At 46.1% G+C, this 122,897-nt stretch overlaps 6 protein-coding genes and 1 pseudogene across 14 annotated transcripts; 3 read left to right on the forward strand and 4 right to left on the reverse strand.

Moving 5' to 3' along the window:
- Positions 1 to 1,570: 1,570 nt before the first annotated feature.
- TMEM269 (transmembrane protein 269) lies at positions 1,571 to 8,203 on the reverse strand. The gene is made up of 5 exons (XM_036255217.1): positions 8,073 to 8,203; positions 3,442 to 3,539; positions 2,630 to 2,773; positions 1,795 to 1,998; positions 1,571 to 1,707 (listed from the first exon to the last, which is right to left on the reverse strand). Exons 1-5 carry the CDS (start codon positions 8,162 to 8,164, stop codon positions 1,571 to 1,573), a joined length of 675 nt encoding a protein of 224 aa, XP_036111110.1. The 5' UTR covers positions 8,165 to 8,203.
- Positions 8,204 to 14,741: 6,538 nt separating this feature from the next.
- Positions 14,742 to 23,973, reverse strand: CUNH1orf50 (chromosome unknown C1orf50 homolog). 3 transcript variants are annotated; one of them, XR_004959014.1, is made up of 6 exons: positions 23,866 to 23,973; positions 23,631 to 23,746; positions 18,766 to 18,852; positions 18,119 to 18,250; positions 17,513 to 17,794; positions 14,742 to 14,964 (listed from the first exon to the last, which is right to left on the reverse strand). XR_004959014.1 is itself a non-coding variant. In XM_036257327.1 (5 exons), exons 1-5 carry the CDS (start codon positions 23,939 to 23,941, stop codon positions 17,609 to 17,611), a joined length of 597 nt encoding a protein of 198 aa, XP_036113220.1. In that variant the 5' UTR covers positions 23,942 to 23,973; the 3' UTR covers positions 16,693 to 17,608. The 3 variants fall into 3 exon arrangements, 1 of the variants encoding a protein (XP_036113220.1); XR_004959013.1 differs by having other exon boundaries at positions 17,376 to 17,794; XM_036257327.1 differs by lacking the exon at positions 14,742 to 14,964 and having other exon boundaries at positions 16,693 to 17,794.
- A 282-nt stretch (positions 23,974 to 24,255) lies between these two features.
- P3H1 (prolyl 3-hydroxylase 1) lies at positions 24,256 to 44,702 on the forward strand. Its single transcript, XM_036255753.1, has 15 exons — positions 24,256 to 24,770; positions 28,215 to 28,367; positions 30,840 to 31,029; positions 31,246 to 31,377; positions 32,320 to 32,459; positions 38,963 to 39,052; positions 39,378 to 39,430; positions 39,603 to 39,724; positions 41,346 to 41,473; positions 41,605 to 41,700; positions 42,155 to 42,305; positions 42,886 to 43,003; positions 43,412 to 43,487; positions 43,736 to 43,876; positions 44,223 to 44,702. The coding sequence occupies exons 1-15, from the start codon at positions 24,306 to 24,308 to the stop codon at positions 44,376 to 44,378; spliced, it is 2,211 nt and encodes a 736-aa protein (XP_036111646.1). The 5' UTR covers positions 24,256 to 24,305; the 3' UTR covers positions 44,379 to 44,702.
- A 6,815-nt stretch (positions 44,703 to 51,517) lies between these two features.
- CLDN19 (claudin 19) lies at positions 51,518 to 57,701 on the forward strand. Its single transcript, XM_036257547.1, has 5 exons — positions 51,518 to 51,917; positions 52,687 to 52,851; positions 52,955 to 53,039; positions 54,768 to 54,920; positions 55,605 to 57,701. The coding sequence occupies exons 1-5, from the start codon at positions 51,695 to 51,697 to the stop codon at positions 55,651 to 55,653; spliced, it is 675 nt and encodes a 224-aa protein (XP_036113440.1). The 5' UTR covers positions 51,518 to 51,694; the 3' UTR covers positions 55,654 to 57,701.
- Positions 57,702 to 74,353: 16,652 nt separating this feature from the next.
- Positions 74,354 to 95,061, reverse strand: YBX1 (Y-box binding protein 1). Of its 2 annotated transcripts, XM_036256315.1 has the most exons (8): positions 94,744 to 95,060; positions 94,032 to 94,095; positions 82,608 to 82,641; positions 79,881 to 79,970; positions 79,275 to 79,577; positions 78,898 to 78,980; positions 75,376 to 75,640; positions 74,354 to 74,740 (listed from the first exon to the last, which is right to left on the reverse strand). In XM_036256315.1, the coding sequence occupies exons 1-7, from the start codon at positions 94,907 to 94,909 to the stop codon at positions 75,406 to 75,408; spliced, it is 975 nt and encodes a 324-aa protein (XP_036112208.1). In that variant the 5' UTR covers positions 94,910 to 95,060; the 3' UTR covers positions 74,354 to 74,740; positions 75,376 to 75,405. The 2 variants fall into 2 exon arrangements, with proteins under 2 accessions (XP_036112208.1, XP_036112209.1); XM_036256316.1 differs by lacking the exon at positions 79,881 to 79,970 and having other exon boundaries at positions 94,744 to 95,061.
- Positions 95,062 to 95,946: 885 nt separating this feature from the next.
- Positions 95,947 to 119,290, reverse strand: PPIH (peptidylprolyl isomerase H). Of its 6 annotated transcripts, XR_004958905.1 has the most exons (11): positions 119,206 to 119,290; positions 118,783 to 118,847; positions 118,502 to 118,525; positions 118,189 to 118,233; positions 117,743 to 117,785; positions 114,557 to 114,649; positions 111,096 to 111,183; positions 110,314 to 110,354; positions 109,433 to 109,522; positions 108,110 to 108,169; positions 100,761 to 100,853 (listed from the first exon to the last, which is right to left on the reverse strand). XR_004958905.1 is itself a non-coding variant. In XM_036256034.1 (10 exons), the coding sequence occupies exons 1-9, from the start codon at positions 119,269 to 119,271 to the stop codon at positions 109,454 to 109,456; spliced, it is 534 nt and encodes a 177-aa protein (XP_036111927.1). In that variant the 5' UTR covers positions 119,272 to 119,290; the 3' UTR covers positions 95,947 to 96,023; positions 109,433 to 109,453. The 6 variants fall into 6 exon arrangements, 5 of the variants coding, with proteins under 5 accessions (XP_036111927.1, XP_036111929.1, XP_036111924.1 ...); XM_036256034.1 differs by lacking the exons at positions 100,761 to 100,853; positions 108,110 to 108,169 and adding an exon at positions 95,947 to 96,023; XM_036256036.1 differs by lacking the exons at positions 100,761 to 100,853; positions 109,433 to 109,522 and adding an exon at positions 100,299 to 100,449.
- On the forward strand, positions 98,052 to 98,442 carry LOC118626386 (annotated as a pseudogene).
- Positions 119,291 to 122,897: the final 3,607 nt, after the last annotated feature.

A 122,897-nucleotide genomic window follows, 5' to 3' on the forward strand; every position in this document is an offset into this window, starting at 1 on the left:
AGAGAGTGGGACAGGCAGTCACCTAACTGAGAAATGTGCATGGTAGAGCTGTGACCAGAGGGGGGGCTCTTCCTGCAGAGCCAAAGCAGCGCAATGTGGACTTCTTTGGATTTTTATTTTTAAATCTTAATTTTAGATTGAATGCATATTTGCTTCATACATTGTTCTACAAACGTCAAGAAGTTAAAAGGTGCCCTGGTGCCCTGCTGAGGAAGGGGTGACCAGCCAACATCCTTGGTATACCACCTGGAGGTAGAAAGTGGAGACAATGCTGCAGTTTACTGCTTTCCATGGATCTATGTTCTTTTTTGAGGTGCGACTTTAGGGTGCCATACAATACTGTTTATTCGCTTTGGACTTTAGAATATGAGTGGCTTTTGATTATCTAGAGCTTAGCATTTTAAAGCTTAGGGAAAAAAACATAATGAGGTCCTAGAAACCAAGTGATGCCCTCAAGCTTCCAGTATGTCTAATCTCTAAACGAAGTAAAAGGCAGAAGCTTTGATTGTTGAAATAATTACAGAATTTTATGTTACAAAGACCTATACACATTCAAATTGAACAACATGATTGTCCTGTGACTAGCTTGGCTCTATGGAGCCAGAGTCTGTAAGTTCATTGCAGCATTGTGTACAATAGCCAAGATATGGAAGCAACCTAAGTGTCCATCGATAGATGATTAGATAGAGAAGAGGTGATACATATATGCAAAGGAATATTACTCAGCCATAAAAAATGAAATCTTACCATTTGCAACAACCTGGATAGACCTAGATGGTATTATGCCAAGTGGAATAAATCAGAGAAAGACAAACACCATATGATTTCACTTATGTGGAATCTAAAAAAACAAAATAATGAACACAAAAACAAACAAACTCATAGATACAGAGATGGTTGCCAAATTGGGGGAGGGGTGTGAAAGCTGGATAAAAAAGGTGAAAGGATTAAGAAGTATAAATTGACAGTCAGAAAAGTGTCATAGGGATGTAAAGTACAATATCGGGAATATAGTCAATAATATTATAATAACTATAGTGCCAGGTGGGTAGTAGACTTATCAAGGGAGCACTCTATAAGCTATAAATGTCTAATCACTATGCTGTGTACCTGAAACTAATACAATATCGAATGTCAACTGTAATTGAGAAAAAAGAATAAGAAATGCTTTAGTGAGCTGAGTTCCACCCCACCCCTGGAGAAAGTATGATGGGCAGGGCCAAGGTGGCAGCTATCGCAATGCTGATGGGTTTCATTCCTTTCCAAGGTATTAACTTTAGTGCACAAGGTCACCCAAATGATAATAGAGTTGGAACTCAAACCCGACTGAAACTGAGCTTGGGAAATAATTCTGTCCCATCTGACATGAACAACTATTGTCCTCAAGGGATTCAGATCCCTGAATAAAGGGGAGGAGGAGAGAGCTGCTGGCCCTACTGTGGGTTGTTCTGGTGCGAGGCAGCAGGTGTCTACCACAGGCACAACACAGGGACAAAGAGATTTAGTGAGGATAAGGCAAGGCTTGGCCCAACAAGCTGGCACCGAGGCCAGCAGCAGTGGGTAGAGCTGTTCAGTTTTTTAAGGGCTGTTGCATAAGACACGCTGTCTTGCCCCACAGAGCATCTGGAAAGAAGATGTAGGAGAGCGACCACATCAGGCAGTAAAAAGCAGTTAGTGAGAGTGGAGACAAAAGCAGCATGATGACACCTGGAAGAAGAAGAAAATACAAACACTCAGTTTGTTATGAGGCTGTCTTATGTGAATTTTCCACCCCCTACTCTCATCCCCACTCACCTCCCAGATAAACTATTTTTTTCCAGTTCTCAGACTCCAGGATTTCATCATGTGGGTAGTAGCTCTGGTCCATCATGAACAGAATCATAAGTGAGGTCATGCAAGAGAGAATGAACGTGTTGCCTTTGGTCAGAAGAGAGGTGGAGGCCAAAACACAGGAAGCATAGGGGCAGGGAAGACCCTTGTATGTGAAGGAAATGCCAGCTAGGGAAAGAAAAGAGGGGGATTAGCTGCGTCCTGCTGATCTCAAGGTGTCTGCATGAAGCAAGCCCTGGTCCCTTTGGGTTTTCCCCACCCTCACCTCAAACTCCCTTAGTCCCAGGACGGTGGGAGGCTGTAAAACATTTAATCATTCACAGAGCTAGTGCATGGGCTTTGCATGGGGTCCCCAGGGCAAAGCAGGCAGCTGGGGCCAGGTGTGTGGCCTGGCCCTAGGAAGCCTCTGTAGAAGGATCCTCTGAGATCTAGTCTTTAGCTGCACTCCCTTGTGTTGAGATCTTAGGCAACTATCCTCGCCAGAACTCAGTATCCATCTGTTTTGGAAAACTGTAGTATGACCTCTAGTTCTAGAGTCGGAATCCATGTGCTTCATCCAAAGGTCACACACAGTGAGAAAAAGACACAAATGGCCAAGAACTGAGGGCCCCACCCCCTAGACCAGGGCTCTGCAGTGCAGCCTGCAGCCTCCAGTGGGTCTGGGGCACAGGAGAGGGAAGGAAGAGGGACTTTATAAAAGGAAGGAGATGAGTCCGTTACTGCACCCCAGGCTTCTGGCATCCAACAGCTCCTCCCCTCCGTGGTTCCCTAGCTCCCGGTAAAGCTGGGGCTCACCCACCAGTTGAATAAAAACACAGGCGGAAAGAAGCAGCTAACACATAGGTGACGGCCAGGAACCCATTCAGAGGCCCATCCACACCTAGGAGCAGGGCTGGGGCCAGGCCAAAGGTGGTGAACACGGCAAAGTCATTCAGCTCAGCTCCTGCTCCAGAAGGCCAAGGTTAGAACTTACACTTATAAACCGTATACATTAGTCCCTTCTGCTGGGGGTACTGGAATGGTGACAAGTGGGTCTGAGGTCCCAGAGGGCAACATCTACTCCCTGGGGTGGTCTATAGATCAAAGACTGGTCTTCTGGCTCTACCTTAGACTGACCATGTGGCCTTAGGCAAGTCTTTCCCTGTCCAGGTCTTAGTTCCATCCTTGAACATGCAACAGTTGGACTACAACTGGATACAAATTAATAAACTATGAAACCCTTTTTTTTTTTCAGGTAAAATCTGACACATAAATAGTTTATGTATTTTCAATTAGTTGCTCTGCTGGGAGTAATTTTTCATTTCCCCTCTACCCCACCATCACAACCACCATTCCCACTCCCAATTCCTGGATCGGCCCTGAACAGGGATGCAGGGCAGAAAAGGAAACTGAAAGCCAGGCCAAGGACAGCCAGAGATCAGTAAGTGAGCCAGCAAAGGAGCGAGATCTAGGCCGAGGGGCTCCAGCTGCGACTCTAGGGCTGCTTCTGCTGTGAACAGAGATGTGAACAGGACTGGTGACTGATGAAGGCCACCAGCTCCTTTTAGAAGGAGCTGCCCTGACATGGGTGCTCCTGGAGTCAGGGATTAGGGGTCTGAAGCCTGGACTCACCTGATTTGGGACAGAGGTTGAGGTGTCTGGTGATTGTCTTGACTGCCATGTCTAATAAGAAGCTGATCAGAAGCATCCAGGAGGCACAGTGGGATTTCCTAAAGTGTAGGCCAGCAGACTCAAACAGGACAGCTCTTTCATAGTCCCCACTGGACGACCACTCCACACACCTCCAGTACACCAATACACTTCCTACACCTGCACACGTGCACACCCCTGCAAGTTCCCTACACTCACATCCTTTCTGATATGCACTGCTTTACACACCATACATGCACACGGGCACACACACACCTACATTCCTTCCATACTTTCAACCTGCAGTCTTAACGGGGTGCCCCAAACCCCCTAGGTAATCACTAAGGTCCCTTCCAACTCTAAATTGTAGGCATATTCAATGGCCCAGGGGTCCTAGCTTCTAGCCCAGCCTCTGCAACCATATTACTATGAATTCTCAGATAGATCACTCCCCACTTTCTGTGGGCCTCAGTTCCTCCATCTATAAAATGAGGGGTTTGTGCCAAATGATTTCTTTAATGCATCTATGCCTATTCAGATTATCTATTTCTCCTACTGTGAGTTTTGATAGTTTAAGTCTTTTAAGGAATTGGTCCATTTAGGCTATCAAATTTGTGGGTATAGAGTTGTTCATAATATTCTTTTTTTTTCTTTATTGATTTTAGAGAGAGAGAAGAAGGGAGAGGGAGAGATAGATAGAAACATCGATAAGAGAGAACATTGATTGGCTACCTCCTGCATGACCCCACTGGGGATTGGGCCCACAACCTGGGCATGTGCCCTGACCAGGAATCAAATCGGTGACCTCTTGGTGTATGGGTCGACACTCAACCACTGAGCCACACTGATCGGGCCATAATATTCTTTTATTACACTTTTAATGTCCATGAGATCAGTAGTAATGGCTCCTCTTTCATTTCTGATATTGGTCATTTATACCTTCTCTCTTTTTTTCTTGGTTGGCCTGGCTAGAAGCTTATCAATTTTATTGGTCTTTTCAAAGAACCAACTTTTGGTTTTGTTGATTTTTTCTATTAATTTCTTATTTTCAATTTCATTGAGTTCTGCTCTGATTTTTATTATGTATTTTCTTATCTTACTTTGGACTTAATTTGCTCTTCTTTTTCTAATTTCCTAAGGTGGAAGCTCAGGTTATTGATTTTAGATCTTCTTTCTTTTCAATTTTTTTCTAAGACAATTTTTTAGAGAAGTTTTAGGTTTACAACAAAATTAAGAAGAAAGTACAGAGATTTCCCATATTCACCCTCCTCTCACATATGCATAGCCTCCCCCATTGTCAGCATCACTCGCCAGAAGGATACAGTCTGGTTCTTGGCACATACCAAGGATGAACCTACCTTGACACATCATAATCAAAGTCCATAGTTTACCTTAGGGTTTCCTCCTGGTGTTGTGCATTCAGTGGATTTGGCCAAAGTACAATGAGCCCTGGCCGTTATGGCTCAGCAGTAAGAGCGTCAGTCCACGGATCAAAGAGTTCTGGGTTCAATTCCAGCCAAGGGCACGTACTTCAGTTGCAGTTCATTCCTGGCCCCGCTGTGGTTGTGTGGGTGGCGACCAATTGATGTATCTCTCTCATATTGATGTTTCTCTCTCTCTCTTCCTCCCTGTCTCCCTCCAGCTCTATCTGAAGATAAATGTAAAATTATCCTTGGGTGAGCCCGGCCTGTGTGGCTCAGTGGTTGGGTCAACCCACACACCAAGAGGTCGCCAGTTCGATTCCCAGTCAGGGCACATGCCCAGGTTGTGGGCCTGATCCCCAGTGGGGGCATGCAGGAGGCAGCCAATTGATGTTCTCTCTCATCGATGTTTCTATATCTCTCTCTCTCTCTGTCTCTCCCTTCTTCTCTCTCTAAAATCAATAAAGAAAAATAATTTTTTAAATTATCCTTAGGTGAGGATTAAAAAAAAAAAGTACAATGACATATATCCATTATTATAATATGAGTATTTTCACTGTTCTACAAATCCTTTCTGCTCTACCTATTCATGTCCTTCCCAACCCCAACCCCTTTTCTGGCAACCACTGATCTTTTTATTCTCTCCATATTTTCTTTTCCAGAATATATGGTCTTTCAGATTGACTTCTTTCAGTTAATAATATGCATTTAAGTTTCCTCTATGTTTTCGCATGGTTTGATACTCCATTTCCTTTTAGCACTGAATAATATCCCATTCTGGATGTACCACACGTTTTAATCCATTTATCTAGGGAAGGATATCTTGGTTGCTTCCATGTTTTGGTAGCTATGAATAAAACACCATAAACATCCAAGTGTAGGTTTTTGTGTGAAGATAGTTTTCAATTCATTTAAATAAATACCAAGGAGTGTGATTACTAGGTCATACAGTAAAAGTGTTAGTTTGTAAGAAACTGCCAAACTATCTCCCAAAGTGGCTGCACCATTTTGCATTCCAACCAGCAATGAATGAGAGTTCCTGTTGCTCCACATCCTCACCAGCATTTGGTGTTGTCAGTGTTCTGGATTCTGGCTGTTCTAATAGGTGTAGTGATATTTCACAGTTGTTTTAATTTACATTCCCCTGATGACACATAATATTGAGCATCTTTTTGTACGCTAATATGCTATCTGTATATCGGTCTTTGGTAAGGTATCTGTTAAGGTCTTTGCTCTTTTTTAATTGGGTTATTTTCTTATTGTTAGTTTTAAGCTTTGTATGTTTTAGATTATAGTTACTTATCCAACTTATCTTTTGCAAATATTTTCTCCCAGTCTGTGACTTGTCTTCTAATTCTCTTTGCTTCTTCTTTTTTTTAACTCCTCACCTGAGGATATGTTTTTATTGATCTTAGAGAGAGGAAGTATGAGAAAGAGAGAGATGTAAGAGAGAAACATCAATTGGTTGCCTCCCGACCCCCAATGGGGATCAAACCTGCAACCTAGGTATGTGCTCTGATTGGGAATCGAACCTGCAACCTTTTGGTGTATAGGATGATGCTTCAACCAACTGAACCACCCAGCCAGGCCTGTCTTCTAATTATCTTGATGTAGTCTGTTACACAACACATTTTTCTCTTCTAGTATATGCATTTTTAATGCTATAAATTTCCCTCTAAGTACTGCTTTTACTGCATCTCACAAACTTTGGTAAGTTGTATTTACATTTTCTTTTAGTTAAAAATATTTTTAAATTTCTCTTGAGACTTCATCTTTTATTTATATATTATTTAGAACTGTGTTGTTTAACCTCCACATATTTTTGGATTTTCTAGTTATCTTTCTGTTATTGACTTCGTTTGATTCCATGTGGTCTGAGAGCATACTTTATGTGATTTCTATTCTTTTAAATTTATTAAGGTGTGTCTTATAGCCTGGAATGTGGTCTATCATGATGAGCTTGAGAAGAATGTGTATTCTGCTGTTGTTGGACAAAGTAGTCTATAAATATCAATTAGACGCAGTTGATTGATGGTACTGTACAGTTCCACTATACCCTTACTAATTTTATGCCTGCTGGCTCTGTCAGTTACTGATAGAGGGGTGTTAAAATATCCAGCTATGATAGTAGATTCATCAACTTCTTGCAGTTGTATCAGTCTTTGTCTATTGTATTTTGATGCTATAAATGACTCTCTAGAGCCCTTTCAGACCCTACATTTGAAGCATTTTGTTCAGCACATGCTCCCAGACCCCTCTGAAAGCAGCCACCACAATCTCAGGCAAACCTGCCCTAGGAGGCCATTCCCAAGCCTACACTCTGACTGCAGTGTGTGGGTGGCCCAGAAGCAGCAGACAGAAAGCCTGGCCCCAGACCTCAGCAGTCCCCAAACAACCTCAGAATTTCCTTTGCTTAGACCTGTACCTATGTGTTTAAAGGGAACTGGGCTCACCATAATAACATGAAAACCTCACTCCCAGAGGATTAGGCTAAACTATGAAAATAAAGATTTTCTGCAGCAGGTATGACTCCCAAAAACCCAGACTTAGAGAATCATAAAATATTCAAACTGGGAGGGAACTTAAATATCATGAGACACAAATCCAGAGAAGTCACCTACTGATGGTTATAGAGATTAAAACAGATTAAGAGGATGTTATTTGCATTATAAAGGATTTATCCATAAAGATATGGTTTGCCAAGGCATTAAAATATGATTCAATTTATAGAAATATCATTTGCTTACAACTTGTTGAGGGCCCATACACATGTCTCAGACTTTCCAGAGCAATGCTCATTTTAAATATTCCACCAGATCATTCTTATTTAAGAATCAAAAAATGTGAATGGTAGCCTGCCTACCCAAGGATTGTGTCAAGGCTACCATAGCAAAACCTCTTAATTTTTGCATAAAAACCATACTAGACTGCCATAACTAGAAGGAACTATAGAGATCATATTGTGAGCTCCTTGTTTTAAAGATGGAGAAACTGAGGCTCAGGGATGTGACTTAGCCAAGGTCACATACTAGGTTGGTGGTAGAATGGAAGGTAGAATCTTGGCCCCTTCACTCCCAACCCACTACACTGTCTCCTGCCTTCATTTGATCTCCATGTCTCAGTGTCTGGCTCTCTTAGACTCCCCCTTTTTTCCTTATGCCCTTCAGAGACCTTGCTGGGCCCCAGACCTACTTGCAGAAGCTGCAGAAGATGGAGAAGAGACCCAGGATCATGTTGGACAAGGACAAGGCATTGGTAACATCCTTCCAGGAAAATTCATTCATCTGGGGGTGATTCTGGTCGTTGGTTAGGAAGAAACTGGTGCACTGACCTGGGGTCCAGGGAAGAGGGGCAAGGGATTCCCAAGGTCAAAGAGTCCCAAAAGAGGCTCCTAAGAACCAATTAGCTCCTGTTCCCCTAGATTTTATACCAGAACCTCACCCTCCAAACACTGTTTCACTGGCTGGAATGAGGCAGACGGGAGTAGATGGAGGAGATCCGGGGGGTAAAGACAAAGGTGCAGACGCTGAGTGTCTTGGGAACGCCCAGAGCAAAGTGAGTGACCAGCACAGCCACAGTTCCCATGCCTCTCTGACTACACCCCTCACCCCACAGCACAAACCTCCCTCCGGACATGTTGACCCTCCTGGCACCCCCATGACCCAGGGTACAAAGAGTGGACACTTCCCCCCTTCTGAGAGATGAGCCTTTTGACATTGAGCTCTTTGTCATAGATGAGACCTTTTTTTTTTTTCTCTAAATTACAAAGCTACTTTCAGTACTTTGGGGTGAGTCCCACAGGAAAAACAAACACTGGAAAGGGCTAACACCCATCACCCGAGGATGGCCCAAGGAGAGAGGGGTACCTGAGGGGAAGGAAGCACAAAAGGGACCCGCTGCAGACTGAGGCTCCTCTGTCCCGCAGGCCACGTTCACGCCATCAGGACAGGGCTGCGGCTGAGGTGCCTCAAGGTCCTGGTTCTGATGTGCCCCAACCAGAACAGCAGGCCCGGCTCCAACAGAGGAAGGAAGAAATGAGAAACAAACAAGAAACATGATGTGTTGCATGAATAGTTCACGGGGCACTCTTCACTGTGCACTCTCTTCTGATCCTGCCGACTTCGGAAGACGTGCTATGATTCTCCCCATTTAATCTCACTCGGTTTAGAGGTGAGGAACCGAGACTCTGCCCTACTCAATGTCTCTGTACAGTCGCAGGCCCTTCCAGTCTGGGCAAGAGCTAAGACAATCTTGGTCCTTTCCCATAAACCTTGCCACCAAAATGTCAGAGGCTGGGAGAGGCTGGACTTGAGGTCTGGCACTGGGAGCTTGTCAGGGCAGCGCTGTGGGTTCATTGCTCCTGCAGCCAGTCTTTCACCAAGGAGTGTCACCAAAGCCACTGGGACTCCTCAGACCTCCTGCCAGGGCCCCCCAAAACTTAAGACAGGAAGCAGTGTGAGCCAGAGAAATCTAGGAGGAGAGGGGGCAAAGGACTGGCTGCACACTCCTTCCCATGAACCCCTCTAGCCCAGTCTCTCCTGGGCCTCCAGACTGACCCCAGCAAAACCAAACACCTCTCTCCCAGCCCAGCCCACTGAGGCCTGGAAGAGCAGCATCCCAGCATCTCTGCCTCTCAGTGGCAGTCAGCAGGTACCTGGGGTAAGCTTGCCAATTACCAGACACACCTCATCTATACTAGTTCACTGTTGTTGTTTTTTTTTGTTTTTTTTTTAATCCTCACCCGAGGACATTTTTTCCATTTTTTTTGTTCAGATAGAGTGTGGGAGGGAGAGAGAGAGAGAGAAACATCGACGTGAAAGGGACACGTCGAGTGGCTGCCACCCACACGACCAACCAGGGCCGGGGACAAACTGCAACCGAGGTACGCGCCCTTAGCGGGAACCGAACCCGGGTCTCTCAGGACCGCAGGCCGACGCTCTAACCACTGAGCCAAACTGGCCAGGGCTGTTGTTTTTTAATTAATGATCAGTTATCTACTATGTTATCTCTCTCATTCACAAAGCACGTTCACCTCTATGGTTTCCATTGGCCCTGTGAAGTCTACCAGTTAAGGATCACTATTCCTACTTGCCAGGTAAGGCAAAGAAGACTCAAACAGGAGAAGAACCTTGCTCAAGGTCACTGACACCCCTTGGAAGTGGCAAGCTAGGACTTAAAACTTCTGTAAGTTTCCTCTGTATTCTCTGTCTACCAACCGTCAGGATCAAGCATTGTATTCACTGTGAACTCAGGCTGAGCTAGGTGCTGGGGAAAACCCTCGGCCTCTGACTTCATGGAACTTCCAGGCTATCCAGGAAAATAAGACTCATGCATGCATGTGGAGACTTACTCTGTACCCGGTTGTACCCATCTAACAAATGGGGAAACTGAAGTTTCAGGAGAGTTAAGCAACTTATCCCAGTAGATGGTAGAGACAGAATTTGAATCAGGTCTCCTCTTTCCCAATTTAATGCTATTTTTAGCATAATGCACAGGTCCCAGGTATGAAAGAATGAGAGTAAGGGCTGCCAAAATCCAGAGAAAAAAGGAATCATCCATTCATTCAGCAAACATTTAGTCATGAGCAAGATTTGGTGCCTGGTGCTTCAGACACAGAAGATTAAGACCTGTTCTCATCTCTTAAGGAACGCAGTCTAGCAGAAGAATTCAACCCTGCATGGGAGAAGTGACCAGGATGCTGAGGCAGCACAGGAGACCAGCATGTCAATGGGGCTTAGAGAAGGTTTCTCGGGGAAGGGGATCATAAATGAGGTATAGCACAGCAGTGGCCTGCAAAGTTAGATCATGTCACTCCCTAGCTTTTCGGAACCCATCAGTGGCTCCCCAAGGCCCTCAGGATGAAATCCAACTCCTTCATTTGGTACATAAACCCTTCATAATGAGCTGCTGCTCAACTCTCAACCTCTACCCTCTACTGCCCCCAATCCCTTCTCTGGCCCTCCCTCTTGTCTAGGTTCAGGTGGTGGTCCTCTTTGGGAAGCCTGGGACTACCAACCCCCCTCCAAACCTGTGAGGTGCTCCTTCTCTGTGCTGCCACATCTCCTTGTACACACCATGTGACACTTGGCACTCACTATTGGCATTGCCTATCCTGTCTTCCTCCTCTACTACAGATGAAGCAACCTGACTGTGGACCAGGGTCCCCTGTGCTCACCCTGAGGTCTGCCAATAGAAGCTGTTAAGTGACTGTTATAACAGAGTATGTCACTGGTGCTTCCCTGAGATACTCTCACTGCACCAAATCACACCTCTCCCTGCATCAAAGCCTGGCCAGTTTGTCCTACAAGAAGCCTTCTGAAATGAACCCTCAACAATCCAGCCCCTTCACCACGCACGACATCTACCCAACACTTAGGATCTTCCATTTACTCATTTAAAAACATATAGGTGCTGGTGCCTGCTCTGTGCCAGTCCTGTGTGTTCTGGAGGTGGAGAGAACAAGACCCAGGCTGCACCCTCAGGAAGCCTGGATTCTGGAAAGGGAGGCAGACATGTGTAGGGACAATGAAGGTAGCATGGCAAGTGTGGACAAAGGGACATCCAGTCGCTGCAGGTGCAAAGGGAAAGAGACAAAGTCCCGGGAAGGTTTCCCTAATGTGATATTTGTGGAAAATCTCTAAATATGAACAAAGGGGGGGCCTTCTTGGCAAAGGGAATCGCAGGTGTGAAAGTACAGTGAGGAGGCTGAACCCCAGGGAGAGAGAGGGGTGCCTGGAGGCAAGTGGGCAAGGAGGCCACAGGTGTGACCTTGAATTGCAGCCTGTGGGTAGGCAGTGATGTTTAGTAAGGGGGTGCCCTCGTCAGATGGGGATTGGGAATGGAGGGTGGTCTGAAGGGGAGAAACTGCAGAAAGAAAACCAGCCATGAGACTGGTCAAGAGATGTCTGCGAGCAGAGCTGCCTGAGGTTCCTCAGGAAAGGAAATGAATGGCCAAGCCGGTTCCTCACCAGCAAACCCGGGCGCAGCACTGGAGTGAGCAGCTCCAGGCGGAGAGGTCCAGCGTGGTGGGACACAGGGCGCAGTCGCTGTGTTTAGAGACCTTACCGCCTGCTCCTCCACACCCCCCCCCCCCAACTCAAGGCCTACGTTCCCGAACAACAGAATGCGGCCTCTCTGGGGCTGGTTCTTCTAAATTGGAGACACCAGCGCTCCCCTCCTCGCTGTTCCGAGTTCAGTCCAGGCTCCACCTGCCCAGGACCCACCCTTACGAAAAGACGCAGGAGATGGAGCAGAGGCTGGGCGTCTGCACTTGGGAACAACTTCCCCCAGGGGCCTGGTCGCCGACAGCAGTCAGGGGAGGAACATGCGCTCGGCGCACGCTCACCTGGGAACAGGACATTCCTAAATGGGGTAGGGCCCGCACACCTTTCCCTGCTTCCTGTTCAGCGGAGGGGGACCAGCCCAAGCAAGGGGCAGCGGCCCCGGCCCCAAGCCTCTTAACCCTGGCTCTTAGCTCACAATCCCCTAGAGGCAGGGGAGGGGCAGCCGGGCTGTAGCTAGTGAGAGGGGCTTCAATTTGCCGGGGAGCCTCCTGTAGTGGGCGTGGTGCGGATTGCAGGGATCTCACTGGAGGGGACTGGTCTCCATCGTGGGAATGGGGAAGGCTGGCAGGTGAAGGGAACAGAAAGCTTGGCGAATGGGAGGTGGATGGGAAGGGAGTTGGGAAGATAAGGCTGGATGCTGGAGTCCAGACTGTGAAGGCCCCTAGAATATAAGCTCCTGTGGACAGGGCTTTTGCTCTGTGCGGCACACTGGTGTATAAGAATGTTCAGGCTTACAGTAAGCCCCCACCCCACCCCAATATTTGTTGGATGAATGACAAGCTGGGTAATGTATACCCAGTCCTGAAAATAAGAAGTTTTAAGTAGGAAAGTGACAGGTCAGGTTGGTTTAGAACGAGTATTCTGGAGCCAGTGTGGAGGAAGGCTCTGTAATACTGCATGAGGAGGCAGTGGGCTGGAGAACCCCCACTGCTGGCCAGACTAGGCGCCATGGGAAGTTGGAATCCCGAGTGTGGGAGAGGATTGAGAGGGAGAAGGAAGGGCCTCTATAAGTGTCTAGACTTGGCCATGGATAGTGTGCTCCAGAAAGAAATGTTAGTACTGGATAGGATCCCAGGCACCAGTTCTAACACCTGCCCCACAAAGAGAAGGGGTGGAGCTAGGAGCTCGAGTGACACTGCCTCTCCTTGCTGTCTGGAAGGGAAAGAGCAGTACAGGACCTAGTGTGTCCTGAGTGGCTACTAGCCACAGGGCACTGTGCTCAGTGCTTTACACACATTTCCTGGATTTTCTCAAATGCCCGAGGCAGTAGCGTTCCTGTTCTCCAGATGAAACAGGGGATTTGTTAATTTTATCAAAGGTTACACAATAATTACTGACGTTGAGACCTGAACACAGCCTGACGCAAAGTCAGATCTAAGGTGTCTGAGAAACTAAAAGAACCAGGATGGAGGCAACTAAGTGTGTGCTGCAAGTCCAAGCCAAGAGTCAGATCGGCTTCTGTGTTTCTCTTCATTTGTCCGAGCCTTGTGGGCCAGTCAAGTGGTAAATTAAAAACTAGCATAATGGTTATAATACTGGCTTTGACTTTTAACCAAGTTACATTCCAGCTCTAACACTGACTAGATGTGTAGATTTGAACAAGTTACTGTTTTCCTGAACCTATATTCTAATCTGTAAAATGAGATTATACGAAGTGCTTAGCACAGAGTAAAAACTCAATTATTCATTATGATTGTTACATGATCATGCACTTGTTAGCCTGGACTTCCCCAAGGCCTCCTTCAGATGAGGGAGACAAGCAGCAGTAGCTAAGAAAGCTCATCTTCCCCATCTGTCAGAAGGTTTTGGCTTCCTCCCGTTCTGGATCACAAAGGAAATGAAGAACAAGAACAGTGAGGTTAGACTATCTACACTGTGATAACATGGTAGTCACTAGCCACATCTGGCTCTTGAGCACTTAAAACATGGCTAGTCCAAATTGAGACGTGCTATTTATGCAAAATACAACCAGAGTTTGAATACTCTGTTCAAATAATTTAAAATAACATTTTTTTTAGTATCATCTGTTGAAATGTTAATATTTTGTATATACTGGGTTAGATAAAATGTATTATCAAAGTTAATTTCACCTGTTTTATTTTATTTTTTAATCCTCACCCGAGGACATTTTTCCATATTTTATTCAGATGGAGCAGGAGAGAGAGAAGCATAGATGTGAAAGGGACACATCGAGTGGTTGCCACCCACACGACCCAACCAGGGCCGGGGACAAACTGCAGCTGAGGTAAGTGCCCTTAGCGGGAACTGAACCCGGGTCTCTCTAACCTCTGAGCCAAACTGGCCAGGGCACCTGTTTTATTTTTTAATGTAGCTACTAAAAATTTTAAAACCACACGTGGCTCACATTATATTTCTACTAGCCACGTTGAGATCCTTCGCAGAATATGAGGAAGTGCAGACCTCCTGATGTCCACCCATTCATCCAGTCATTATCAGAGTATTTATTATGTGTCATGCAATATTTTAGGTGCTAGGGATATAACAATAAACAAGGCAGACACCGCCCTGGCCAGTTTGGCTCAGCGGTTAGAGCGTCGGCCTGCGGTCCTGAGAGACCCGGGTTCGGTTCCCGCTAAGGGCGCGTGCCTCGGCTGCAGTTTGTCCCCGGCCCTGGTCGGTTGTGCGGGTGGCAGCCACTCGATGTGTTCCTTTCACATCGATGTTTCTCTCTCTCTCTCTCTGTTCCTCTCTCTCCCTCCCACTCTACCTGAACAAAAAATGGAAAAATGTCCTCGGGTGAGGATAAAAAAAACAACAACAAGGCAGACACCATTTCTGTCCTGTTGGGAAAGGGAACCAATAATGTCTGGTCGTGATAAGGGCTATGGAAAACAAAGCAGTCAGAAGTGATTTTGATGGGAGAGTTGGTTATTTCTGATAGGGTCATCAATGAAGTGGTATTTGAGCAGGACATAAATGACGAGAAAATGCAAATCACACAAAGATCTTGGGGGATAGTCCAGGTAGATGGAACAGCAAATGTAAAGGGTCTGAAGCATCTGTAACAAAAACAAATTAATAAAAATAATTTTTAAAAAATTTACACCACTTATAATAAATCTAAAATATTGCTATTAAAAAAAAGGTATGAAGCAGGAACAAGCCTGATGTGTTAGAACAGAGAGGTCAGTGGGAACATGGTGAATACTGAGAGTGATAAATCACATAGCACCTTGGTAAGAAGACTGGACTTTATTCTAAGTGTAATGAGAAATTATTGGGTTGTTTTTATATAGAGGCATTGTGACCTGCTTTATAATTTTATTTTTTTGTTAATCCTTGCCCGAGGATATTTTTTTCCATTGATTTTTAGAGAGAGTAGAAGGGAAAGGGGTGTAGAGAGATAAAGAAACATCAATGTGCCCTGGCCAGTTTTGCTCAGCGGTTAGAGCATCAGCCTGCGGTCCAGAGACCCGGGTTTGGTTCCCGCTAAGGGCACGTACCTTGGTAGTTTGTCCCAGGTCCTGGTTGGGTCGTGCAGGAGGCAGCCACTCAATGTGTCCCTTTCACGTTGATGTTTCTCTCTCTCTTCCCTTTCTCCCTCTCACTCTATCTGAACAAAAAATGGAAAAATGTCCTCAGGTGAGGATAAAAAGAATAAAAATAAATAAAAGATGATGCTGACAGTCTCTTTGGAGACAGAATGAAGGAGGGTAAGAATAGAGGCGGGGAGCCAAATTAGGAGGCTACTGCATTCATTAGTCCAGGCTAAAAATATCGGTGTCATGGACTAAGGGGGTAGTGGTGGAGGTGGTCTGAAGCAGTCAGACTTGGGATGTATTTTAAAGACAAAGTTACACCCGGCTGGTGTGTCTCAGTGGTTGCAGGACCAACAGGTTGCAGGATCGATTCCCGGTCAGGGCACATACCCAGATTGTGGGCCAAATCCCCAGTGTGGGGCAAATAGGAGGTGGCCAATCAATGTTCTCTCTCATCGATGTTTCTATCTTCCTCTCCCTTCCTTTCTCTCTAAAATCAATAAATAAATAAAAAAAATTTTTTTTAAATAAAATAAAGGAGTTAAGATGACTTGCTGATTAATGTGGGAAGAACAAACAAAATTAGAGATGACTCAGGTTTCTGGCCTTGACAACTGTGTGAGATAGGCGCTGATGGAAATATACAGAGAAAACTGGTGATGAAATAGATGTTTGGGTAGAAGTCAAAACCTTTTTTGGACACAGTTAAGTTTGTAATGACGTCAAGTAAGGCTGTTACATAAACAAGTCTGCGTGAAACTTGAGGGAGAGATCAGGCTGGACATGCATGAGTGGATCAAGAGTCGCTTGTGGACTGAGAGGTCCCGATTTGATTCCCAGTCAGGGCACATGCCCAGGTTGCAGGCTTGATCCCCAGTAGGAGGTGTGCAGGGGGCAGCTAATTGATGTTTCTCTCTCACATCGATATTTCTATCTCTCTCCATTCCTTTCTCTCTAAAATATCAATAAAAACGTATTTTTTAAAAATGTGCCAGAAGACTGAGAAGGCACAATTGGTAAAGTAGGAGAAAAGCAGATTGTAATTCCATATCAAAATGAAGAAAAACCTTTCAAGCAGGGAGTGGACAACTGAATCAAATGCTGCTTAAGACTACAAAAGTCACCAGGACGGTGTGGCTCAATGGTTGAGCATCAACCCATGAACCAAGAGGTCGCCGGTTTGATTCCTGGTCAGGGGACATGAATTTGGCCCAGGTTGTGAGCCAAATCCCCAGTGGGGGTGTGCAGGAGGCGGCCAGTCAATGTTCTCTCTCATCGATGCTTCTATCTCTCTCTCCCTTCCTTTCTCTCTAAAATCAATAAAGGGGGGGAGGGGGACTACAAAAGTCTAATTGCTCCAGGCACTTAGGAGCTCCTTCCTCCCAAGCTCCAGCTCCTTGATAAATTATCTTGTGAGGGGAGGGGTATGACCTTAGATAAGATCAAGCTGATCTTTGCAGAATGGATTGGAGAGGGGATAGAAGAAAGTTGTCTTGTTGGGGAGACCCACATGGTAAGGAACTAAGGGCAGCCTCTGTGAGTTTAGAGGCTGACCCATTGCTGCTTCCTGCGATTCTCCAGTCACTAGCTAGGCAGAAAGAGCAGAGGGCGCAAGCCAAACCTCACCAACAGTGCAGAAGCACCAGAATCACACACACACTAGTGCAGCCAAGCCAAGGTGTTTATGATCCTCCATTACCCAACATTCTTGTTTCCTGATAAATTGAAGCTCAAGTGCACCAAATGTTAAGTAGTCTAAACCCAACCTTAAAGATGCATTACAAAAAAAATTAAAAACAGTCCCTCTGGAAATCCTCACCAACCTTTTTATGGGAAGAAGAAACTCATCTTTCTCTAATGCTCTGACTTACAAAGAGAACAGAGGGAGACAAAGAGAAGGAAAGTACACTGGCCAGTATGCTGAAACTTACTGGTTGGATATCTGTTAACCAGAGAGGATTCCCAAAAAGACTGATGTGATTCATTACCATCCCCACTAAAGCAAATAATGACAGCATTACAATCACACACGGTCTCCTTCCAAGAAGTTCGTGATTCTTCTACACACCCTCAGTTCTCATGCCACCTCCCATCAAGGCAGAGGATGGGGGCAACAAGGAAGTGACAGGTCCTTGCCATGAGAGCTGTTTGTCAGAGGCCATTCTCAGTGAGTCAGTCCCTGGAAGTTGGGGTCAGGCCTTGGAGGCAGGGCCACTGGCTGGCTTAGTAACTTGTCCACTATGCTGATTTTAGCATCTTGCTTCTCAATGTCCTCATATGGAGTCCAAGACAAGTCATGCTGTAGCTTGTAGGCACCAAGGAAGTCATGTGGACAACTTGCTCCCCATTCCTAGAGAAGGCAAAGGAGTCAGTTCTGATTAGGATAAGATGTAAAGACATTTCCTAATTATGCCACAAAAATTTTTTTTGGCTTTTCACTTCAGACCAGACAGAATCATTCTAGAAAGCATTACATTACACACCAGATTCCTCCCTTAACAGAGATAATGACTGTGAAATAATTTAAGCACATGTATGTTTTTCAGAGTTATATCTGGGCTCAAACCACCTCCCATTTTCTGAGAAACCATTTACCAACCCCTATGCCTACATTTTCACACATATGCCAAGAAAAGATTAGAGTAGATTTTTATGCAAAAATAAATGCTCTTACCTTTGGAGAAATAATAGAAAAATACTGCTGACCACTCTCCCGTCTATAAAGGTAGTAAATGTTGCCAGGTTTTTTCACTATATTACAAGCTGCGTGGTGCAAGTCAGCATCTCTGCGAGCATCTTCCAATACCTAGGAACCACAGAGAGGAAACAAATTAGATACTGAAGGTAAAAGGCACTCATCTTCAGTGATCATCCCAATTAAAATCTAGAAACGGTTGCATGTTTATGATCTTGCTTCCTCCCCCATAGCAATAAATCACTGCTGGGATGCAGATGATTCTGCACACAATCAGACTATAATTTAACTATAATGTGAAAATTCCTTTAGAAGAAATATCTCTCAAAATGTTAAGCATTATTGGCTTTGAGTGGTTTTTAAATTTCTTTCCTATGTTTCTGTAGTAAGTACATCACTTTTATAACTAAAAACATATTTTCCCCTCAAAATGCTTTACCTCACTGAACTTTCTCCTAGTGAAAAAACTTAGCTTATAGTTAACCTCCTGGGCTTATTTTATTTTACTCAATACCTCTATATTTCTAGGAGGTACTGAAGACAAGCTACAATGATTATCAGCAAGTTCAGTCAACCCTATGAACTAAATGAAGAAAATGAAGGCCTGCCTAAAAGCCATGACTTACCTTCCTGGCTTGTTCTTGCAAATGTTGGATTTGCTCAGCTATCACTGTCAGCTTGTTGGTGGCATTTGCCCGGACGAATTCATCGGCCTAAGAGTCACAGAAAACTGAACTGTGGGTCGAAAAGGATCAGCCTTCTATGATGTTCTCATTTAGATTCCAATATGAAAAGTTACGTCAACATCTTTGCTTATGCCTAAAATATTCTTCCCATCCTACCATTCCCCCATGAATTCCCATTCACCTCAAAGCCCAGCTCAAAGAGCACTGCTACTGAGAAGCCAACCCTGATATGACCCCACACCACAGAATTAAGTGCTGTTCCTTTTCTACTTCCCATAGCTTTCTACCCTTGTCACTCTGTTCTAGTCACACTGAACTTCTTCAGTCCACCAACATACCCTGCTCACTCTTGCTACCAAATATACTGAACATGCCCTCTCCTCCGTCTAATACATTTTTCCCTTTGCTCTTTGCCTGACTAAACCCACTTATTCCTCAGGTCTCCATGTATTTTCTCATGTTTAAACATTTCTGAAATCAGAGATGGGTTTTACAATGACAATCCAGACACTTGAGGTATGGTTCTTATCACCTCCTATATTAGAATCTAGCCACATACAGAGAGTATCTGTTCATCTGACCATTATCTCAGTTGAACTTATATTTACATTCATAATTGTTACTTAAAATATATTTTTAAAAGATTTTGCTAAGGTGTAGACCTGAAACAAAGTTATAATGTACACATAAGACTGCCTGTCATGTGCTAGAAAATGCAACTGAAGGCAAGAGAAATTGCTTAAAATAAATCAAATAAATTTGAAAGCTTGGAGAGATGGTGTGACTAACTGATGTCCTATGACGGATTATCACTCAGGCATCAGAAATCTGTCATAAACTTTCAGCTTGATTTCAAGAAAAGCTGATTAATTTCCAGTGGTATACAATTAAGTTAAGGAAAAGAAATTTGATGGCTAACTTGAACTAAAAAATAAGAGGCCCTGGCCAGTTTGGCTCAGTGGTCAGAGGTTGGCCTGGGGACCGAAGGGTCACAGGTTCGATTCCTGGTCAAGGGTGTGTACCTGGTTTGCAGGTTCAATCCCCAGCCCCAATTGGGGTCATGTGGGAGGCATCCAATGGATATGTCTCTCTCACATCGATGTTTCTCTCTTTCTCTGTCTCTCTCCCTCTCCCTCTTTTCCATAAGAAAATCAATGAAAAAATATCCTCAGGTGAGGATTAACCAAAATACTACTACTACTACTAGTAATAGAATTTGCTGGTTAGTTGAGGGAGCTTAAAGAAAATGTCAGGTATATGCCAGTGCTATGAGTGAACAGAAACAACTGAGTAAGTTGAGTCAACTATATATTTAGTAACTACTGTGTGTCAGACACCATGCTAGGCACTGGATGCATTGGCAAACATGAGAGAGAGGTCCCTACCTTTGTTAAGATCTAATGCAATGGTCCTTTAGAATATAAAGCAAGTTGCATATGTAATTTTCAATTTTCTTATTGCTGTGCTAGAAGTAAAAATAGATAAACTTAATTCTAATATTTTACTCAACCCAATATATCAAAAGCCTTATCAACATGCAATTAGTATTTTTTAAATTATTAATAAGATATTTTACAATTCATATTAAGTGTACATTTTATACTCACAGCACCTATCAATAAGGATGCTAAATTCTCATTGGAAATACTTGATCTATATTTATTTTATTTTATTATCCTCACCGGAGGACATTTTTGTATTTATCTTCAGATAGAGCAGGAGGGAAAAAGGGAGGAAGAGAGAGAGAGAAACATAGATGTGAGAGAGACACATCAACTGGTTGCCACCCACACGACCCCAACCGGGGATGGGGACAAACTGCAACTGAGGTACGTGCCCCTAGCGGGAACTGAACTCAGGCCCCTCTGGTCCGTGGGGTGAAGCTCTAACCACTGAGCATAACCGGCCAAGGCTTGATCTATATTTATATTTCATAAAACTTACAGCTGAGTTGATTCACATACTCTAATTGTTCCAAATATACTTAAAAGTTTCTGATAATTATCAGGTTTTTAAATTAAAGCTAATTAAAATTACATAAAATTTAAAATTCAGTTTCTCAGTTGCACTAACCATACATTCCAAGTGCTTAACGGCCATTATGTAGCTAGCAGCTACATATTATACAACACAGCCCTAGTAATACAGACACCAAAAAGAAAGATAATTAAAGATATTATACGTACGTGGAATAATGATACACTATTATGAAGGAAACAGTCATAATTATGTGGTAAAAGCAGATCAAAGAAAACAAATTAAGTACCAGGTTTAATAACAGAGTGGCAAGGGCTATAGGAATTGGAGTACATGCATAGAGGCACTCATTAATAATACTGTCATTTAGATGGGGAAGCGTATGGCCTTCTGCAGACAAAAGGCCTCACTGAGGATGTGACATACACTTGATTACAAGGAAAGGGTAGCAACATAAAAAACTGGAGCAGCTTCCAGGCATTTCTGAAATCAGTACAGCTGAAGAGTACTTAGTGTGTGGGGTGGGGAGAGGGCAGGGACCAGATCATGGCCCCAAGGAAAAGAATTTTCATTTGGTTCCTAGGACAATGAGACACACTATGGCCAATGACAGAGTAGGTGGTTTCCAGAACTAAAGTAGTTCATTTTTCTTACGATGGTGGCAGCAAATCTGTTCCTTGTAAACATAAGAGCCTAATTAAAACAGAAACAAGAGCACCTATAATTTACTAAGCACAAACTCTGGCCCCAATCATGCTGAGGCCCTTCACATAAATTATGATCTAATTCTCATAAAACCTTATGAAGTTGGATATGATAACTTCACTTTCTCATTTTAGGAATTAGACTCAGAAAAGTGAAGCAACCTGTCCAAAGTTTCACAGCTAATAAACAGCAGTTGAAGATTTGAACACAGATCATTCTGATTACAAGTTTCAGAGCTTTCTGCACACACATTAGTAAAAGGCATGTCAGAGGTCAGTCCTGCTGGAAAGTACATTTCAGTACACAGGGAGTTTACTCAAATATTATTGATTCAACTAGATTATCTCCTGTGTTTCTGTTTCAGCTTCTCAAACACTGATAACATGGGGAAATAGAGGCAGCACAATAATGTATTCTCTATATTTCACTAGATTATAGGCTGAAAAACAAAAACTGTCCCTTCTTTCTTTGTTTCAGGCCACTGTAGTAAACATGATAGTTACTCAGTAACCCATGAAATGTTTGCCTAAAATTTGGCCCTGGAAGCCTCCCTCCCAATAAGAGTGATTTGATTAAACAGACACATAACATTCTTCTCATCCATGAAAGTTATACTTTGGTCCCCACCTCTCCATAAAAGAGAAGGCACAAGGTTTGAATCAAAGGAGCCTTCCTAAATATTTGAATATTTCTTAATTTTAAAAAACCCTGAAGTACAGAGATGTATAAGTGAGAGAATTTGAGCACATTAATTATTAAATACTTTTGAGCTAAACAAAGATGTTTGAACATAACCAAAGCCAATGTGTGATAGTGTACACGAGGATGAGTGGATATCATAAATTTTATTGTTTTTAAATCCTCACCTGAGGATATGTTTTTATTGATTTTAGAAAGACGAAAGAGAGAAACATCGATGTGGCAGAAATATCCATCAGTTGCCTCCCAAACACTCCCTGACCAGAGGTCAAACCCCAAACCTTTTGGGGTGCGGGACCTTGCTCCAACCAAGTGAGCCACTCGACCAGGGTAATATCATAAACTTTAAAGCAGCAGGGCCCAGTACAAATTGAAGAGGTTCTACAATTTGTCATCTTGGACAGTGGATCCTCCAGTCCCAGTCAGTCCTTCAGATGAGACCACTGCCCTGCCAACATCACTGCAACCTCATGAGCCAGAACTACCCAACTAAGCTGCTCCCCAATTCCTGACACAGGAAAACTGAAATGTTTGTTGTTTGAAAAAAAAGGGAAAAGTAGCCCTGGTCTGTTGCCCAGTGGTTATAGAGCCTCGGCTTGCAGACCAGAGAGCCCCGGGTTCAGTGTCTGCTAAGGGCATGTACCTCGGTTGCAGTTTGTCCCCTGACCCAGTTGGGGTCGTGTGGGTGGCAACCACTCGATGTGTCTCTCTCAGGTCGATGTTTCTCTCTTCCTCTCTCCCTCCTGCTCTATCTGATGATAAATGCAAAAAAAAAAGTAATTTGCCTCAAGTCACAGTACAAGTTAATATCAAAAGTGGAATTAAAAGTCATGTGTCCAAATTCCAATGCTCTTCCTGTTATTTCACATTCCTCATTTTACTTCTTTTAGCAATCAATAAGCACTGGGCTTGTCCAATATTGTGTCCAATGAACGAGGACAAAGGACAAACTTAGAGTCTTGCCCTCCCAGCTGTTTAGTTCTAAAAGCTTTCAGGGCACAGATAAAGACCTTATGGTAAAGTTTTAAGTGGAGTATGCATCCCTGCAGAATGTGCATTAGAGTGTTCTTGAAACTTCCCGGGAAACTTCTCTTCCCGTGTCAAATGAGAATACCTTCGGTACTGCCTACTTCACAGGACTGTCCTAAGGCCCAAATGAAATAATCAATAATGACAGTGCTGGGCAAACCTTTCCACGAAGGGAGATTATGGGCACTCAAGTTGCAGCTGAAGGAGCCTTTGGTCTCAGATCAGAGTTGGAGTCAAGTCACTGACTCGCAATGACAATCGCCTTTTCCTGTGTGTAAAATGTAGACAAGAACAAATGCTACCCCACACTAAATGGCTGTGAGGTCCGAATCGTAATTCGCAGAGCCAAAAGTGAACGAACGTGGTTATTTACTTCCCCAGCCGCGCCTCCTCACCTTCTGCACCTGCTCTGCGAGCGCCACGAGGTCTAAGGGGTCCCCGGCCCGGTGGGTGTGGTAGGGGCTGACTAGGGCCAGGCCGCCGGGGGTCGGGGTGAGCTCCACCAGGGCTCCTGCGACACACACCCAGGAACACAGGCCGTGAGCGCCCGCCCTCGGCCTCCCGCAGAGCCCGGCAGACTAGCTGCCCCGTGAGGGTCTCTTTTCCCTTTCTGACTCCCGTCCCGCGTACCTCCCCGATCTGTCGCCGACTGAACTTGGTTTTCAAGGACTCCCTCAGTCTTCCCCGGCGTCGCAGTGTCCTCCATGACTGTACATTACCTTCCCACACCACCCAGGCGGCCCGCGGCAGAAGAGTATGCGCACAAAGGCCTGTGGGCGGAGCTCCGTGTTCCCTGGCCATTGGGCGTCAGAGCTGCGGAGCTCGGAGGCGGGGCCCCGGGGCTCGGAGGCGGGGTTCCGGAGCACGGAGGCGGGGCTTCGGCTGACGCACGGGGTTCCGCTGAGGGGTGGAGTCCCTTGCAAGCCTCCTGTTCGGGCAGCGCCCAGCTTGGGAGGCGGGGCTTCACTCGGGGGCGGGGCGGGGCGGGGCGGGGCGGGGCGGGGCTTTCTGGGGGTAGGACTCCGGTCTCCGTGGCGGGCGGCGAGCAATCTGTTAGGTTTGAAGAGGTGATGGCGGCACGCTTGTTGAAGCTGCTGACCACACTGCTGGCGGTCACCTCCGCTGCTTCCCGAGCCCATGCCAAATCTGAGGCAGAGTGGGACTTGTCGGCGCCAGATGTGCTGTTCGCCGAGGGGACCGCGGCCTACGCGCGCGGGGATTGGCCCGGGGTTGTACTGAGCATGGAGCGGGCGCTGCGCTCGCGGGCCGCCCTGCGCGCTCTCCGCCTGCGCTGCCGCACTCGCTGTGCCGCTGACTTCCCGTGGGAGCTGGACCCCGACTCGCCCCCGAGCCTGATGCGGGGCTCGGGCACCGCCGCCCTGCACGACCTGCGCTTCTTCGGGGGCCTGCTGCACCGCGCCGCCTGTCTGCGCCGCTGCCTGGGGCCGCCGGCCGCCCACTCACTCAGCGAGGAGCTGGAGCTGGAGTTCCACAAGCGAAGCCCCTACAACTACCTGCAGGTCGCCTACTTCAAGGTGCAGACCTGTCCGGTGGCCGGGGTCCTTCTGGGCGTGGTTGAAGGCGACCCGGGGGGACTTGGGGGGCCCGGGAAGTGTCCGCGGAGAAGGAAGGTGGTCTCTTGGCCCGGGAGCTCTGTTCGGACCCAGGGAGAGCAAGGACCCTGTCGGGAGACCTGCCTCGCCCTCTTCGCATAATCAGATGGTAACCCCAAAGGGCCAGCCTAGGGTTAAGGCACCCTCCAAGCAAAACTTGGCCTGTGCTTCCATGGGAGGCCTCCTAAAGGGAACTAAAGTGGCAGCTTGGGCCTCTCATCCTGATTTCACTGTAGGTGTCCGACAGAGGAGCCAGGACCTTTCTACACTATGTTCCTTCCGGTTCGCTTTCCAATGATGCTTTTCCTGCTGCCTGAGTGCCGCAGCTTTCTTTCAGGACGGGAGGTTGCCACGTCGCCAGTAGGGGCTGTCTGGCCCCTCCCTGTGGGGGACCCTCTGGCTAGTCTGTCAGGTTTCCAAAGAAAATGAGTGATTTTAGGAATTCCAGAGTGCCTTAAGTGTATACATGGATTTGGAGCGCTCCTGGCCTGCTTGATGATGATGGTGATGATGATGATGATAATGATGATGATGCCATCATATACTTTCAGGCACGATTTAAGTATTTTTCGTTTGTTAATATATTTGCCCAGATCCTGGCAATATCTTTTAAGGTGGGTATTATTAGCCCCATTTTATTGGGTGAAAAAGGAGCTGTGTTGCATATCTAGTATATCCATATTTTACCAGACCTTCAAGTCAACCTAAAGAGAGACTTAGAAAATCTTGGGGACCTCAGATTTTCACCACTCCTCAAGTATTTTGTGTACGTAGTTCTGCTCCATTCCTACTAATTACTCAGAAGCGTACTGGGCTTGAAACCAAGATAATTGGGCTGTCTTTGGTCGTGTCACTTTAAGAGCACTTCTTAAAATTCTTTCACAAATGTTTATTGAATACCTACTACATTCCAGTTCTTGTACAGTGCTTGACTTTATATTTTTGTTTGTTTGTTTTACTTTGCTTTTAAGAATCAGTATAATGAGCCCTGGCCGGTTTGGCTCAGCGGTTAGAGCGTCCACCTGCGGTCCAGAGAGACCGGGGTTCGGTTCCCGCTAAGGGCCCCTACCTCTGTTGCAGTTTGTCCCTGGCCCTGGTTGGGTCATGTGGGTGGCAACCACTCGATGTGTCCCTTTCACGTTGATGTTTCTCTCTCTCTCTCTCCCCCTCCCACTCTATCTGAACAAAATATCAAAAAATGCCCTCGGGTGAGGATAAAAAAAAAAAGAATCAGTATAATGAGGATATGTACTTAGGACTGTGGGAACACAAAGGAGAGAGAATCTATCTTTGTCTCAGAGAAATTAGAGACTTGAAAAAAGAAGTGACATTTTAAGTTGATCCTAGATGTTGCTGGAGGAGAGCAAGGATGGCCATTCCAGGTGGAGTGAGCCAGACGTCCGAAGAGAATTCCGTAGGCTTCAGGGAGCCATCATCAAATTGGGTTTTAGAATGCTAATCCCGGAAGCCATGTGGAATAAGCCTTGGAAGGAGAAAGTGGTGGCAGGGCGAACCATTAGGAGATGAGTGCAGTTGTTCACCTGAGAGAAGGAAACGAGGTGTCTCAGGCTTAGAGAGTAAGGAACAGCCGGGGGTGGAGTGAAGAGTGAGGAGATGAGGAGACCAGAAAAAGCAAGAGCAATGCTGAAAGATGGGAGAGAGAAGAAAGCCGTAAAAGGAATGGACTTGAGAGAATTTATGATGTTATAATTAAGGAAACTGAAGTATAGAGATGGTGACTCTTAACCTTGGGTCACTTAGCTATTTTTGAGTTACACTCAGGGCTAACTCCTTGTTCAGTATGCATTTACTAGTACCAATGATCAGAAAAGAAAAAAATTTAGCATATTAATAATATGATAAGATTTATGTTTATTGAGCACCTATGATGTGCCCAGCACCATGTGTTAGATGCTGCATATATATTATCTGGTTTAACTTTCACAATAATGCTATGAGGTAGTGGGTGCTGTCTCCAGATGTCAGATTAGGGAACTGATCTGTAAACTTTAACTTTTCTGAAGCCTCAGCAAGTGAGTAATTAAACCTAGATTTACCACCAGTCTATCTGATACCAAAGCCCATTAGTTAATCATTAAGTAATCAGTGATTTATTTTGGATGCTACATATGAACCTGTGTAACTTTGACATGCTGGAATCCATTGCTATGGACATTACTGTGGCCGGTAGTACATTCTCCCCTCTCAGATATCTGTATAGCCACTTGTTTTAACCTCATGAGTCCTGGATTTTGAGTCCAAAGATTCCATGTCTGGATTCTGTATAGGACCTTAGGATTTTTCAGTCACTCACCTTTTTCTTTAATGTCTCAAAACACTTATTTTATGCAAAAAACACTTTCTTTTCCTAGGCAAATTCTTAGGCATGGTCTAATTGTTAACTGTTCTTTCTCCTCTAACCCTAAATGACTCCTCCTCCCCACTCCCACCCCCTCCTGCCTTCCCCATATTATTGACTGTGTCCATTGGTTATGCATATATGCAAATAAGTTCTTTGGTTTATCTCTTCCGCCCTTCCCCTTCCCCCTGAAGTTTGTTAGTCTGCCCCCTACTTCCATATCTCTGGATCCATTTTGATCATCAGCTTATTTTGTTCATGATGTTCCATAAATAAGTGAGATCATGTGGTACTTGTCTTTCTCTGACTGGCTTATTTCACTCAGCATAATACTCTCCAGGTCCCTCCATGTCATCTCAAAGAGTAAGAGATCTTTCTTTCTTACAGCTGCATAGTATTCCATTATGTAAATGTACCACAACTTTTTTATCCACTCATCCATTGATGGGTACTTGGGCTGTTTCCAGATCTTAGCTATTGTAAATAGTGCTGCTATGAACATAGGGGTGCATATATTCTTCCTGATTGGTATTTTAGGCTTCTTAGGATATATCCCAAAAAGTGAGATCACTGGGTCAAATGGCAGTTCCGTTTTTAATTTTTTGAGGAAACACCATAGTGTTTTCCATAGTGGCTGCACCAGTATGCATTCCCACCAGCAGTGCACTAGAGTCCCCTTTTCTCCACACCCTCACCAGCACTTGTTGTTTGATGAATGACCTTTGTTTTAAAATAGAATGTTTACACTGTTGAAGCATTGCCTCCTGTAATTTGGGGAGCCCCTAAGCCTGATTTAGGAAATAACTGAAGTCTTCCCAGGGCCCTGTGCTCTAATCTCTGGCATGTAGTTCCTGCCATAGGTGCATTTTCTGGGGCGGACAGGGGTGGGGCACACTGAATGGAAGGCTCAGGAAGGCTGAGATTTCCTGTTTTCTGTGGACTGCATATTTGGACACAAACCTTCAGGGCTTGGATGTGAGAATCATGTACTTGTGCTTCATTCTTAGATAAACAAGTTGGAGAAAGCTGTAGCAGCAGCGCACACCTTCTTCGTGGGCAATCCTGAGCACATGGAGATGCGGCAGAACCTAGACTATTACCAGACCATGTCTGGGGTGAAGGAGGCCGACTTCAAGGATCTTGAGGCTAAACCTCATATGGTGAAAAACTTTATCTCCTTCTGTCTTTTTATTAAAGTAACACTTACTAAGGTTGTTTTCTGATTACAGAAGTAATATATGTTCATTGTACCCCATTAGAAAAATGCAGCTAAGTATACAACAAAAAGTAATCATTTGTAATACTGCCACCTTAAGAAAACCAGTAGTTGATATTTTAAGTCTTCTGTATGTAATTTTTTTTTTTTTTTTTTTCCTTTTTTATCCTCACCCGAGGACATTTTTCCATTCTTTGTTCAGATAGAGCGGGAGGGAGAGAGAGGAAGAGAGAGAGAGAGAAACATCGATGTGAAGGGACACATCGAGTGGCTGCCACCCGCACGACCAACCAGGGCCGGGGACAAACTGCAACCGAGGTACGCGCCCTTAGCGGGAACCGAACCCGGGTCTCTCTGTACCACAGGCCGACGCTCCAACCGCTGAGCCAAACCGGCCAGGGCTTCTGTATGTAATTTTTAAAAACAATTTGATGTCATATATTGTGTGTGTTTTTCATCATTTTTTTTTTGTTTGCTTTTTAAATATGTTTTTATTGATTTTTTTAGAAAGGGAGGAAGGGCGAGATAGAAACATTGATGAGAGAGAACATCGATTGGCTGCCTCTTGCATGCCCTCCAATGGGGATCAGGCCCACAACCTGGGCATGTGCCCTGACCAGGAATAGAACCTGTGACCTCTCGGTGCATGGGTCGACACTCAACCACTGAGACACACCGGCCAGACTCATCATCCTTTTTGGACTAACATTATATCATGAGCCTTTTCTCACGTCTTCAAATTTTCTTTCAAAACACAATTTTTAATGGCTGCATAATAGTCCATCTCATGCATAGATCAGGTTAATTTACTAGTAACCGTTTTTTGGTCATGTGGGTTTTGCTTTTCACTATAAGGATTGGTACAGTATTCCTCAATGTCCTTGTTCTGTTTGTTTAGCAGGAAAAGTATGTATTCCATAAGAGATATTGTCTGTGTTGATATAGCATTTTTATAAAGAGCTTTTTTGTGTTGTTGGTGATCCTCACCCAACGATATTTTTCCATTGATTTTTTTTTAATCTTCACCCGAGGACATTTTTGCTTTTATCTTCAGATAGAGCGGGAGGGAGAGAGGAAGGAAGAGAGAGAGAGAAACATCAATGAGAGACACACATTGAGTGGCTGCCACCCACACGACCCCAACCGGGGTACGTGCCCTTAGCGGGAACTGAACCCAGGGACTCTCTGGTCTGCTGGCCAGGGCTTTTTTTTTTTCTCTTCAAAGATAGAATGGAAGGGCCCTGGCCAGTTTGGCTCAGCCAGAGTGTCGACCGCAGACCAAAGAATCACGGGTTTGATTCCCGTCAAGGGCACATACCTTGGTTGTGGTTCGTCCCCAGCCCTGGTCAGTTCTGCAGGAGGCAACCAGTTGATATGGCTCTATCACATCAGTGTTTCTCTCTGTCTCTCTCTCCCTCCCTCCCACTCTATCTGATGATAAATAGAAAAATATCCTTGGGCGAGGAATGAAAATAAAAGAAGAAGATAGAGTGGAAGAGAGGGAGGCTGAGAGAGAGAGAAACAGTGGCTGCTCCCCGCCTGACCCCAATCAGGGCTGGGGAATCCAACCTGAAAACCAGGTATGTACTCTACACTGGGAATCGAACCCGCAACCCTTGAGTCCAAGCGCCAACACTCTAACTGCTGAGCCAAACCGGCCAGGGCCAGAATGACTTTTAAAAGCAAACTGTGGCACTGCCCGTGTGGCTCAGTGGATTGAACACTGTCCTGTGGACTGAGAGGTCCCGGTTTAATTCCTGGTCAGGGCACATGCCCCAGTTGTGGGATCGATCCCCTTGTAGAGGGCGTGCAGGAGGCAGCCGATGGATGTTTCTCTCTCACATCGATGTTTCTACTTCTCTCTACCTTCCTCTCTCTTTAAAAATCAATGAAAACATTTTTTAAAAAATAAATTGTGTACACCTAGTACATTATACAGCAACACATAGTTTTGGGGTGTTGGGGTTTTTTTAGTGATTCTGTGACAAATGAAAATGGTTATTGTCCACACGAATGGGCGCTGTGGCCCACAGACAGCAAAGCAGAGTGGGTGACCAGCTGCTTGCGGCTGCCCAATCACCCCTTGCTGCTGGAAAGACAGCTCTCATCACCACAGACTACATTCTGACATTCAAGAATTAAATTGTTTTCATTAAACTTTTATTTGGAAAACATTAGCCCGACAGAAAAATGAAGCAAATTACAATGAACTCCCACCCCTTTCGTCTATATCTAGTTAAATGTTTTTTAAATTTCAAAAGAAGCAAGTCCTGACAGCTTACAAAAGGCCTTCACGATGTAGCAGCCACCCTTTCCATCCACAACCCAAGATGACCAGGAAATGTGGACGCACCCTCGTGGAGAGCGAGGGCGGGCTGGCTGTGGCCTGCGTTTGAGTACTGCTTCCTCCCAGTAGGATGAGTTCCGGCTGGGAGTGCGGCTCTACTCGGAGGAGCAGCCTCAAGAAGCCGTGCCCCACCTCGAGGCGGCGCTGCAGGAGTACTTCGTGGCGGACGAGGAGTGCCGGGCCCTCTGCGAAGGACCCTATGACTATGACGGCTACAACTACCTTGAGTATAACGCCGACCTCTTCCAGGCCATCACAGGTGCGCCGCTCAGAGCCTGGCCCTCCGCCAGGTCTGCCCGAGCCTTGAGGACAATGTCGTGATAATACACACACAGCATCTTCATCCTCATTTCTAAATTTCTTAAATCTGGCAATCTGACTGACAGTTGCTTCTCCTTGAATTTGTTCATCTTAACCAGAATTTGAATCCTGAAGATTGACCTTATGGTTATTCTCCCTCTTTGATTCTTTTCAGATCATTATGTCCAGGTCCTCAGCTGTAAGCAGAACTGTGTCACGGAGCTGGCTTCCCACCCCAGTCGAGAGAAGCCCTTCGAAGATTTCCTCCCGTCGCATTATAATTATCTGCAGTTTGCCTACTATAACAGTAAGAATGACTTTCCTTTTTTTTTGCTGCTTTTAATTAAGAAGCCAAAAGCAAGGTAGGCAGGGATTGTGTCACTGTGCTTCAACTCATTTGGCTTTTCTCTGTGGCTCTGGAAGGCACAGTACCAGTTGATCCCTGGGTGCTTGGTCACAAGCGGGCGGCCAGGGAAGCTGATACTAGCCACCTGAAAAGCTGGGAGAGGAAGACTCTAGGACCTCTCTCTCGTCCCTTGTATGACATTTATAATCTAGTTTTGCATCTGAATTAAGTTACAGCAAAGGGTGTACTACCATTTAAACCAGCTAATTGGACATTTCTCAGCCCTTCTCCCTTGTATGGCACTGATGCTAGGGGTGGGGGGTCCTGTCCTATCCAGAAAAACAGGTCAACTGTGTGCTAAGCATTACAGTATATTCATGGGTATATGATGTTTATAGTTGAGTTGAAGAGACTAATACATACCAACAAAGAGGCAGTCTGCTATTGTAATCCGCCCCCCAAAGAGGCAATCTGCTATTGTAATCTCCCCCCACCCCCATCTTCTGAAAATCCATAGGGAAAAGAAGGTAGGAAGACAGCAATATTCCTGATATTGGTCTGATTTGTAGGCCAGTGTTTGAGTCACTTGTGGATTTTTTTAAATGTATCTTTATTGTTGGGAGTATTACAGATGTTCCCCATTTTTCCCCCACAGCCCTCCTCCACCTGGCTCTCACCCACTACTAGTGAATTTTTGAAGATGTGGGCACACAGAGGGTTCAGATTCTTTTCTGTTTCAATATTAGACAGCACTGATGATACTGAACACCTATAGTCTACATTTATATGACTTCTATTCTTATTCTTCTATGTCTCCCCCAAATCTGTGCTGAGAATGAACACTAGTGATTCCTGGTACCCAGAATTAGACCCTTCTCAGACATTTTTTCTTTCACTTTGCAGTTGGGAATTATACACAGGCTATTGAATGTGCCAAGACCTATCTCCTCTTCTTTCCCAACGATGAGGTGATGAACCAGAATCTGGCCTACTATACCGCCATGCTTGGAGAAGAACAAGCCAGTTCCATTGGCCCCCGTGAGGTGAGAGACTTGTGCCAGCTGAACCCAGACCGGAGGGCAGAGAGCGGGGTAGAGGAGGGGAGCTGCACTGCCTGTGGGCAGTGAGGACAGGGTGCTCTGGCGGGTGGGAGCACTGGGTGCTTGTCACTGGCAGAGTAATGGAGCATAGGAAGCATGGAGAAGGGGCTGGAGCCTTCACCAGCGGGATTAATTAGCATGATCTGGGCCCAGAAGTATGTTCTCTGAGTTGTCAAGGAAAAACAGAACTACCAAGCAGCACCCCTCTTTGGCAACCCCTACAGTGAGACTTGATACCATTTGGCCAAGATTTATCATTTTTAACATCATGCTCATTTTTTTTCACTCACAAGCTTTCTGTCTCCATTTTTCTCCCCATCCCCTCTTCTCTCTGCCACTGTCTGATCTCTCCCCCTTTTAGCATTATTCCCATCTCCCTCCAAAACACGGAGATCAATCTATATAATACAGTGACCAAAATGTTAACACTGAAATGTTAGCAAAGCTTATTTCTGGGTAGTAGAATTATGGGTGATTTTTGTATTTTGCTCATTTATATTTTCTAAATTCCCTGCAGTGGATGAGTATTATTTTTGTCATTAAAAACACAAAAAGTTCTCTGTTTTTAACTTAATGAAGTTCAATACTATAAACCTTGATATTTGTACACATGCCTTACACACAGCCTGGACTCTCCTTCTTCAGCCCAGAGCAATGAATGAGGTGGATTTGAAGTCACCAGTCTGTGCTCAAATCCTTGCTCTTCCACTTACTGGCATCGTGATGGGCACGTCATGGAGGTCGTAGGCATGCTGCATTGCCCCTCTGCGTCTGTTTCTCCCTCTGTAAAATGGGATTCTGGTTCTTGCTCTGACTTAAACACAGAATGAGTGTGGGGGCCAAATGAGATAATGACAGGCATTGTACAAGTGTGTACAAAGGGTTGTATGGACGGGTAGCATCATGGAACACGTGTCTCAGGTAGCCAGTTTCTTCACTTCCAACCCGAGCCACCTCCTGAAATGGGTGGCTTATCACTGTGGCCCTCAATCACCTGTGTCCTGCTGGCCTCTCCCAAACCCCATCCTCCAGTGTGTGTAAAAATGGCTATAACTTTGGACCAGTTTTTCTTTTGTCCAAAAAAAAAAAAAGTAAATAGCTACAGTCACTCTAGAGGCCACTCAGTTGTTTATACAACAAATATATTGGAGAAATGTAGGGGGTGAGAAAGCAGGCACACTCCTGCACTGTTGGTGGGACTATAAATCGGACTGTTCATTTAACCAGCAATGGCACTGCCGGGTTTTACCTTCAGCTGCATTGACAGGTGCGCAAAGCTACGTGTGCACAGATGTGCACCGGAACATTGCTGCCAAAAACAAAAAACCAGAAGCAGGCTAACTGCCATCAGTTTGGAGACTGATTAAATAAATTATGGTACATTCATTCAATGACCTACGAGACAACTGTTTTATTTCATGAAGAGATCACTGTGTGCCAATATTAAATTGTCTCCATGATATGATTTTAAGTAAAAAAAAAAAAAAGATATATTAAATTCTATTTATGGTTTTTTGAAATATGTATATATGCTTTAAATTTTAAATTGTAGACTTCTGATGAAAAACTGTTTATCAGGATTACCCCTGAGGCATGGGCCTACAGGTTAGGCATGGGGAGACTGAATGTTTCTTTTTATGGCTGTTGATACTCTGTGGATTTCTTTTAGCTATATATGTTTTACTTTAATGTCTTTTTATTTTAATTTTTTATTTTTAAACTTATCTTTATTGTTAAATGTATTACAGATGTCCCCCCTTTTTTCCCCATTGACCCCCTCCTCCCTGCTCTCACCCCACTCCTGCCTTCCCCACACTATTGTCAGTGTCCATTGGTTATGCATATATACATAGAAGTTCTTTGGTTTATCTCTTCCCTCCCTCCCTTCCCCCTTCCCTTTGAGGTTCATCAGTCTAACAACCAATTTGTACTTAATTCCTTCACCTTTTTCATCTATCCTTCAAGTACCTGCCCATCTGGCAACCAACAAAAAGTTCTCTGTATCTATGAACCTGTTTCTGTTCTGCTTGCTCATTTTGTTTGTAGATTCAATTGTTGATAGATATGTATTTATTGTTATTTTATTGTTCATATTTTTCTCCTTCTTCTTCCTCTTCCTCTTCCTCTTCCTTTTCCTCTTCTTCTTCTTCTTCTTCAAGTAGACTCATCATCATTTCATATAATACTGGTTTGGTAGTGATGAACTTCTTTAGCTTTTACTTGCCTGGTAAACTCTTTATATGTCCATTGATTCTAAATGATAGCTTTGCAGGTAGAGTAATCTTGTGTAGGTTGTTGCTTTTCATCACTTTTAATATCTCTTGCCACTCCTTTCTGGCCTGCAAAGTTTCTTTTGAGAAATCAGATGACAGTCTTATGGGAGCTCCCTTGTAGGTAACTAACTGCTTTTCTCTTGCTGCTTTTCAGATTCTCTCTTTGTCTTTAGCCTTTTACATTTTGATGTCTTGGTGTGGACCTCTTTGGGTTCATCTTGTTTGGGACTCTCTGTGCTTCCTTGTATGTCTGTTTCCTTCACCAAGTTAGGGAAATTTTCTGTCATTATTTTTTCAAATAGGGTTTCAATTTCTTGCTCTCTCTCTTTTCCTTCTGGCACCCCCATGATGCAGATGTTGATTCACTTGAAGTTGTTGCAGAGGCTCCTTACACTATCCTCATTTTTTAAAATTTTTTGTTCTGATTGGGTGTTTTTTGCTTCTTTATATTCCAAATTGATGGTTTGCTTTTTAGCTTCACCTACTCTACTATTGATTCCCTGTAAATTATTCTTTATTTCAGTTAGTGTATCCTTTATTTCTGACTGGTCCTTTTTTATGCTCATGAGTTCCTTGACATTCTCACTAAGTTCATTGAGCATCCTTATAACCAGTGTTTTGAACTCTGCATCTGTTAGATTGCTTATCTCCATTTTGTTTAGTTCTTTTCCTGGAATTTTGCTCTGTTCTTTCATTTGGGACTTATTTCTTTGTTTCCTCATTTTGGCTGCTTCCCTGTGTTTGTTTCTATGTATTAGGTAGAATACATAGAGAGTCTCCTAGGCTTCCTAGGGTGGCCTATTGTAGTAGGTGTCCTGTAGGGTCCAGTGGCACAACCTTTCTGGTCAACCCTGGGCCCTGGAGATGCACCCCTTGTGTGGATTGTCCACCCTTCTGTTGTAATTGAGTTTTCATTGCTGTTGGCATGTCAATGGGAAGGATTTACTTAGCCTGATCAGCTGCTAGGACCGTCTGTGCCCACTGACCACTGACCTCTGACTACCTTGGAGGATCAGCTATGCAGGACCTACTACACAGAGCAAGACTTACTTCAGCAGGGCTCAGGTGCCCACTGAATCCACTCCTTGAGTGTGTCACTTGTGGGTTGGGTGGTGGTGCTTCGATGTGGTCTGAAGCTGGCCACTGGGTATCCTGACTCTGTGGCAAGGTCAGCCACTGCCTGTGTTCTACCCGGGGCCACCAGGCATAAGCTACAAAGCGATCTACAGATAGCTGCTTCTTGTGCTGGGCTTGGAGGTGCCCAGGCAAAGCCACGCTGTGTACCAAGGCTGGCTGCTCCTAGTGCCAGGCCTGGGACTGGTTAGCTAGAGGTATGGGACTCGCTGAGGCCAGGTACAGTCTGAATGTGGCATCTTCTTTAATTTCATAGTTGTAGGACTTCCATAGTTGAAACGCTCAGTTTCAGGCGTTTCTGAATCACTTTCATGGCTTTTTCAATGCCATCTAAAACATAGCTTAGGGCCTGGCTGGTGCTTGAGCATCGTCCAATGTACTGGGAGGTGCCATTTCGATTCCCAGTCAGGGCATATGCCTGGGTTGCAGGCTCAATGCTCAGTAGGGGGCATGCAGGAGGCAGCTGATCGATGTTGCTCTCTCACATCAATGTTTCTATCGCTCTCTCTCTCCCTTCCTCTCTCTCTAAAAAAAAACTAATAAAAACATATTTTAAAAAATAAAATACGCCTTGGCCGGTTTGGCTCAGTGGTTAGAACATCGGCCTGCGGTCCAGAGAGACCCGGGTTCAGTGCCCGATAGGGGCATGTACCTCGGTTGCAGTTTGTCCCCGGCCCTGGTTTGGTCATGCAGGAGGCAACCACTCAATGTGTCCCTTTCATGTTGATGTTTCTCTCTCTCTCTTCCTCTCTCTCCCTCCTACTCTATCTGAACAAAAAATAGAAAAATGTCCTCGGGTGAGGATAAAAAATAAATAAAATAAAATAAGATAAGATAAAATAAAATACACCTTAGGGCATTGATGACAGAAAGCTATATAACCCAAAATGTATAGAATCCTCTAGTGCATATAATAGTAGACAGTGAGGACAAGCTATAGTGGAAGCATGGAAGAAAAACAATCAACTGGCGAGTCAGAAAAGGCTTCACAAGAGTGGTGTTGCCATTGGGCTTTAAAAGCCTCAGAACGAACGAGGCAGGAAAGGTTCTTTTAGACAGAGAACAGCGCGTGCAAACAACATGGACAATGGTCCCATATGAATGAAAGATGATTCTGGAGAGTTACAGGAGATGAGTCTGGGGAGGGTCAGATTTTGAGTGGTCCTGAGTGCCTCCCAGGACCTTGGACTCTATTCCAAGGCAGCAAGTTCCCAGCTTGGGGGACACATGCTGTGCCCCTGGCTGGGAACACACGGTGGAGCAGGGTGCTGTCCTCGTGGGCCTTCTGGCCTGCTGGCCCTCCAGCCCAGGATGGCTAGTTTTCCTCTGGTCACTGGGAGAAGGAGCTAGGAGATGTAACAGCCTTCCCATTCTGGTTGTTGTGGCACTTACTATGGAAAAATCACCACCTTTCAGATGTGTGTCGCATCTCATAGCTTACAAAATTATCTCACAGCTTTTATTTCATTTGAAACTCAAACCAGTTGGTAAGGTGGGGTCACCTGCCTACCCTGAAGAAAAATACCAAGGTTCTTCCTAGTTTTGGAATCCTGAGATCTCCAGTGGAAATAATCCTGACAGTTTCCTCCCATGGGGGATGGGTCACCTTGCAGTTGTCGTCTTTGGCCACTAGATGGTGACTGTCTGGATTGAGATGGCACTTCCAGTTTCTTTGTCCTGCTGGGTTAAGATCTTTATCTTTTTTTTTTTTCTTTCCTTTATGGTCATATTAGTGAGTCTGGGGTAGAGAAGGAAATAAGCCCACATGTTTAATCTACCATTTTTAACTAGGACTCCCCTTCTGGAAAGAAAGTAACTAGCATTTGTCGAGCCAAGCACTGTGCTGGGTGGCTTACAGCCATCATCGCATTTAATCATCACAGCCACCCTGTGAGGTGGGCTCTGTGCTTCCTGTTTTAGAGATGAGAACACGTAGGCGCTGAGAGGTGAGTGAACGTGCACAGTGCCTGCGGCTGGCGGTGCTGACTGGAATCTCTGCTTCTCCACCTGATCCCAGTGTGGCCAGTTCCTGATGCAGAGCTGATCCTCGGGGGTCCGTGTGGAGTGTGGAAGGGGATCTGCTCCCAGCAGCCTCATAGAGCTATCGGGAGGGTTAGATGAGATAGCATCCCTAGCTTGGTGTCTAGCCCTTGGTGAAGGAAGCCAATCACTTAAACTCTGTAGGAGTTTAATTATATTTACAAGTTGGGTAAATATAATAGATAGGATAGGACTCTTTGACACTGTCAACATTTTCCTGACTGCACTCATCTTCTGTTTCCACTGATGATGTCTTTTTTCTTTTCCTTCCTTCTGCTGCTTGGAGACTAGCAGGGCACCTAGGGAAAGATGTGACCCCGGAAGGTACTTAGTTCCCTGCCCTGGGTAAGCCCCAGCTATGGACACTGGTGGGAGGGGCCAGCTGCCCGTCTCCGGGAGGGGCACGGTTTGTTCTGAGTCTGAGGGGAGGCGGTGGCATAGCAAAAAGCGTGTGGGCTTTAGGATTGGAAAGGCCTAGGTTTGAGTGCAGGTCCCTGCTCTGCCATTCCATACAGCGTCTCCTAAAATAAGTCGTGTGTCCTCCCTGCGCCTCGGTGTCTTGGTCTGTGGAATGAGGATGATTGTATCAACCTCAAAGGTAGCTGTGAAAATTCTGCGAATAGCAGTCAAGTCGCCTAACACCAAGGTGTCCTTTCTGAGGACCAAACTGCAGAAGTCAAGAAGGAACTCTCCTTGGAGAGAGATTTTCACATCTCTGAGAATCATCACATTTTTTGTCTTGGAGATTAAGCAGTGTCTCAGGGGAGGAAGGGGGTTTTTCCCTCCAAGGGAAGCCTGGTTATGCCACCCTCAGAGGTTCTGCTTGAACCAGGCAGGAGGGACCCTTGAGCACAGCAGTGACACTTGTCCCAGACTGGGGACCTGACACATAGTGACAGGGACGAGGAGCCTCAGTTCACGCTGGGAGTGACATGTAGCATGCCAGGGTGTGAACGGACAGGGCCAAGTTCAGGACATTTCTTCCATTGGTCCCTTCAGAGCGCCCAGGAGTACCGACAGCGCAGCCTGCTGGAGAAAGAACTGCTTTTCTTTGCTTATGATGTTTTTGGAATTCCCTTTGTTGATCCGGTGAGCCAGGGTGCAGGGGTTGGGGGGACGGGGGAGAATGGGGGCCAGGAATGGGGGTGAGTGGTAAGCAGTGTGGCTCTGGGGAGAAAATTGTTAGGGGGTGAGCCAAACATGGAGTCTGAAACTCATGGATGAGAGACAGAAAACGACAAAGGGGGACTCTGGGCAGCTGGCTCGAGGTGACTGAGGTTCAGAGACCTCTCACTTCATCTGAGACCATGCAGGTGAGCAGGCGGATTCTCTGTGGGCCCTGTTCTCTGCCCTGAGGCCTGGAAGACTGAGTAAGTCACCCTGCGCTGCCCATTTTTTCCTGTCCTGTCTCTAGGATTCCTGGACTCCAGAGGAGGTGGTTCCCAAGAGATTGCAAGAGAAACAGAAGTGAGGGCCTTGGAGAAACTGCATGCTTGGATCGGTCTGATGAAGCGCTGAGGCTTCCTGAGCCCAGGCGGATGTGAACTCCTGGCCAGGGCTGGGCAGGTCCCGTCTGGGAAGTTGGGGTGGAGCCAGGGCCAGCCCCAAAATCCAGTACTCAGAGCAGCTGTGCTCACAGGTCAGAACGCGAAACAGCTGTCCGCATCTCCCAGGAGATCGGAAACCTGATGAAGGAGATCGAGACCCTTGTGGAAGAGAAGACCAAGGAGTCGCTGGACGTGAGCAGGCTGACCCGGGAAGGTGAGCGGGCAGAGCTCGGCTCTGGGCTGTCGTGGAGGCAGCAGGCAGGTCGGCCGCACCAGCTGGGAGGCGCCCCGGCGCAGCAGCGTCAAGCCCCCCTGGGCAGCCGCAGGATCTGAGCCAGCGTGGTCAGGGCTTAGCCTTGCCTCCGCGTCCCTCCTGACTCGCCAGCAGGATTTCCGCCTGGGGAGGGCACTGAGATTTGGCTTTTGTGAAAAGATTACTCTGTGTCACTAGTTTAGTAAGTATTCATAGGACCGAACTCCTTCTGTCTCCCTGCTTCCAAAACTGTTTTCTCCCCACGTCCATCATTCGTCCTGTTACCAAGCCTCAAAACCTTCAGGACTCCTTTGGTTCTCTCCCGCTTCTCCCCAGAGCCTTCCCTCCAGCCCACCAGGGAGGCCTCCCGAGACAGCGACTCTGCTGTTTCTCCTCCCGCTCAGACATTTTCTCTCTTCCCGTGCCTCAAGCCTGCTTCAGGCCCAGCACCTCCTGCCTGCCCTTGTCTCTCCTCTTCCTGCCTGTCCTTGCCCCTTCCCACGCGGGGCCCACATCAGTCTTCCAAACACAGGGACGCTGACCGCCCCTTTAACCATATATTCTCCCCCACACACCCCAACCCCAGCCGGGCAGCTCCTGCTGTGGAGCCTCTGCCCACAAGTTGTTCAGCCTGTCCCTCCTGACTCACTTCCGGTCATCTCCGCCTGTGATGTCTCAGCTACACCCCACAACGCCCTCCCTAATCTCCCAGCCAGTCAGGGCCTCCTCCCTCTTTCTAAACTTTCTTTGCATTTTCACAAGGTCAGCCTTATGCTGTTTTTTTGTGTAATTGTTGGAACGGGTGCTGTCTTCGTGAGTGAACCCCTTTCCGTGTCCAGCACAGTGCCTGGCACACACTGCGGCCTCCGTAGATAGATGGAGTTGGGTTGAGTCTCTGCTGTGTCCCCAGCACAGAGACCCCCTGAGAGACAGGAGAAGCCCTGGCCTGTGCTCTACAGTTGCTCAAGTGCACAGTGATTGCTTTAACAAGATTAGCGTGTGAAAAGAATTTGTCCGGACTGCCTTTGTTTTCAGAGTGCTTTCAGCTTATTTGTCTTGCTTCTCTTCAGTCCCTGGGCAGTGCGGGGCAGATTGGAAATTCTCATATTAAATAAATGATGATGATGATGATGGTAGCTAAACTTTTAAGCATTGTACTGTGTGCCAAGTATTGTGCTAAGCATTTAACTTGTTCTTCATAGCCACCAGGCATCACGAGAGGTAGATGCCATTTTACGGGTGAGAAAATTAAGGCTCAGGGAGGTTAGGTAACTTGCCAACGTCACACAGCGCATTAATGCAGGAGTCAAACCCAGTTCTGATTTGGGAGCTCATGTTTTAGGAATGTGAAGGCCTAAGGAGCCAGCTGGTTGGGAGCAGAGCTAGGACTAGGGCTGGGATTTCCTGTCTTTCAGCTCCAAGTTCTGTCCTTTGGACAATCCTAACCTTTGGAAGTGACAGGTGATTTCTCTGGTGAACAGGAAACAACTGGAATTTCCGTTCCTTACGAAAGCAGTACGGGATGGAGAGTCTCTGGACGGAATGGCTGCTGGATTTAGCCGGGTCTTGTCATTCTTTGCAGGCGGCCCCTTGCTCTACGAAGGCATCCAGCTCACCATGAACTCCAAAGTCTTGAATGGCTCCCAGAGGGTGGTGATGGATGGGGTCATCTCTGATGATGAGTGCCGGGAGCTGCAGAGACTGACCAATGTACGGGAGACCCAGTGACCACTCCTTCTCCCCAAGGGCCCGGCCTCCCCCTACACAGGGCCTCCTAGGCTGAGGGCCTGGGAAGAGGTGGTCACCTGCGTGGCTGACTCCACCTGTTTCTGGGCTTGTAGGCAGCAGCAACGTCAGGCGATGGCTACCGGGGCCAGACCTCCCCACACACCCCCAATGAAAAGTTCTATGGTGTCACCGTCTTCAAAGCCCTCAAGGTAGAGTCGGTACTCATTGGTCTAGAGCGTGGAGGGGGAGGGAGAGGCCAGGAGTTGGAGAGGCGCTGGGGATGTTGGTAGGAAAGGTTAACAGTGCCTGCCTGTCGACATCCCAACTGCCATGGAGGGAGGGTAAATTTAGCTGAGTGAGTTTAACGGGAATTTTGGCTGTTAGACCAAGAGTAATAAAATGAGGCAAGCAAGTCAGACCGGCTCCAGAGCTGTGAGTGCCTTCCGAAGAGGGGCTGGCGTGCTGTGCTGTGCTGTGCGTGGCCTGCTCAGGCTATTCCTACGGAGACGTGTGAGGGGGAGCGTAATGCAGCGGGGTGTTGGGGGGGGCGAGAGACTGCACCTTCGGTATAGGCATGAGGAGCAGGGCTGGGGCCTCAGGGGTCCTTGTTGGCCCACAGAGGGGCGGGCGTGCAGGGCCGCTGACCACCGGTCTCCTTGGCAGCTGGGACAGGAAGGGAAAGTCCCCCTGCAGAGCGCCCACCTGTACTACAACGTGACGGAGAAAGTGCGGCGTGTCATGGAGTCCTACTTCCGCCTGGACACCCCCCTCTACTTCTCCTACTCCCACCTGGTGTGCCGCACTGCAGTCGAAGGTGGGCCTCCTTCACCCTGCAGCCTTCCCTAAGCACACGCCGTGTCCACCCTGCTGGATGCTGAGGATGTAAACAAACAAATGAGTGGCAATCACTGTGCTAGTGCATCGGAGGAAGTTACAGCCATTCCGCCCGGGCAGTCGGGAGGGCTTTCTGGAGCAGGTGATGACGGTTGTGCAGGCTGAATAGGAGTTGTAGAGGACGCCGGGTTGTTCAAACCAGAGAACAGCATGTGCGAAGGAGTTGAGGCACTGAGCAACCCGGTAGTTGGGGGAACTAAGAAAGTTGCCATTCTGGAGAGTAAGGTTAAAGCAGGGAGCAATCAGATAAGGCTGGTGAGGGCCTCAGAAGCAAATTATGGAGAGCTGCATTCAAGAGTTCGCTTAGGCCGGTGGTGCTCAGTGATGGTGTTGGGCCTCAGGTGATTCTGCCCTGAGCCCTGGGCTGATACAGCTTAGCCGGAGCCCCCTAGTTCACTGGGCATTCAGAGACCCAGACTCTTTGGGAAGCGCCCCCGTGCCAGCAGGAGGGCACGATACCTCCTGCGGCATCTCCGCACTGACGCGCTGCCCGGTTCCAGAGGCACAGGCCGAGAGGAAGGACAGCAGCCACCCAGTCCACGTGGACAACTGCATCCTGAACGCCGAGGCCCTCGTGTGCGTCAAGGAGCCCCCTGCCTACACCTTCCGAGACTACAGGTGCCAGCTCGCCCTCTGTGCCCCGCGATGCCCTGCTCCTTGCCCCTCCCCCAGCGCACATGCACAGTCGGGAGCAGCTGTTCCCAGAGTCCCACCCCTCGTCCCCAGGCCCTCTGGATGGGAAGTTGGACAACAAGGAACTCATTACAGTGTAGTATGAGGACACTGAAGGGTGGACTTGGTACGGAACTACCCCCAGAGAAGGATATGGCGGATTCTCCGGGGCAAGGCTGGAGGGGTGGCAAGGTTGGAGTCATTTGTGAGGCTTCAGAGAAGGTTCTAGAAGGCTTCCTTCCTGTGAAAGGCCGCCTCCAGCTGCTGGTGGGGCGCTGGGAGAGGAAGGCCCCAGAGCCGAGGGCTGTCTGGGGAGGGGGAGGAGGGTGTCGAGGTGTTTCTCTGCTTTCCCAGTGCCATTCTTTACCTAAACGGAGACTTCGACGGGGGACACTTTTATTTCACTGAACTGGATGCCAAGACCGTGACAGTAAGTGTGTCCTTGTCCCCTCCCTGAGAGACAGGGCAGAACAGCCAGCGGGTCTTCTGGTGGCCAGCGCTCCCCCCCACACCAGGGCTTTGAGGTGCGCCGATGGCTCCTCTGGCCACCTTCACTCTGCAGTTCTGCCCTTTGGGAAGCCAGGCCGAGGAGCCACCCTCGGGCCTGGGCCCTGACAACCCGTGTCTCTTCTGAAGGCAGGTCACAGTCTGCCCTGTGTCCCCCTTTGTGCCCTTCAGGCAGAGGTGCAGCCCCAGTGCGGAAGGGCCGTGGGGTTCTCCTCCGGCACCGAGAACCCGCACGGAGTGAAGGCCGTCACCAGGGGGCAGCGCTGTGCCATCGCCCTGTGGTTCACTTTGGACGCTAGACACAGCGAGCGGGTGAGGGCAGCTGGTGCTGCTGCGACCTGGAAGGGCCCTTGTTCTGCTTCCGCCTCCCCAGTGCCCTGGACACACTGGGCCTGGGGGCTGGGGAGTCCAGAGAGACCCTTCTTCCCTACTTGTATTGGGGTTTCAGGCGGGGGAGGGGGCGAGATGGGGACTGACCCTGGTTCTTGGTTCCTCTTTGCACACGGCCGCAGCTGGCTTTGCCCAGAGAGCAACCTGTTGGGAAGGAGGTGGGCGGGGAGGCCGCTGAGGAGAGCCTTCTTGTTCCCAGGAAGGGGCACCTGAGGGGTGAGTGCCTGGTCCGGAGGCCTCTCTGGATAGCAGCAGTTTGTCCTTACAGGACAGGGTGCAGGCAGACGACCTGGTGAAGATGCTCTTCAGCCCGGAGGAGATGGACCTCCTCCAGGAGCAGCCCCAGGAAGCGCAGCAGCGCCCCCCGCAGCCCGCAGAGGGGTCTGTCTCCAGCGGTGAGTCAGGGCACAAGGACGAGCTCTGACAGTGTCCGGCTCGCCGTGGACTGGCGATCAGACCCACCGTGAGGAACTCTGTCCTGCGGCCGGACTGGCCAGCTGCTGGGGACACGGAGCAGTGGGCACTTACATCTGCTGCCCAGCGAGGGGACCTGCTCACAGCCATCCGCACGGTGCTACTGCTGTTGGCGTGGACATGGCAGGAGGGCCCGCCACCCCTGGACCTGGCTGAGGGCTCAGGACGCAGGCTCAGAGCCACCACCGGGTGCCTGCCGAGGTGGCCGCGTGACAGCAATGCAGTATTTAAGTGTCTGTGCAGATAACCAAAGAATAAACAATTCGTGTTTTTTACTAGTTTGTTCAGAGAATAGAAACACGCCCACCTGCCCAGAGGTCTCACTTGATAAGAATTGCTCTGGGCAGGACGCGGGGGCAGTGCACCCTGCTCAGCCACTTCCTGTGCTGCCTCAGGCCAGCGCTTAACCTCTGTGACCTTGGAGTTGTCATCTGTATAATGGGGATCACAGTCCTCGCTCTGCCCAGGGTGGGGGCAGTTGCATGGCCCGGATGCAATATCGGGTGACAGCACTGTGAACAAAGGCCCCGGATGGGTAGCCGGGGTTACTATGAACCTTCCCGTGCTGGCCCTGTGTCAGCCACAGGCGTCCTGCTCTGCGGCCTGGCCTCAGTCCCCGCACCGCAGGGCCTCCGTGTGCGGGACAGCACGCGCCTAGGAGACAAAGCAGAACTGGAGAGGCAGCTCCTCGGGCCAGCCCATCTCCCTCCTGGCCTGGCCGTGCCCTGGGGCAGTGAGCGTGGGAGCCTGCTCTCGGTGCTCAGTCCACCAGGCAGTGCTGACCACGGCGCTGGGAGTGTGGCAGGGAGCAAAGCAAGTCCCACCCTCACAGAGCTTACATTTCACAGGGGAGAAGTGTGTGCGCGCGCATGCGTGATTCTTTGAGAGGAAGGAAGCACATCAGGCCCTGGGGAGGGAGGAGCAGTCAGGAGGCAACGAGGCAGCACCGCGTGGGTGAGGAGGGCAGCGTGAAATCAGAATCGGGGGCCTCGTCGGCCATCGTGAACACTTGGGCTTTGACTCAGTGAAAGGAGCCCTTGGAGGATTTTGAGCAGAGGGGTGACGGCATCCGACTTACATGCTAAAGGCCTCAGTGAAGAACGCGTGTGGAGAGTGGGCCAGGGGGCAAGGATGGAGATGAGAGCAGAGAGGAACCCCGGGGAGAGAGGAAGGTGGTGTGGATCAGGGTGTCGGCTGTGGCGGCAGGAAAAAGCTCAGGTTCTGGGTCTAAAGTAGAGCCCACAGCAGTGGCTGAGGGACTGGATGGTGTGAGAAAAAGCATCAAGAGAAACAAGGGGAAAATGAACAGATGGGAGTACATCAAACTAAAAAGCTTCTGCACAGCAAAAGAAACCACCATCAAAATGGAAAGGGAACCCACTGTATGGGAGACCATAATTGCCAATGATGCGTCAGATGAGGGGTTAACTTCCAAAATATATAGAATACTCATACAACTCGACAAAAGGAAGACAAAGAACCCAATTTAAAAATAGGCAGAAGTCCTAAAATAGACACCTCTCCAAACAGGACATACAAATGGCCAAGAGACATGAAAAAATGCTCAACATCACTAAATCATCAGAGAGATGCAAATTAAAACAACAATGAGGTATCACCTCACACCTGCCAGAATGGCTGCCATCAACAAATCATCAAACAAGTGCTGGGGAGGGTGTGGAGAAAAGGGGACTCTAGTACACTGCTGGTGGGAATGCAGACTGGTGCAGCCACTTTGGAAAACACTATGGTGTTACCTCAAAAAGTTAAAAATTGATCTGCCATTTGACCCAGTGATCCCACTTCTAGGAATATACCCTAAGAAGCCTGAAACACCAATCAGAAAGAATATATGTACCCCCATGTTCATAGCAGCACTATTTACAATAGCTAAGATCTGGAAACAGCCCAAGTGTCCATCAGTAGATGAGTGGATAAAAAAGCTGTGGTACAGCCCTGGCCCATTTGGCTCAGCAGTTAGAGCATTGGCCTGCAGTCCAGAGAGACCCAGGTTCGGTTCCTGCTAAGGGCACATACCTCAATTGCAGTTTGTTCCCGGCCCTGGTTGGGTCGCACAGGTGGCAACCACTCGATGTGTCCCTTCCACGTCAACGTTTCTCTCTCTCTCTCTCTCTCTCTCTCTCTCTCTCTCTCTCTCTCCCTCCTACTCTATCTGAACAAAAAGTGGGAAAATGTCCTCAGGTGAGGATAAAAAAAAAAAAAAAAAGCTGTGGTACATATACACAATGGAACATTATGCAGCTGTAAGAAAGATCTCTTATCCTTTGAGATGACATGGAGGGACCTGGAGAGTATTATGCTAAGCGAAACAAGCCAAGCAGAGAAAGACAAATATCACATGATCTCACTTATTTGTGGAATATAATGAACTAAACAAACTGATGAACAAAATTGACCCAGAGACATAGAGGTAGGGTACAGACTGACAAACCTCAGAAGAGGGGGTTTGGGGGCAGAAAAGATAAACCATAGAACTTACATGCATGTATGCATAACCAATGGGCATAGACAACAAAGCTGGGGATGGAGAGGAGGGTGCCAATGGGGGAAAATGGAGAAATATCTATAACAAAAAAAATAATAATAAAAATACTTTTTTAAAAGAGAGAGAGGGAGCCCTGGCCGGTTTGGCTCAGCGGTTAGAGCGTCGGCCTGCGGTCCTGAGAGACCCGGGTTCGGTTCCCGCTAAGAGCGTGTACCTCGGTTGCAGTTTGTCTCCGGCCCTGGTCGGTTGTGCGGGTGGCAGCCACTCGAGGTGTTCCTTTCACATCGATGTTTCTCTCACTCTCTCTGTTCCTCTCTCACCCTCCCACTCTACCTGAACAAAAAATGTCCTCGGGTGAGGATAAAAAAAAAAAAGAGAGAGAGAGAGAGAGAGAAAGCATCAAGAGGGATTTTAGCCCCGGGCTGCAGGAGGGAGGGTGAGGTGGAAACCAGGAGTTTGGCGTTGCACGTGGTATGCTGATGAGCCCACTAGGTATCCGAGTGGAAATACCAGAGAGTAAGCTATGTCTGAGTCTGGAGTTCAGGGAGAGCTGGAGGCAGTGGGCTTTGGGAGTCATCATCGGCGTCTGCATGGTGTCAAAGCCAGGAGACTGAGGTCAGAGTAGACAGGAAGAGTCAGAAGATGAGCCTGGCTGGAGGTGTCAGGGGCTGGAGGACACTGGGAGCCAACAGAGACGCGAGCAGGGGACCTGAGAGGGATGCAGCCGGGAAGCCAATGAGAGGTTCAGGGGAGCGAGCAGTGCTGTCCAGGCTGCCGAGAGGCTGAGCCAGGGAGGACCTGAGAACCCACGTTTGCAGTGGGCGCCATGGAGATCAGTGAGAACTTCGACAAGATGCTTTGGTGAGGTGGTGTGGACGAAAGGCGGGCCGGAGTGAGCTGAGTGAGGAGGGGAGGGGAAGACGCAGTGGTGGTGGCTACAGACAGCTCTTCTCAGGAGTCGGGCTCTACGTGGGGCCAGAGATGAGCCGGAGGAGAAGGAACGGCTGTGTTTGAGCTGGGAGACAGCACGGAGTGCGAGTATGCTCATGGGAATGACCTCGGAGGGATGGTCCCTATTCCTTCAGTCACTGGTGATCCCGTGTCCTGCTTGGTCACTCACTTGCCCTATGGAGAGAGGACCACGTTCGTGGAAAGAACTTGAGCTTCACCCACATGCTGAGTGGGCGAGACTCCCTTCCACCACTTGGTCTTCGGGTGTGTTTCCTCCCCAGGAACCCGGGCGCACGGTCCTGACCTCCCAGGATGCTCAAGAGTGTTCATGAGGGAGCAAAGCAGCTGGCACAACGCTCACTGAGCACACAGTAGATACTCAGTGTCTCAGAAAATTATACCTGCCCAGTTCTGGTCTTCCAGAAGTTTCTACATCAAGGCAGATGACCTTTAATATTTCAACGTACGCCAACCACGTGGAGACAGCAGACTCTCTCAGTAGAACTCATGAAAGGCCAAATGTTCTCAAGGGCAACAGGACCAGGGGAGAAGTGCCTATCACTGGGGTGGGCAGGTCAACTGAAGCAAGAGGTGACGGCAGGGTCCGGGCTGAGACGGGCTGTGGTTGCTCAGCCTGGGTCATAGGGCACATCAAGGGCATGTCAGCCATGGTGGACGTTTGCTCCGGATGAAGAGAGGCCCACGTGAGCACTAGGTGGGTGCAGGCCGCTCAGCAAACAAAGGGAAGATGTGGACGAGGACTCTGGTCTCTGGCACCCCGAGCAGTTGGCAGCTGTCCTTGCACGGGCATTGAGAGAGCCTGTGCTCAGAGTTGGGAGTAGGAAAGGGCACCCACCCTGGGTTAGACGTGGGGCACAGAAACAAGGCTGGCTGGAGGGCCATGAGGTGCTCCCAGTCCTCTGGAGGGAGGCAAACCACAGTGAGTGCTGTGAACGGGGTCCCAGGTCAGCGCCTGCCGCTGTGGGCAGGCAGGACAGCGGCTGCGGGAGGCCCACCGCTGGCTGCATGCTCTCCAGCTGTGTGGCCTGAGGCAAGTCCCCTCCATTCCCAGCCTGGGTTCTGCAGGAAGGTCAGACTGAGTTGGGGGCAGTCAAACCAGCTCCACCTTTAATGTTGCAGGTGGTGGCCGCAGAGAGAGCTGGATGGCAACCCGCTGAGTCAGCCCCCTGACTGTCCTTGGGAGAGGACCGGGAAGGGCCGCAGAGTTCCACCGCGGGGGAGGCAGAAACAGGTAATCCTCATGCCAAACAGTCATGATCAACACGTCTACCCTACGCCGCTCTCTGCCAGGCGCTGCCAGGCAGGAGGTGGCAGCGGGCTTCCAGCCACAGTCAGTCCAGCCCTACCCAGCATGAGGGGGCACAAAGGGGACACCGGCCAAGGAGGGAGTCTCGGGAACAGAGCTGTCATTGACCACATTTTTTCAGGCATATTAAGTTTTCCAAAAGCTCTTCTCACCCATTATTGGATCCCTGTCAATACCATCATGAACCAGACAGAGCAAGTGGCATCAGCCCTACTTTTCAGCTAAGGAACCAGGCCCAGAGAAGCTAAGGGACTTGCCTAAGTCACACGGCTTCCAGAGGCAGAGGTGAAGCTACAACCCTAAGCTTCTTGTCAAGTATGTGAAAACACTTGTTGAACAGTGACATGTGACACCCCAGGGCAGGCTCTAGTTAGCTCTCAGTGGAGGCCAGGGAGGCTGGGTGCTCTCCAGCATGCCTGGGAGTCACCGGGCTGGGGGGCGGGCGCCCCAGCAGGAGGCCACCCCCTCGAGGAGCAGGTTCCCAAAGGCGTTGGCACGCTGAGAAAGGCCCTCGAGCGCATGTTGAGAGAACGGACTCCAGACCTCAAGTAGCAGAGAGAAGGGGTGAACCTTCAAGGGCATCAGAGGGAGATACGAGCCTGGTTCGGGGTCACAAATGTTTCTGGGTCCAGTGTGAGGGGCTCCAGGATGGAGGCTCAGGGACACACCCTCTAAGCTGCAGAGGCCCGAGACCGTGTCCTGGAACAGCCACTGGCGTCGCTCTTGGGCTCTCAGCCCCTCCTCCATCAGCGGAGGCTGGCAGCCATGGTCTGGAGGGCCTGTGTGGCTCCGACTGGTTTCTGTGCGGCCTTGACACTCAAGCTCAAAGACCTGCCCCAGGTGCTCCATGGGTCCCCAGGAGTGTCCACTTGGGGCTCCAGCAGTGTCCTCGGCTCCCCTTATTGTGCTGTCAGCATTGTCTGTGTGCAAGAGGAATCTGACTTCTCTCCTACTGTTTAGACCCTGTTTGATTTGGGGACCCCAGGACCTTTCCAAGTACACAGAGCCATGTGGCTCTTGCCTTCCCAGCAGGAGGGCCACAGGGGCCCAGTGTTCGGAACTACAGGCCAAACAGCACCCACCCCTGCCCCCCAGCTCCCAGGGGCGGGGGCTCCGGGCCATACCAGGGGCCCACGCCGTGGGCGGGCACACAGGGCAGCCATTGTCTGGGCAGTGCCTGGCACCCTCTCGTTTGCATAGCCACGTGAAGAATGCAAGGGTGCAGGCTGGGGACACGTCCCTGTCGAGGGGGGCCGGGGCTGTGGGGAGGAAGCTGGGGTGGTCCACAGCAGGACCCTGCATCCCCCAGTGCAGGCCAGCAAAAGCAGGTGGCCCCCAGAGAAGGAGGGGGCGCTGTGGGAGGGGCTGCAGGAGTGGGAGCGGGTTGTGACATTCCCCCTGCACCCACGGCTGAGCTGAACGTGAGGGGACTGCTAATGAGGTCCAGGAGAGTTAAATATTCTCCTGCTCCAGAGGGCTGAGCTGGGGTGGGGGGAAGGTGGGTGCGAGGAGGGGGTAGCCTGAACCCCAGGAATGTGCTCCCTCCCCACCAGGCTGTTCTGGAGCTGGGGCCCAGGGCCCAGTGCCTCCGGCCTCAGCAGGAGCTGCTAAGCCAGCCAGCAAGGGGATTAACAGGCTGAACAGTCTGCCTTCCTTCAGGCTGATGCCAGGTTGGCGCGCTCTCCCACCTCCCTGCCGGGTCCTTGCTGACCAGCAGCCGGGTCTGGCCCAGCCCTGATGGGGCCCCTCCTCTGCCCACCTCATATCTCAAACAGACCCCACAGTGCATATTCCGTCTGGCCTCCCCTGTTTTTGATACACATGGTTCCCAGGTACCCAGGACCCTCCTCTCCCTAAAAGCCCAATCTCTCCATATCTGGTCTCAGTCTTCTCCAGAAAGTTCTTCCTGATGTCTACTCTAGTCTTACCTGCTGCAAATTGGAATTCCATTTCCTTTCTGTCTTAGGCAGAAAGGACAGAATCCCCCAGGTCAGTTCAGCCATGCAAGAGCAAAGCCCGTCATCTCTGGGCTGGTGCTTGGGGTAGGGATTAGGAGAATGTTAGGGCACTGACTGGCATCAGGCTCCTAAGGGGGTTTCCCTGGCAGAAAGGTCCCCTCAAGGACTCATAGGATCCCTCCTCCCAGTCCCTCCATTCTCCATCCCTGAGGGGCAGGGGCACCCACCTGCTCCACGGCCAGCTCCCCACCCCCAGGGGGCTGGGCAGCTTTGCTGGGACCTGCCCTGGCTTAGCCGGCTGCTGTGGGCGGGCCCCTGGCCTTGCCAGCGCCTAGGCCTCCCCCTGCATTCTAGAGCTCCAGCTGCTGCCTTTGCTGGGCTGCCGTGGCTGGGCTGCCACCTCTCCTTACCACTGCTGCACCCCTCCCGCCCAGCGCTTGGCTCACCTGGCCATGACCCCGGCCCCCCCAGGGACCGTGGCCCAGCCCTGAGCTCTGGGACCCCCCAGCCTCCTTCCCTGGGCCATGGCCAACTCGGGCCTCCAGCTCCTGGGCTATTTCCTGGCCCTGGGCGGCTGGGTGGGCATCATCGCCAGCACAGCCCTCCCGCAGTGGAAGCAGTCCTCCTATGCAGGCGACGCCATCATCACCGCCGTGGGCCTGTACGAAGGGCTCTGGATGTCCTGCGCCTCCCAGAGCACCGGGCAGGTGCAGTGCAAGCTCTACGACTCGCTGCTCGCCCTGGAAGGTAGGCCCCGCGCGGCGGCGGCGCGGGGGCGGAAGGGCTCGCCCAGGCCCCCTCCGCTGGGCTCCACTCTGCCGCCCCTGCCCCTCGCGCTTCGGAAAATCTAGGCCAGCCCGGTGCCCCACAGAGGGTAGGGGCTCTCGGTTCTGGCAGCCGTGGGTCCAGATCCCAGCTCTGCCTCTGTCACCATGAAAGAGCCGAGACCCTCTCTGTGTCCCTATGTCGCCGTGTGTAAAGGGAGTGCTGTGCCTTTTACAGGCTGATGGAAGGGTCGGGTGAGGTGAGGGCCTGGCACTCAGAAAGGCTCAGTCAGGACCCTCCCCTCCACATCCCCCTGTGCTTTGCAGGCAGACAGGCCTGTGTGCACGCACACTCTGGCCCTGCCGGCTAGAAGAGCATGCCAGCACTCAGGGGCACCCGCACACATGCACACACACACATGTGCACACACACGTGCACACGCCCACACACACGCATGTGCACACACACCCACACACACATGTGCACACACTGGTGGTCGGGCCCACAGGTCCCTCTCTTCCTCCTCCTGGGGTGTGGAATTGAGACTGAAAAGTTGGCTCCTAAGCAGGCACCGCTGTAGGTCTGTCCCTGGCTTGGGGCCGGCCCACCCACCCTCTGCCCAGGGCCCACAAGCCAAAGCCAGGCTGCCCTCACGTCCCCACCACGCGGATCCAGAAAGACATCTGGTATCCCTGAGCTGCTCCCATCCATTCACTTCTCCCACAACAGCTCAGTCCCTCCCACCCCCCAGGTCACATCCAGTCAGCGCGAGCCCTGATGGTGGTGGCCGTGCTCCTGGGCTTCGTGGCCATGGTCCTCAGTGTCGTCGGCATGAAGTGCACCCGGGTTGGAGACAGCAACCCCATCGCCAAGGGCCGCATTGCCATCTCTGGGGGTGCCCTCTTCCTCTTGGCAGGTGAGTGCCCCTGGCTCCTTCTCCACCCTCTTGGCCGTGACAGGTAGTCCCACACTGGTGGCCAGCTGGGGGCAGAGCTGAGCACCCCCTCTTTTGTCCTTAGGCCTCTGCACCTTGACTGCAGTCTCTTGGTATGCCACCCTAGTGACCCAGGAGTTCTTCAACCCGAGCACACCTGTCAATGCCAGGTGAGTGCCAAGGCATGGCTTGGGCCAGGGGACAGACTGGGCCTCCCTTTCTACTGCCTCTGGGGCAACTGGCCTTTATCCTGCAGGGTACTTGGAGGGGGAAACAGGGGACAGCCCCAGGTGCTGTCACTGAGAAGCTCTCTGGAGCAGGGAACCAGGAGGGGGTGGCCAAGCCCCCGAAGGGCAGGGCCTGTGGAGGACACCCCAGGAGCTAATGCCTGGCTCTGGGCTTAGGTCCCAGCTCTTCACGCGCTGGCTATGTGACGGGCTGGCTCCTTCACCTGGCTGTGCCGGTTTCCTCCCTGTGAAATGGAGCTAGGACCCAGCTCACACGTGGCTGTGAGGGTTCCATGAGATTTGCAGATAAGGGACAGCACAGTGCCCGCCCGGGTCCTGGTGAGGGCTACAGGAGGCAGTCAGTACTTTGGGTGGGAGGCGACAGCTGAGGCTGGAGAAGCCATAGGGCAGATCATGGAGGGCCCTGCAGCGACAGGAAGGTTTTGTTCCACAGGCAGCTGGCAGTCCCACCGGTGACGAATGGTGGGGGAGGGGTAAGACCAGAAAGGTGCTGTGGCAAAGGCCTGGGCCCAGGGCAGCAGCGAAGGGCAGGTTGGAGACATTTAGAAGGCAGAATGCTCAGGACATGTAAGGCCCAGGGCATGCGTGGGGCTCTGTGAAGGGCCTGGGCCCCTGTGGCTCCTCCCTCACCTCTCAGCTCTACCAGGAGCAGAGAATGGAACAATCCCAACCTCAGACATCCCCACAGGCCCAGGATGGGGGCGGGGGAGTGGAGGGGTGGGGTGGGGGCAGTGATGAGAAAAGATGCCTGGGCTGTTGCAGTTGGGAGGGCTCCCTGGAGGAGGCATAGGTATGGAGAGGGAAGAAAGATGAGACCTCAGGCGTGCGACTCCTTCCCTGAGACTGGCAGCTGTAGCCATGAACACCTGTCAAGTACGAAGGCAGCTCAGCTGGGGGATGCCCGGCTCACGCTGTCCCTTCATCCCTTCACACTCCCCAAGGCAACCTGGGCGGCAGGCCCGGTGCTGGGCCCTGGGGATACGGACAAATCGGGCGTTGTCTGCCCTCCAGTCCCTCCCCAGGGTGCCGAGCAAGCAGGGGACTGAAAGGCCGCCTAGTGAGAGCCAGCGCGGTCCTGGGGGGGACAGAGGGTCTGGGAAAATCCCCTCCAGGAGAGAGCTGAGCGGGGCCTTGAAGGCGGAGCACGGGAGGCGCAGAGCCACAGACGCTCCAGGAGGGGGCGCCTGCGGCAAAGGCACAGGCGGGAAGATCCAGGGCGCCGCGCGGGCGGGCGGGCCGGCGTGCCAGGTGGAGGGGTCTGCCCTTCTCGGGGGGCAGCGGGGGTCCCCGGCTGGGAGTACCATGGGTCAGACTGTGACTGAGAGAGATGGCAGGGTTGCCCTGCTCTCCCCGCGGGACCTGCGGGCTCGCCCACACCCCCTCCACTGGCCGGAGCAGGAAAGGGGCCCGAGTTGCACGAAGCAACCCCCATGGGTCTGGGCCGCCCCGCGCGGTGTGCACGTGCTGGGGTGGGGGTGGAGGAAGGATGAGCCTTCATCCCAGCTTATCCCGAGGGTCTGCTAAGGCTTGCGAGGCCCCGTCTCCGCTCCCCGCACCCTGCCGCCCCGCCAGGCCGAGGCGTGAGGGCCCCTGGTGAAGGCGGGGGCCGGGGCGCAGCCAGCCTGACGGCACCCTCCCTACCCCTTGCAGGTACGAGTTCGGCCCGGCTTTGTTCGTGGGCTGGGCCTCCGCCGGCCTGGCCATGCTGGGGGGCTCCTTCCTCTGCTGCACGTGCCCAGAGCCCGACAGAGTCAACAGCAGCCCGCAGCCCTACCGGCCCGGGCCGTCCGCGGCGGCCAGAGAGTACGTCTGAGCCCAGCCCCGAGTCTCCCTCCCGGCGCTCGGTGCCCCTGCAGCACCCGGGCGGGCCTAGGACGCAGGGTGTCCTGAGCTCCGTCAGGGTTCGGAGCAGCTTGTCCCCCACATAAGCACCCACCCTTCACTCTGAGACCCAGACACTCAGAGGCCAGAGGCAGGACCCCGCCCTCAGGTGCACAGGGCGGCCGGCCTGGGCCTGTTTCAGTCCTGGCACCAGCGTCCTCCCGGAGGCTTATTTACTCACTGAAGGGCTACGTGCGTGTCTACACTACACTGCCGGGCCCTGGGGACAGCAATAAAGACGGACCTTGGAGCCCAGTGCCCTGGGGTGGCCAGAGCCCTTGGCTCCTCACAGCCACCCAGGCGGTGCTGGGATGGCGAATGTCCCACATTGCACAGGAGGAAACAGGTTCAGAGAGACCGAGAGGCTTGGCCCCGCTGTCTCTGAGTTCAGGTCAGCTCCTCCAGCAGCCCAGCTCTGCGTGGACACCCACACAGGGCAAGGCCAGGCCGGCTACACCCCGGGGAATGCACCCCAGGCAGGGCTGCTGTGAGGACTCAGGTCTGACCCCACTGGCCAGTCCCTGTGCCTGGGCCTGAACCCCACGCCCTGCCCCTCCCCCCCACTGCTCACCCCACTAACCAACTGTCCTCTCTTTTGACTTTCAGACCAGTTCTTAAGTTGTCTGCCTCCTCCAAGGTCCCCCTGGGTGTGTAATGTCCAGGCCCCCAGCGTGGCTCTGTCTCCCTGCCACACCCAGACTGTGTTTGGTATTTTTTGGAAAGAGAGTGAACATCCAGCCTTAAGTGTGGTGTCATTTGATCTGTCCCTGGCATGGCCAGGGTGGGGTCGGCTCAGAGAGGTCAGAGCCAGTCCCTGGGGTTGTTGGGCATCACGATGGGGAGACAAAGGTCCACGATGGGGAGACAGCACGGCCACGCTGTCCGGGACGCCTGCCCCCTGCCCAGGAACCGCCCAGCCTGGCCTCCAGTTGTCGCCAGGACCTGCTTGATGGGAGGCTGGCCCAGCTCTGGACACCGGCCCCGGGGTCAGGGAGCCCTTGGTCTGGAGAGAGACACAGTCCCATCCCTGTCACTCTGCCCGCCCCTGGGAGCCCCCCTGAGAGAGGGGAGCATCCTTGGGAGGCCCTCCAGCTGGGTTCTGGGGATCTGACCAGGGTGAGGGGACAATGGAGACTCACTAAGTGGAGAAGGGACTGGGGGGAGGACATTAGGGCCTTTCAGGCATTAGGACCGTCCTCAGGAAGGTTGGAAGCCCCACGCTCTGCTCCCACCCAGTGCTGCCCCCTTTCCATACCCACCAGTCTGCTGAGGCCCCAGATGTCCCTGTCCAAGAGCAGAGCAGGGAGGGAGCAGCCTGAGGACGCCCAGACTGGTGGGCTCCAGCCTCACCCGGGGGGCAGTCAGAGCTGGAAGGGCTTTGGGCCTTAAGTCCAGGCACCGCCCCTGGCCTGCCGGAGAGAGTCCTCAGAGGAATGCAGGGACAACAAACCCAGATCACTCCCTCCCCTCACGCTCAGGCCTCCCCCACCCAAACGGCCTTCCTGGACCCCGAGACTCTCCCCAATGTGGAAAGAGCTGACCGTGACTGTCCCTTGCCTGCCTGATGCCCCCCAGCCAGCTTCCTTCTGGCTTCCTCCACCACCTTTCCATGACCACCTCTCTCGTAAGCCACAAACCCCAAGGACACAACTCAGCCGTCTCCCAGAGCTTGACTGTGAGAGAGAACCCCAGCATGGTGACTGTCGGGGACACTCCAAGGGGTAGGAGGGTTGGAGGAGAGACGAGCTGCTGTGGGGTGCCTGGTGGGGCGCCCTGGCTGGGCAGCTGCCGCACGTCCATGGGGAGCCCTGGGATGGCTGTTTCATGAGGCCCGTCCAGCCTTGGTTAGAGGGGGTGGCCAGAGAGGGGCCAACGGTGACCTAAATGGGTGTACTGGCCTCCTGCCCCTCCGCCATGGGAGAGAACTGTGAAACACTGTACGGGTGTCTCGGCTGTTCTCACGTGGGGTGAGCATTCGAGTCGCCTGGGGAGCTGACACCCAGGCTCCACGCCCACCCCCGCCCCACATCCCCACTCAGTCGGCCTGGCATCTGAGTTCAGGCGGCTCCCAGGGGACTGCAGTGTGTGGTCAGACCTCTGTGAGGCCTAGAGTTGGGGCCACGTTTTCGCTCCTCTGAGGGGGTCTCAGGGGGAAAGACACCTACAGGAGGCGAGGAGAGAAAAGACGAAAGGAAGTCCCGTCTCCCTCTGCCTCTCCAGAGACCAGGCTGTTCCACGAGAGTCCCCCATCTCTCAATAAATAGACCCCTTTTTGCGGAAAGAACTCCGGGTGTGGTTTCTGTCACAGGGCCCGAAGAGCCCCGACTGACACCAAATCCGGAACCTGGAAACTGAGTGTCACGGCGATGGCTCCCGTCACCCCGGCTGAGCAGGGCGGGCCTCGGGGCCCAGAGGCTCGACCTCTCTGCCCCAGGCTGAGGACTCAGCAGACAGTTGGCCAGGAAACTGTGTCGTCTCTCAAGGTTCAGGGTCCACCAGAGGCTCAAGACTGTCACCGAGCAAAGGTCCACTGCCCCGCATAGAAGCCAGTGTGATGGCACCAGCTTCTGAGGAAGGAAGGAGACAGGAGGCCCCAGCCTGTGCCCTCAGGCCAGGGCTCGCGGGACTGTGAGGGGCACCGTGTCCTCGTGGCTGGTGTTTCACAAGTGTTACTCGTAAGTGGTGTATCCAAGGGTTACCCTTGTGTTCTGGGTCTTGTCAGAAACAGGACAGAACCAGACGCTGCAGTTACAGGACTTGGCGGCTCCCCGAGGGCTTCAGGGACGGCGGTGGGAGAGCCCAGCTGCGCGCCCGCAGGCAGGCCTGGCGCAGGGCAGGAGCCAGCCCAGGAGCCAGCCGCGTGCTCCTTCCTGAAGGGAAGCCAGACTTCGGAGCGGGGAGGCCGGGCACCACACCGATGAACATGGGGGTGCTGGCAGCGGGCGATGCCTGGAGAGGTTGGAAGGCTTTGAGGCGAGGAGAGTTTGGGAAGCCTGATCCCCCACCTCTCTCCGGAAGCAAACTGTTTCAAATGTCTACATCAGGTCACCTGGTCTGTCAGCCTGCAGCAGGGGCAACTTTCCAGGCCTCAGGGCTGGATCCTGTGTCCTGTCCCAGCCTCAAGGCTAAAGAATTAGCCGGAGACAAAGAGTATGATCCTAAAGCTTCTGCCATTGTTTTTAGAAAACACTGTTTCCCCAAGAGTGAAATTGGCAGGTTTGGGGAGTATTACACCTGTGTGCTTGGCCCCTAAGGAACGCCCAAGTAGCTCAGGGGCACTGGAGGAGCCGGCCAGGGGACTCCTCTGTTGCCGGTGTCCAAGGACCTGGAAATGGACTGAGCATTAGATGATGTCAAGGATTTACAGTTAATTCTGTGTCACAGGCATTATTCCTTTGTGTGATAATGACACTGCAGTGATTGATTGATTGATTGATTGATTGATTGATTGATTGATTTTAGAGAGAGAGGAAGGGAGAGGGGGAGAGAAATGTAGAAACATTGATCAGCTGCCTCCTGCATGCCCCCAACTGGGGATTTGGCCCACAACCTGGTCACGTGCCCTGACCGGGAATTGAACCGGCGACCTCTTGGTGCGTGGGTCGACACTTAACCAGTGAGCCACACCGGCCGGGCCGTGGTTATTTTTTTTTTTAACCCTTATCTGACATAATATAATACAAGTGCACACAGACATAATACAATGGCTGACTTTACTTTAAAATACTCTAGGAACAAAAAGGTTAGGGGCAGGGAAAGTTATAAAATAAGACTGGTGACCAGTGGTACTGAGGGGCTCACTCTGTTCTCTCTGTGTGGATGTTCGCAAGTGGAATAAATAAAAGGCTGAAAACCCTCCACGTTTTTTGCGTTGTACAATGTAATATCCCCCCGCTGACCACGGAATGAGCGTGACGAATGCTTTAAGGATTTGCTACTCAGAGCACAGTCCTCCGACAGCGGCATCGCATCACCAGTTGGAAATCACCAGTTGGATCTCAGGCATCACCCGGACCACGTGGAACAGACATTTCCAGATCTCCAGGTGGCGTGTGCACACACTGAAGTTTAGGAGAACGCGGGCAACTCCCAAGATGGTGCTGGGAAGGAAAGCTTTGGGCTCACCTATCGTCAAAATAAAAAATCTTTATTTCACCCTCAACTTTGAAAGATCTTTTCACTAGGTATAGAATTCTGGGTTGACCCCTGCCCCCCACTTTTAGTACTTTATAGATGTCATCATAGACTCTTCCAGCTTACTTGGTGTTCAAATGTACTCTGCTATAATTCTTATTTTTGTTCCGTATTATTTCTCTCTGGCTGCTTTCCAAATATTCTCTATCTTTGTTTTGGTTTTGTGTTCATTTTATTTGGGTTTTGAGCTTCCTGGATCTGTGATTTGTTATCTTTCATTGACTTTGGAAATTTTTCAGCCATTTTTTCCCTCAAATATTTCTTCTGCTACATTTTCCTTGTCTTTTTCTGCTACTTCAATTACATGCTTGAGATTGTGTCCCAGCTCTTAAATATTGTGTTCTGTTTTATTTTTTCCATGTTTTTCTCTGTGTTTCAGTTTGGATCATTTCTACTGACCTGTGTCAAGTTCACGAAGTCTTTCTTCTGCTGTGCCACCACTTGATAAGCCCAGCAAACAACTCCTCACTTCTGATGGGGGGGGGGGGTGCGGGGTGCCACCAGAGCTGTCTGAGACTGGAACCCAGGCTTTTTCTCAGTTCCTGAGCCTCAGCATTCAACACTCCTGCATGCCCGCCCCACAGAGGGGTCTCTCTCCCTGACCGTGTCCCTCCCCTGCAGTAGCTTGCCATTGTTTGTTTCATGACATAAGGCTCATGTTGGTGGCAAGGGAGTTTTCTCAGTTCTCCTGCTCCAGGCTTGGGTGTAGACAGGCCCTATGCACCTGAGCCTCAGGGGCCGGGCTTACTCCTCCCTCCCAGCATCTGAACTCTGCCCCGTAATGATGGTGGGTCTTGGGTGGGAGTGTTCCCTGTCCTTGCACCAGGCAGCAGTCGGGTCTGTTTCTATCAATGTAGGCTCCTAGTCCTGCCCACGTGGGATTCCTAGCTCCCCACGTGGGATTCCTATGCTCCCCACGTGGGATTCCTAGGCCCCCCACATGGGATTCCTACGCCCCCCACGTGGCAGGCATCTTTTGCTTCCACCCCACCTGAGGGTCAGGCAAGCTTTGTTTGGGACTTTTTTCTTTGCTTTTCATTCCGTCTGTATCTCCTAATATTCCAAATGGGATCATTTGTTCTGCTCGCTGGTGAATGGAGGCTCTCCTCTTTGTCTCAAAATGCCCTTTCCACCTTCATATTCCGTGTATAGAATCCTCTTTTGCAGTTATTTTCTTTCAGATAACTGAAAATACCATTGCACTGTTTTCTGGCGCCCATTGTTTCTGCTGAGAACTGAACATCAGCTTCAATGCCACTCCTTTGAAATTAATCTTTTTCCTGGCTCCTTTTTTCTTTTCAACAATTGTGGTGCCATTGTTGATGTGTTTAGATATGGATTTCTTTTTGTCTAATCTTTTGGGGCTTCTTAGCTTGTTCTTTTGGTGTCTTACCCCTCCACCCCCAATTATTTCTAAGTCTCAGCCATGATCTCTTTAATCCCCCCCCCCCCTTATTCTGTGGCTCCAATTATAGTCTGGTTGATTTTCTTACTATATTATCTATCTCTTAGTTGTTCTCTGTTTTCCAAATTTTTTGTTCTCTGTAAGTCATTACAAAGGGTTTCCTTCAACTATCTAAAATTAAAGAAGAGATAGTTGAAGGAAACCAGAGTCTACTACTTTTGTCTGCAACTGTGTTTAATCAGCTTCTAAATCTGTCCATTGAGCCCTGGCCGGTTTGGCTCAGCAGTTAGAGCATCCACCCGTGGTCCAGAGAGACCTGGGTTTGGTTCCCGCTAGGGGCGCGTACCTCAGTTGCAGTTTGTCCCCACCCTGGTTGGGGTCTTGTGCGTACCTTGGTTGCAGTTTGTCCCCACCCTGGTTGGGGTCTTGTGCGTACCTCAGTTGCAGTTTGTCCCCACCCTGGTTGGGGTCTTGTGCGTACCTTGGTTGCAGTTTGTCCCCACCTTGGTTGGGGTGTTGTGGGTGGTGACCACTTGATGTGTCTCTCTCATCAATGTTTCTCTCTCTTTCTCTTCCTCCCTCTCCCCCTCCCACTCTATCCAAAGATAAATGCAAGAATGTCCTCGGGTGAGGATAAAAATAAATAAATCAATCTGTCCATCGATTTCTCTGAGGTATTATGTTATTCTCTGGTTTCCCCCTGGTTAATTCTCTTTAAATATGCTGTGTCCATTTATACAGTTCCCGGGTCCCTTTTTTATTAGTTTGATAGGGCCGCCATAACAAAGTACCACAAATCGGGTGACAAACAACAGACATTTATTTCCTCACTTTCCTGGAGGCTGGAAGTCCAAGATCTGGTGTTGGCAGAGTTGGTTTCATTCACCAGGCTCTCTCCTTAGAGTGTTGAAGGTTGCCTTCTTCTGGTGTCTTCACATGGTCCTTCCACTAGGTGTGTCCATGACCTTATTGCATCTTCTTCTTTTTTTTTCTTTATTGATTTTAGAGAGAAAGAAAGGGAGAGGGAAAGAGAGAGAAAAACATCGATGAGAGAGAACATCAACTGACCGTCTCCTGCATGCCCCCTACTGGGGATTTGGCCCACAACCTGGGCATGTGCCCTGACCGGGAATTGAACCGGCGACCTCTTGGTGCATGGGGCGATGCTCAACTACTGAGCCACACCAGCTGGGCTGTCACCTCTTCTTATAAGGACACCAGTCATATTAGATTAATCATCTCAATGACCTCACTTAACCTTATTTATCCCATTAAAGACCCTAAATACAAATACAGTAACATTCTTAGGTACTGAGACTAGGACTTCAATAGATGAATTTGGGTGGAAGAGGGATACAAATCAGCCCATAACATCTAAAATTTTCAAGATTCTCCCTCTGTCTCCAAGAACATAGTAAATATAGTTGCTCTGCGCTCTCTGTCTGATATGTTTGGTGTCTGGGGTTCCTGTGGGTCTTTTTCTGCTGCCTGTTGTTGCTGGTCCTTTTTCAGTGCCTTGTCTCTCTGTACACCTAGTTATCTTTGAATAAGTACTTGATTTGGCATTAGTTAAATATTTGTAGAAATAATTTAAAGCCTAGAAGATATAATTTTCCTCAACTAGTATTTTTGCTTTAGCTTGGTGCCTGGGGGCACTGACAATTCTGGATTACCTTTATCCAAGTTCAGACTTCTGGGTGCCCAGTTAGGTTGCAATGCATGTGAGGGTTGGCTCGATGTACTTCTATGGTACAACCATTTGAGGTCCCCAACTCAGAGCATGGGGTAGTTCACAAGGGTTCCCACAGTTAGTGGTCCTGGACTCTAAACTCTTCCCTCCAGCAAACACACTTCCAGGTCAGCACTCAGCCTGTTGTCTCTCTCAGATTTGCAAACATATTCAGGGGAAGTAGCCCTGAGCATCAGACTCACTTTTTACATGACCACCCTCTCCTGAACCTAGCCTGGGAATCTCCCAGTATTTTGTTGCTTTTAGAAAGGTTTTTAAAAATATTTTGTCTAGCCCTGGCCAGTTTGGCTCAGCGGTTAGAGCGTCAACCTGTGGTCCAGAGAGGCCTGGGTTCGGTTCCCGCTAAGGGCATGTACCTCGGTTGCGGTTTGTCCCCGGCCCTGGTTGGTCATGCGGGTGGCAGCCACTTGATGTGTCCCTTTCATGTCGATGTTTCTCTCTCTCTCTCTCTCTCTCTTCCTCTCTCTCCCTCCCACTCTATCTGAGCAAAAAATGGAAAAATGTCCTCGGGTGAGGAAAAAAAAAAATTTGTCTACTGTTTTGATCAGTCTTTAGCAGAGAGTTAGTCCAACATTACCAGAGGTGAAAATCAAGTCATATTTTCAAAGTGCCGTCATATAATTTTACTGTGCATTTTAAAATTATTATTCAAGTAGAACATTTTTGTTTGTTTCCTCTTCTGTGAAAGTAATTGTTCATGACAATCCAAATTAACAAAAGAATTATTGGGTATTAACATAATTACCACACACACACATACAAAACTTACCACAGAGTTGTTTTAAAATTCGCCCGGCACCCAGCCGGTGTGGCTCAGTGGTTGAGCATCGACCCATGCACCAAGAGGTCGTCGGTTTGGTTCCTGGTCGGGGCACATGCCCAGGTTGTGTGCCCAATCCCCAGTGGGGGTCATGCAGGAGGCAGCCAATCAATGTTCTCTCTCTTCAATGTTTCTACCTCTCTCTCCCTCTCCCTTCCTCTCTAAAATCAATAAAGAAAACAAATTTTAAATTCGCCTGGCCAGTGTAGCTCAGTGGATTGAGCGCCAATCCATGGACTGAGAGGTCCAGTTTGATTTCTGGTCAGGGCGCATGCCTGGGTTTCGGGATGGATCCCCAGTAAAGGGCGTGCAGGAGGCAGCCTCTTAATGTTTCTCTCTCACATTAAAAAAAAAATCAATAAAATAAAATTATATCACCTCCTGTCCTGGCTGTTACTCAGTGGTTAGAACATCAGCCCACACACTGAAGATTCTTGGGTTCAATTTCCTGTCAAGGGCATGTACCTGGGTTTCGTGTTCAATCCCAGTCCCCAGTTGGGGCATGTGCAGGAGGCAACTGATTGATGTGTCTCTTTCACATCTATGTTTCTCTCTCTTTCTCTCCTCCCTCCAATCCACTCTCTCTAAAAATCAATGGAAACAATATTCCTGGGTGAAGATTAACAACAACAACAACAAAAATCATATCACATTTATTTATTTACTTACTTATTTATTTTATTCCTTACCCAAGGATATTTTCCCACTTATTATCAGATAGAGTGGGAGGTAGGAAGAGAGAGAGACAGAGAGAAACATCGATGTGATAGAGCCACATCGATTGGTTGCCTCCCACACGCCTGGACCAGGGTCAGGGACAAACTGCAACTGAGGTATGTGCCCTTGACCGGAATTAAACCCACGACTCACTGGTCTGCTGGCTGATGGTCCAACCACTGAGTCAAACTGGCTAGGTGATAAAATCATCTCCTTATTTATTTAATTTTATTTTTTAAATATTTATCTTTATTGTTGAATGTATTACAGATGTTCCTCATTTTTTCCCCATTGACCCTCCTCCTCCCCAATCCCGCCTCCCTCTTGCCTTTTTCCACACTGTTGTCTGTGTCCATTGGTTATGCATATAAGTTCTTTGGTTTATTTCTTCCCACCCCCTAATCCCCTTCCCTTTGAGGTTTGTCAGTCTAGCAACCAATTTGTTCTTCTTAATCCCTTGAACTTTTTCACCCATTCCCCCAATCCCCCTCCCATCTGGCAACCAACAAATTGTTTTCTGTATCTATGAGATTGTTTCTGTTCTGCCTGTTTATTTTGTTTATAGATTCCATTGTCGATAGATATGTATTCATTGCCATTGTTTGTTCATATATTTTATCTTTTTATATAATAATGGTTTGGTGGTGATAAACGCCTTTAACTTTTTCTTGTCTGGAAAAGTCTTTATATGGCCGATTCTAAACGACAGCTTTGCAGGATAGAGTAATCTTGGTTGTAGGTTCTTGCTTTTCATCACTCTGAATATTTCTTGCCACTCTCTTCTGGCCTGCAAAGTTTCTTTTGAGAAATCATCTGACAGTCTTATGGGAATGCCCTTGTAGGTAACTAACTGCTTTTCTCTTGCTGCTTTTAAGATTCTCTCTTTGTCTTGAACCTTTTACATTTTGATGATGATGTGTCTTGGTGTGAGCCTCTTGGGATTCTTCTTGTTTGGGACTCTCTGTGCTTCCTGGACTTGTATGTCTGTTTCCTTCACCAAGTTAGGGAAGTTTTCTGCCATTATTGTTTCAAATTTGTTTTCGATTTCTTGTTCTCTCTCTTCTCCTTCTGGTACCCCCAAGATGTGAATGTTGGCACCCTTGAAGTTGTCCCAGAGATTCCTTACACTATCCTCATTTTTTTGGTTTCTTTTTTCTTTTTGCTGTTCTGATTGGGTGTTTTTTGCTTCCTTATATTCCAAATCAATTGTTTGCTTCTTGGCTTTACCTACTCTACTATTGAGTCTGTGTCAATTATTCTTTATTTCAGTTAGTGCCTTCTTCATTTCTGACTGTGCATCCTTCATTTCTGACTGGTCCTTTTTTATGCTCTTGAGGCCCTCACTAGGTTCACTGAGGTTCTCACTAAGTTCATTGAGCATCCTTATAAGCAGTCTTTTGAACTCAGCATCTGTTAGGTTGCTTATCTCCATTTCACTTAGTTCTTTTCCTGGGGTTTTGTTCTGTTCTTTTATTTGGGACCTGTTTCTTTGTCTCCTCATTTTGGGTGCCTCCCTGTGTTTGTTTCTATGTATTACTTAATGAGAGTTATGGGGCTATCTGAGACCAGATGCTGCTTGTTTGAAAGAATTTAGGAGAACCTGAAGCAGGATCCAAGACAGGCCAATCCTATGGTTAAGCAACTGGCAACAGCTTGGTGGGCCTGAAAGTTGGGTGGGGTGGGGCCTCAGGGAATCATCAGGGCCGGGCTACCAGTGTGAGCCAGGTTGCTGGAGTCCCAGATATGGTGGCTGTCTGCCGCCCCAGGGAAGGGCTCACCAAAGGAACAAAGGCCTCTGACAGCACGTCTGTCCCGGAGAAAGCCCCCTCTCCAGCCCTCACTCCAGTGCCAAACAACTCAGTTCTTCCCTGTATGTCTCTGGTGCCCCTCGAGCTGCCTCCCCTCCAAGCTTTGAGGGAGTGAGTCTGATAAGTCTGTGCGCGGGCCCTTTAAGGAGCTGCCTGGGGCTCCAGCCGCCTCAGCTTTCCTGAGCCTGTTTCCGCTGGTTTTTCCAGCCAGAAGTTATGGGGACTTCTCTTCCTGGCACTGGAACCCTGAGCTGGGTGCCTGGTGTGGGACAGGGACCCCTCAGTCCTCAGGGAGGACATTCCCAGCCGAGGTGTCCTCCTGATTTTTTTCCGCCACACGTGGGTGTGGGACCAGCCCCTCCGCCTCCGCCCCTCCTACCAGTCTGGATGTGGCTGCTTCTTTAATTCCGTAGTTGTAGGACTTCCATTCAGCTTGATTTCAGGCGGTTTCGAATGATGGTTGTTCTGTAGTTTAGTTGTAACTTTGATGTGGTTGTGGGAGGACGTGATACCACGTTTACCTACCTGCCATCTTGACCGGAAGTCCCACCTCCTTATTTTTAATTTTAATAGTTTTAAATGGAAATATACATTAGAAAATTATATAATAAGCACATGAATTTTGCTGACATTTTTACAAAAATGGGAAAGAAAGATGATATACGAATGACAAAGCCTCATGAAATGGCTTTTACATATTGGTTGTTTCCACTAAAGGTTTTCTTCCTTGAATAGGCCACCTAACTTTTCTTTCTATAAAATCTGTCAATCATTGCAACACCCTAAAATCAGTTTGTTTTTTCCCAGACTATGCATTCCTATATCTTTCCTTAACATTTTTCCATCATTTTTAAAATGTTCTTTATTGTAGTAAAATACACAAACATAATATTTACTATCGTAACCATTTTAAAGTGTTACAATGTGGCATTAAGTACATTCATATTACTGTGCAACCATCATTACCACACATCTCCAAAATTCTTTCCATTCTGCAAAACTGAAACTCTATACTCATTAATAACAGAAACTCCCCATTACCACCATTCTATTTTCTGTCTCTATGATTTTGATTAATCTAAGTACCTCATATAAGTAGAATCATATAGAACTTATCTTTTTGTGATTTTGCTGGATATAGGATTCTTTGTTGATGGTCTTTTCTTGTAGCATTTTATATATGTCAGCCCATTGCCTTCTGGACTCCCAAGTTGCTGATAAGAAATCTGATAGTCGCCTGGCCAGTGTGGCTCAGTGGTTATATATGTCAATCCATGCACCAAGAGGTTGCCAGTTTGATTCCCATTCAGGGCACATGCCCAGGTTATGGGCCCAATCCCCAGTAGGGGGCATGCAGGAGGTGGCCAATTGATGTTCTCTCTCTCTCTCCCATCCTCTCTCTCTAAAACCAATAAAGAAAAAATTTTTTAAAAAAATCTGATAATCTAATTTAGGATACCTTCTTTCTTGATGATTTCAAGATTCACTCGTTGTCTTTGGCTTTCTACAGTGATTATAATGTGTGTTAGTATGAGTCTTTTACTTGAAGTTTGTTGAGTTTCTTGTATGGTTGTATTCATGTATTTAATCAAATTTAGAACATTTTCAGCCATTATTTTTTCAAATATTCTCTCAGTCTTTCTGGAACTCTCACAATACCTGTGTTAGTCTGCTTGATGGTGACTGACAGGTCCTTTAGACTCTGCTCACTTTTCTGTAATCTTTTTTCTTTCTGTTCCTGAGACTTAATAATTTCATTTGTGCTATGTTCAAGTTCATTGATTCTTCTGCTTGCTCAAATCTGCCTTTGAGTTCCTCTATTAAATTTCACATTTCAGTCCAGCCAGTGTGGCTCAGTGGTTGAGCACTGACCCATGCACCAAGAGGTCGCCAGTCTGATTCCTGTCCAGGCCACATGCCCAGGATGTGGGCTCAATACCCAGTGGGGGGGCATGCGGGAAGCAGCCAGTCACTGTTCTCGTTTCATCAATGTTTCTATCTCTCTCTCCCTTTCACTTCCTCTCTCTAAAATCAATAAAGGGAAAAAATTTTTTTTTAAATTTTACATTTCAGTTACTGTATTTTTCAGCTACAGAATTTTTTCATTTTCTATTTGAGATTTCCATTTTGTTTATACATCATTTTCTTGACTTTCTCCACATCTTCCTTTAGTTCTATGAGCATCATTCAGACAGCGTTTTAAAGTATTTGTCTAGTAGTAGATCAGCTCTCAGGTCTTTCTCATGGATAGTTTCTGTTGATTTATTTTTTATTTTGAGTGGGCCACATTTCCTTTTTTTTTGCATGTCTCATGATTTTTGTTGTTATTGTAAAAATTAGCCATTTGATCTAACAATGTGGCAACTCTGGAAAGCAGATTGTCTCTCTTCCCTAGGGCTGCTGTATTTTTGTTTTGTTTTTATTGCTCTAGGCGGTCTCTATGCCAAGGATCAGCTTAAGGTGTAAATTTAAGGTCTTTTCAGGTCTCATCTGACACTGTGACTTTCCTTGGGCACGTGCAGTAACTTTCTACTTTTTCATTTATTTTTTATCCTCACCTGAGGACATTTTTCCTTTTTTGTTTAGATAGGGAAGGGAAGAGAAAGGATTATATAAAGAGAAACATTGACGTGAAAAGGACACATCAAGTGGCTGCTTCCTGCACAACCCCAACCAGGGCCGGAGACAAACCGCAACCAAGGTACATGCCCTTCATGGGAACCGAACCCAGGTCTCTCTGGACCACGGGCCGACGCTCTAACCACTGAGCCAAACCGGCCAGGGCTTGTGCAGTGATTTTCTAATTTCCGCATATGTGATTGCTTTTGATTGTCCCCTAGTCTTTCATGTATGGCTCCCAAAAGGAGAAAAAAACTAATGAATGGGAGTGGAGGGAGACACCAGGCCTTTATATGCCCTGGAAGTAACTTCAGCTAGAGGAGAGAGATGCAACAATGGGGTAGGTGCAACAACAGTGGTGCAGCCTCTGTGTTTGTACCTCCTTGACCAGAAAGCAAGAGTCAACAATCAGAACACAGATCCTGTTATCTGGAGGACAGGATCCTTATTGCCCATTCTGGCTCCTGCAAGCTGTGTGCAAACCTCCGCAAGAACATGTACACAACTGCCTGCTACAGGGCTGGGCTGGGGATGAGTAGCTGCTGCCGAGCTAAGAGCTGAAATTCCCAAAATTAACCTCAATTTACTATCTAAGCCTTATCTGGATGTTGCAAGTCTTCAACAGACAGCAGAGCTCCAAAACGGTTACAGCAGACCGATTCTGCCAGTGTACTTCTCTGGGCTGGGGAACTGATTCCTGGTACTTCCTACTCAGCTTTCTTCTCAGAATCTTTTCTCATTTCCTGACTTCTTAATGCTTTTTTCATGTTAGTCTGTGTCCTCCAAGCAGTATACCCCCAAATAAGATTAAATATGCAAGGATTGCCCTGGCCGGTCTGGCTCTGCGGTTACAGCATTGGACCGTGGACCAGTGAGTCTTGGGTTCGATTCCAGTCAAGGGCATGTACCTCAGTTTTGGTTCGTCCCTGACCCTGGTTGGGGTTGTGTGGGAGGCAACCAGTCAATGTGTCCCTCTCATGTCAATATTTCTCTCTTTCTCTCCCTCTCACTCTATCTGAACTAAAGTGGAAATAATATGCTCGGGTGAGGATTAAAACAAACAAACAAACATGCAAGGATTTTATTTTTAAAGGGGAACATCTGTAGAGAAATGGGCAGGAGCTGGGAGAGCCATCACAGTGCCTGAGTGAAGGAGTATCAGGTGGAAGCAGCCTACACCACCATGTAGTCTAAAGAAAATTTGGCAAAGTCATTGAGGGAGTCCTTGAGCCAAAGTCGGCTGTCAGGGAAGTCCCCTGCCTCCCAGGAACAGGACTGCTCTGAATCTCTGCCAAGGCCACTTACTGGCTTGGGAGCACTTGGAGAGTGCGGCCTCAGGGCAAACATGGTGGTAGATTTCAGAGCAAAGCATCTTGGGTCAGTTATGTTCCCTGTAGTTAGAGGTCTGCAAGTCACATGCTCATGGTCTTCACTCTGTTTACAATTCTTACAGCTATTATTTCAGTGGATTTTTACAGTATTCCTGTAACAATAGCCAAGGTAAGTTGAGCAGTAATCTGGCCCTCCTCTCTTTGGGGCACGAGCCCAAGCAGGGAGAGGCAGAGTTCCTCTGCTCCTTCCCAGCCACAAAGCCAGCTTCACTGGCATCAGACTAGTCCTTCCTCCAGCAGAACCGCAGGACTAAGCCTGTTAGCTTCCTCTGTGTCCTCTGGAATTCGGTTACCAGCCTATTCCGAATGCTCTTTCATCTTCTTCCTCTACCTCTGACTAGACTCACTCCTAGGACATTGCTTCCCTCAAAGCCCTTTCAGCGATGTTTCCCCCCCCCCCCCCCTTCCTTCTAAACCAAGAGCCATGGTGCCTGGTGGTGGGCTAGGTCTCCTGTTATACCATTGCCACTTCTAAACCATCTTTCCCCCTCGTAAGGCCTCAACAACTTCAATTTCTTTGAAGCCCACACCATCAGAGTAAACCCACTATCTAGCAGCATTCTTTGAAGATTTTAGTTCCAGGGTCACCATCATGGTCTTCTCCACACCTCCTACTTCTACCATTGCTTGTGGCGATCACGATGCCTTGAGAAACCACTATTTTTCAATATTTTTTTTAAAAATCCTCACCTGAAGATATTTTTCCATTTATCTTCAAATAGAGTGGGAAGAGAGAAACATCGATGTGAGAGGGATACATTGGTTGGTTGCCTCCCACACGACCCCGACCAGGGCTGGGAACGAACCGAAACTGAGGTACGAGCCCTTGACTGGAATCGAACCCGAGACTCCCTGGTCCACAGGCCGACGCTCTAACCACTGACCTAACCCAGCTAGGGCTACTATTGTTTAATGCATGTTTTTATTGACTTTTTAGGAGACAGAAACATCGATGTGAGAGAAAAATTGTTTGTGCCCTACACACCCCCTACTGAGGAACAAGCCCACAACCCAGGCATGTGTCCTGACTGGGAATCAAACCGGTAACCTCTTGGTGCATGGGACAACCCTCAATCCACTGAGCCACACCAGCTGGGCCCATTGTCTATTTTCACTTCTAGTCTCTTCTTCCCGTCTTCCACTCACATGACCATAACCTACATGTCATTACCCGTAACTACACATCTTAAGGTTAAGCATGCCAGTCTGGGACAACCTCATATTCTTCCAACTCCTTTCAATTAGTACTCCTACTCATTGTGTCAACTTGGAACACTTAACCAATTCGTCAGAGAATGCTCTGCTCTTACTAGCTTTGGCTAATCAGGACCCGTCCCTGGATCTGGGAATGGAGGACAGGAAGCTGGGAACATTACTGTCAGCTATATCCCTACATCCCATCTTCGCTCTTTTCTTCCTGCTGAAGTTAGCTGGCAAGGCCCTGATTAAACCCAACCCCTCACCTGCTGGAAATGCTACTTCCCTAGTATATATTTGTTTTCCAATTCTCTAAGACAACTATTTCACAGTCACACACTACATAATGATGTTTGGTCAATGGTGAACCGCTTAGATGGTCCCGAAAGATAATGAAGCTGAATTTCCTCTAAGAAATGGAAGGGTGTGTGGCCTCAGGAATTTCTCTGATGGGATCACTGTGGGGCTTGGCAATAGATCCCATCTCTCACAGCACCCCAGCTGAGTGCACAGATGACATCCCAGTCACTGACCGGTTTAGGCAGAGGAGCCTGTCTTCCAGCCCTCCCAGAGCTACCTTGGTCTTCAGAGAGCATTGCAGTCAAGCCTTCGAGGACCTCAGATCCTGTACAAGGAAACAGGCCCACAGGAGCTACCCTAATAGCTTCAGTAAAAGCTCTGTGTGGCAGTGTGGAGCCAGCCTGCCCCTGTACTTTGGAGTATTTTTTGGTGGTAATGATAGCATGGACAAGTTTTATTTCTTCCATCAATTCAATGCTAGAGAGCCCTTTGAGCCAGACCTGCCTGGTAATGAAGTAAAAAATTTTCCTAAGTCAAATACTGAGTCCTCAGCTCTACACCCCCACCCGCTTATCATGCATACCATGAAGTCCCTTAATCTATTGCTACAACATGCAATAGCCAAAACCACATTGCCATGACAACCCCCTATGTTCCTTTCTCTCTCCATCTTAATTATTCCTCCAGACCCTCAGGCCAAGTTTTACTCCCTCCTTAGTCACTATCATGGTGAGCTACACTTTGACCAGCTGGTTTCTCCTTGGTATTCCAAATCGATCCAGCTAACATCCTGTTGAGGGAGCAGCACTGACACCTTGACATTCTATTTCTGTCCCTGTTAGAAAGCAAGCGGTGGGGAGGGCTTGCGGGAGTTTATGAAACTACAGTAGTGTGCAGTCATGTCCTGGGCCTTCCTTCTCCATTCCGACCCTGAATAACTTCCAGTCCTGCAAGCTCCATTTGCAATGTCCCATACAGGTGTACCCTTTAGTATTTTATACCATATTTTTACTGTGCCCTTTCTCACTATTGTGTACAACAGGTGTGTAGCCTAGAAGCAGTAGGCAATACAATTTGAATATGTGCCTTCTGATGTCCACAACATGAAGCCACTTAACACATCCATGTGGCGAGCAACACGTTCCTGTCCATCTTTTCTAAGACCCACTGAGATGATTTTTAATTTACCAAACTTAAATTGAGTCAGTGGATGAATTGTTATCTCAATCTCTATGAACACAAAAACCTCAATTTTAGTCAATACTTGTGCTTCCTCCCAGATTCTGAAAATAGAATCCTAAATACATTTCCTTTATACTTTTTTTTACTATTATACAGAAATGCTTTAGCCATTTACTGATAAATTACCCATTGACTTAACTACAAACTTTTTTGTTAGCAGTATCATCAATGCATAACATTTACTACCTTTCCAATCACTCTTTCACAATACTGCCTAGGACTACCAATTATGATCAACAAGATGAGAGCAAAGGTAAAAGAACATACCACATGCTGATGGGATATGGCACCCAGTTCCTTACCACTTCCCCATGTAAACTCGGCTCCAGTCATAGGTCTTCTGACGAAAGGGATGAGGTATTTGTAATTATTAAAAGGCTGGAGAAGAGTTGCCAAATGAGGAACCACTGTTGCTCTTGCTGCAAAGCACGCTTCCACCCTCCCATGGCTGCTCCGATCTCATGCTGGGGCCTCTGTGCGGCAGGCCAGTGTTCTAAACTTGCACCCTGGCTGCAAGGATGGGTGTTCTCCAGCTGCTCTTCCCCTCACAGGCTCTCACACAGGGTGAAGGAATTCATCAAAGTGCTGGGTAACAAAACACATATTTTAAAAAGAACCGTTTGCCCTGGCTGGTTTGGTTAAGCAGTCAGAGCCACAGCCCTTGACCAGAATCTTGGACCTTGGTTGCAGTTCATCCCCGGCCCAGGTCAGGGTGGTGCAGGAGGCAACCAATGTCTTACATCGATGTTTCTTTCTCCCTCCCACTCTATCTGAAGATAAATGGAAAAATATAACCCTGGATGAGGATTATAAAAATACAAATTTTTTAAAAAGGCAGAAAAACTATCACAAAGATCTTCCACAGCACCCTTGCCAACACAGACTATTTTCCTAAAAGGCAAAGAATTGGCCCCAAACTTCGAAGAGGAGTTTCAGAATCAAACATCATTTCCCCATTTCATTCACCAGCGCACTGCAGCCTCAGTTCTGAGAGTCCTGAGCACGTCTGGGAAGCACCACCACCACCTGGACTCACAAAGCACCCAACTCTTGGATGTACCAAGCTAGCCTATTCTATATCCCCATCATCTTTTGCCCTGGCCCCCTAAAGTTGGCCAAGGATGATCCAGAATAAGTCTTTTTTTTTTTAATCCTCACCTGAGGACATTTTTCCACTTTTTGTTCAGATAAAGTGGGAGGGAGGGAGAGGAAGAGACAGAGAGAGAAACATCGACATGAAAGGGACACATCGAGTGGCTGCCACCCGCACGACCAAACCAGGTCTGGGACAAACTGCAACCGAGGTATGTGCCCTTAGCGGAAACCGAACCTGGGTCTCTCTGGACCGCAGGCCGGCACTCTAACTGCTGAACCAAAACGGCCAGGGCCAGAATATGACTCTTAACAGTAGTCACCAATTATTTCATAAAGGAAATCAAGGAACATTTAACAAAACATTGTAAAATCAGAGCCAGAACAGGCTTAGGTTACAAGGGAGTTAAGCCCACAGAATTATTTCCCTGTAGCAGCCTTCTCACAGGCATTACATCATTTGTTGTTACCATCTCTTCTGGCCAAAAGCACACCAGGCTCTAAGGCACACATCAGATAACTCTACCACAGGAATAGAAGTGGCTTCCAGAGATTACAATCCAGTTGGTCTCTGCTAGAGGTGACCTGCCCCTGTTACCACTGCCTCCCAGAAAAAGAAACTTACAAAAAGGAAAAGGACCAGATCATCACAGTAAATTATTTTCTAATTTTTAGTATGAGTCCGCAGGCATGTCGCTCACTGATGATTACATATTCTAAGAAATTTCCCCAGATATCTATTATTTTCAGACAGGTTTAAGTTAAGGGTCCTACAAAGGACTATAAACCAAAATAAAACAAGACAGAAATTTACACAAAGACAATTATTTAAGACCTTTATTAACAGGTGCTTGCAGTTTGTTGACTTTTTTGAAAAAATCAAGTTGTAAACTTTTATTACAAATTAAAAATGAGGTTCTTAAAAATCTCAACTTGACCAGATATGAAACAATTTAAAAACCTTTAAAGGTGTATTGAGAAAAACCAGGCTTTTTTTTTCTTTTTCTAAAAAACACGTTTGTCATTACCAAAAAGAGACATCTTTAGATAAAAATAATAAAAACCCCATGCTGCATAGATAATGCAGATAGTTCTAGTTATCTGGTCAACGGGCAAAAAGCAAGCACTTAAGGTCTTCAGCTCCAATCTTTTGTTCATTTCTTATTGCTGGAATTTCATCTTCATTTCTTCTTGTTGGATGACTAAACTGTAAAAGAAAAAAAAAAAATTACCTCGCACAATTCACTACAATGTTCTTTCAGTACACCAAACTGCTCCAGGCTACATCAACCAAGCAGGGAAGACATTCACACACCTCTAACTGGTTTATCCTACCCAAGACAGTGATTTACAACAGGAGTGGACACTGCTGTGACAACATGGTTATGTGTAGGTTTCTGGATGACCTTTGCTCCCAACAAAATAGTACAGAGGGACAAAACCAAAAAGCATCACTGACTAAAAATGCAAATTCCAGAGCAAACAGGTAATTACATGCCTCTCATCATCAAGTAAAAAAGAATTTTTAAATTGTTATGTCAAAGTTGTCATTTTCCCCAGAGAGACTATATTGGTCACCATCATCTAGGTTATTAATTCTAGTTATCCCACTGTTTTGAAAATACAGAATAATACAATGTAATTAACACACTTATTAAGTAGGGGCAAGGTTATCAAGAATTTTCTCAAATGGTGAAATCAGAATATATTTCAGAAAAGTTTGAAAAAACCCTAAATATTCAAGCTACAATGTGAAGTGGGTTTTCCTCCTGCATTAATGAACATTACTCATGACTGCTCAGAGGCCAGAAGGCCATTTAGGCTTCATTAAGGCTAAATTACCCGGATGATGGTAGAGATGGTAAGCCGGCTTTACTCAGCCCCGCCCTGCTCAGCCTCGGGAGCGGATGAATTCTCAGCTGGTGGATCGGCTGCTTTTGTCTCTTTGCCATCTTGTGGTTTAGGGTTTTCTGGGCGTCTGCGTCGGTAATTGAAGTTGCGGCGGTACCGACGTTGAGGTGGCTGCTGACCTTGGGTCTCATCTCCTTGATTTTCCTTATCTTCTTCATTGCCGTCCTCTCTAGGCTGTCTTTGGCGAGGAGGGCCCCTGGAATGAACATTGTGCAAGCTTGCAATGATGAGACCTTCTTCCTTTAACCCACCCACTAGTGCTAACACCTTATCTGGTTCTTTCTGTTTATCAAGTGGTCTGCAAGCAATTTAGCAAAAACAGAAAAGCATATGTGATTCCACAAACTGAATGTGATGACTTTGTACAAGGACTTGGAAGTGTAAATTGGAAGATAAGTATTTAAAACTGGTATTTGGCCTAGCAAACTTTTACCAACAACATAATCTATTACAAAATTAACCATGAAATGACTACACTTGAAGTAATTTTATAACATTAAAATTTTTTTAACATTTTAAAATGGGCTTTATAGTAACTAGGTTTGGGAACAAGTGCTACTTAACTTTTATAGAGAAACATTTGCTTAAAAGGCAGGAAATCAAAGCCAAAGATACCCTCATTCATATAAATGAAAGTACTTGTATAGTCCCTGTGGATATGCATTACATACCACTTCATACCCACTAGGATGGCCATAATCAAAAGGCAGAAAAATAACCAGGGATGGTAAAGATGTGGAGAAATTAGTCTAAAGAAAAGGGCCCGGCTGGTGTTGCTCAGTGGTTGAGCGTCAACTCATGCACCAAGAGGTCGCCAGTTCGATTCCCAGTCAGGGCACATGCCAAATCCCCAAGGGGGGGCGGGAGGGGCGCATGCAGGAGGCAGCCAATCAATGTTCTCTCTCTTCCTTCCTCTCTTTAAAAAAAAAAAAAAAAAAAAGGCAAACAACCCAAGTGTCTATTAAATGATCGATGGAAAAAACAAAATGTGATGTCCATAGAATGTAATCTGACCATACAAAGAAATGCCACATGTCACAACAACATGGATGAACCTTAAAGATAGGTTAAGTGAAAGAAACCAGATAAAAAAAGTCACGTGGAATGCCCGAAATAGGAGAATCCAGAGATAGAAAGCAGGTTAGTGGTAGCCAGGGGCTGGGGTCAAAGTGAATGAAGAAGGCTTTATAGGAAGATGACAAAAAATGCCTGGAACTAAGATATTGGTAATGGCTGCCTGCATAAATAAATAATATAAATAAATCCTGTCCTAGCTCAATGGTTTCAGCAGTTACTTTCTTGCCAACTGTCCTCTTCTGCTGCATTTTGTCGTTTACAAACATGCTCTTATTTCTCATAAGCAAAAATACTTTCTTAATACCACACTTCCTCATTGCTACCTCATTTGTCTTTTCAGCAAAACTCTTGCTGTACTCATTAAATGTCTTTCAATATGCTCCTGGACATATACCAATCAGGATTTCGCCCCATGCGCATGTCATTTCCTAATTATTTGGGAGAAAAAAAATCCTGCTTAAACAGTTTGGAAAGCTCTGCATTCATTAATAGATTTATTGTAAACTTCAAGGCAATTATGTGTTAACATAGCACGTAACTGGCCCTGTCAACTCGTCTATCCATTCAAATGAGATTATTAAGTCAACCTAAGCCAAAAGGCAAACAATAAAACCAAAGCACTCGCCCTGGCTGGTGTGGCTCAGGTGGCTGGAGAGTTGTCCCATACACCAACAGACAGTGGGTTGGATTCCTGGTCAGGACACATGCTGGAGGCAGTTGACTCATGTTTCTCTCCCCTACCCGCCCTTCATCCCTCTTAAAAAAGAAAAATAATTCAGTTGTTGGTATCCACAGATGTAACGGATAGACTGCCACGAGAGCCTCTTTTAGACCAACTTTAAAGGTATCCATGTCTAGGTTTAAAATAGTTTGAACTGTAGTTCAGTTTAACATCAACAAAGCCCAACAATCTGTCAGCATCAAAAACAATCCTCCCCATCTATCTCCAACATGCAGGACGAGGCTAACAACTTCCTGGTGGCTTGATATTAGAAATCCCCAATTTTAGTGAACTAGTTAGCACTCCAGCCCATTTTCATTATTGAAAAATTCAGGATATAAATCAAAAGACACTGGCTATTGCAAAACTCTCATTGTGCATAAACTTACAGATGGTATAATCTCAACTGGGTTTCCCAGTTCCTAAAGTGTCCCCGAGTGCTCCCTCTTTAGTAAACTATATAAAACTCATAGCCAGAAACCTTCCCTCCTGTAGAATCATAATGTATTTTGAAGTCATCTATATTGTATTTTGGGTTCTTTTATAGTAAGAAACTTGTTTTATTTTTTAAATGTTGATTTTTAAAGAGGGAGGGAAAGCCCTGGCTGATTTGTCTCAGCAGTTGGAGCACTGGCCTTCAGACCAGAGTGTCCCATGTTTCGGTTCCCAATAGGGGCATGTACCAAAAAGAAAAGAAAAAAAAAGGAGAAAGATAATGAAAACACACACACACACACCGTCTATAAAGCAGACCCCCCTCATCTATGCAAGCTGTTTTTTTTATTGAGTTTTAGAGATAGAAACATTGATGAGAGAGAGATCATCGACTGGCCGCTTCCTGCATCCCCCCTCCACCCCCCTGGGAATTTGGCCCACAACCTGAGCATGTGCCCTGCCGGGGTATACAATCAGTGATCTCTTGGTCCATGGGTCAATGCTCAACCACTGAGCAACACCGGCTGGGCAATGCAAGTTATTTTTAACCAGAACCAGCAAAAAAAGATGCAAGGAGCACATTCTCTTTTTTTTTTTTTTTTAAATCCTCACCCAAGGACATTTTCCCATTTTTTTTGTTCAGGTAGAGTGGGAGGGAGAGAGGGGAAAAGAGAGAGAGAGAGAAACATCGATGTGAAAGGAACACATCGAGTGGCTGCCACCCGCACGACCGACCAAGGCCGGGGACAAACTGCAACCGAGGCACGCGCCCTTAGCAGGAACTGAACCCGGGTCTCTCAGGACCGCAGGCCGACGCTCTAACCGCTGAGCCAAACCGGCCGGGGCCAAGGAGCACATTCGCAAAGATAACTGACTTTAGCCTGGTTCAACTGGTTGAGCATCGTCCCATGCACCAGGAGAAGTCAGGGTCACCAGTTTGATTCCTGGTCAGGGCACAAGCCCAGGTTGTGTGCTTGATTCCCAGCAGCGGATGTACGGGAGGCAGCTGATCGATGTTTCTAGCTTTTTCTCCCTCTCTCTGAAATCAATAAAAAACATTTAAAAAAAAGAGAGATATAACCAACTTTAGGGTTTACTTCTTAGGCATCTGAGGAAAGAAGTGAAGTGTTAACAGAAAAATGATTCAAAAAGATTGCAGAAGCATGATGCTGCCAAGCCCTAAAATATAATCGGGAAGCTTTAAAATATATAAACCATACCTGCGGAATCGTGGTCTATAGCCCCGATACATATTCTGTCTCACTGGTCTACCTTGTTCTCCTGCACCCTGGTTGTCAGCACCCTGAAAAGGCAATGGAAATCAAGCCAACTGGATCAGTAATGGAGTAAAACACCAATAAGACAAATCCAAAATCTGAATACAGGAGTTAAAAATAAATAAAACCAGTTAGTAACTGTGATTATACTATAAATTAATCATTAATCCTTTTGGTTCTTATTAGAAATTAAGAAGTACTTCCCATTATGATTAATACAGGTCCAGTATAGGGAAGACCAAGAAAATGCTTATAATGCAGTCCTATCAAAAGTTATCACGTACTGTTGTTGATGCCTTTATTTTTTTGGCAAAACTTACCTCCATCACTTCTCCCTGCACAGGAGGGTTGGAATACTGTGGTCGACGCCCATAGGGTCTCCGCATGTAGTAAGGTGGGAACCGTCGCCTGCGATAGGGCCGGCGCTGTTGGGCCTGGCCTTCGGGAGCACTCTCCGATCCCTCATTCTTTTCCCCACTCTCACTGTTCTGGTAATTCTGCTGGTAATTGCGTGGAGGACCCCTGCGACGTGGATAGCGTCTATAATGGTTACGGTCTGCTGCATATTTACTGCCTTGCACTGGAACTCCACCAGGGCCTGTAACATTTGCTGCCTCCGCACCCTACAAAAAGCCATCATATATTGACAATGACAACAAAATTAAGCACATTAAAAAAAATTTACACAGAGCAAATAAAAAAAATAAGGGTCTGTGGCCAGGGGTGCATAGAAATGTTTAAATATTAGTTCCTCACTATTCTGATGAGATTGCCCTCTAACTGCAGCCAGCACATTAGGCTTGATGCACCTGTGTTCATGTGGTCACCTGACCCATCCATCCACATTAGAGCCACCATCCTAACGGATGACATCTCCAAAATATTTCCACACTGAAGTCAAACCTTTACACAAAAAGCATCCTCACCTTTTCTCCTTCAACAACATCAAACTCCACAGTCTCTCCATCTCCTACACTGCGAAGGTACTTCCTGGGGTTATTCTTCTTTATGGCAGTCTAGTAATATCACATTCCAAAAATAGATTAACAGGGGAGAATAATGTGCTTTTTCATTTAAAATGTACCAGAGTCATTATTTTAGCTTGGATATACACTTACAATTAGCTTTAGATAAGACCAAACCATCAATAAATTAAAAAACAGGGACCAGTGCTACCCCCAACCTCAACCAGAATACTCCAGTCTTACAAGGCCCCAGCATTTTACCACTATTTTCCAAACTAAAACAAGTAATTTAACACTAAAGACACAATATATATGCGTATATATTTTTAAATGCTTCTAGCAAAAGCATTGTATGTTGCTTTGAACAAAATGAGGATATCAATCTATCCCCCAAAGACTGCACTTAATAGTAGAAGCTAGCCCACACAGGGCCAGTTTAGATGACAGGCGAGTTTAGTTTTGCATGCTTCAAGTTGACCAGACCAACTTTGTCCCTGTGTTGCCATATCAAACTCAATTACAAATATCAACCAAAATCCCTTCCAACCTGTGATAATACTTCAATGGAATGTAATTCACATGTTATTAACTATACCTTTAAAAAAATTATCTGACTACATGGGACAGTTGGTTATTACCTCCCCACAATACAATAAATCTCACATTTATTTGTTCTCCAAACTGCTACGACAAAGTACAAAGGGAAGAATACCTCACATTGGTGGGTAATACTTCTACAAAGCTCTTCCACACATTACTTATTCTAATTATGACAGATAATGCAAGGTATTGTCCCACACACACCCCCTCCCCCCGCCAATAAAACAGGCTTCAAAAGGTTAGGTGACTTGCCCAGGGTCACAAAGATAAGTGGCAGTTTTTTCTAAATACAGGTCTTGGGACTCCAAATCCCTTGGTCATTCTACTACATCACAGTGGTATCCATTACAGGATCACTCACGCATTTCCATTCCAAAGGAGGCAGGACAACCAACAATCTGAAGCCAATTAAGCTAAGTTGCCCAGAACTGCAGTCTCCTTGATACATCACTAAGACATGAGCAGCCAAAGTCCCAAGAAACAATTAAATGTTGAAACCACTTCCAAAATAAAGAAGAGAGCATATTGGTGACTCCTTGTGGGTCAATACAAGTGGATGACACAACTTCAGCCAAATAATTGATCTCACCTGTCATCTAAACTGTCAAAGTTTTCATACCTTTCATACATAGCCAACTCTAAATTACCTGCAGTCATAGGGGATAGCAGAAGTACGGAGAATTAAAATGCCCAAACTCTTATTTCAGTCAGCATCTTCAACGCCCTCCCCCCAATCTCCCCAAGCCCTTGAGTGATGCTAACAGGTAGCAAGACTTGTCAGTTTTGTGCCTAAGTCTGCAAATTCCTTTGAATGTGCAGAGAGGAAGTAAGAAACAGGTGAGTTGGCATTCAATTTTATAAAACAAACACTTGTTTAAATAACGTTTTGTCCGAGCAGTCCCATATTTAAAATTTAAACGTTTCCATACTTATAACTCACCCTGTGATTGTCTCATAGGGCTCTGGATATTCTAGAAAGTGATCTGGCTTCCCCGATTGCCAGTGGATGCTGTATATAGGACACTTCAAGAGAGCTACAAAGCACCAACCTAAGACAGCCCTCCTTAAGTACATACATTGCCACCCAAGCTCACACTAACTTGAAAAAGATGTGTGTGTGAAAATTGACTTGAGTTTTGTGATGTTTTAATTACAGTATAAATTAGTGGTTAAAAGTTTTCAGAGTGATTTTCAATATAAGCTGACATTCTTAGTGAAAAAAGAAAACCAGAGCACATATGCCCTATCCATTGCATACCCATGAGGATATTCAAATCCAATGGAACCTATGATACTCTGGGGTACTGAGATATTAGTGTTCATTTGGTAGTGGCTTTCGTTAATAATCAAGTCCTTAATGCTCAAGCTCTTTCTAAAATATTTTCCTCAAATGGTACTTGAGAAAATACAGCATGGAGAAGCTACCCTGTTCATTTTTTCCCTCTCAAACCACTAAAGTTAATCCAAAAACTATTTGAATAATTACCAACTTTGCCACACTGCCTCTTCATTTAGCTTTAAAATAGTGAGGGTTTCTAAAACTTCCAAGCTAGCCAAATGTCGCCACAGGTAAAAACATATCTTACCCATTCAAAGTGCTTTGGAATAAACAGAAGGATGTATGTTACACTTCACTAGTTTTCTAGCATTCATTTTAAATTAATGCCCTCCTGCAGCTTTGTCCTACACCTTCTCCATGATTACTATGTTCTGTCCTCACCAGAGTTAAACCTGACAGCATTTGAAACATCTTAAAGTTCAAGTTTAGGTTAATGGGAGGGTTTTTTTGCTCATCTGAAATTAGGTTTAGAAATTTAGTGTAATGACTTGAGTAATTCAACATTTTAAAAAGCTGTAACTATTAACAAAACACCAATTTGAAACACCTATCTTAATTACGTGAACTGCCAATACAACGTTTCAATATACACATTTAAGCATGCTACCACTCTTATAGGAATTAAATAAATTGCTTGGTGGCTGGATTTAACATTGTTTATGTGAGGATCAATAATTGAGAAGACCCCCTTCCCTTTTCTTCTCAAAAGCCTTTTCAGCCAAGCATAAAATATCCACACAAGCACCCACCTGGTGTACAAATACATCTTCCTTGGTGTCATTCCTGCAAGACAGAGAACCAAGTTGAACAAGTTAAAAATGGAAATACATTTCATGTTGCAAAAGATTAAGAATACATCAGGTCCTTTTATGCATCTCCCCTCTATTTTTCCTACTATTATAGATTTTTGGGCTGCCAACCAGCCATTAGGAAATTTAAAAACAAAACAAAACTAGTAAGCCACTATTTTTGCTTTAATAAAATAGTTGTTAACCTCAGCACCTGTAGGATAAAACAAAGCCCAAGAAGCCCAAACCTGAGCCGGTAAGCGATTAAGTAGAAGTGACTAGCAACAGATATCGTCACTCCTTATCCTACTAAATATTACCAATGTTCCAGCACACCTCACACTCTTACCTCGAGAGCACAGTTACTAACTTAGGGAGACCACAAATAAATTTCTTTCATTACTAGCTTCCTTCTTTCTCACTTAATCCTCAGTTATTTCCTCTTAACCATTTTCTATTCCCAACTCTCCCTGAGGTAAAAAACAAAACAAAAACAAAAAAACACTAAAACCCCCACAGAATGTACACTAGAGCGATCCTAATGTCAACTATAGACTATAGATAATAATGATGTGCCCATGAATGGGCATGGGGTATATGGGAACTCTGTTTTCTGCTCAATATTGTCATGAACCTGAAATTGCTCTCAAAAATATAAGTATTAATTTTTAATTTTTTTCCTGTATTGATTTTAGATAGAGAGAAAGTGAAGAGAGAGACAGAAACATTGATGAGAGAGAACATCAATGGGCCTCCTCCTGGATCGGGCCCACAACCTGGGCATATGTCCTGACCAGGAATAGAACCAGCAACCTCCTTGGGGCATGGGTCAATGCTCAACCACTGAGCTACACTGGTCAGACTTTTTTTTTTTTTTAAAGTATTAATCTTTTAAAATCCACCACAATGATGTACAAACATGGATACCACCAATATCCACATCATTCATGTGGCAAGCATTATACTGGAGAACTAAGCAGGTAAAGACAAATTAAACTTCCCACTAGCACACATAACCCTCTTGGCTTCATATTAGGCACCATTTCACACCAATCATTAGTACAGTCAAACTATTGATAAACAGTTTCCATTATGTTTGCTTTAGACCTTATTATATAGGTAGAGAAGCCAGTAAAGGCTTTTAGGTAGAGGAATGTGACACAATACAATTATCGGATATTAAAACCCAGTGGCTGCTATTATGGAAAGTAAGTCTGAAGCCAGAGGTGCCCAGTTAGTTACAAAGTTACTCCCAAAGTCTAGACCAGGACTGGACTAAGGAGCTGTGTGTGATGGAGTGTATTTGATATGTCTTGAGGTAAAATGGGAAAAACTTTGTGAGTTAAAAGTGAGGGGGAAGTGGACAATTACTTGCATTTTTAGCTTGGGGGCTGGCGTAAGGTGATGATACCACAAGCAAGAACTACTGGAGGAGAAAGAGATTTCCAGACTGCTGAGTTCTCCCACCCTCTTCATTGTTAGTAAACTAGAGTGAGAGGGCTAACAGTTCTAGTGTTTAATGACAAAAGGAACACTAGATGGACTGGTGTACAGACTGTTGGGCTCCTTGGTGATCCATGGAGCAAAGCATATACCTAAGAATCTACATAAGCTTGGAATACCATTAACACAGGGATATTTAATTTATGTGAACAAGACTATTTTAATTCTTTAAACCAAAAACCCACACACAAACCGCAAAAGCTGTTCAAGGCATGTGACTGAAAACTGAGCTTACAAGCTAGCTGATTAGGAACACCTAGGAAATTAATGGCTGGTTATAATGTCCATCTATGAACAGGCTATTCAGTGATGAATAGCCATCACTAATTAATTTTCATGTCCAACATGATGGATTTTCAAGCTCTAAGGCAGTGGTTTCTCAACCTATAGGCTGCACGACATTTTCACAGGGGTCGCCTAAGATATAACAGTAGCAAAATTACAGTTACGAAGTAGCAACGAAAATAATTTTATGGTTGGGGGGTCACAACATGAGGAACTGAATTAAAGGGTCGCAGCATTAGGAAGGTTGAGAACCACTGCTCTAAGGCGACAAAAAAATTGGTAGAAAATGTAGAAAACAAGTAGAGAAAAACAGGAAAGGTGGGCAAAGTCTAGAAGAGTAATTCTTAACAGGTGCAGTACTGACTACCACAAGGCGTTTCAAGTTGTTCCAACGACAGGGGACACTATTTGAATTATGGGTAAAGGGTGTCAGGCTTGCTGGATGACTAGGTAAAAAATTATGTGGTATCCTACTTGACCTTCATGTAAGCAAATTTATTATTTGATTTTAAAATCTAGCTTTTTTATTGTTTTAATATGCATTAACTATACTATATATGCAACTTCCATGGAGAGGGATTTTTAAAATTATTGATCGATGATAATGCTGCTAGTGTATATGGGTAGCCAATACAATGCCTTTAAAAAAAAAATCAATCTCTATTTGTGGTAGCATTGACTATTCGTCATGTTGTGTCTTCTAATGAAGTTGCAAATAGGTATTTACATATCAAAACATTATATACTGCAGTAAAAATAAATAAAAGTTGCCCTGGCTGGTTTGGCTCAGCGGTTAGAGCATCGGCAGGTGGACCAGAGTCCCAGGTTCAGTTCTCACTAAGGGCACGTACTTTGGATGCAGTTTGTCCCTGTCCTGGTTGGGGTCGTGTGAGTGGCAACTAGTCAATGTGTCTCTCTCACACTGGTGTTGCCCCCCCCAATCCGAAGATAAATGCAAAAGTGTACTCAGATGAGGATTAAAAAAAAAAAGTTTAACTATGAATTTTATTTCTGGGTTGTAGACAGTATTAGGGCTACAGCAACAGGGTGGTAGAGCATTATGGTCCACAAGGCCTCCAGGGAGTAAGCCCCTAGCACCACCAAGCCCCAGCAAGAAAGGCTCTTGGCTCTCAGTGAGTCCTTGCCCCAAAAGATCCGTCAACACACAGAGAATCTCCTCATCTCCAGTTTCCATCCCAAACCCCCTAAAGAAGGGGAGGAACTTAGGGAGCCCCTACCTTGCACCCCAAAAGGAAAAAGTACAAGGCAACACACACAAAATAATGTCATCTCCTGGAAAACAGCTCAGTTGGACCTCTACACCTGCAGTCCACATCCCTGGATTCAACCACCAGGGCAGGGAAAAAGGGGGGAGGCAAGGGGGGGAGAAGAGTGTTAACATAGTTAAGACTATGGTTGTCATCTACGCTGAATGAAAACTTAGACATTTTTCTTGTCATTACTACCTAAACACAGTAAAACATCTACTTGTATAGCATTTACTTTATACAGCCACGCATTGCTTAACAAATGCGAAATGCATTACTAGGGGATTTTGTCGTGCAATCAGTGTATTTACACAAAACTAGGCTACAAACCTGTACAAGATGTTACTATAGGCAACTGGAAACACAATGTTAAGTATTTGCCTATCTAAACATAGAAAAGATAACCGTAAAAATACTGTGTAAAAGATTAAAAAATGGTACCCCTGTACAGGGCACTTAAATGGAGCTTGTAGGACTAGAAAGTACTCTGGGTGAGTCAGTGAGTGAGCGGGGAGTGAATGTGAAGGCCTAGGGCATTACCGTACACACTACTTAAGACTTTTGTAGTAACACTTAGCTTAAAACACAAAAACTTTGTACAGCTGTATAAAAATATTTTCTTTCTTTATAACCTTACAAGTTTTTTGGTTTTTAATTTCCTTTCAACCTTTTAAACGTTTTTGTTAAAAACCAAGACAAACACGCACATCAGCTTAGACTTACACAGGGTCAGGATCAACATTTTGGCCCACCTCCACATCTTGTCCCATTAGGAGGTCCTCAAGGGAAATCATAGCACGGAACCTACTGAAGTACCTGCTTGAGAAGGTGTCCCTCTTTTCAGAAATTTGTGGTTTCTTTTTTCATCACAGACTTGCTTGTAAGCAGAAAATGCACAATGAACACCCCTCTCTATTTTTTTTTTTTGGTATGTGCCCCTAGCAGGAACTGAATCTGGGACACTCTGGTTTGCAGGCTGATGCTCCCAACTGCTGAGCCAAACCGGCCAAGGCATGAACATCCCTCTCCATTAATGAAAACCTTTTGGTGTTTTTTTTTGGGGGGGGGGGGGCGGGGGGGGCGGAGGTGGGCGCATCTTTTCAAACTTTTTAACAAAACTGTTCAGGTCGCCCTGGTCAGTCTGGCTCAGCGGCTGGAGCGTTGGCCTGTGGTCCAGAGAAATCTGGGTTCGGTTCCTGCTAAGGGCACGTACCTCAGTTGCGGTTTGTCCTCGGCCCTGGTTGGGTAGCGCAGGTGGCAACCACTGGATGGGTCCCTTTCACGTTGATGTTTCTCTCTCTCTCTCTCTCTCTCCCTTCCTCCCACTGTATCTGAACAAAAAATGGAAAAAAGTCCTTGGATGAGGATGAAAAACAAAAACTGTTGAGGTCTGCAAAAGCTTCTGCTAAACCCTTCTTCACTGTGAATTTTCTTGGATGGGGGGGGTTCCCTGTTTTCTCCTATAGTTTTCTTTTCTCTTGCCTGTTCTCCAACTGTGCACTCCTGTCCCCGCTCCAACTTCTCATTAGTCAATTTCTCAGGAACCTCATATCTAGGAGCTCCTCAATGGCACCCCCACATCCACACCCAGATTCAAGTTGTTTACCATCTCAACCAGTCTTGAGTTTTGCAACCTTTGCACTAAGATGTTGTGACATTTACAAGGACACTAGGCAATAGGACTTGAGCATCCTCAGGATTTTGGTATCCAAGGGGGCCCTTGAAACCAATCCCCATTGGATACTGGACAACTACATGTAGAAACCAATACAGGTTCACAAATGACGTCACGTTAAGCAACACAGTACTCATTAATTCTGTTGACACCAAACCAGCCTACTAGGAAATATAGCACATCTCCCCTCCATCCAGTTTTGCTTTCTGCGGTCTGAAAATATTAAATAGAAAATTCCAGAAATAAAAAATTCCTAAGTTGAAAATTATGTGCTGTTCTGAGTAGTGTGGTCAAATCTTATCTTGAGAAACCTGGAATATATTCCCCACAGATAAGGGTGGATGGGGAGGGGAAAACTACTGCATCATGACCAAAGTGCAACTGGATTTTAGAAAGATATTTGACAGCAACAAGTTCAGTTTTTAGCCAAGATAGAATGCTATGGTTTAGATGCATTAAATCAATCTAGCTGCAACTTGTTAGATGACTACCCAGAAATTCAAGGCACTAACAGAAGGCGAATTTTTTAGTCTTCATTCTACTATTAACAGCTGTGTAACCCTGGAAAGCTGCCTCCTTAGTGGATCTTTATCTTCACCTGCAAAATGGGAAAAACTAAACCAGATACATAACAGCTTACATTACTAAGGGTGCCAGATACTGTGCCAAGTGATTTAACTGTCTGTATCATCCAATCCTCACAATCCTAGATGCCATTATTAACTCACTCATTGTACAAATGAGGAAAATGAAGCATGTACAATTTGACTCCACAAGCCCTGGTCTTTATTGAGAACTCAAAAAGGACCAGTTTGGAAACTGGCATATGATTTCCCCAATTATCTGAAAGAACAAGAACAAGCATCCTTGATACATTCCCCTGTAGTATACAAAGTTATTCCATGTAATTAGGCCAGGGCTCTGCTATACATCACCCCCAATCCTTTAAAAAGGTAAAAACCATTATTAGCTCACAAGCCATACAAAAATAGCTGCGAGTGGTAGTTTGTTGATCCCTGATCTACAGTAATACTAGAAAAACCATTCAACCCAATGCAGCAATTGAATTACCAAAAAGGACTTTCTACATATTATAGTATGTTAAGCCACACTATTCAAATGAGGCACAGGGGGCAGGCAGTATCATAGAGCACAGTGGTTGAGAGCTCCTTACCAGAACCACTGGAAACCAAGACTGGAATGATGGCTATTCCATTCCTAACCACATGATCTTGGGCAAGTTGCCTTACTTGTAAAGTTGGTACTTTACACCTAGTTAATGTTTGATAATTATCATTTTTTAAAAACCTAGTGAAGGTCACGCTATAATCAAACCTATGCTCCTATACTGCTGCCACTTGAAATAATTTTACTTGAAGTACATTTTCTAGAACTGCTGCCCAATAGAAATAAAATACAAACCAAATATCTAAGTTTGTTTTCTAGTAGCCATAATAAAAAGTAAAAACAGGCAAAATTAATTTTTCCTTTTATCCTCACCCAAGGACATTCTTTCATTTTTTGTTCAGATAGAGTGGAAGGGAGGGGGGGAGGACGGGACGGACATCGAAGTGAAAGGAACACATCGAGTGGCTGCCTCCCGCATGGCCCTGACCCAAACAGGGCCAGACAAACTGCAACTGAGGTACGCACACCTAGTGGGAACTGAATCCAGGTATCTCTGGACAGCAGGCCAATGCTCTAAACGCTGAGCAAAACCATCCAGGGCAATTATTTCAACACATGTAGTCAAAATAAAAAACTGAAATGTTACATTTCTTTTCATATTAAGTCTTTATAATCTGACATGTATTTTATAAGTACAGCTACGGTATTGGACAACATAGATCTTACTAGTCCAACAGTGTCATTCTATGTATCACCAGTCAGTCATCCCATTTGCCTACAGCAAGTGCTGGCTTTGCTATCCTCTTCTAGTCCACCTCTTTTGTTAATAAGGACTTTATTTACTACTGAAAAACACAGCTGGCAGTTTTTTAAAAACCTATCTAGAAATAGGATAGTATTGTCAGTCAGTAAATGAGGACACAGTACTGACTTCAAGAAAAAAAAAAAGAACCACACAGATAGCAAGAGGCTGAAGGAAAAAAAAAACCAAAAACATTTTAAGTTAGGAGAATGCTAAAAAAAAAAAAAAAAGGAAGAAATCCTGCTGGGATTTAAAGAAAACGAAGTGTCTTAATAGTTCCTACTGTAACACAATGAAGGTAAAAACATGTACCCAGTACGATACTATACCAGACCTATCCAGATTTAAGTTTTACTATTCTAAAAATTTTAGGAAACATTTCTTTTGGGGGGGTGTCAATTCACGGCATTGGTTAAAATGAGACCTACCATACAAGCTTATCTGGCCATAACTAAATGCTACTTATTAGCTTGTCGTGGACTACCACACCAAGCCAATTTTAACACCTTATTTTGCCCACTGAATAAATTTATAACTCTTAGGTTACAAAAACAAACTCCAGGATTTTATCATCTGTATGCTCCATAATCCAAAGTATCCAAATATCAATTTTCAAGTCCTACAGATGGCTGTAAGATCACAAATCCCACTTACTGTCTTATTTGTTCTCTATTAAAGCACTCCACATACCTAGCACACTCCTATATCCTACGTTATCTTTTACCATTCTGCCTGCTTTTAGTGAGCTAGACTGTAGATGCTTCCAAAGGCTGAGATTTGGAGGGTAGAAAACTCAGCAATTATTACAGACCCACTACTAGGAAAGCAGAAGGTGAATACATCAATTCTCTAGTCTAGATTTTAAGATGAAGAGATTTTTTACATTTATCAGTGGCTAACATAAACCAGCAATAAATCAATCCTGAAGTGCTCTTTATGCAAGTCATTCTCTTAAGAGCCCCAGCTCTGAAGAAACCAATACGTTTTGAGACATGACTTGGGAACTACTTAAATATCTTTTTATGCCTCCCCTGCCCCCAAATCCATACCTTAGCAACACACCACCAAGTCTTGAAGCCTTCCCCAGTGCACACAGCAACTAGTCAATTACATTATAGACTACCCATGACTTTCAGGGCTTATAGATTTCATTGGGATCAAGTTATTATCAGTCTGACTTGAACAAACCAAGAGACTTGGTTATCATTTTTCACAGGTTCACAAACTTTTAAAATTAAGAACCATATAATATCTAAGACTTTGTAGGGTCACAGACGCTGTTGTACATTCTTTTTTTTAAAACCTTTAAAAAGGATAAAACCCATTCTTAGCTTGCAGGCCATATAAAATCAAAACAAGATTTAGAAGTGAAATTAAGGCCTGATGTTCTCTCTTTAATTCCTTAATTGCCTCTCAATATTAGCTATTAAGCAAGTCCATTAATTTGTAAAGCCAATCTGTACACTAAACTGGTACTATTATAGCAATACCTAATTACATGAAGCAGGCAGTGAAAGTAGAAAGCTTTTCAAGTCTGAGAACTGGTAGTCAGCACACAGGAGCTCCAGTGACATGCTAGAGATCATTTAGGAGTCTTTCAATAGCTAAGAATAGCCACCCTAAGAAATTATCTGTAACTATGTGGACAACAACCAAATTGAGGATGACTAGGGCCTATTTTCAGAGACAGTATACATAACAGTAGTCAGTGAACACAAACTCTGGAGTCAGAAAATCAATCCAGTTCAAATCCCAGCTCTGCCAATTACTAGCTAGTCTCTTCCTGGGGCAAGTTTACTCAACCTCTCTGTGCCTCAGAATGGTATTTGTATCTCAAAGGTTTGAGGATTACATGGCTTGGTTTATTTAAGGCATTTAAGTAAATTCAAATATATATACAAAGGCCTGGCAGGAAGGGAAGTCAACAGGAGAAAACTAAGCCTGACAGACTGTGGTAAAGAAAAAGAATGTATACTTCATTTAAATGGGGTAATAATATTCCTAACCAGTTGAATTTTTATTTACATGGGATTACAGGCCCTAAAGCTAAAATTCGGATCTTAAAAAATAATAACCTGTATATCTTTGGTGCTATCAACTGAATTTTAAATGTAATTAATTACATTTCTTTTTAAGACAATGTATTGTCCAAGCAAAAAAACCTGGAGAAAGATTTAGCTACTAGGTCACCAGTTTGTGACCTCTGCTCCAAATTCTGTGACCACCCTAAAACTTTAGATTAATCAATCCAGCATTTTAAGTACTCTGGAGAACAGAAAAGTGTTTATATTCTGGTCATTATAAAAGATGCATGTCCCATTGAAAATAAATTGTTACTGACTCATGCCAACCTTTTACAAGTTTGGTGAGCACGGATTAAACCACAACAGTTGGAAGTAAAAGACAAAATCAAGTTTCTAGTTTAAAAAGGCAAAAAGGTTCAAATCTTGAAACCACTGACCCCTGTGTGCCATTCTTCTAATGACATCTCCAACAGCTCTGAGTTCAGTTTTTCATAATAAAATAAAAGATAAGGGGAAGTGAAGATAATAAACCCCTCTGGTCACACAATCCAATTATCTTTTGCAGACTCAGTACACAAAGAGCTAAATTAATTTCTCAGAAAAACTAGATGAAAAAGCACTTGTGTGTGTCTCACAGCCCGCCCCATGTCTCCTGGCAGGTCTGCATACTGAACCAACTGTTAGCCTCAAGAACTTGAGTTAAGACATACATTTTCCCTTAATCAAGGCAAACCAAACCTCTCCTGCTCTTAATTGCTGTCAGATTTTAGTGTGTCCTATTCAAGCTTCAGAATCACTGAAATGGCCAACTTAGAAATATAAAGCACATTTGAACCAGTTAACTTGACAAAACAGTTGATATTTGCACAGTCCAAACAAAGGCTTATGAAAAACAATTTACATTTAACTTGCCCTGGAGGATGACCAATTGAGTTGATTTCAAGTCAGAACAGAATCATTCAAGCAATGGCATTTCATAAAATAAAAATTTAGAAATGTAAGGAACTACTCTTTCATCTTGGATAGCAATTGTTCACTTGAAAAGTATCATGACCTATATCCATACAACAAAATACAGCAAAACAGAAGGCACATACTACAATTTTTAAAGCACACACAAACTATAATCTAACCACTGAAAAGGCTGCAAATCACAGTCCCTTCTGTGCACACCAGTGATATCCTATGATTACAATGGGTCAAGGTTAAAAAGCAATATTTCTCAAGGTATGACCCACAAGCCATAACCACCTGAAATTGTTAAAAACGTAACCTCGAACCAACGAATTCAAGCTTCGAAGGAAGAGCTCAGGAATTTATTGTACCCTTTCCAAGTAAGCACACAAATTCAAAAACCACTGTTAAGGGTTAGGCCTGTAAGATGGAAATACTAACATGAATTGCTAACAAATCCAGAGATCAATCAACTAAAAAATGGTTAATTATAAGCAGCAAAGCATACCCTACCTTCCTCACTAGTAACCCATTACCAATAAACTGATGAAAAATGTAGCCTTGGCCTGTCAGGAAGGCTGACAGTGTAAGAACAAATAGAAAATTCCTAAAGGTTTTGGGACAAAATGTTTCCCCACAACTGCAAACATGGAAAACTGACTATCAGTGCTTACAATTTCTTTTGCTCCCCCCAACAATACTTTAAGGTTGAGTAAGAATGGTTTTTCATCAGCCAATTATGTCTGTCTTTAAACTTGATCTTGGCCCATTTGATTTCCTGTAGTGTTGTCCATTTCACAAACATTTGGCATTACTTCTTGTGTTCTTTTAAACCTCTAGTTATTTGATGCCTCCAAAAGCAGGAATGTAAGAAAATGCTGAGACAACTGCTCCATGCCAATACTACTATTAACACACAGGGGCACTACACCCATGGAGCTGCACTACTAGCCTTGGCAGCCATCTTGAAAATGATGCCCGGCTCACAAGGGAGACCATGCAGAGTACTGAGTAAACTGCACCTTAGCATCACTGTTGCCACCTACAATTCAAAGCATTATTCCTAAAGATGTAGTTTGTGCCTTTACCTTCAAATATGAAGAAAACTGTTACTAGGGACTAAGACCACGCTATTGAGCTACAACCAAAGCTTTAATAAAATTGATCTTAACAGGTATAATTTGGGGACATGCTACTTACACTATGAGCAAATGAAAACAATTGTTGCCAAAGCAGTCCTAAAATGAAATTCATCTAAGGCATTCAAACCGCCTATATTGAAACGGTAAACAAAGACAACAAACCTTTAGTCAAGATGACCGCTCCTCATACACTTGCATTGTTAAATCATGTTATCTCCAAAGATTAAAAAGTTGTAATGACCTGTACACACCAACGGGTCATACTTTCAAATACCAGTTTCAGTAACGTATAAAATGATGACAAGCATAAAAATGCGGTGGGTCCCAGTCTAACAGAATTATACTACATTAGTTTTACCAGTCTGCCCTGTTAGGAAACGGCTCACTCATTCCGCCTGCCTTTTAAATTGCATTGTACCACAACGAGCCTTTTAAATTAGCTTTAGATTAATATTTAGTTGTAAAACAGTCTCTACACCCACGAATCCCTTCAGTCATCAAGGAAAACAAAAATCCCACTAACAACACACCAGAGGCAGCAACCCAAATCCGCAAAGCCTGCAGCTTGGAGCAGAGCGTGCAAGAGGTAGGACGGTCAGCTCACCTGTTGATGAAACCATATCCGTTTCTTACATTGAACCATTTTACTGTTCCCAAAACCTTCGTTGCTGGAGAAGGAAAAAAAAAAACCCACGATTACCAGACACCCTTTTTTAAACCGCCAGGCTTCAGCATCCGGTCCCTCGTGCTCTACCCGGTGGCGGCCCGCGGCCACCTGACAGCCCTTCTCTTTAGACCCCGTTAGGGGGCCGTGCTCCGGGCCCACGGTACCTCGGCGGTCCACGTGGGTGAGCTCGAGGCCGCCGGGGCGCGGGCCCCAGCTGGGTGCGTACGGAGACAGCGGGCGGGGGCTGCGGGGCGCACAGCACGTGAGGGAAGGGGAAGCCGCCCGGCCCACTCCGGCCTGCGTAGGCGGCGCGCCGCGCCCTCAGGGTACACGCGGAAGGGAACGGGTGGGGGACGGAACAACAGCAAGTGGGCCATAGCGCACGCGGCCCGCGGGGAGGGAAGGACCCCGCCGCACACGCGGTCGGTGGCGCGCGGCCTCCCGAGGGGGAGGGGCGCGCGGCCACGCGGGGTCCAGGGGCGCGGGAGGTGGCGCGCGCGCGCCTGCCGGGCACGCGGGCCGGCGTCCGCGAGGGCGCAGGCCTGGGGGAGGGGCAGCCGCGCGCTGCGGAGTCGGTCCCCGCCGGCTCGCCCCGCTTCGGGTAACGGTTCCGCCGCCGGCCCCACCCCTGTCCCCGTCCGGCTCTTACCGATGACCTTCTTGTCCCCGCCGGCAGGCGCCGCCGATGTGAGGCCGCCCGGGGCGCCGCTCCCTGCGCCGCTGCCCGTGGTGCCGGGCTTGGTGTCGGCAGCGCTGAGGGTGGGGGCGGCGGGGGGGGCGGCGGGCGGCTGCTGGGTCTCGGCCTCGCTGCTCATGGTTGCGGTGATGGTGACTGGGGCCGGCTGCGGCAGCTGCGGCTCCTCCCGGGGTGTGATGGTAACTAGGCCGGCGGCGGCGGTGGGGCTGTTCAGGGCTCTCTGGGGTCCGCTCTCCGCTCCCGCTACCGATCGAACTAGCGAGAATGGCGGGACGGGCGGGATAAGCCCTGCGATCGACCCGCCCTAAGCATCGTTCACTGGTCAGGAGTGCTGTCAATCTGGCCACCTGACCCTAACTCCTGACTTATATTGGCTACTACTTTATCACTCCTCCACTTTCATTGGCTCTTAGGCGGCTAATTCGGCCGACCTACAACCGTTCCTGCCTCCGCCGCCGCCATAGAGACCGGAACTAGAATTAGAGTCACCACGAGAACCATAGAGTACCCGAGAGGACGGGCAGAGAGAACGTGACTTTCACGAGGCTGTAGCACGGGCGGGCTGCAGGTCCCGGGTTGTGTCCTGGTTGTAGAAAAGGCACGGCCAAATGCCTGAGCTGGGATGACCCGCCCACAGAAGCGCTTGGAAGGGGGCCGTCGACACCTTAGCCGTTGTAGAAAGGCCTCCCTCCCTGCTCCGAATATGGTCCTTGTGACCTCAGACCATTACTGCGAATGGAGCAGCCCTTTCTACAATGGCCGTGTACGCGCGGCACAGCCGAGGGTTTCTGAAACAGACCTAAACGCACGCATTCAAAGAGCTCCCGTTTTCAGCGGGGCAGTCACCTTGGAGCGACCACGTCGGCTCTCGCGCTGCCCCTGCTAGGCATATTTAGGGCGGAGGGCGGGGGCGTATTCCTTGAGGACCTGCTTTAACATCCATCTTACCAGGCACTTAAGGACTGCCTTGTTAAGTATTCACCTCTTTTTGTATTGGCCACAAATCAGATTTAATTTCAAATCACGTTTATTGAGCAGGCTAGGAATTTTCCTTGTATTTTATTCTTATAACAGCCACATGAAATAGGGATTACAATCCACGTTTAACAAATGATTTTTAATTGAGACTGCCACATGTTGTAGCTGAAATCCTCCACCTTCATTCCTTATTAAGCGTCTACGACCTTCCGGGGATGGACTAGTTCGCCAGTTTCTGCTTTCTTAAATTCAGTCTAGGGATGAAGGTAGAAATTTAAAAACCCAACACTCCAGCATTGCAAAAGCACAAAGCATTTTGGGAGTGAAAGGTGGAGTGCTGACTGCAGGCACAGGAAGGTTTATTCAAGGCCTTCAGGCAAGAAGAGATGGGCTCTGGGGAAAATGCCAGTAAAGTTGTCCAATAAAACTAGAATTGTAGAAACGTTGGGTTGTAGAGGTAGACAGAGTCAAATCAGGGATATTCTACTTGAAATTTATCCTAAGGGCAATAGTGAGAAGGGTAATTTAGAGTTGTAAATAGAGAGCGGCATACTTTTTTTTAATGGCTGCTGAGTGGAGAATGGGTTGTAGAAGGGCAGCAGTGGAAGTAGGGAAAACAGGAGGCTAATGCAGTAGTCCTTGCCCCTTAAGTATCATCTAGGCTTGTCAATTCCACTTTCTAAAGGTCTCCCTGAATCAATCCTAAAAACCTCTAATCTCTCCATTCCTACTGCCACGACTCTAGTGAAGGCCACCATCATCTATTACTTAGAGCAGAAGTAGGCAAACTTTCTGTAAGGGCTGGATAACAAATATTTTAAGCTTTGCAGGCCAGATGATCCTATCTCAACTACTCAACTTTAGAGCCTGAAAGTAGACATAGAGAATCAGGAAACAAGTAACCTGTGTTCCCCCGAAACACTTTATTTACATACACTAAAATTGGAATTTCATACAATTTTTACATCGCAAAATATTTTCTATTTTTTTTTCAACTATTTAAACATTTAAAAACCACTCTTACTCTTATGTCACAAGCCACTGAAAAATAGTGAGTGAGCTGGTCTGCCAACTGTAGTTTGCTGACCGCTGGTTTAGAGAGCACTGCTGTGGCCTCCTGGCCAGTCTCTCTACATCTTTCTTACTCTAATATTCTCCACCACAACTTCCAGAGTGTTCTTTAGAAAACATCTATTTTTTTTTTATCCTCAAGGACATTTTTTTTTTTTTTTTTTGCATTTATCTTCAGATAGAGAGGAGAGAGAGGGTGGAAGAGAGAGAAACATCGATGTGAAGAGTGACACATCGACTGGTTGCCACCCACGCGACCCCAACAGGGGCTGGGGACGAATGCAACCGAGGTATGTGCCCTTAGCAGGAACCGAACCTGGGACTCTCTGGTCCACAGGCCGACACTACCTGCCGGGCAAAACCAGCCAGGGCAAAGACCTCTATTTGATTATGACACTGCCTTATTTAAAATCTTTCAGTGATTTTCCAAGTTCTTTAATGTGGTTTATAAGACTGCCTACGACTTCTAAATTTACCTCCCACTTCTTTCACATTCCTTGTCCCACTTTCCAGGTGATCATTTAGCCATTGCTTCTTTTGGGCTATCACTTACTGTCCCCTCTGCTTGTAACAAACACTCTGCCTTTCTCCCTTCTCTTTTGCCTGCTTAACTCTTCATCCTTTAGGACTTGTCTCAGCTGTTACTAGGTTAAGAAACCCTCCTATCCTAACACAATATTGTACTAGTTAAATCTTTCCAGCCAGACTATGAATCCCTTCAGCATCTAGTATAGCATAGTACCTGAGACACAATATCTTAATCTATTAAATGAATGAGATAGTGTGGAAAATGGACTGGAGAAGGAGGTACTGGCAGCAGAGAGGTCGTCTGGGTATCTGCACCAATATTCCAGATATTGTAGCAACAATGTGTATGGAGAGAAGTAGATGGATTCTAGAGCTGCTATTCCTAGATGACTTTGGACTGCTAAAAAAAAGAAAGTTTCCTCAAAAGGCAGTTCTGCTAGTACTGTGGACATTTAAAGGTGTGCCCTACAGACTTGAGAGCTTTTTCCCAAAGGGCAGTTACAGAATGTCAGCAGCACCTCTGAGAGTAATTGAGCAACCTTCCCTATGTAACTGCTTTGAAGAGATGGTTTCTCAAGCAGAAATAAAATTTCTGTAACAATTGCCTTTAAAATGTTATATTGATAACTCCGTGCGCTCGCCCCTCCTGTCCTCTTTCCGCCATCTTTCCGTGCTGCACGAATATGGTGCGCACGAATGTCCCGGCTGATGCTCTGAAGAGTATCAACAATGCCGAAAAGAGGCAAACGCCAGGTTCTTATTAGGCTGTGCTCCAAAGTCATCATCCGGTTTCTAACTGTGATGATGAAGCATGGTTACATTGGCGAATTTGAAATTATTGATGACCACAGAGCTGGGAAAATTGTTGTGAACCTCACAGGCCAATTGAACAAGTGTGGAGTAATCAGCCCCAGATATGATGTGCAACTCAAAGATCTAGAAAAATGGTAGAACAACCTGCTTCCATCCTGTCAGTTTGGTTTCATTGTACTGACCACCTCAGCGGGCATCATGGACCATGAAGAAGCAAGATGAAAACACACAGGAGGGAAAATCCTGGGATTCTTTTTTTAGGGACGTAATACACATGTGCAAATAAAATGCAATGAACAAAAAATAAAACTAAAATGTTATTTAAAAGTATCATTACTTACTCATCCAATCACTTCACTAAGCTCTCTCATGCTCAGTGAACATAAAGATGAGCTATTTTCTATTAGTTTTCAAGCCACCTCTCTACCACTGCAGAGGCAGTTCTGAAGCACTGGAGGAGAAACTGTTCATGCCAAAATGCATTCTGATTCCAAGGTGGGTGCTCTGCACTCTACAGTTCTACTAGTCCCCTTTCCACCTGAGAGCTCGCACTGCCCAGCACGGTGACCACAGTTGAGACAACTCCAGTGCCTACCTTTAAGTGATGTGAAAGGCAAGAAAGAGGGTTCATTCCAAGAATCTCCTTTGCAAAATAACTTTCACTTTGTCCCTATCTCTATCAGATTCTGGCCCAAGAACACAGTTCCCTCTTCCTGGAAAGCCCTCCCTACCCTTATCTCGTGGCTAATTCCAATCTGTCAATATTTACCTCAAATGTTACCTCTTTCTCTCATCCCCAATTTCTCTACTCCCATAGCATCTGGTACATACCATCATCATTCACGCAACAAATGTTTATTGAGTACTTACTAGGTACTAGATGCTTACCTCTTCTAGGTGCCGGGGACACAACAGTAAACAACAAGAACTGACCAAATTTCCTGCCCTCCTCAAGGCTCACATTCTAATACTCACCATTGTACTGAAATTGTGCCCATCTGGTATCACAAGTATGGGCCACGTCTTACTCATCTTTGCAGCTCCAATGCCCAGGGTAGAGAAGCCTAGAATGCAGGTGCCAAGCATAACTGACTTCAATTGAATGGCCCATCACAAGAACATCAGCTCAGGATTCCAGAGGATCCTCCTCCCTCTCTCTCTATAATCCACTCTGTAGTCAGTTGATCACAGTTCTTTCTTCACCTTGTCCCCTGAACCGTTTACTTAGCTACAGAGTTGCAAATATTTATATCCTAGGTCCTTTGCATATTTCACCATCTCCCTTGTCTCACCAATACACTGAAATGGCACTTTTAACCAGGTTCTATTGTCATGGAGTTTGGTGCTCTGCTCTCTGCTGCTGTAGTCATCTGTTGCCCGTAGTTATGAGTCATCCTACCCATTAGCCAGGAGAGAGTAGAAATGGGTGAACACAGACATTGACTCATGAAAAGAACACCAGGGAACTCTCTACCTCCTGAACAGTATACTCGGTGGTAACTTTTTATATTGGGTTATTTCCTTTCAAAACTCACATTTGCAAGGCATGTTACTGTTTACAAGTTACCTTCATATTCATTCTCTTATTTGACCCTTTCAATAATGCTATGAAGTAGATAGGTATTATTATCCCCATTTTATAAGTGAGGAGACTGAAAGAGGCAGTGAATTATTCAAGACCTCAACTGTTTTTAAAAAATGACCCAAGGATCAAACCAAGGTTTTTTACTAAATTATTCCCACTTTGTCATGAACAAGATACATTCTACCCAGTGGTCTCCCATTCAAAAATATCCTGTTAGTGACTCTCCCCACAGGCTTCAGAACTAATCAAAATGAACTTACTACTGGGAACATCCTTGCAATACATTGACCCTGGGGCTTTGCCTTCTTTGCCAGTCAGCTTGAACCTCAGAGGGGACTGCTACAACTACTCGTAAATTTGAGGCATCAACTATACATAGTCAGGGCTTGGCTCTGGTCTACAATGGCCTTGCAGCGAGGAGAGCCAGTCCTCCTAGCTGAAGCTAAGGTGTGAGGAGATAGTGCTATCATTACAACGACACACATACTAAAACAAAGAACCCAAAAAACAAAAAAACTTTATTTACACTTGAAAAACACGGAAAATTTTTGGTTCTGAATCTGTGATACTTCCAAGGTCTCTTGATCAAACAGGACAACAGCAGGCTGGGAAGCAAACACGGGGCCAATCCTGATTATCTTACTCAAGAGCATCACCCAGAGCAGGGGCAGAGCCGTAGAGGTCTGTAAGGGATGGAAGAAACAAGCAGCTCAGAGGACTGGAAGGGGACTTCCCATGAGACAACACTGTCACCTACCCTCTACACTCCTGATCCTCTTTTCCCCAAAGAGTAAAACCGGTCTGATTCTTGCCAGAGGCCAGACCTTTGGTTCTCCAGAGCAAAGTTGAAAAGTATATTACATAAGAACCAAGACGGAAGAAACTAACATATAAAGCATATTATCTCATTATTTACCCTTCACAACTCTGTGCAGTATACATCATACAATTAAGCAAAGGAGGATACTAGGGTCCCAAGGGGTTTCATGGCTTGACAGTGATGGGGCTTCCTGAGGTACTGGCACCGCAGCATGCATCTTTTGCCAGCCTCTGGCACTCTGTGGAGCTGTACAACAAAGAGTAGGTTCTATGGTCGAACAAAGGTTTTGGTCCCACGGTTATACAGAAATGAAATTCCACACCCTCTGTTTATAGCCTTGGCATTAGCTGTACTAAAATAATAAGGTGAGTACACTCAGATACGACTGTTCCCCTCCTCCCAAATGTGTCCACACCACTCCTCCCCCTGAGGACAAGGGTCCTGGTGTCATACTGCAGGCTCAAAGAGAAGTTTAACTCTGGGCCCTAATGTAGAATGTACAAAAATGTATAAGCGCACTTCATAGGTTGCATGGTGCTCCAGGACCTAAGCTCTGTCATAGACCAAGCACTGTGTTAGTCAGCATGGTCCCTGCCTCAAGGAGTTCTGTCTACAGAAACCAGACAAACACATCTGTGTTGTATACTGATTTTAGAGAGAGGAGAGAGACAGAAACATCGATCAGCTGTCTCCTGTACACCCCCTTCTGGAGATTGAGCCTGCAACCTTGGCACGTGCCCTGACTGGGAATTGAACTGGAACCTCTCAGTCCATGGGATGATGCTCAATCCACTGAGCCACACCAGCTGGGCTAATTGTGTAAATGTTGTAATAGAGATGAACCATGTACTAGGAGCTCACAGGAGGGACCACTGACTGCCTAGGCCAGGGAGATGGAGGGACCAGAGAATGATTCAAACTGATGTTAGCCCCTCTAGGATTAGTTAAAACTACATATATACAGTATGTATTTGTTGTAAGATACATGCTCAATATAGAAAATTCAAGCATATACAGGACAATATAAATTGAAAAGAAAGTCTCTTTGCTATCTCTGCAGAGGTAACCATTATGAATAGTTGGCTATATATCGCTACAGAAATTTCTGAAAGTTATTCAAAATAAATAGTATTGTGGCTTATATGTACTACATCTTGATGTTATCACTTAATTTACCTTAGAAATCTTGCCAGATCTGCTTCTTTCTAAGGCTGTATGGTATTCCACTGACAGATGTACCTCGATGCATGTTAAGGCCTGGTTACAACATATTAAGCTTTGCCTTTGTAGAGTCATACACCATATATTTTGGTCAACAATGGATGATGGTGGGCCCATAAATTATAATGGAACTGAAAATTTCCTATCACCTAGTGATGTCACATCTGTTGTAATATGGTCGTGCAAAGCATTACTCGTGTGTTTACGATGATGCTGGTGTAAATAAAACTATTGCACTGCCAGTCGTACAAAAATATAGCACATACGATGATAATAATGACTATGGATTATTTATTTACTATACTATACTTTTTATTATTTTAGAGCATACTCCCTTCTACTCGCTTCACCAGCAGCATCTTATGCTTACCATGTCTCCTGATTGCATCATTTTCTCTTGTATTTGATTTAATCTTGTGTTGTTTTAGAGATTTAGTGTAGCCATAGCATTCAATGTTTATAAAGTCTACAGTACTGTACAGTAATATTGTAGGCTGTCATGTGCCTCACCACTCAGTGACTCACCCAGAGCAACTTCTAGCCCTACAAACTCCATTCATGGTAAGTGCCCTAGACAGGTGTACCATTTTTAATCTTTTATATCATATTTTACTGTACGTTTTCTATGCTTAGATATGCTTGGAACACAAATACTTATTCTATTACAACTGCTTACAGCATTCAGTGCAGTAACATGCTGTACAGTTTGTAGCAATAGGCTATACCATATAGCCTAGGTGTGCAGTAGGCTATGCAATCTAGGTTTGTGTGAGTGCATTCTGTGATGTTCGCACAACAAAATCGCCCAATGACACATTTCTTAGAATGTATCCTTGTTGTTAAGCGGTGTGTGACTGTACTAGATTGTACTGGAATGGAGCCAGACATTCTCCTCTTCTCTCCCTTTTTATCTGGTAGGGCTTCTGACTTTCAGGGCAGGGAACAAACAGTGTCACACACCCAACAGGAATGCAAATATTTGCTGCCAAATCTCTAGTGCTCCCAAGACCCGTATTTTCACGTGGAACCTCCTTGCTCTTGCCTGGACTGCTGCAGTGGATACCTCACTGGCCTCCACCCCATCCTCCACAATGCTGCCAGAATCAACTTCTAAGAAAATTCAATCACTATGTTCTCCTGCTCAAAATCCTTCAGTGACTCCCACTTGCTTGGTTCTTTTTAAAGGGTTAGCCCCTACACACCTGTTGAGAATTTCAGGAGCACGATGGACTCTCACCTGAGGGAGGAAAAACAAATGTACATACTGCCTGAAGCCCATCCCCATCCTCAGGATAACACATGAACAACTCAGCCTATACTGGTTCTCACAACTGGCCCTGGCCTCGGTCAACCTCACCTCTGTTTGCTTTTCCTACCCTCCTGCTTTGGCCATATTGAATTATATGCAGTCTCCCATATGCTTCCTGCTGTTTCCTGCTTCTATGCTTTGCTCGTGCTGTTCCCTCAGCCTGGAATGCTCTCCCCAGTTTCAGCCATCTGACAAGTTCTTATTCTTTTGTGTACTCAGCTGAAGCGTCATCTCTTCCGCAGTCTTCCCAAACCATTCCAGGCAGACACAGGCTGAATGTTTCCCTCACTTTGTCCTGAACCCTCCAGTCCAGTGCTTTATTGTACTGTAACTGTCAGTTTCCCAAGACACTGAGTACCTCAAAGGCAGGAACTGGGCTTTTCAAATCTGTAGTCTCATATGCAACATGGGACCTATCTTTTTTAAAATTTATTTTTCAATTACAGTTGACAGTATTATATTAGTTTCACATGTACAACATAGTGATTAGATATTTATATACCTTAGGAAGTGACCACCCAGCAAGGGACCCATTTTAATTAATTAGTGCTAGTTGTGAAGGGCTACCCATGTGCCACCAGCATGTCTTTCATAACCTTTCTCTGCAGGCATGTGTCACATCTGCAGGTAATCCCGGAGTGGGGGATAGTTTCCTAAATCTCAGTCATTTCAAATTGCGTCTTCACAACTATTACCATAGCCACAATCCACAAGTATAATTAATTTTTAACCTAATCACTATTTGAACTTCAATAATGCCTCATTATAAGCTATAATAATTGTAAAATTATATGTTGTGCTAATTATACATATTTTCCTCAGATGCAAATGTTAAAAAAAATCATTCCACCACCACCAGAAGCAGTGTTACCCACATTCCTCTGGTAAGAAGCATCTGAGCCCTGGCTGGTGTGGCTCAGCAGTAAGAGTGTTGTGTTGACCTTTGGATCGAAGGATGGAGGGTTCAATTCCTGATCAAGGGCACTTAGCTGCATTGCAGATTAGATCCCCGGCCCAGTTGGGGTCATGCGGGAGGCCACCAATCGATGTCTCTCTCACATCAATGTTTCTCTCTCTTTCTCTCCACTCTATCTAAATATCAGTGGAAAATACCCTCCGGTGAGGATTAACAACAACAAAAAAAAGCATCTGAGATGCTTGTTACAAACATAGAATCCTGGGTCCCACCTTAAACTAACTCAATCAAACTCTCCAGGAGAGGGATCTGGGAAATGCCCCCAAGTGATTCTTCTCTTTAGGGGAATTTGGGAAACAGTGAGCTAAAGAAAGTTCTCTACTGTTTGCCACAAATACCAGGTTTTGGGATCACAGGGAGGTGAGCAGCAATTCAGAATAGCAGGGATGCCAGAGCCAAAAGCCACTCCCATTTCCAAGAGACTCTCAGGCTTTTAAAACAGAGGTTCCACCAGCCCCCATGTGATTACAAGCAACAAAGGACACAGTTCAGACTATGGCAAGAGAATCCTGAGGGCCAAGATTAATCTATGTATACATAATTAAACTGCTCATAAAACGTTTCATAGGATCCCAGGATAAAACATCTAGAGCTATACAGAAAACTTCATTTTCACTAAAACCAAAGTCAGGATCTAAGCAAAACACAAAAGATTTCTAAAAGAAAGTGCTTCAGCTCAGAGCGTCATCCTGATATGCCAAGGTTGTGGGTTCAATCCCCAGTCAGGGCACATATAAGAGTCAACCAATGAGTGCACAGGTGAGTGGAGCAACAAATTGATGTTTCTTTCTCTCCCTCCTACCTCCTCTCTCTCTAAAAATCAATTAGGGAAAAAAAAAAAAAAAAAAGCTTCATAGGGAGGTACAGATCAAGTGACCTCACCTGTCTTCTCCTTCCTATCTTGTATTTTCAGCACCTGGGCTCAAGGCCTCAAGTGCATGATTAGGTGATACCTTGATCTGAAGGCAGTAGATTCCTGTTGGACCAGTGCCACCAAGAGGTTACCTCCTCCTGGGTCTTTTGAATATGGTGGATTCTCAATTAAAAGGCAGACTCTTATTCCCATGTAGCCTTGCCACTCAAAGTCAGTATCAGCATCAGCCGAGAGCTGGTTAGAAACGCAAATCTCAGGCCCCATCCAGATCTACTGAAGCAGAACATTTTGCTCTGGCCAGTTTGGCTCAGCAGTTAGAGCATCAGCCTGCAGACCAGGGAGTCCTGGGTTCGATTCCGACCAAGGGCACATACATCAGTTGTGGTTCGTCCCTGGTCCCAGTTGGGGTCGTGCAGGTAGCAACCAGTCGATGTGTCTCTCTCGAATCAATGTTTCTCTCTCTCTCTCCCCCTCCCACTCTGTCTGAAGATAAAAATGTAAAATATCCTCAGGTGAAGATTAAAAAAACAAAACAAAAACATTTTTATAAGATCTTTTTGTAATTCACCTGTGTGTTTAAGTTTGAGAGATACTGCCCAACAGGGCTTAAAAACAACATCTGTACTGGCTGTCAACCATTATTCTGCCCCAAACAACCTGAGGGATCTGAAACACTAAATTCCTATAGGAATTAGAGATGCTTGTAACTTTACAACTGGGAAGAATGATGGGATGGTACCCTGCTTCCTGGGGAATTAATCTCCTCTTTTTCTTTCTTTTTTTTTTTTTTTTTGTGGTACGTGCCCCTAGCAGGAACCAAACCCAGGACTCTGGTCCACAGGCCAACGCTCAACCACTGAGCCAAACTGGCCAGGGCTCCTCTTTTTCTAACTTTCTCCCAAATCACATTCCTCAGAAACCCAAGGTGGGGATCCTATCTCTGGAACTTCTTTAGGTCAGACTGCCACTTAGATTCCCTAACACCTTAAAACCAATGACAGGGATTTTTTTGTAAAGTTAAATGAGATAATTCAAGTGAAAGTCTTAGCTCAACATCTGAGCACAAAAAGTATTCAGTAAGTGGTAACTGCTTTTATTATATTGTCCCTAAGTATTAGCTGTGAAAGATTCAAATCTGAGCAAGTCAGGGTTAGGAGTCTGGGATGGCAATACCACATGTGGCTTTTTAAATTTAATTAAAATTTTAAAAAATAAAAAATTCAGTCTTTCAGTCACATCAACCACATTTCAAGTGCTCAACTGTCACATGCAGCTAGAAGGGACCATAACAGCACAGATAAAAAACATTTCCCCATTACAGAAAGGAGCGTCAACTGGCCAATTCTGGTCTAGAGGGTCTCTGGAACAGCGAATGGCCCCCATGGAATCTGTTCTGCTTGGGTTGCAGGCTGTGAAGAGGGGCTTTCATGGGGGCAAAGGTTACCGTGATCTTTGCTAATAATGGGTGAGAATGGGAGGGTTGATGATTATCACCCTCAGAAATCAAACCTCTAACAAGGATTTCTTGTAACTCTAAGGGACTCAGAAAAATATAGAAAAGAGGCCCCAAATATAAAGAATTTCTAAACTTTATTCTTTTTATCTTCTGTCCTCTGGTAGTGATCAGTGGTCAATACTTTTTTTTTTTTTTTTTTAATTAATTTTTGTTACAGATGTTTCTCCCCCCCACCCATTGATTCCCCCCTCCCCCTCCCTCCCTGACAGTGGTCAATCTTTAGAAGCAAAAGGACCTATGAATTTAACTTTAGTTACAGCAAAGAAATGAAGGGGAAAGGGAGGGAATGGCCGGCAGCTATTTAAGGGGGAATACAGGTTGAGCCCTAGGGGCCCCCAGACCTGGCAGAAAAAAAAGCTCAGGTGTCAGCTGGGCATGAGAGGGGACCATCTGGCTGGACGAGAGAGAGGTCCATGTGCAGCTTCCAGCACACACTTGTGCATTCCTGCCTCAGCATTTGCTCACACCAGTTCCCTGCCTAAAATGCCTAACATTCTCTCTCTCTATTAAATCATGTAACAAAATTTTACTGAACGCCTATAAGTGCCAGAAGCGGTGAACACAAAGTGAGTCACAGACAGAAATGTAAATAGTCATTTAAGTGGTCTGGAATTTGACAATCTCCATTTGGGAAAAAAGGCAGAATTCATAAAAATAAATTCTAGATAATTTTTTAAGTATACAAATAAAACTAAAGAAATATTAGAAAAAATACAGAAGACATCAGGATCTGAGGTAGTAAGGACCTTCTTAAACAAGATAAAACACAAAAACCAGCCCTGGCCAGTTTGGCTCAACAGTTAGACCATCGACCCAAGGACTAAAGTGTAGCAGGTTCAATTCCCAGTCAAGGGCGTGTACCTGGGTTGCAGGTTCAATCCCTAGCCCCAGTTGGGATTGTACAGGAGGCAACTAAAAGATGTCTCTTTCTCACAATAATATTTCTCTTTCTTGCTCTCTTTCCCTCCCTTCCACTCTGAAAATCAATGGAAAAATATCCTCAGGTGAGGATTAAGCAAAAGAAAGAAAGAAAGGAAAGAAAGGAAGGAAGGGAAGGAAGGAAGGGAAGGAAGGAAGGGAAGGAAGGAAGGGAAGGAAGGGAAGGAAGGGAAGGAAGGGAGGAAGGAAGGAAGGAAGGAAGGAAGGAAGGAACCATAAGGGAAACACTGCTAATTTGCTAATTTGACCTCATCAAAATTTAGAATTTCTATCTAACAAAGGATATATCAAAGTTAAGATAAGCAACACAATGGCAATTTTTTCTCAAAATATATTCTGGGGACCTACTGGTGTGGCTCAGTGGTTGAGCGTCGACCATTGCACCTGGAAGTCACCAGTTTGATTCCCAGTCAGGGCACATGCCCAGGTTGTGGGCCAGATCCCCAGTGGGGGGCATACAGGAGGCAGCCAATTGATGTTCTCTCTCATCAATGTTTCTCTCTCTCTCTTCCTCTCCCTTCCTCTCTCTCTAAAAATCAATAAAGAAAAAAAGATATATATATATATATATATAGTTGTTTTTTTTTTCCTGGAGAAAATAGCCACAACATATAAAGAACTAAGATTCAGAATGTGTAACTTCAAATCATTCAGAAAAAGGATAAACTATATGCTACAAACATCTTACCTAATATTATGTTGCTGTTGTATTTTAATGAGGTCATTTTACTTGAACAGATGAGGAAGTCTTCAGGACATAATGCCAAATGGAAAAACAATGATGAACAATACAGTATGATGCCACTTAGGAAAAATAAAACCTCCCAAAATTAGACAGGCAAAGAAAAGGCCCCAATGGGTACACATGAAACTGATCAAGAAGTTACCTCTAGGGTGAGGTGAGGAGTGAGACTGGGACTGGGGGTGCCAAGGGGAGGAACTCATTGAACTATTTTGTGTGAAAATTTTTACAAGATTATTATATAATGTTATTTAATAACCAACCAAATGAAACATGTGAACCTTGACTGGACTTTTCCTAGAGCTATAAAAGTTACTTTGTGAATAACTGGGGGAGTTTGAACATGTATATTAGATATTATTGTGGTTATGTAGGATGTTCTTGTTTTTAGCAGTTCCTTGCTGAAGTATTTATGGGTAGTGCCAAGTCTTCAACTTTCAAATGAGAAAGAAATGAAGGTAGGTAGGAAGGAGAGCAGGAGAGGAGGAGAGGGAATGGGAATGTGAGAGGAGGGAAGAGGGAAAGAAAAACATGTCAAAGCAAAATGATAAAATAAGAAAGTTAATCACTGGTGAAAGGTATGAGTGTTGAATGCAGTACTCATTTTCCAACTTGGCTGCAGGTTTGAAAATGAGACAGGCAGAGAGAAAGAGAGGGAGAGATCACCACTATTCTAGCTGGAAGGGATCAATTTCTCTCTTAAATTCTATGACACTTAGCAATGTCACTCATATTACTAGTGATTGCCTCTCAGAATGTGTCTTATTTCCTACAAGCTCCTGAAAGGTGGAGGCATCTTTTAATTCTTTGTTCCCCTCTGCATGCCTAACACAGAGCAGGCAGTGGAAGAATGGGTAGGAGGTGAGGTTGAGAAATGTGTCACAATCACCTGTGAAGCTGGCAAATACAAAGTCAGGACCTGGAACTGCTCTATCAGTTCTGGTGAGAAGCATGACAGGCTGCTCAGGCTGACCCAGCAGGGAGTCACCCAGAGCTCGTGGCAGTTCTTTCTTTGTTAAGTACAAAGTGGTAGAAAAGTAAAGTGCCCTAATAACCCTTTCTCTTTTGACCCTTACAGTGACCCTAGGAAAGAGGTATTATCTCCATTTGACAGATGAGGAAACCAGTTCAGAGAAGGGAAATGACTTTTGCTAGGTCACCCAGAGAGGAAATGGGCTCAATCCCATGTCTTCAAGTCTAAAGTTCTCTCGGCTAGACCATGCTGCTTTCTTTGGGGTGACTGCTAACCAGGAAGAGAAAGACACTTACCCAATTCTGTCTTGCTCTGGGCTACATCTCCCCACACTGTGAGATCACCACAGGCAGCTTGGGCTTATTGTTGGGGCCTGTGGGAACATTCTAAGACAGAAAGCACAGTGGAGATTCATCCACTCAGACAGACACTCACCAAATATTTACTGATGTCTGCCAGCCCCTGTGCTAAGGACAGAGGGCTCATAGACTGATATGACAACAGTCCATGTCCTAGCAGATATGTAAAGCATATAATACAGATCAAAAATAAAATGTACATTTAAAAAATATCAAATTTATGATATATAACAATGTACTAAGTTATAAGAAAGTGTATACAGGGCAGAGGAAGCAACTAAACATTGCTTAAAGAGGTCAGGGAAGGATTCACAGAACAGGGGATCATTTGAGATGGACCAAGGACGATAAATGGGGAGGGAGAAAAGGAGGAAAGCGTTTCAGGTTGAGGAAACAGCATGAGCAAAGGCTCAGGGGCAGGAAGGAACAAGAGGCAGGGATATGTACAGCACATTTAGAGAAAAGCTAGTGGCCTGATGTGACTGGAAAGTGGAGGCAGCAGTGGTAGAAGGGGTCATGGAGAGGAAGGCAGGGACCAGGTTAGGGAGGATCTGGGATACAGTGCTGAGTAGGATTTTATCAAGTAGGTAAAGGGGCCACCACTGGCCAAAGCTCAATGTGCACTAAAGTAGCTAACTGTAGGCCCAAAACACTTGGGAGGCATGTGGTCTCTACTCAAGGAAGTCCATGTAATAGAGGCAATGAATGAAGACTGGGCCTAACAAACTGAAGCCCTCTCAGGATTCTCTAGCTTTCAACACTAGTCAGGTAGTACCAGACCAGAATGGTTGAGAAAGAGGAAATCAAAACAAACTCACCTCAATCTTTCTCATCACTAGAAGTCCATCAATGATTTTTCCTGTAGGAAGAGTATGAACTGGGAGTTACTATCTCATTTGTATAGCATTTTCCAGCTTCCAAAGCCCATTCTCACACCATTACCTCATTTGATCCTTATACCAATTTCAGGAAATTGAGATTCAATGGAGGTGAAATGACCTACCCAAAGTCACAGATAGCAAGTAGCAGAATTAGGGCTTAAACCTAGATCTGAGTGATTGCAAACCCCCACTGTACTAAGCTGCCTATGTCGTATTTCTTTTCTTTTTTTTTTATCCTCACCCGAGGACATTTTTCCATTTTTTTTTTCAGGTAGAGTGGGAGGGAGAGAAAGGAACAGAGAGAGAGAGAAACATCGACGTGAAAGGGACACAGCAAGTGGCTGCCACCCGCACGACCAACAAGGGCCGGGGACAAACTGCAACCGAGGAACATGCCCTTAGTGGGAACTGAACCCGGGTCTCTCTGGACTGCAGGCTGACACTCTAACCGCTGAGCCAAACCGGCCAGGGCTGTCATATTTCTTAAATGCTACCATCCTGGGTTGTTTCCCCCAGACATACATATCACCCAAGTGGTTATACACTTTATCAGATGGCCCCTTTGTCCTTCCACTCATCCTGCCCACCTCCCACTTTCACCTTCCCTACTACACAGAGCAGTTCAATTAGTTGAGCTCTCTTGGTATGACTGTGGATACTGGCTCCTTTGGAAGTCCCACTTCCGGTTAATGGGCCCAGGACCATGGAACAGGACTCACCAAACACTACGTGCTTCCCATCCAGCCAATCACATTTAGAGCAGGTGATGAAGAACTGGCAGCCGTTTGTACTGGGACCACTGTTTGCCTGATGGAAACCAAATATACTTGCAGTGAGTTTTCTTGGCCATGCTAGCTGAAGGGCAAGATTCCCCGAAGAGCCTGTGGCCCTGATTCCTCCATGCTTTTTTCAGCAAAACTTATTGAGCATTTATGAACCAGAGCCAGAGCCTGAGGTAGGATACAGAGGGGAACAGGACACACAATCTCTGTCCTCACGGAACTAGATCCTTGAATAATGTACATTTCTCCTATAGAGTGAATTTCTATAATGGCAACAACTGTTTATGGGATCTGATTTGGTGCATTTAGTCCAATACTAGTTATAACTGAATTATAGTTACAAATTAGCTACTGGGGAGAAAAGGTCTATTGCCTATGCCATTACCTGTTTTGTCTGAATGGTTTTGTACTACAACAATGGTAATTTAAAAAATGTAGGAAGGTGCAATAAGCTGCTAGTGCTATGCTAGAAAAAAGACTACAGTTAATCAAAGATGTTTGCTTTTTACCAGTACACCCCAAATTGTTTATTATTGAATTTTATGGAAAAGCTATTTTTTAAAATAGAGAACCTGAAACTCTCTGGCCATATCCCTTCTGTTTCCCCTCCTTAAAATTGTTTTTACATCATTATGTTTAATAACACATTATAAAACAGATTATAATTACAATGCAGAGTAATACTTTGTAAAGAGACATTTGACTTTCACATGAAGTGTACTTTTGTCCATTATATATGGATGCCCTCAAACCATCTTTAATATGTTAAATTCAGACTTGTGTATAAGAGCAAACTCCAGTTAAGTTTCTGCAGCACTGTCTTACAACAATGTCTGCATAACTATGAATATATTATGGCATACTTCCCTTATTTTGGAAAAAAAGGAGTAGAAATAGAAAATTGAAAGTACTAGTACTATTAAAAGCACAAGTCTCATAAAACCACTACTCTGCAAAACTGGAAATTATTAGATAACTAGCCTAAATCAGATATTAGATTTAAATTGGTTGACTCTGTTCAACTGTGAAGGAATAAAAATGTTTCTGAAATACTAAAAATATATTAAAGACACTGTCTAAGGGTAAGCTCTAATTAGGGATTTCATATTATACTTTAGAAATTCCCCATGTGAGATGAGGCTACTTTTGTTTTTCATACATGTATTGAGGAACATCTCATATATGAAAGTAAGGCACTGTCTGGGCCAGAGTAGGCCTACACTTTGGAATGAGGATAGGCTTCCCAGGGGTCCCAATTCACTCATATTCTTTCTCTCTGTTTCTCTGTCTCTCTCTCTTCAACCAACCATCCATCCATCCATCCATCCATCCATCCAATCTATTTTGCTGCTCTATGAGTAAATATTTATTAGCAAGCAGGCAGGAAAACAGTCATACGACATGTTCTGATGGCTCAGGGGACACTCTGCTGTTAGCCACTTCTTTTTTTCATTCTGCAAGGCAGTATAACTTGCTGGTTTAGAGAATCAGCTCTGGAGCTCTGCAGCCAGATGGCCTAGCTTGAATTCCAGCTCTACCACTGACTGTGACCTTAGTTTAGTCACATAACCTCTGTGTCTGTTTCCTCTTCTGTACCTATCTTAGAGATGTTGAGAAAATTAAAACAAATTAATGCAAATAAGATGCTTGTTGAATAAGTATTCAATAATGTTAGCCATTATTTTGACTATCTTCCACTCTTTCATCAATATCTGCTCAACACCTTTCTGTATCAGGTAGAAGGCTCAGAGATCAATGAGACCCAATCCCTGTCCTTGAGGAACTCATGATTTAGTGGAAGACAGAAGCAAAAACAATTATGCTACAAAATATATGGCAGCACAGCTCAACCAGTGTAAGCCTGAAGTGTGCGGAGACCAAGCTTTCCTTCCACTTTTCTGGCTCCTCCATAGATGCTAACACAGCGGCATACATTTAGAGGGGTTCTAATCCTGGCGAAGATCCAAGCCAGCTCAAGCCACTTCTCCACCCTTTACCTGCACATTCCCAGCCTGGCTTTCCTAAAAGGGCGCTTATACATACACTGCTTGCTGTGCTAGGCTTGCTCAATTATAATGGCAGCCTCCTGACTTCTCTGCTCCGGCCTCTCCATTCTCACCCACCACTCACATTGCAGCTAGGGTTTTTGTTCTAAAACACAAAGTTGATCAACTCTCCTCAAAAGAGTGTATGGCTCACTATAACCTATGAAAGAAAGTCCACACACCTCATCCTTATTCTGCCATTTGAGGCCCGTCAGGAGCCAGACAGCCTGTCTCTGCAGTGGTCTCTACTGGCCACTCTGTCTACCATTCGCATCCCATGTACTTAGCACCTTCCTTCCTTTCTGGCCCGCGACTGACTGTGTCTCACACTATCTGGCAAGAACTCTTTTAAGAACTCAAATGTCCCCTCCTCTGGGAAGCAACCTTGTCCAACCCCCAGCAGCAATTTATTCTTTTTCCTTGGCACCCTCATGGATTTTTACACAGTAAGGTGCCCTTACCTTAATACACTGGTAGCAGGAATTACACTATACTAGACTAGTCATTTTGCATGTGCGATCCCCCATTAGACGTTAAGTGACACAAGAGCAGGGACCATGAAGCCTGGAATAGAGTGGATATCAACACATCTTTCCTTGATGACTGCCTGAGTAGCAGTGGTCAAGTGGGCAAGCAGGTCAGAGAATGTGCAAGTAAATATTGAGTCTGGGGGACAGAGAGTTGGGGCACTGACAGAGGGAAAAGGGTGATGAGCAGGAGGGAGGGAGAAGGCTGGAGAGTGAGAGAGAAGTAAGGTGGGAAGGGTAGGGGAAAAGGTGCCGTGAGGAATGAATAAGGGGAAGTGACGGGGGAATGAGCATGGAGTGAGCAGGGGCAGGGTAGATGAGGGGTTTTCAGTGAGGTGGGCAGAGGGACTGTGAAAGAGGAGTGACATGTGTGAGTGTGAGTTGTAAGTGGGGTGGGGGGTGCCAGGACAAGGGAGTAGGAGTGGTGATCAAGGAGTGGTACGCGAACAAAAGGGGGTAACTAGCCAGTAGGCAGTGTGGGTGAATGGCGCTGAGAGTCTTGGCGAGCTAAGCAATGAGCAAGTGAACAATGGATCTTGAAAGCAGGACTGGATGTATTCTGAGCAATAAGGCTAAATGCCTGCCACATGTCTCGGCTCAAACAAAAGAAAGAAAACAACATAGCAGAGTTCAGTTTTAGTTCCCCAGCCCAACAAAATAAAACCAGGCTGAAGAAAAAGGAAGGCATGACAGAGGGGAGTCCTGGGCTGAGTAAGAGAAGAAAAGCATTTGCTTCCATCCGAAGAGACAGCAGTGAACCTCAAGAGGGGCCCAGAAACCAACTGGCTGTAAATCTTACCCAAAATCTTGATTGGACCTCACTTACCATGGAAAGCAGGCCTGGAGCTGAGTGTCTAAGTTTAAAATTTTCATCTGCAAATGGCCCCCGGTAAATACTGGCAACTCCAGTACCATCTCCCTGAGCAGAAAGAAGTGTTAGCAACGTGCAGGTGTGGGCCCCTAGAGGCTGGAGAAGACAGCTGCTGCACTGAGAGCCCAGCTTCCTTAAAGTCCACTCTGATTGGTGGCTTTGGGAGCCACACCTCTTTGACCCTATCTTGCAATTAAAGCAAGCCCCATGCAAGGCACCTGGAGCCCACAAACTGGCCAGGTCTTCTCAAAGATTGGGTAAAAGAGGTCACAGCTGGGCCTCTAGAAAGATGGGTTAAGACCCAGGCAAAGTAGAGAACAGTACAGTGACCACATACATAATCCTTGCTATTCCCAGATTCTCATATAAAAGTACCCACCTGACTGACTACTACTACCCCACCCCACCTCCCAAACTATGTAGGTGGGTGGGCTCTTGGAAGTCTAGTGTGTACAACACCATACCACCCTCCTGGCCAAAGTTGATTGGTCTAGGGGAGGACTCTAATTTCCCAATAAACCTAGGCAACAGATCAGTTAGCACATCATTCTCTGTAACTGCACTATGGATTGCTCTCCAGAAGCCAGAGTAGGGAAAATTACAAAATTAATTTTCAGAGCAAACAACAGTAGACTGATCAAATAAATTCACTGTCTATTCATTATGGACTATTAGGTAGCTATTAGAAACATTTTTTTGGAAGAAGACTTAATGACAAGGGAAAATGCAGACAATTATTAAGTACAAAAAAATTAAAACATATCTATGATCTAAGTCTGTTAAAAATTTTATTTGACACACATACATTTGTAAAAATAAGACTGGCAGCTGTAAACTACAATGATAAGAGTTTATTCCTTGAGAGATGACTTATTTTACTTTTTGCACTTTTCTTTTACAACCAAAAAGAAAAACAAATATTAAAACAAACAAATATTCTTGGTCCAACTTTTCAAATCTTGCTTCTTCCTCTTGATCATTCTATTTTTAATTCTCTAAGGGTGGCTCTGAACAATTGCTCCTCTCTGATACTCAGCCTAATGGCTGACCAACTACTGTCTAATCCTGGGGTTATCAGCAAGTAATTGGATGCTCCTAGCAATGACCAGTAAGAAAATGGTCCTGTCCCTGCTGAGTCAGTATGGCAATATAGGAGCCTATGGGAAAAAAGGAAAGAAGGCAGAGACTAGCTTCTCAGCACTTTTTGCCAGCTAACAAAAAAGTATATGCTCACCCCAAGACCTACTACCAGTAGTGGCCAAGGGTTGCAAACTTAATTGCCTGTGAGGCAGGTGACATAAATAAGGGAAGCAGGTGGTGGGGACTAGGGTGAAATAGCAAGGACACACCTTGTCTAAAAGGAGGAGTTATTTGATTCCAACCAATTGTCACTCCATGAGAAACACAGGCCTAGTGCACCCCTATTTCCCATTCTTTTTTTTTTTTTTAATCCTCACCGGAGGACATTTTTCCATTTTTTGTTTAGGTAGAGTGGGAGGGAGAGAGAGGAACAGAGAGAGAGAGAAACATCGACGTGAAAGGGACACATCGAGTGGCTGCCACCCGCACAACCGACCAGGGCCGGGGACAAACTGCAACCGAGGTACATGCCCTTAGCGGGAACCGAACCCGGGTCTCTCAGGACCGCAGGCCGACGCTCTAACCGCTGAGCCAAACCGGCCAGGGCCTATTTCCCATTCTTTAGAAAGAAAATAAAACTACAGAATTTTTTAGTGAACTATACCAGTTTTACAACATCATACAAATGAAACAAAACATATCTGAAAGCCTGATTTGCCCTAAAATCTGCCACTCAGTAATCTTACCTAAATAGTAAAGAGAAAGATCTTTAAAAACTCATAAGCGTCAATAAGTAAGTATATGTGTGAAAGAGAAAGAATGTCTCCCAGATCCAAGAAAATAGCAACATGGCTACCTAAATGATACTAATAAGAAAGACCACGTATAGAGTGGGCGGGTAAGAACAAAAGTAAGTTTAAGGAAAAAAAAAGGCCCTGGCCAGTGTGGCTCAGTTCATTGATCCCATGCACCAGGAAGTTGCTGGTTTGACTCCCGGTCAGGGCACATGCCCAGTTATGGGCTCAGTCCCTAGTGCATGGCGTGCAGGAGGTAGCCGATTGATGTTTTTCTTTCACATCAAGGTTGTTTTTCACATCTCTCTCTCTCTCTCCCCCTTCTTCTCTAAAATCAATAAAACCATATTTAAAAAAGAAAGAAAGAAAAAATGTGGTTTATTCAGCAGCCTCTAAGGTCAGAAGGGTAGAAGACTCAGTATGTAGAAAACATACAGACTTTCACAAGAAAGTCATGCTTAATAGTGAAGGACTATTCCACTGGGCTCTCCCAGTGAATAGAGGAAACATTCCTCCAAAATACCTCTCTTGCTGATTCCTTATCCATTAAACAACTTCTGATTAAAAACTCAGCTTTCTAGCCCTAGCCGGTTTGGCTCAGCGGTTAGAGTGTCGGCCTGCGGTCCAGAGAGACCCGGGTTTGGTTCCCACTAAGGGCACGTACCTCCATTGCAGTTTGTCCCCGGCCCTGGTTGGGTCATGTAGGTGGCAACCACTCGATGTGTCCCTTTCACGTTGATGTATCTCTCTCTCTCTCTCTCTCCCCCTTTCACTCTATCTGAACAAAATATCGAAAAGTGTCCTCGAGTGAAGATAAAAAATAAATAAATAAATAAAAACTCAGCTTTCTAGGCACTGTGATACCAGAAGTGGAAGGGAAAATGGGGCATAAACATTTAGCTCACTGGAAAGGGGCTAAATTTAGTTAAAACAAATTGCATCTGATGTTTAGTTAAGTTTCATGTAACGAATTAATTTGGATCTGTCATGGATCTTCTATAGGTATGCTGGCAAAGTTCAGTTTCTGGCCCTAAAAGGCTGAGATTTGGAAGTTAGTGACTCAAAGTGCTGTTGTCTGTCAACTAGCGGTACAGTGAGTAGTAGCTATTAACATTCAAGGGCATTCCCATCCTCCTCCCTTACCCCCATCAAGCCTGGCTATTGTTCTCAAGCTTTAAGATTAGGTTCCTGTAGTAAAAATAGTAGTTGCAGCAATAACAACAACAAAAAGCTTACAAGTTTTTGACGGAAAAGGAACAGTACTTACGTTGACAAAATCTCCACCCTGAATCATGAAATCCTTTATGACCCTGAAACAGAGAACAAAAGATTCTGAGATAAGACTCCAGTTTAGAAAAACATTGATTTAATCACTGTAGTTTAAATTAATCAATCCTTGAGTTCACAAAAACATTCCTTCTCAAGATCTAAGAATTTGCCCAGCTGGTGTCACTCAGTGGTTGAGCATCGACCCATGCACCAAGAGGTCAATGGTTCGATTCCCGGTCAGGGGGCGTGCAGGAGGTGGCCAATCGATGTTCTCTCTTATCAATGTTTCTATCTCTCTCTCCCTCTTCCTCTCTCTCTAAAACCAATAAAGAAAAAAGAAAAAAAAAATCTAAGAATTATCCTTTGGTTTTCTTTTCCTAGAGACTATAATTCCCCAAGGAAGTAATTCAAAAAGCCCCCAGGACGGTTTGCCATGGCCCTTACCTGTGGAAAGTGCTTCCTTTGTATCCTATAGGAACTCCATCTTTTCTATAACCAAAAAGAAAGAGATTTGGAATGATGACAGGTAACCATAGGCCTTTCCAGTTTACTACACATTCAAGCCAAAGGGACTCTCCTAAAGATATTCAGCACAAGAGAGAGAAAGAAAGCAAATGAACTGAAGATAGACCCTGGGGGTATTACCTTCTATTACTCCAGCAATCATTCAAGGTCTACTGGTTCCCCAATACCCTCACTGCAGCCCCAGGACACACCTCAGGAGCAAGCAGGTAAGTCAACCACGTCTGAGACTGACCTGAATTCTCCAGTGCAGAACTGCCTGAAAGGTAAAAGAGTGAAGAACTCAGCAACCACGACATCACAGTGTCACCAGCAAGCCCACCAACCGGCCAGCCAGACGTCCAGACACCCAGGCATACAGATTAACATCATAAACTGACATGGGACAGTCAAAACGAAGACTGTTCAGAGGACTCAGATCTTAAGGGCAGTGAGGGGACCGACGGAGGTAGGCAGACGATTCCGTAGGCTGGGTTCTGGTTCGGTTTCTCCGGCAGAGCTGGAGTATATTCTTACCTAAAGTTCTCGGCTGTCTTGGGCACAACGTCTGCAAAGAGCTCGATCTTCATACGGCCAACTTCCTGCAACCGGCGGAGACGGTCAGAAGGCTGAGTTCAGGAACGTGAAGGCCTCACCGAGCAAGGACCATGAAGGGCTGTTCCCTCCCTCCCCCATGCGCCTGGCCTCCCCCATCTCCGCCGCCTCAGCCTATCTTTTCGTTCCGCCCACACCTTCCACACGCGGGGTGCTAGGATGGGCGCGAGGAGAGGCAAGACTCCTCATCCCAGTCCCCTCACCACGCCCCGCAGCTCGGTAGGTTCTGCTCCAAATCAACTTTCTGGCTTCCCGAGCCCGCTATCCTTCGGCGGATGAGTTCTGCCTGCCTGGACCGGTGCAGTTTCCTTTCGGCGAAGGGCTGGGTGCCTTCCTGGACCTCACCTGGCCGCCAATGCTGACATCAAAGAACACCACGGGGTTGACAGGACTTGAATTTGCCACCGCCATGGCTCCGACCCGGAAGCAGAAGTCGGGAGCACGGACTTCCGGCGAACCTAACCCCAGCTCCACGAGTCCGGTGTCCCGCGCAAGCGCCGGAAGAGCTAGCCGAGACTGGGCCCACCCCCGGGAGCCCCACCCTGCCCCGCCCCGCCCTGCCCCGCCCCGCCCTCGCCGCGGAGGGCTCCTTGGTTCTCGCGCGGAACTGCGTGATGCTGCAGTGGCCAGCGGTTCATTCGGTCCTGACCGCGAGACATCCGTCAGCTCTTAGTTCGCTTGACTTTGCGCGGAGCCGGGGATGTCCAACCGGGCGAGGAGGGAGGGGAACGCGGGTGCAGGTGGAGGAGGTAGGGAAGAGGAGGAACGCCCAGGCTGTTTTTTGCCCAGTCAACGGGCATCCCACTCACATGGCTACACTCAAATGAAGTTGAGATTATTCTCGCTCAGGCTAGGGAGGTAGACTAGGCAGTCTCCGGGGTCCTTATCAGCTCTTGCAGCCAAAATATCTGAATCATCACACGTGCTGCTCCTTATTCCTGCCCACTACTCGATAGGTCCCAGGAAAGAAGGAACTCTTCATCCTTAGCGCTTAGAACAGCCAAGGGAGTGAGGTGTGCTTAGCAAATACTTAGCCCTTCCTTTAAATCAGTAAACTAGAATTTTTGTTCCGGTTCTTCCACAAGCTTCCATTTTTATCACTTCCAACTCATTTCCAGTAGAGTAGCTAGAGCTTTTAAAATAAGTCCACTTATGCTCTGGCTGGTGTGTTCAGTGGTTAGAGTAGGCCCACAGACCAAGGGTCGCTGGTTCAATTTCCAGTCAAGGGCATGTACTTGGGTTGCAGGCTCGATCCTTGGCCCTAGTCAGGGTCATACAAAAGGCAGCCAGTCAATGTGTGTCTCTCCCTCTCTCCCTCCCTCCCACTCTGTCTTAAAAAAAGTCAATGGAAAAATATCCTTGGGTGAGGATTAATAAAAACAATAAAAAGACTGCTTATAAATCACTCCTGGCTTCCTGTATTTAAAATAAAATCCAGCCTGGCTGGTGTGGCTCAGTGGTTGAGCATTGACCCATGCACCAAGAGGTCGCCAGTTCCATTCCCAGTCAGGGCACATGCCCATGTTGTGGGCCCAGTCCCCAGTGGGGGGCATGCAGGAGGCCGCCAATCATTGTTTTCTCTCATCGATGTTTCTCTCTTTCCCTCTCCCTTCCTCTCTCTAAAATCAATAAAGAAAAATGATTTTAAAAATAATGAATAAAATCCAATTCCTTACATACAAAGGCTTACATTACATTATCTGGCTGCCATCTACTTGGCTTCATCTTGTATTACTTGTCCTCAGTTACTATACTCTGGCTTTTCTGTTCCTCAGGGTCATGGTGGATATAGTAGTTCCCCGCTTATCTGAGTTTTCACCTTTCTCCTTTCAGTTATCTGCTATTAACCACAGTCTGACAGTTGATCTAATAACCAAGACACCTATTAAGTGATTAATAGGCAGGCAGCATATACAGCATGAATATTAATTTATATTAAAATAAAAATAGCACGTGAAAAATTCCAGAAATAAGCAATTCATAAGTTTTTGGGTTTTTTTTATCCTTACCTGAGGACTTTTTTTTTTTTTTTTGCATTTATCTTCAGATAGGGGGGGAGGGAAAGAGGAAGGAAGAGAGAAACATCGATGTGAGAGAGACATATCGACTGCCACACACACACAACCCCAACCAAGGCTGGGCACAATCTGCAACCAAGGTACGAGCCCTTAGCGGGAGCTGAACCTGGGACTCTCTGGTCTGTGGGCCAATGTTCTAATGGCTGAGCCAAACTGGCTAAGGCAGCAATTCTTAAGTTTTAAATTGCATGCTCAGGATGTGAATCATGCCTTTGTCCAGCATCTTCACAATGTATATGCTACCTGCCCATTAGTCACTTAGGTGTCTTAGTTATCGGATCAACTGTCAGGGTATCACAGTGCTTGTGTTCATTCACCCTATTTAATCTCATCATGTAGGCACTGGATCATCTCGCATCATCACAAGAAGGGTGAAATATTTTGAAACTACATTCATATAACTTATTACAGTATATTGTTATAATTCTATTTTATTATTACTGTTAACCTCTTACTGTGCCTAATTTATCAATTACTTATCATAGGTATGTATTCTAAGAAAACAGTACATTCAGGGTTAGGTACCATTCATGGTTTTGGGCATCCACTGAGGGTTTTGGAACATATTCTTAGAAAAGAAGGACTACTGTACTCTCTCAAGGGCCTTGGTACTAGCTGTTAACTGTCTTTAATACTCTTCTAGATCTTAATGGGGGCGGGGAGTGCTCCCTATAGTTCAGGTCTCAGAGCGAACAGTGCACCCAATCTAAAGTAGCCCCAGTCACTTATTCAGACACATCAGTGATTTATTTTCTTCATGCCACTTACCAACCAAAATTATAAGGTCAGTCTCTCTATCTCACCCCTGCCACAAAACATATACCTTCTAATAGCATATTAACTATGAAAGCAGACACTCTTCTTATCTGTCTTCACAGGTGTGGCTACAGTGTCTACTATTGAATAGCACATAGTAGGGATTCAAAAAATGAATTCAATTAATTGAGTGAAAGAAGGTGAACGTGGGCAAGGTTTGGAGTCAGAGCATGCATTCGGTGTCATAGCTATTATGTCCTATATTCTTTGATCATCCTTTTTAGAGGTGATCTGAAGAGGCTGGGGTTGCACATAAAAATTCAGTATGTCTCAACTTATGGTCTCTTTTATTTCTTTCCTTTTTCCCCTCTCCTCTTGATCTCCCTTCCTATCTGCAGTTGAAGATGAAGAAGGAAGAGAAGGAGAATAAGGATGGAAAAGGGGAGGAATGGAAGAAGGAGCAGCAGGAATCACTCTTCAGTATAGTTTTACACCAACTATTTTAGAATAAATTTTTAATTGACAATATCCAATGTTGATGAGACTGTAGAAAAACAAATACACTCAAACTGCAAATGAAGATATCTAGCATTTATTAAGCAGCCACTCAATGAAAAATATACACTTCATTTCATTTGGTCCTCATAACCCTGTGGGATAGGAATTAGTATTGTTTCCATTTTATGCATCAAGAAATTGAGGCTTAAAGAGGTTGACTGTAGAAATAGTATATTGATATAAACTTTCTTTAAAGCAATGAGACAAGTGATGTACCAAAACTATATAACATTTATATCTTTTGACCCAATTATGTCAATCTTGTGATTTGTTTTCTGGATTAACTTAAGAGAAGAAAAGAGCTAACTTCACAAAGACTTTCATTGCAGCATAGTTTTTAAATAATGAAAAAGTATTAAATACTGAAAATGTGGATGTTGAATAAGAAAATTTATAGAACATCAACATGAGAATATCACATGGCTATTAAAATAATAATTAGGAAGTGTTTAAATATGGAGACTATTTTATGGTATATTAAATTAAAAACCAGACTATGAAATACAATATAATAACCATTTCAAATATATGAATTTGAATAAGAACTAAAAGGGAATAACTCCCCCCAAAAAAGTAGTAGTGTTAAGAATGTGGGATTTATAAAAGGGATTTCTTTTTCTTTTTAAAATACTTGCTTTAAAGTGA

This window comes from Molossus molossus, unplaced genomic scaffold (genome assembly GCF_014108415.1).
Source record: "Molossus molossus isolate mMolMol1 unplaced genomic scaffold, mMolMol1.p scaffold_m16_p_12, whole genome shotgun sequence".
Taxonomy (NCBI): domain Eukaryota; kingdom Metazoa; phylum Chordata; class Mammalia; order Chiroptera; family Molossidae; genus Molossus; species Molossus molossus.

Coding starts and splice junctions, on each gene's coding strand:
- TMEM269 (XM_036255217.1), bottom strand. CDS start 8,164: ATGAATGAATTTTCCTGGAAGGATGTTACCAATGCCTTGTCCTTGTCC. Junction 1,999..2,629: donor CCTGTGTTTTTATTCAACTG/GTGGGTGAGCCC, acceptor TTCTTTCCCTAG/CTGGCATTTCCTTCACATAC. Junction 1,708..1,794: donor AAAAATAGTTTATCTGGGAG/GTGAGTGGGGAT, acceptor TTCTTCTTCCAG/GTGTCATCATGCTGCTTTTG.
- CUNH1orf50 (XM_036257327.1), bottom strand. CDS start 23,941: ATGGAGGACACTGCGACGCCGGGGAAGACTGAGGGAGTCCTTGAAAAC. Junction 18,853..23,630: donor TCGCAGAGCAGGTGCAGAAG/GTGAGGAGGCGC, acceptor TGTGACTCTTAG/GCCGATGAATTCGTCCGGGC. Junction 17,795..18,118: donor TTTCTATTATTTCTCCAAAG/GTAAGAGCATTT, acceptor TGCCTTCTCTAG/GAATGGGGAGCAAGTTGTCC.
- P3H1 (XM_036255753.1), top strand. CDS start 24,306: ATGGCGGCACGCTTGTTGAAGCTGCTGACCACACTGCTGGCGGTCACC. Junction 32,460..38,962: donor GTTCCATTGGCCCCCGTGAG/GTGAGAGACTTG, acceptor TGGTCCCTTCAG/AGCGCCCAGGAGTACCGACA. Junction 43,488..43,735: donor TGGATGCCAAGACCGTGACA/GTAAGTGTGTCC, acceptor TGTGCCCTTCAG/GCAGAGGTGCAGCCCCAGTG.
- CLDN19 (XM_036257547.1), top strand. CDS start 51,695: ATGGCCAACTCGGGCCTCCAGCTCCTGGGCTATTTCCTGGCCCTGGGC. Junction 52,852..52,954: donor TGCCCTCTTCCTCTTGGCAG/GTGAGTGCCCCT, acceptor TTTTGTCCTTAG/GCCTCTGCACCTTGACTGCA. Junction 54,921..55,604: donor CCGTCCGCGGCGGCCAGAGA/GTACGTCTGAGC, acceptor TTTGACTTTCAG/ACCAGTTCTTAAGTTGTCTG.
- YBX1 (XM_036256315.1), bottom strand. CDS start 94,909: ATGAGCAGCGAGGCCGAGACCCAGCAGCCGCCCGCCGCCCCCCCCGCC. Junction 82,642..94,031: donor GGATATGGTTTCATCAACAG/GTGAGCTGACCG, acceptor TCTGTCTTGCAG/GAATGACACCAAGGAAGATG. Junction 79,578..79,880: donor ATGTTGTTGAAGGAGAAAAG/GTGAGGATGCTT, acceptor GGCTTTTTGTAG/GGTGCGGAGGCAGCAAATGT.
- PPIH (XM_036256034.1), bottom strand. CDS start 119,271: ATGGCGGTGGCAAATTCAAGTCCTGTCAACCCCGTGGTGTTCTTTGAT. Junction 118,234..118,501: donor TTCTGCACTGGAGAATTCAG/GTCAGTCTCAGA, acceptor TTTTGGTTATAG/AAAAGATGGAGTTCCTATAG. Junction 117,786..118,188: donor AAAGGAAGCACTTTCCACAG/GTAAGGGCCATG, acceptor TCTCTGTTTCAG/GGTCATAAAGGATTTCATGA.